The sequence below is a fragment of the Corapipo altera genome, unplaced genomic scaffold (assembly GCF_003945725.1).
Source record: "Corapipo altera isolate COAL_440 unplaced genomic scaffold, ASM394572v1 47, whole genome shotgun sequence".
Taxonomy (NCBI): domain Eukaryota; kingdom Metazoa; phylum Chordata; class Aves; order Passeriformes; family Pipridae; genus Corapipo; species Corapipo altera.
Genome location: NW_020884897.1, coordinates 4550916 through 4695094, shown reverse-complemented (window position 1 = coordinate 4695094; position 144179 = coordinate 4550916). Strand labels below are relative to the sequence as shown.

Sequence of the window (144179 nt, the reverse complement as noted above, 5' to 3'; positions counted from 1 at the left end):
GTATCACAAAGTTGCATAGCACAGCTTGTCAAACAGCTTGGTTACCAAATAATATCCCATTTAAGTCAGTGCTAAAACTTTTATTACCCAAAGTAAATTACTGCAGGTCTCCAAAATAGCCTATACTGTAGTCATCCTCCATGGCAGCAAATTATTCTGAGTTAAAATCTATGTTGCTGTGAAATTAGATTGGACTTATGCAAGCTGGATGGCTTAAAACTATCTTGAGTGTCTTTTTATTACAAAACAGTCATTATGGGTGGTGCAGCTCACAGATTTAGACACCTAAATTTAGATGTTTACATGCAAACTAAGGTCGCATTACAATCAATACTGATCTAATCAGATAAATTTACTGAAACCTAGAGATCTATTCTGCCAACCCTAAAATAGACAGTTACTTTTGGATAGTTATTTTAGGCTATCCATAGAATTCTCCTCAGCATAACATGAGCATAGCGCTGCCTTGCAATGCAGTATCAGGATCTTTAGTTGAGTGATCCCTGACATAACTCCAGTACTGTTACTCTGTTATCTAGGCTTTGCAATTTCAGTCTTCATGTACTGAAATGCTACTTTGTTAATTAATTCCCTTGATTTGGTTACCATATAGAAAGAAAGAATCAAGTACACCATGGTTATTAATTTCAATCTCAATTTGAAACCTTAAACTTGAAGCTTGGTTTATGCACAGGGTATCAATCAATCAGTGGGGAAACATAACACTTTTTCCTGGCCAAAGGTTAATATCCACTAGGGGAGACATAGTCTCCTAAAACATTTAGTGCATAAACCAAAGCCTGACATTTCAGATAATCCCTTACTCTCCCAGTTGTAGAACAAACTGAAAATGCCCTCTTAGTCTTTCACAACAGACCAGGCTGCCCAGGACTTACCTTCAGGCTCTCATGCTCGTTACAGCAGACAACAATACAGCTGCTTGTGCCTAGTTGAACAAATTCTTATTCTAGAAAAGGAAGATAAAAGATAGAAGACTGGCAAAATGGAATTAGAAGCTAAATTGATAGGAAAGGATATGAAGCTATACTTTGAAATAAAGATTTCAGGACTTGCTCAGAACATGCAAATTGATGATATCAGCTTGTCCCTTCACACAAGATATAATCTTGTCCCTTTTTTTGGCCCAGGAAAATGATGCAGAGATAATGGAAGTCACGATCAAAGTAGTAATGTTATTAATATGTCCTGCTGTATGTGGGACTTTATGTAGATCATGAAGATTAAGTTAGATCTATCACAACAGGCCACTGGGGCCCATATGCTGCCTTCTGTATTAAACATGTCTAGATGTTGCTATAACAATGTTTTACCATCCTCTGTATCCACTAGACCTTCCAATAAATAGCGTCTTCTCTTATGAGAAACTTCTATATCTTTCTACCTTCTCCAGTTGTCAGCACATGCACAGCAGACCAGAGGCCAATTTTCTGTACAGATCTGTGCTCACTGGAAGGCTCCACAGACCTCCAGAGAGCTGTAGCATCATCTACTGCACCATACAAAGTCTTAGTTGGCAAAGTTATATCAGTGCATATGCCAGAGAGATAAAAAAAGTTACCTAGTAGCTTTGAAATCGTTTCTATAACGTGGCTTATGGGAGGTAGGTGAATATTTTGACCTTTTTAAGTAACTGACAGCATCAAATGCAAGTTTCTATGAAGTCAGTGACATAGAACTTTGTAGACACTAATGGGTGAATTAGCTTCTAAATTTTATCTGCCAGGAAAGTCTGGAATCTGGTAGTCTGGGAGATTAGGTCATAAAAATTTGAGTCTGTACAGAAGATCCTACTAGCCCATAGTAAGTTTCAAAATTTATCCCAAATAGAGTATAATATTTCTGAAAATTTTAATATCATGTAAACAACTTTTATGTGAAATTTGAGAAGGCATAATTAATAATTATTTTTAAATTCTGAATTGCCTTTATGTAACCTATTATTTGTGATAAAAATTTAATATTCTCTAATATTACATATATGTGTTACAGTTTAAAATACTGTGTGAATTTTTCTTATCTAAACACACCTACAGATAGTTCGTGGGGCCTGGCTCCTCCATATTCTTAAAACTCTATCTTGGAGTATTTATGTACACTAATAAGATCTTCCCTGAGTCTTCTTTACTGAATGGAATTCTACTTAACATTAACAACTAAAAGTTATACCTCTAGTCAAAACAAGTCATATCAATTCTGAGTGCTTAGTTCTGCTTTTCTGTGATGAGGTATTTCCTCAGCAGGGCAAAAGCTAAAAATCTGAAATGAGAAACTAAACAGGACATAGTGACTGAGTGCTTTATACAGGCTTGCAGTATTTAGGAATGGTAAATGCATGTCAATATTGATTTTGGAAGAAAATAATTTCAGTCCTATAAATGCAATGACTCTATAATAAGATCAGTTTAAGAGAAAACCAATTTTGATAGTAGCTGTGAAGCCTTCTGCAACCAACAGACCAAAATCTATTTTCACTGAATAAGCATGGGGAAGAAAAAATCTTACTTGACTAGAATTTCTATATATTACAAGAAAATCAGTTAAAGAAGTGACAAGTTATCAAGTACTTATAAGTCAGCAGCTGATTATCAGTTGAAGAGTTTTACCTAGTTAAGTCAAATGTACATTTCTTTGATTGCATTCAAAGCAGCATATTGTGCATATGATTGCCTGCCAACGATTCTGATGGCAGAAGGATCAAGTCCTAATTTTGTTCAGAGGGCTGCCAACAGGATGGCAATCGAGCCTTGTATCTTAGCATTGACTAAAAGATTACCCTGCCACCAGAGAAGGGTATTTCACTCGTTATGTACAAGTCATTTACAATGCATTTTAAGTCACGTTTATATATACGTTATATATTATATATTTTATCTCCCCAATTCATTCCTCCAGTTTCTCCTTGTTAGAAATCATGACAGCATTTTGCCTCCATCAGGGAGAGCAGGTGAAAAGCTCCAGCCATTCTATGCACCTGCATTAATGCTAAATCAGCTCTCATGAATTGTGCATGAGATCCAATACGTTATAGTCATTAACTCTGGCACAAAGTAAAAAAGCTTCTTTAGACAAGACTTTCCTTTACCAAGTCAAGCCAGGAATAAAAACTCCAGAAGGTGGTGAATCAGACCTCAAAGATTTTTTCCTTTTACTTGTACTAAAGGATGAACATGCTAAATTAGGAATCATCAATTGCAGGAGAAAGGAAGAAGAGATGAAACCATGACATATAAGCATTACCTGTGATTAGTTTAATATATAAATTGCTCAGTTGTCCATGATCCATAACAGTAACTGAAGTTTTAGAGTACATTTATATCCATTACAGGAAGAATAAGCATTGTAACCTACATTCATTCCCTTAGTCTACTAATTGTATTTTCTCCCTGAAAAAATTTAATGTTGCCATTAAACAAAAGAGTCCATGAGTACAGGGCTGTTCTTCAGCACCATAAAGTGCTATTTGCTCAGTGATGTGCTTCCCTCTAGTGTCCACAGACTCTACACACAACCCGCAAAACACCTGGGTACGAGCTAAGTTAATTTTCAGTGGTGATTACACACTCATATTACTTAATATCTCAGACTGAAGCTCCAGGTGAAGAGAACATAGGATCAGCTTCATAGATTAAATTCATCACACACCAAATAGAAATGTAACATTTTCCCCTTCTCATATCTCAGGTTTTATATGAAAATTTAACTGCTATTCATCTCTTCTCTTTGTTTTTAATCTTTTACTTCTTTTTTTTTTCCATTCTATTTAATTTTAGTGATGCCAGACAGACAGGTGGCATCTTCTCCTTTAATATTAAGTTTGTGGAGACCACTTAGGATGCAGATATAAATGCAACTAACATCATAGGCAACTTTACACAGCACAGTTAAGTAGTCAGATTATTAAACAGCCATGCCAACCAAAGCAGTGGACTGCTTATCACTCCTCCTGATTGCATATTTCCCCAGAAAAATCTGTACTTTTCCATTTCAAGAAAAAAAAAAGAAAAAAGAAAGCCCTGTTTTGGTTATTGGATCAGCCTGGAATTTTGAGTCAATTACACAACAAAATTACTTGCTCCATATTGGCACTTTGTTTGATATGAATTTTAGTTCGAAGTTCCGTGTCCCACTTTTTTCCATGATTATTTACATCTTTTATTGAGTATCATGCAACTCAAAGTGATATCTGTGTGTATCATTTCAACTATCATTCTACAAAAAGCCCAGCCAACAAAGCCAGTCTGGAAGCACAGTTTACAGCAGTTCACAGGCCATTACATTCCTGACAGAGCAATGTAATTGATTCATTTATTTTATAATTGTTTTCTCAAATTGACTCAAAATTAATGCATTGGCTCAGTTCAACAAGATAAAAAATATTCTGAATCAGATCAATAAAGTCAGAGCAAATTATTGCATTAACATTTTCCCTTTTGAAAATAAAGATAGTCTGGAAATGACTTTTCAAATTTCAAATGAGTGAAATTATGATTTTCAGTTGCAAAATTTGCTTTGGCAAAATGCACTTGTGCACTTGAATACAACAATCCTCTCAGTGGCCATATATACTGTGACCTCTTTTATGATAATGATTATTTAGCCTCTCAGGAGTTTTCAGCCAGCATACTGAGTTTCTTTAGATCATGGTGTTTCTTCATAGTTATAGTCCACAGATGCCAAGTTTCTGATCAAAGTGTGTGTGTGTGCTAGGAAGAGAGAGAGAATGTCTTTGAAATGCTGACTTGCCTTTAGGTAACACATTTTTGTCGTATTGGCCTTCCTGTTTCTTTGTGTACTAGTCTGAGAATTTTATGAAGTCAGTATTTTCCTGTACTTCCTGAAATAGTGAAGTTTCAGAGCTTCATAAAACACAAATGCCAAATTGCACTGAAAAGCGGTAAAATGGATATAAGAGACAAAGAATTTCAAGTCCCAGATCAAGTACCTAAATTTTATCTGCTCCAGGGTAGGATGCTGTGAGAGATGTAGGGAATAAGGGAAAAGCGAGTTTACAACTTTAGGAAAGATTTTGCTTTTTAATGAGTCAACTGAGCTTTAGAAATACCACTGCAGCCTTAAGAGGATTCAGAACAGAATTTGTGTAAAACCAGTTATCTTTATAAACATTACCTTTCTCTCTACAGCACAGTGCAAAGTGTGCCAGAGGAAGAGTGACAGAAAAACTACTGCTCTTTTCTTATGGATTTTCTTTTTTTTTTCCCTTTGACGGAGGCTTGTGTTTGGTTGGGTTTTTTTTAAGCATCACTTGTTTCTTCCTCACTTCAGAAGATAAGGCTTATTTGACTTTACCATGTGGTAGTCCAGCTGTCCATGTGGCAGTCCTCTGATAATCATTTCAAGCCAATTTCAAATAATAAGGGACAAGAAGCCTAAAAGATATGAAGAACTTGCAAGACTTAAAAAAAAAAATAAATCAGTCACGTAAAGAGAGAAAAATTAAATCTCCTTTTAGAAGGAAAGACTACTGTGCACAAGACATATAAGATCATGAGCTCAAAATATGTCTTTTAACAATCCACATGTCCACAGAGCTAAACACAGCATGTATGCCCAGACAGTGGCTAGATAGAAGCTGTGTGAGCAACTAGAGATATGGCAGAAACTGGAGGTACTATAGAACATTGGTAAGAAAGTGGTATCATGGAAGACCTGAGTTATTATGAGAAATAAAATGTAAAAAATCTGCAAAAGATCATGTTTTCTTAAATCTGCTGCTCATGGAACAACTCCTTAACAGTTTGCTACTTTTGGAGGAAGGCTCAAGGGAGGATCCAGCTTCTAGTGTCATTCATACTGCTTTCCCAACTGCACAAGGTTTTTCTCCATATTCTTGCAGAAAAAAAATTAGGAATGTATAAACTCAAGTTTAACGTATTCTGTACTACAAGTCTAGATTCAACAGACATTACTTTTATTTTCCTTTGTGTGGAGCTGTGAAATTGCCTTTCCCTAGCAGTGCCCATGCAATCAAGGACAGAAGAAAGCCCAAGAAGTACAACTACTCTGAAGATAAAAAGAACATAAGAGAGAGATCTGTGTGTGTGGGAAGAGGTATAGGTCTTAACAAGGAACATAGAGTCTGGGTTCAGTTTCCCCATGATTTTGAACATGTCAAAAGTTTCTAGATACCTATTTGTTTTAGAATGGTAGGTAGTTATACCTCTGCAACATCTTTGAGGAGCCATGATTAAGATACTCATCCCTAAAATCAGAATAATAGCATTTTTCTCTATCACAGGAATTATGTACAAAAAAAAAAAATGTATGTTGATGATGATGAAGCAATCAGATACTGCTGTAATCAGTACCTTCAATTGTATTTGGGACGGTTGATGCAGCCACTCCAGAGGCAAGGAATAAAGAACTGTGAAAGACATTCTCTCCAAAAAATTACTTGCAAAACTTCTGTTGGTTTCCTCAGACAGGAGGTGATCTGAGTCTTGGTCTAACACTACACATACTTGCAAAGAGAGCCATCATAGCCCCATGTTCTGTTGATAACTGACTTCCTATGTCCCCTTTTTGTTTCAGTAGCTCTAATAGCCTAACTCCAGCTCTGCTGAGCTGTTCTGCCACATCCATAAAGCACCAGCTTTCTTCTGTGCCCCTCTGGTGCCTGCACAGCCAGAAGCTGGTTCGGAGCTGTGCACACAGCGAATGCCTGGCAAGCACCTGTGGGCTGGGTGGTCCCCTGGCAGGATAAGGAGGAGAGTTACTTTTGTATCTCCTATACAACCCTTTTCTCACAAAACATTATTGCTACTCTCTTTTCATATTTCTGAATTTCTAACCTTCAAATTGAAAGATAGTAAGGGAAGGTCCTTGCAGCTCAGCAGCCCCAAAAATATTATCACTGCCATTGCTAGTAACAGGCTACAGGCTTGAACTGGATTTTCAAGGTCCCAGGACTGAGGTTCAGCAGGTTTTGCTTAAACTTGGCCTGACTGGACTTTTATTTCAGCTTGTTAAGATGTAACAGCAATTTTTCTGTGTGAAAGGGTTGCTATATCTAATTAGTTGTATTGTTGCTTACGTTTTGATGGTAAACCATAGCTTTTCTATTGACAGATTGGCAAATAATTCTCTGTGTAATGGTAAATATTCCTCTTTTCAGCATAATACTATAGTAGTAGAGCAGTACAGGGATGGTATGATAACACTGGGAACACAAGATGTAGTACAGAGGATTACAGGCATGAGGGTGGTAAGGAAGAGACCACAGGGTAGCACTGGAGACCTCAGGTATTTAGATGGTTCATCAGTCGTTGGTTAAAGAAATGAACATATGGAGCTGGACAAAACCAGTTTTAGGGGTCACAAAGACAGCAAAGGAGAAACAACTAATATTTTTAAATGGTTTACATATAAAATTTGGATGTAGTATGATGCTGCAGACATTAACAACAAACAGGGTGTCAATCTGTGTCAGAAAGCATGAAAACAGCTTCAAGTGAGCACAGAGTGAAGAAAATACCATCAACATACTTCCCTGGCAAAGCAGAAGAAACCCTACCATCAACAACATTCTTCCCCGCAAAAAAAACATTGGAGCATGGAACCTTTCTGCAAACCCCTGCTCCCTGCCTTGTTTGTGAGAAAAAACTGGACCCACTGATCCAGGACCCAGAAGGGCAGTGGATGGGTGTGCATAACAATTTTAAGCAATTATTACTACTGAGACCTATTTGCAGTAATAGCATTTTTTCTTTTTTTTTTCTGCATTTATTAGATCATAATAGCAATTCCTTTGATCATCCTATAGAGATTTCAATAATACCAACAATAAATTCTTGGCTTTACTTATAAGGCATTTCCTTTTTGCATTACAAGATTTTGTATTTAGCAGAGTGACAGACAAACAAGTACAATGGTTACATAAACTCTCTTTTTTTGTATGCCAGGCTTAGAACTGAGATCCAATTGCAACAACAGGGTAGAATGCACTCTCTTCTATCTTCCTTTTTTCTCTTTTTATTTTTTTTTGGTCTTGATACAACTCTGCTACAAAAGTCTTTTGTCAAAAATTACAAGAGCTAAGCCTTTCTTTCACAGCATCAGTGTGGATACTTTCACATCAACAATCTAAATAGCAGCACTAATTCAGTAACAGACTAAGAGACTGGTGGGTTATTCTAATTTATTTAAAACTAAATTAAGGGAGATTTACTTCAAAGTATAAGAGAAACTTTTATACAAAAAAGATAGTTGAGATTGGAACAGATTAGACGTGGAAGTTGTAGAAAAGCTTTGTAATTTGAGCTTTTTAATTACCAGTTAGCCAGGCTACCATGAATGAATAGCTCAAATGGAGTCAAGTAGTGGGATGGAGCAGATGGCCTCTTCAATCCTCTTCCTGCTGTATTTCCTAAAATAATTCTATACTTAATGCATTAACATTTATTTCCTAGTTCCCTTGTTGTTGTGTCTCAGACTAAGACTAGAATATTTTTTCATTTTGTGGCACAGGATGAAAATGAACATGGAAAACCATAGCGCTGCATACAGAAACCATCTCACTGAGTGAAAAGCAGCAGCTAATGCTTCTGTGAATGCCTAAATCAACCAACTACTCCTGGATGTATAATTTCTTCATTTCATTTCATGGGATCTGATGGACTGTAGAATTTTTATGACTTCTTTGAGACTCTGAGTATCCTTGTAATGATGACAAAAAGAAAGAACTTAGGGAGTTGCTTCTGCAGTGCGGGTATGGTTGACATGCACAGGGCAAGGTTATCTGGATTGTAAGGATAGTTGGTTCAGAAAGGTGTTTAGTTAATGTCTATTCAGTATGAGACATGGTCAAGGAATGGAAAATGGTTATAAATTGAAGACAAAAAGACACAAATTGTAGCCAGAAGAAGATAACTGAGACAATAGCAAGGATAAGAACTCTTACTGCCTGATGGCCCATTCAGATCTCCCTGTTCAGCCTATGAAAGGGTCAGACAGCACTTTGTAACTGATATGAAAGCAAACATCATGATTGGGGTCTGACAGGAAAGACTAAATGTCTTACAGAATATTTGAGGAGGTTTGTGGGACTGCATGAGACTCATCAAGGGCATTTTTGAGGGGACTGTAGGAATCTGAAGAGCTTACTACACAATACTTAGGGAAAAGGACAAAGGTAGTGCCAGGGATCAAGTTGGACTGGGGAGGAGCAGCCATGGAATAGTGAAGAGAGGGAAGAACTAAAAGACGGCAAGTCACAGATAAGCAGGAGGTGGGTCAGGAGTATTGTGGGGCCAAGCCTTGTACCTGGCATCTCCATTAAACTCTGTTTCTACCTATGTTCTGTACCAGCATGCTCTTGTGCTCTCTGTTCTGTGTGTGTGTGTGCATGTGCATGTTTGTTCTGCTGCTGAACTTCAGGCCAGACCACCTACCAAATATAAGGTCACATCCAGACAGGCCAAGCACTGAGCAGTTGACAGCACGAATGGAAGAATTCTCGTGATGGATCCAGTATATTTAGGTTTTAAATGTACTGGTGAAACTGTAAAAAACAGGTAAAATGTCTGAGCATCCTATAGGCCTCACATTAGTCTTATTCTGCACTGAACATAAGCAGTTTGAACATAGCCAAAACACCGTATACAAAGCAGCTTGTAGGTTTACTAAAATTACACATAAATGAATAGAAAAATGTTATATACTTCAGGTTTATGGCAATATCTTTAGTGTCTCCACAGGCTCTATTTTGATCTGATTAAAAAATATTGGAATGGTATAAGAAAATACTTTAAATATATTGAGTAAAGCTGTGGCAGCAGGTTGTTACCTAGACAACTTGAATCACCTCAGTGCTAAATCCAGACACTGGGAGAGGTGTGACCAATACAAATTCTTAGGGCCTTCTTTCAAAATTGACAGTCAAAATGCAGGTTCTAAATTTCAAACATGAAAATAGGCAAATTAAGACTGGTCTGACCAGCATGTACATAAAGAAGTAGTTTTTTACATTTTATTCCTAGATTACAGAGTTAATATTTGAGATTTTTCTGATGCTATAAATTACACTTTGCTAATATAACACCCTTGTTTATCATCATTTACAATTTTTCCTAGGACAAGGAAAAACACTAAACACTTTTTTTTTTTACAATTTACATGGTATTTTGAACGTCTAGTATTTGACACCTTATTTTTCATGTAGATTGAGAAAGCCAAAAATTTCTATGAGAACAAAATACTCATCCAGAAACAAAAGACTCTTACTAACACAAAACACGCATTATAAGGTATGAGGGGTCCCTCTGCTGGGATTTTATGTTATTCCAGTCCTGAGGTACAATGTACACAAAAGCTCCCCCCGCATAGCTCAAACTATTTTTGAAGCACATGGCAAATAAATTAACACTTCTGCTAATCTAATTACAGTAATTCTTAAATTGCTGTAAGGTGCACTGATAGGCAAGACAATAAACTGTGTTATAGACATGTCTGAGGAAAATGTGTCAGCCATATTCACATACATCTAAGCTATCGTAGAGACATCTAGATTTCAACTGCAGGAAAAGTTATACAATTTTCAAGGAATTCATGCTAGTTGAGCCCTGAAGATATGCCAGTCAGAAATTTATCACTTAGTTCTTCAGAATGTTATAAAAGCCTACACAGAAAAACAGACTCGATTGCAAAGTCTTCTTTCAAACTACTCAAAATCTTAATTCTAGGTGGAATTTCAACATTACAATAACAAACCAAACAGTTCTGACAATAAAATGGAAGAAATTTAGGGAAGTAAGAAATGGTTCAAATAGCAATTGTACCTGAAACACAGAAGTGTAATAACACTCAATTTTGAGACTAAAAGAAATATAAAATAAGTAAAGTAAGATAACATGGGTGTAACAGGCTGCTCTGCCTACATGGAGGTAAAACAGTTCCAAAAATACCCTATTTGCAAAAGTTGTTGGTGATGGGTGGACAATGGGGGTCACACTGCTGTCGGTGTTGAAGAATGCCAAGACCAACCTAGTTCATTAATCCCAAAGTTAGACATTCTGAGAAAAACAATGTTTCCTGACAGAAAGTGGCACTGATGAGGGTGTGGCAGACAAAGTTCCTGATAAAGGAACCAACTAGTGATAGCACTGATAACGGCTGGCCCAGTGACATTTGACTGATAGTCAATCACTTTATCCTATAAAACCCCAGTACCACTTTCAAACGGCAGGTCCTTCTAACAAATCCCTTCTTGGAGTGTGTGTGGAGGTTCCTCCCTCAAGTGAGGGTGCCCCTCAAGGCTACTCCCAGAGGCTGAGTGAAGGAGTTGCCCACAGTTATTGTTATGGGTGAGCAACATCAATCTCTTCTTCATAATTTTTTTGGTAGATTTAACATCATTACTTCAATATTGCTTTAATAATTAGTACATTTTACTAGTAGTTGTGTATATATATATATATATACACTGTGTAGTAAATAATTCTGATTAAGATCGAGTCTAATCATTATCACTATTAATTTAAATCAATAGTTTACTATATTTATATGAATAGATTATTTTCTATCCTTAATCCTGCAGGATAAAGCTGTGTAAAGGCTCAATTACACCTATATAATACTTTAGACATAAACCATTGACTAAGTCTGGGGCTAAGACTGGCTTCAGCCGCACCTAGACTTTTCAGAAAGCAAGGGGATGCTTTCTGCACCCCTTCAACACGAGGGCTTCTTTAATAAACTTTGTCTGAAGCTCCTATTCTGCCCATGACAACAGGTAAAGGCAATCTGTACCAAAATTATTTTCTAATTAAATTTATAAAAGATTGTCCTGGCATAGTGCTACTGAAAGGATTGAAAATAGAAATAGAGAGATATCCTGCCCATAATGCTATCAAACAGAGTAATTCTGCCGGGAATCGTGTCATAATGGGAGGCAAGGAAACATAATGGAAAGAATAAACAAAAGTGGTCAAGCACATGAGGTTATTTATAAAAAAATAATTCAAGGAATTAGCCAAACTAAGGACTTCAGAGGTCTGAGGGTGGAGGTATCTTGTTTCTGTTAATGGTCAGGAATACACCAGCAACAGGTCCAGAAAGGCTGAGAGGTGCTCAGCTGCCCCAGCATAGACTGTACGATGTCTAAGAGACACACAGGTGCAGCACAGAGCCAACTGACTCCCTGCAGTGAAAGTTTGCTGCTGGCACTGATGGGTACCTGAAAACACACACTGAACAGAAAAATGAAAAAGTATGCATTTGAAACAAAGAATCAACAGGAATTCTTTAACGTGTTCTGTGTATATCTCAGTTCTTCCAGACAGCGACAGTTCCTGAAGTGCTTCTCCACAAAACCTAACTGGTGATCTAGGGCAGGTCATGCATTCCCAGTGACCTTTCGCTGCAATAGGAACATCAGATTTCACCTTCATGTTTCAACATGAAGTGTTCCCTGAGGTGTTCCCTTTGTACAACATCTTGAGTTCCATTTTCCTCATTTTATTGTGTTGTTTCAGGGATAACCTGTTCTCCTTTAGAAACAACTTGTGGTTTTCTACATACTGTAACAAGCATGATGAAATATCTTGCAAGGTCTCATTTCCTGTTGTATGTTGAATGTTTTATTCATTTCAGCTTGCAAATTTTTTTGCAAGAGAGAGAAAGTGGAAAGAAGAGATGAACAGAAAACTTGCTGGATGCAAATGAAAATCCCACTTAAGATCTGGACTTAACACTGTAATTCAGTATCACTTTGATGCCTTTTTTTTAGGGTTGATATGTCATGGTTCATGTGGGGAATAGGGTGATGAAGACCTTAAGAAAATGTCATTTAAACACAGTCTGTTGTTTAAAACAAAAACATTTTGACTGGTTTCTATTATGCAAGAAAATGTCCTCTATTCCCTTTCTCCTTTTCAGTCTAGGGTAGCTAGAGAAAAGATTCACATTTAATTTGGATTCTTTGAAGCAAAAAAATAGCTTGGAGAAGTCTTTAGGTCAGTACATATTACTCCTACGGTGTGCAGTATAGGACTAGTTTAGAGAATAAGAAACCTTATTTCCTGGAGCTTTTTACAAAAATACCAAAAGGAACATGCTGCAGAAACAGTCTTGGCTATTTGCTGGCCAGTTCTTATCTGGACCATTACCAGTGTATCTGCTGAGGTTTACTGTGAGTTACTTCTTTTCCCACATATATATTGGAGTTTGGCAGTATTCAGAAAGACTATTTCATATTATGATCTGCTTCAACTTATTAGTCAGAATATATTCTTTATTAGACCCACTCAGAAATATTCCTCTATTTATTTTTAAAAAAACTCCAACAACTAAACAACCGGAAAAAAATCCAACCCAAACCAAATCAAACCAGTACCTAAAGGACAGAGAAAGCTAAGTTTTAAGTATTGCTTTGGAAAAAATATATTTGATATTTCTTATAGGTTAGTGGTTATGGAATTTACAGCTATGTAGTGTTGGTGTGTCTTCCTAGACAGAGAAAATTTTCAGATCTTGCCCTTCTAGGGTTCAAAATACCAAGTACGAGCAGGAGGCAGTCTCTGCCAGAATAAACCATCCCCACACGCGGGCCCTGCTAGTATTACTGCACCAACATCGCAAACAAAAGCAGTTTTGAGGCATACTGCATCCTCAGCTGGCCTTCAATACCATTTTGGCATCTCTACATTCATTTTCTTCAAATGAGAACATAGGAAGGGAAATGGTGTTGCCTCATCCCAACACAGATTCACTTCTTGTCACAACACGGTTTGGGCATGCACTGAGAGGTAATAGCACATAATTACTCTGAGGTGTTTGAACACAGCCTAAGAGAATCAGGAGCAAAAGTTCCATGGAAAATGTTCCCACTTGAAGTATAGAGTAGGCCTTGTAAATATTAAGGCTTTTGATTGTAAATTCAGTCTTGTAATCCTAGTTAATCTGAGGACCTTTACTGAAACACATGGTACATTTATTATGTTTTTAATTAAATATAAGAACATCCTGGCCTGCTGAGATTCAAACCCTAATTCACTAGATCCAAACAGAAAAGAAAATTATTTCCTGACTGAAACTACCGTTCACTCATCCGGAATGCATATTCCACATTTAACATCTTCAGAGAAGGGAAAGCAGCTGTTATACAAAGGGGTATAACACTCAGAGTAAATATTGGGAGCTGCAAGATGAAACAAGTACGAAGATGAATCATCAGGAATGTTTGGCTGAGCCTTTGTAGTCGTATTCCCATTTATCTAGAGCACTCAAATGGCAAAAAGCACAATGACTGTGTGATAGTTTCAGACTCTGGCAAGTTGCATTCAAAGTTAAAACATTTGAATTTATATTCTGTAGCTCTTTCTGATTACACTGTTAGGCTTGTAGATTCCCAGACCTTTGACTAAAACCTCTTTCTCTATGCTTTTGTAACTCATTCAACTAATTTTAATACCTTAGCGAGGGTTTTGACATGGTGTTCCAAGGTAGCCTTTAATCAAACCAGTGAAATACAGTTTCAATACACGGGCTATGAGGGGAAAATTGACTGGGCAGGGAAGGGGTTGCAATCAACAGCATAAAGGGTAACTGATAATGAATTCCCTACAGCATTCCTCAGGAGTCATCAGATCACAGAATTATAGAACTGTTTAGGTTGGAAAAGACAGAACCACTCACTGCCCCAGCATGGAATCCACTCCCTCAGCCCAGCTTTGGTGGCTGCAGGGCAGCTGCCTATGCTGGGACTGGTACTTTCCATGTCTTTTTTAATTACCTGAACAATGGAAACTCAGCAGGTTTGTAGAGAATATCAAATTGGAGGGAAGGGGTCAGTACAGGAGGGTGGAGGAATTTCAATGGACTAGGGATACGGACTGCTATCATATTCGACAATGGCAGATGGAAAGTCCCATACTTGGGATGGAATAACCCCACTCAACTGCACACACTGAGTGCTGCCGGCTAGAAAGTAGCTTTGCAAAATGAACCTGTGATCCTGGGGGGCATGAAATGAATCAACATTGCATCCTTCCAGTGGAAAACATACTGGCATCTATTAGCAAGGGATGGCGAGCAGGTCCAATGAAAAGATTCTTCTCTTCTATTCAGCACTTGTGAGAACTCACATGGAGTACTGTGTTGAGCTTGAGCTTCCCAGCACAAAACATATTGTCATACTGGAGCAAGTTCAGCAAAAGGGTCACCAAAATGATTAGCGGGCTGGAGATGAGTAGGGGCTGAGACAACTGGGTTTGTAAGCCTGAAAGAATGAAATCTAAAGGGAGGTCTACAACTGTTTGAAGAGGGGCTATAGAGAAGACAGAGCCAGATTTCTCTTGGATGTGCAGAGTGATAGAACAACTGGCAGTAGACACATTGCAATAAAGGGAATTCTGACTGGTATGAAAAATCATTCACAATGAGGGTAATGAAAAAAATTAAAAAAAGTATGCAGAGAGACTGTATCTCTTCATAATGGAGATATTCAAATATCAGCTGGACGCAGGTCTGTGAAACCTGCCCTAAGTCTGGCCCCACTGTGAGCAGGGAGTTGGACCAGATAACCTCCAGAGTTCTTTTCTCATCTGTTTTATTCTTTTAAGACAGATTCCTCTATAGGCAAAGTTATTCCATCTATTCTAGGTTGAAGTGACTTACCCAAAGTCCCTCTCTCTTCATTGCCTAACATAGAAAATATATTACATAAATACTATCTTGTAGATGGTAAATATTACACAAAATAAATTCAACCTTCATTATTCTTCATCCAGGAAATTTCTCATTAAAACAAACAAACAAGTAAAAAACCCAAACCAAAAAAAATCAGACAAACCCCCTCACGCTTCACCCTATACAATGAGTTTGTTAGTTATTTAACACCCAGAACAATCATAAATTTAAAACAGAAATTCTGGAGAAAAACAAATTAAACCTTAGATGAGAAGTATGAAGAAAATTAAGTAGAAATAATCCTACAAAAATTTACTTTTTTGTATACAAAATTCATTTTAGATTTACAAATCCATAGGTCATTATAATCACAAGCTACACTCCTTAGTCGATATACCAGAAATTATGTTATAGAACCACTCAACAATGATTTCTTTAAACACTTAAGCTTTTGAATAGATCCGTTAGGAGATGGCCTTGGCTAAAAACCTCAAACACTTACCAGCTGAGATTAATCAAAGAAAATGATGCTGATCAATTTGAGAATAATAGATTTATTTTACCTGTTAAGGTGTTAATTTTTTTTTGAGAAATTAAATAAGATACTTCAAGCAGACTGATAAATTTATATATTAATGAGGTTGGATCCTAGCCCAGAGCTACAACTTTAGCTGTTAGACATCTAAGCCTGAGCTACTCACTGTAGATTCCTTTTATACTGATAAACAGCTAGACCTCTCAAAAGAACTACCCTGAGAGAGTGTCTAAGTGCCAATAAATCACATTCTGGAATTGCTTATTTACCTTTACTGATTGCCAAAAAACCCTCAAATGACTAACTCAGAATAAAGGCATATTAGTGTTTTGGGTCAGGAGTATGTTTCTAAGGCAAATCTCAGATTGTGTGTGGGGACAATGCTTTAATCTGCAACAGGAAAATACATTCCAGGATCACAACTGAATACTTCTGCTGAGACTAATCAGGAATAATCCCTCTGAAACCTGTACGGTGTAGATCTCCACTCCTCAGAATCAATTGGTTGGGTTCTACACGTTCATTCCTATTGCTTGCATCATTTTCTAACAACAACATAGTCCTTGACTGAACTTTAGACCAGTATGTTTAGTAGAGATTAATCAAATTTTAAAAATTCAGTCACAACTAATTCATGTTTAAGACTACTCATTTATGCCACGATGAGGGTACAGATTATCTTCCAGTTTTCAGAATGAGATGTCACTGAAGCTCTCAATGGATTTCATAAACTAGCACTTGTCTTCATTTATTTATTTATTGACTTGAAATTGAATTTGAAAAGTAACCTTCCTGTGATAGACAATGTAGAAGACTATGATTTCTCCACTTCCCCATGTTCTTCAGTGAGATTCTGTCTTGTAGTCATGATAAGAATTCTAATGAACTATTTGAGTGGTGATTAAGCTTCATTTCAGGGAGAACCAGGAAGAACCAGGTCTACTAGACCTGAAACAGTTTCAAAAGTCACAGACTCTTGCTACGCAATTCAGATGAAAGTGCATGATAAATAAAATGATTGAATCAAAATAATTTTATCTACTGGAAATCTCACTCATGAACAACTGGGAACAGATGGGGGTATAACTCACTGGTGATGGACTTAATAATTTATTTCCATATAACTTTATTGTATCTTTGTATTTAAGTTATTTCTTATATTTTTGTTGCTGTTGATTTCATTTTTTTCAATGTTTATTCAGCTTGTGGTGTTCCTTTTACCTTCACTGTGTCATAAATTTTTATAATAAAACAAAATAACTAAACTTAATAAAGATGTACTAAGTTTTGCCTGGTGACATCATCATTTTAACCCAGCATGACATAACTTAAAAATGTACTTTTTGCTACTTTTAGTATCCAGTGGAAAATATACGCTGCAATAGTGCTAGACATTGTAGGAGTTTTTCTGTCAAAATACATAGGCCAGTGAGATGACTGTGCAAAGTCCTGTGCCTTACAGTAAAGTAAAACTTAAGTGACTTACATTTTCCACTCAGTTATATGCCAGGAGTATGAAGAATAACCATCAATTCCAACTTGCGAGATTCCCCCAAGATCCACTCGTGACAAACACATCAGTCCCACATGAAAGCAGCCTTGAAACCAAGTTTGAGATGATGAGTAGAAGTTACAAATACCTTGTAAGGCCACTCCTTGCCACTACTGAAAGCGTATTCTCCGGGGTCTTGAATCCCTCACAGACCAAATTAGGCAGCTGGCCTAAGGGTTACAAGGCCTTTTTCCAGGCTACAAAGCCTACTGAACTTAGCATATGGCAAGGAAATTGGACATTAGGAGGAATATTGGACATTAGAAGGATTTTTTTTAACAGAAAGGGTGATTAGATATTGGAATGGGCTGCCCAGGGAGGTGGTGGAGTCACTGTCCCTGGAGCTGCGTTAAGAAAAGACTGGATGTGGTACTTTCTGCCATGGTCTAGTCAACAAGGTGGTGTTCAGTCAAAGGTTGGACTCGATCATCTCAGAGGCCTTTTCCAACCTAATTAATTGTGCAGTTCTGTGAAATGGCCAGGGGTACACTAGAAGGAAAGGAAAGTAGATGTGTCAGACTTTCTCTCAATGGAGAGTCATGAAGTGTGGACTGGCTGTGAAATTCCCCAAGTCTCATTGTTAAGTCATGGCCAGAGATATTCTACCTACTGCCAGGAAACCCACTAATGAAATTCTGTGAATTAAAAAAAAAAAAATCAACCCAACCTGACACTGTCAGGCATGTACTGTACAAACAATTGTCCATTTCATGAAATGAAACTGAGCTGGGCATTAAAAAACTTCTGCAAATTATTGCAAATTGAGGTGTTTAATTTTTAGGAAGGGTGGAGAGTATTTTCCAGCAGCTGGTTAGAGTAAAATGAAACCATTCAGTACTACTCTGAACACAAAAAGTGAAAGCTGGGAATGGAATATCATGATTTTGCACAGTGAAAAATGAAGTGCATTAGGCAACTGGAACAATCTAATGGACAAGAAATTAGAAAATTCAGTATAAAAAATGTTTTAGCTAGGTACATATAGGAAGATTGTATATAACTATCCATGTCACACTACTGACACTGCTTCCAAAGCCCATGGTAAATAGATTAAATATTTATTATACAGCCATAAGTTTTTCTACTCATAAATGTTTTAAAAAAATGGTAACCTTTCAAGTTTGTTTGTTGATTTTATCAACAAGCTATGACTTCACAATTTTTAAGGTCCCACTTTCCTCTGTAATTAAAAAAAAAAACCCAGCCATTATAAAAGTTTGGTTTAGAAAATTTCAACTACTACCATTCTCAGATCTTCTGGAAAATTACTTATTTTTTTTCTATATAGTAAATGAACAATGCAATTAATATTTTTATGTATGGATTTACATCCATATACATACACATCAGTTAAAAATATCTTGCAATTATATATTCACCATTGAAAATATCCTCCTGAATTCTGATAAGATCAAGAATTAAAATAAACATATCACATTTTATCTTTGATTATCAGATGGGTAAATATGCTACTTTATGCTGTGAAATATTCTGGGATTTGGGAAAAATTTCATCTGTAGCTAACTCTGAAAATCATAAACCTTTAGAAATATCTAATAATTAAATGTTATTTCAAATACCTCTTCTAAAAAACACGAACTCCTTTGTGTTCAAAAATTTAAACTAATTGAAAGCACTTTTCTTATACATTTCTATTTAGAAATAAAAGTTTCATACTTTCATGTTTCTAGGTTGTGTGAAAAGTTAGATATAGCTTTCTAAAACCAGATCTTATAAAATGCCTTTGCAATGATGATGTGTTTTCCTATAAGTACCCTGTTAAAAAAAAAAAGAAATGAAGATTCAAACTTGTGTTTATTACTGCAAGTCAGGACAGAGCTCCTTATTACTCAAAATCTAAATGATTGAGTGACTTATAAATATCTTCTAAATGTCCATTTCTGGGAACTGAAAAAAAAATGGCTTCATTCTCTTCACGTGTTTTCTCCTCTTCCCACTCATTTTGCACTGAAGTTAAGCTTTACTAAAGTAAACTGTAAAGTGTGCAATATATGTAGCAATTTAAAAATTATGTTCTACAATTTGGCCATCTGAAAATAATTAAAAAATTAACATTTATGAAATTTCTCATTAATTTAATTCAGACCTTTTACAAAATCAATGGATTGAGGTAGTCCAAAGCTCTGTATTCCGAAAGTACCTTTGTCCACTTATCACAGTGTGAAAAAGCTGTTTTATTACACTAACGTACCTGCATCACTCCTTCATTTAAGCATACCTGCACAAGTGCCATAAGCCTAAAATATTTTTTTACAAATGAGGTTTGCACCTCTTGGATTATGAGGCTGCATTATATTAAGCAGACGAGAGTTCTGGTCTTAGGTCTCTTACAACAGATTGCAGGTTTATTTGCTGGGCTTTACTTAAAATATGGGTGACTTGCTATGAATTTTTAAAGAAATGAGTAGCCTTATGTTTTCCCAAAAAACAAAATGAAGGTGCTTAGTCTCTGGAGACTTCCAATTCCACTGTATAGCAGCAAAAATGAGGCATTTGTTTTTTACCACACACTCAGCTACTTTGTCAAATTTACAGATAAGAATGAAAAAATAAAGCAAAAGTCATTGAGAAACCATCTCGGATGTGTCCATACTCATCTGTTACATTTTTATAGACTTAAAAATCCTCATTTCTGAAGATGTACTTGAGAACCAAGGACATTAAATTTTCACTGGAAAAAACCCTTCTCATTTTAGATTGTATTATTCATTCTTCCTGGTTGTCCCCCTCTCTTTTAAAATCCTAAAGTTTCTACATGCAATAATTATTAAGAAACTACCAGCTTCTGAAAGGCTGTAAGTCCCTTGGTCATTTCTAATTTCATTCTCTTTAAATGTCAGAAGTCATGTAATGAAATTTTCTTGCAGGTAGTTGGTGAAATCTTGTGAATAATGGAGTTTTTCCAAGTTATAGGTTAATGCATATTGACCATCTATTACAGTGCACGTTACATATATATTTGGAAGGGGAAAAAAAGTAACTATAACAGCAGGCAGTAATGGCTGCTCTATAAAAAGAATTATTTTGGAACAATTCCAAAAATAATTGAATTCATATTAGATTCCTGAATTATACACTTATGTTCAAAATTTCAGTTCCGGAAGCCTAAGAGATGCCTGAATTTAACAGAACTTCAGCTTTTTTAATTCATTTATTCCATCCATGGAATGTTCTTCCCCTGCGCACTACTGAGCCCGACCAGCACCTATCTCATGTTTAAGCATGGAGCGGATCCAGCTTCTGACAATCTGAAAGGAGCCATTCCGGTACTTTATGAAGACAAAATGAATCAGCTCTCTAGAGAGAAGTCGATGAAGTTTGCTTTTAAAGCATATCTGAGGAAGAACAGTAATGCCTATTGCCCATTGTGTAGTAAATGAAACACTTATTCTTGGACTGGAAGGCTGTGGCAGCTCTCACAGTACCAAGGCCTGTACTGCCTTGGTAAGCAGTTGAGGCAGGCACAAGACTTAACCAAACATAGCAGGTAACACAAGCTGGATGGTTATTATGTTCATCCCTTGTTGGTACAGGGTACTCTAATCTTCAGGTTATACTTTATTCTAAACTGAGGGACATCACCCACACTTCTGGCTGTTCCTCTGTAAATATACTTTTTTTTTTTTTGGAATAGAGAGATCAAGTTAACACAATGGTCAGCAGTTCTACTTGGATGAGGGTGAGGTTCTGTTATAGCCTCTCCAACAGTTTATTCTAGGTTAAGTTCTCTGAGCATCCCGACTGTCTAACCAACACAGGTCCTGGGTTGATGTACTATGGGGTAATGTTTAGGAACACCAAGCCTTTCTAGCATTTGGAAAGAAGCCCATAAGCAATGCTGACAGCCTCTGATGGAAGACACTGCTTTAGGTCTTCTAATCCATCAACTCACATCTTCTAATCTAACTCACATCCCACAGGGATATGTGATGACCCAGCACACGATAACCCAGTGCGCCACCTGCCAACCCCATTGTCCTGTGCCCTACATACAATATGCCTCTGCAGGGCCTGCACTGCATGGGCACAGAGCATCTCATTTTTAATAACAAAACTACAGTGAATGAGATGGTAATAACATAAATATGTCAGCCAGCCAGCACCCAAAGTAATAAATCTTCATTCTCCTCTCCATGCGGACATGGTAGTCTCAGGAGATGCCTGTGACCAGCACCAGCAAGCACCAACACAATACCAGGGTACTGATGATGAGGGAGAGAAGACAAAAAAGACAAACAATGCCTGCCTGTGTAGGCCCTTTATGCTTTTATCCTACACTGTAAAGCAAAATAATTGCTCTTTCCCAAAACATATGCCCTTGTATTCAATCACTCAATCATAGAGCAGTTGAGATCGGAAGGGAATCCCAGGAGGTCACCTGGTCAGTAAGCAGCAGACACTACCCATCTCAAAGAAGAACCAAAAAATTTCCTTTTCAGCTCAGTTTCTCAGTGGACCTAGCATTTCAGATCTGTTTTATGGCAGCTGACTTTTCCAGGTACCCTTTCTGGAACCTTTGTGCCCAGCTCAGGAGCCTAGACTCCACATTAGGAAATATGTACAGATAATGAATATTATGAGGCTTAAGAAGTTTGCACAGATTTGAAAATTGGTAGAGTTTTGCTATAATTACGTTTCCTTCTTATTTTACTTCTGTTTCTGTTACTTTATTGGCCTTTCTACTCTTTCATTAATACTTTCCCAAAGCAGGAATTTCATCTGTCAATCACAAAACACAAGGTTTTCTGATGAGAATTTTTATACTCCTGTATGTCATTAAAGGCTTTCTGTGCATCTTATCATAACTGTCAGTAATTTATGCTTTCAGCATAGAAATACTTTAGTTTTAATTGCATTAACCTTTAATAAGTGAGAAATATTATGCAACTGGATGGGAATTAAACAATTAATTGATCAGGATCTCAATTTTAAATTTTGAATGATGAACCATCATAATTTACTGAACAGTTGAACTGTATAGCTAATTAACAGATTCTCCAGAAACATTTTTGTATTATTTTCTGACATAATTAATTAATAAAAATTAAATGCTAGCAAGACTTACATTCATGTGCATAGAAACAGGGTAAGTTTAAAGTAAATTTTAACAAAAGATGTGAGGTTAATGCAAAGTATAAGATGTATGGCCATGATTTTTAAAATAATTGATTTTTTTAATATATTTTGAATATTAATATCATGATTTTCAGAGACTGAGTGATCAGCACTTCCAGGAAGCCAGGCCTTTTGCTAGTGCCTTGGTCTGGATGCCAAAATAATGACAACTATAATGCTTCATATTACCATATTGGTAAAAGAGATTATGTAAACCACAAAGTTCTTCCAAACATGAACTCTGGAATATTCAGCACATAGAGATCGGTCATTGCACTGCACATTGAAAACTGTACACTGAAAGAAATTAATGAGAATTACAAAAGAGATGTACAAACTTCAGGAATGGAAAGCAGTGATTATTAAACACTATGGAAGGAAATGATACCAAAAGTGGCAAGGATTAACCATTCTCAAATGACATTCAGGCCCCATCAGAATGTTTAACCAGAATGTTTGTACAAGTATAATGATTTTAATTAGGCAGTGATGTGGTTGTGAGAACATCTGAAAAAGAGGTAGCTTTGTTTTACTGTCATTTTCTGGCTTTTGGATCACAATTCAATCTAGCTGAGTTAATACTTTCTGAAGAATGTTTACTCTGGCTCATATCTTATGAAAAAAAATATGCAGAAACTTCTAAAATCATCACGTCCACCTTCCAGCACTGGCACAGATTGGATTCCATTATACTTCTCATCAAGTTATCAAGGTTGTGTGTTAATACAAAATATAATTTAGCATTACTCCGATTAAAAACTTGTATCAGAATCTAAGAGGTTGGGAACTTTCTGAATGACAATTAAATATTGGAATGTTTAAAATGGTCCCTCTATAGTGGAGTATCTCTCAAAACAGCTGTGCTAAGTACCCTGCAAGGCCTGGCCCTGGTGAAATCGGGAAGCCATCGCTCCTCTGCACTACTTCTTGAAATGCAGGGAGTTCCTTCAGCTTCCTACAAATATGAAAGCACAAGATCTTTGGAGTGACATCTTCAGGCCATGTTGTCCATAACTGTCACTCTCTACAACCTACCCCTACCATCTAGTGATGCTACATACTCAGAGGTTCAGAACTCAAACAATACCTTTAAAAATAAAAAAGCACATTGGTATGCAATCCAAATTTAATCACATTTTCTTTTCTTCTAAAATGTAGCATGTTAAAATGAGAGAATACTGACAGTCAAATAAAAAGGAACTAAGACCCCATAATCAGAATTTGATATTAAGTCACCATTGGTCTTCTACATTCAACCTCTGTACTCTCCTATGTCTAATGTCCTAATAGTCACAAACACTACAACCTATTACAAAACTTCATTGAAATTAAGAAGTGAGACAATTAAATACTTAGGGTTTTTTTAAGCAATCCGAATTTCTTACCCATGAAGCATCAGGTACCTACACCAGTCACAAAATACTAGTATTCTCTCCCCTTTCTGGTAAATATTTTAGTTTCAGGGTTTTTCATTCTAAGCTATGATGAATTTGCAGGACAACTGCCTTGTGGAAACCAAAAAGAAAAATGTATATTGTGAAAACATGGTTTACATCATGCTGCAGCCTTCTCGACTAAGAATGGTGTGAATGGTTAAATTATGACAGGAAAGAGTGAAAGCAAATTTTTTTTTGAGAGCTATGATGCAATCACTTCATTTACAGGACTTTACCTTGAAATTCCAAGTAGTGAGGTTAGATGTTTAATTTCCAAGATTTTTGGATTCCTTTTCCTGAAGAGCAGGAAATTACTTTCTCTGAGACGCCACTTTCACTTTCTGCAGGTTTCTCACAGCCAGGCACGCCTTTGCAAACAAAGACAAAAAAAAAAGGGTGGGGTGGAGCAGAAACACCTCTCCCACACACAGACTCAGCAGAATGGGATCTTCTAGCACAAGGAATTTTTATAGTTCCATAAAAATACTGACAGTATTCAATTACCTCATTTTGAGAAAATGGGCTGCTGTTCCTCAAACCAGAAGAAAGAGGTCAAAACACAATAAAGACTATGGTTCTTATGATCAATAAATATTCTGTGAAATAATTTTCATTACTTAATTCTAAGTCTTTTTTGTTTGTTTGCAAATACTTTAATTAGAAACATGGCAGAACAAAAGTTTTACCACATTACTGTTGAGATTCTTATAAAAGGAAAACCGCAATGGAGGAAGAAAACATTAAAGCAAAAAAGCTAAAGCATTTTAGATGCCAGTCTCAGTCAGTCATGGAGTTCCAGTGCACCAAAGAAAATTATATTATCCTGAAATGTGAAGCCTAATGTTTGAAAGCTAAGCAGGGTGGGAAAAATGAAGTGGCAAATTTTCAAACTGACAAATATCAGTCATCTTTCAGATCAAGCAAAGTTAAGCACCACACAGGTAGTATTTATGCTGTTAAGATAGTCTAAATTTAAAGCGAAATAAGTTTTTTTAAGAATCTGATATTGAAAGATTTGTAGATTCAAGTAAGATTATTTACACAGCTAGAAAAAATGTAATGTTTCCTCTTTTCATTTTTTATGTTTTTCTTCAAGAAAACATATTTGAATTACTAAGTCACACAAATTATTACAAAGACTAACAGAAGTGAACTGGAGGCTCTCAATATGGTTATTTGATCAGTCTTCTGAGAAAGAACCTCCACTAGTAAACATAAAATAAAGAAATCTTTTGAAAGCTGATGCGTTTTAGCTGCAGCCACACTGCACTCCTTCCCTGAATACAGTCTCCGAAGTGGTCCAACAAAATTTTATCATAGATACAATATAATTATTGAAAGAATACTTATGATTTAGTTACAAGACACTACCCAGAAATCATTGTACATCATCTATCCTGTACTCTTGATCTCTCAAGAAGCCACAGTGAGGAGAGGAAGAAATGAGAAGGCAAAGATAAGGAAGGTAGGTAACATTCATGCAACTCTTCTCCTCCCCCAAAATGTTTCTCTGAATTTTTCCTATTGAAAGTCCATTGATGATGTTGTATATAACACATATTTTATAATTTTGATGTTGAATCATGTAAATTTTCACTCAACACATCCGAATATATATAAACCCCTGAGATATAGATCCACATCTGTAGCATCAAGTTAGGTAGTCAGGTGGCTCACATTGAAAGGTGTGATCACAGTAAAATAGGCAATGAAGTCTGAAAATGTTTCAACTTCCAGCAAGGATGTCCACTTCGTCCTATTACCAGTGCCCTCTATTCAGTCCTGACACAGCATTATCCTAAGACAGCAGTACCCTCAATTTTACCCTGCCCTACTGTTTCATGTATTTTACAGTAAATATTCAAGTCCTGTATAAAGAATCTACTGCTGAAAAATGTTCACGAGACATCTCCAATAAGGCCTGTTTTACCACACACATGTAGCTACTTATTCACAGACAAGTAGTAAAAACTGCCCTTAATTCCAGATGTTAGGTTTCTTATTACAATTTCTGAAGATTTATGAATGGCACATAGAGAATTATCATCCACTAGCATTAGTAAAGTAAAATTATTCAGGATGGGCAGGTGTTCTTTAAAGGGGTAAACTGACAAAACGTTACAAATGAAAGATGCAAATATGATCTTAATGAGCTTTCCAAAAGCTGGATGTTGGGTATCTAAGGACTTTTAAAATTACAAGCCAATCCATATAAAAAGAGCTTTAAAAACGTAGTGTAAAACCATTTCTGCCTGCAATGCAGTGCTTAAGATTTGGCCAAACCATCACAGAGAAACTTTAGACAGTAAGATGAAGGAGCTCCGACAGGTATGAGATAACAAAAACAATACAGTTGGATAGTAGACCTTCTTTGAGTGATTTAAAATCCCCAGAGAGAAAACTTAGTGAAAAGTTTTGATATTATACTTATGGAATTAAAATATGTGTCTATATACATGTGTGATGTACATATATGTGTGTGCATATGAGCTTGTGCTTTTACAACTGAAAGTAAATACAATAGTTATAGAACTATAAAGTTAGAAGTTCACATAGAATGAGTACCATTAAACCTTACTGTTCAATATTACTTACACAAGTATAAATCACTTGAAGTTACATGAAATTCTACATTCATATTGTAAATACAGAAGACAATACTGTTCATATTTAAAAACAGTGTGCTTTGTATTTTATCACCTGCAGGTGAATAGTTACAAAATGTTAACAATAAAGTTACACTAAAATCGAGCAAAATTAAAAAATAACATTTTGTTCTACAGACTTCAGCCATTTAGTTTTTATCTGTTTAAATAAAAACTTCAAAACATGAATATGACACCTACATCTAGCCTCTCTATTGCCTGGAAATCAACACACCTGAAAGGATGGAATACTGAAAGAAGTTAGTTTCATTCTGCATCATCTACTGAGAGGAGGTGGTCAAAGATTTTTAGAAGTGGGAGAAGAGTATTTAAAAGGGACTCAGCAGACAGAATGGTACCCCAGGAGTCCTACAGAAGTGCACAACCAGGAGCTGAGTACCATCCACAAGGTAGGCTTCTTTGGTTTTCATTACTGATTTTTCTAGATGAAATTAATTTACTCATTTCATTTTTTCCTTTTTGCTTTACTTCTGTAACACAAAAAGAGAAAACAAAATCTGACTAAAATACAACCTTACATTTAGAAGCAACTGCTTTAAATCATGTTACGAGTTATAGGTAACAAGGTTACAGGTTACTACACAGCAAACTCCTGGGGGGAAAAAAAAATCTAACTTTAATTCATTATTAGTAGGCAATAGTTTACATTTAGTCAAATTTCCTACAGCAAATAATCCCAGTTTTCTGGACACTGCATATGTTTATTCATATAGAAACGTAAGAGAAAATAAGTATTTCAGAAAAACAGAATAGGATTTTAAAAAAGAAAAACATACATGCAACCCTTTACACATTATATGAATACTACGAAAAAGGTTTTCTTATACAATTTTTTTCTCTTTATACATTGGATAAATGTATTTAATTTTTAAATGTCCCACCATAAAATCAGAACTCTTAGGCCTATCACAGTACATTAGTAAATACAGAGAGTAAGTTAACAAGCAGAAGCAAATGATTGGGTACCCTTGTGTGACTTAACAAAAATGTAAAACTATCCTGATTCTATTAAGCCTTCTGTCTTCTTCTTCTAGTTCCAGAACTAGACAATGTATTCCCCCAGGAGCTGCTTCTTCCTCTTAACTGTCTGCCTTATTGCTGCATCCCTTGGTAACCACCAGCACAACAGCCACCAACGGTGCTTCGAAAGTGTGCAGTGGAGTGAGCTTTTACAGGAGATTGAGGAGCTGGTAAGTCAAAGTGTAAAACACGGTCACAATCTATAGACATTGTTTTCCACCTTTCTTCAGTTTAGGTGTAAGGAATTCTCAAATGTGTAGTAACTGCCTGATTACAGGGGTTTTTTACATAATTAAAAAGTTATGAGTCAGATGCCCCTTCTCTACAAAGCCCAAAATCTTAAATTTAGGTTTTTTAATTCACACTCATCCCGTTGAATATACGACATTTGTGTGTCTTGCCAAGAAGAGCTCCACATTCTCCCCAGAGCACTCCTATTTTAGAGCACAGAGTCATCCGGGATTCCCACTAATTGGCACTATCTGAAACTATAACACTATAATTTCCTTTACCATAACATAATCCCACTGAAAGGAAAGGACATCCACAGTCACAAGAATATTGGTACAAATACTCTCTGAAGGTGTTTTTGAAATCTGCTATGTGGAAAGCATGTTTCCTTTCCCAATTTGGCTTCTTTTGGGGCCTGCCCTTTCCTCAGCACTGTACATACAGAGATCCCTGGAAAATTTGAGAAAAGGTGAAACAGGTAACAAGCAGCTATTTTTTTCCATTTTAGATAGACTTGGGAACATACAAGCAAATGAATCCTCAACACACAAACTCATGAGATATAGTGTCCTCTGTCGATGTAGTCACTTGAACATTGTTTGTTAAGAAGCCAACCGAAAAGTGACTCTTGTATGAATTGTTTCCATAGTAAACTTCATTTTGCACTTTTAACGTTTCTACACTGATGTTTTCTTTAAGAACAAGAGAGGTTTTTCTTTGGAGTGTGAGGAAGTGAGCAACGAGGATTTGTGTTTCCCCGAGCAGATGCTGAAAACAGTAAGTAGAAAAATATATGAAATTGGTAATATCTCATTGTAGCAGCTCTACCTCACACAGCCCATGCACTTTGTCATGAGATTTCTACATTAGAATTATGCCATACTATAGTACAGGTTTAAATGATAAATCTGACTGTTGACTTTTCAGTACAAGTTCTTTTCCCTGACGGGCTATTTATTGAAATCACCAGGTTTTATCTTTTCCTATTATTTAAGTCACGATGCCACTTTTACAAGAATAAAGGCTATATGTTTTCTTGTTAGTCCTGCTGTTCAAAGGGGAAAATTAGTTGGAATCAGTCTGGTAGCCCAGAAACTACAAGAACAGCATGACAATCTCAGTTTCAGTCAGAAGCAGACGCCATAAAGGCAGGGCAGGGGGAATTTTATGTACTGCTCAGCACATACATGTACTTCGTGTGCACAGTTCACTTTCAGTCCAGGTCTGCAATGCCACAAAATAAGAAGGTACTCATTGAGAGTGTGGTACTGCACCCCAGCAACTCATTTAGCTCGCTTCCAGCTCTTCTCTTCAAGGGAGGTTCTAAAACGCACCCAGGGAACAGAAGGGACAGACGACAATATCGGCCTCTCTTGTACTTCCTCTTCTCTAAGGTAGAGGGAGCTCCCCTTCATCAGATATGGAGTGTGCTTGGGAGGAAAGACTTGCACAGTCTCTTGTCCTGGTTCTGAATTCAAAAGATCTGCATTTGACTCTTGGCTTTTTATTGACTATTAGTTACACATTGCACATATCTAAGCATGTAAATGCAGTGCAAAAATGAAAGATACATTTACATTACAAAATAAGGGTCCACCTTATGAAAGCAACTTGAAAAATCTGGAATTGAAGCAATTTATGAATTGCAACTGGAAATTGAACATACAATTCCCGATTTTCAAAGAAATACTATCTTTGCAATGTATATTACTAGCTATAATGTTTTCTACTAAAAGAATTAGAAAAGCACAAAAACGTGGTGAAAATTGTTTAAGAACTTATGATAACCAGACTCAGGTAGTTGAAAAATTAACTGACATTTAAGCACAAACTTCAGAAACCAAATTTCTCTATACTTATTTTTGGTCATCACAGGTTAAATATGATACTGCAGCCATTGTTCATATAGTGCATGAAATTGCTGAGTTTTTCAAGAGAGCAGACACTCCTTTTCAAGATAAGAACACTTTTCTAAGAGGAATGTATGAGGCTTACGCTCAGCTCAAGACTTGCGTAAGTATATTTTTTTTTATTTACACTGTATGATATTCAAGTCAGATATTCATGGTGAATAAAACTGATAATATGTATGCTGAAAATGCAGTAGAAAACCTGAAAGACTACATTTTCAAATAGTGATACCTAAACATCTGTCTGCAAGTAATTACAGGCATCTTTCAGCACTTTTACTGACCTCTATGATACAGGAAATTTTAAATTCCCTCATTTTATTTATGAGCTTATTTTGAGAAGCGATGCCTAAAAAGCCAGTACTGAACTTGCTTCTTCCTAAAGAAGCAAGCACTAGTTCTACACAGAAATACTTATTCTCACTCAATCCGAATTTCATGAGCTTTTCTTTAAGTACTTATGACTCTTGTCAAGACAAGCTAACATAAAGAATTACATGCAAACTGTAGGCAAAACATTTCAGGAAAATATTAGATTTGTATTCAGCCTATTTCAGCTGAGTAAACTACTTAAACATATGCACAAATAGTTAATTCAGTTGGGGTCAGCTTAAGAAGTACTTACAGAGGACAAAGCCTCAGATTTACTGTAGCTTCCCTAATGCCTGTGCCAGGCACCAGATTTGCTAAGAAACCTGCAGGAGAACAAACTTGGATATATAAATGTAGATCCTACTGTACTCCTCTGTGTTGCTGGGGAGGGAACCCGCTGCACTGTTCTGTAGGGGAGGGAGGTTTCCATGACTGGACATTTGCCTGAGCAGGAGCATCATATAAGCACTGAACTAAAAAACCCACGCTGCTGCTTCTGACTAGGCCAGGCCCCAGGACTAGATGTGTATAAGAGTGGGTAATAACTAGTTCTTAATATTTACACAAATATATATATATATATATACACACATGACAGACATATGTACATCAGTAATTCTTTTTTTTTACTGATTGAACATAATCCCATTGGTACATCCATAACATCTCATGTCAATGACCACCAGGTATTCTGTAATCCATTTCCTTCAAAGACAGCATACATAAACAAGACCAGCACTTGTCACAGAACAAAAAAATCCATAAACCCTTACCTTGCCTTGAACATTGATATATTCATTTCCTGATCTCTCTGTAAACACAGTAAGTGTGTGCTACACTACCTTTAGCATTAACACATTCAGCAGGATTGCATATGGCAACAGAATTACAATGCTCTCAGTCAAGGATTGTATCTATCACAGGGCAGTGTTTGAACTTCTATTTACTGTTCAAACTAACAGTTTCTTTTCCATTAAAATAACAGCTGAAGCCCAGACTTAACATTATCCATGAATCTATAGTGAAAGAGTGCTTCGAAAAAATGGATAAATTTGTGGCCAAGGTAAGTAGGCTGTTTCTTTACTTTCAGCTCAGTTTTAGGAATTTTAAAGATAAAGAGCAGCTTCTTATAGAAGCAGTCCCACTGATCAGAGCTGTATGAATCCGTGAGATTATGCCACATTACCTCACACTGCGGATTTTCACTCACACAAAATCTTTTGGTCCACAACCATTTCAGGGTCAATGTATCACTTAAAAAAAAAAAAAAAATTCTAATTCAGCACCATAACCCTTTGGTAGATAAAGTCTGTGCCTTTTTAGAAAAACTTAACCTCACATGGTTCAGGACTAGCCATGCATCTGATGATGGAAAAGCATCACATATACCAAAGAACATTTGTATTTTAGCTAGACTTCCTAAAATTAATCTTTTTTCTTAAATTTAAATAAATTATTACATACTTGTTCTCAATTCACGTTTTGCTTCCCATACTATTGGATGTCATTTTTTATGAAACAGTTAATAAACACCTCTTAAACCTTTTCTTCAGTCAAATGACCACTGCGTTTGGCAAGAGATCCATGCACTGTCCAGAGAGATACTCCAAAGAATTGAAAACTACTCCTTCAAGAGAAGAGCAACACATTAGCAAAGTCAGCTTCCATCCCATACTTCGAGGATCTACTATCATGTCAAGATCTAAAAATTAAAGGAAGACGCAAACATACAGTTTGCATTTAGGACTATAAATAGGTTAATTTATTTTTGTCAAGATATTTTTCTAAACTACTATAAAAACTTAAGCCTTAATAAAAATGAAGCAAAAGAGTATGCCAATGTTTGTGTTTATTTGTTTTACTAGAAAAAAAAAAAAGAAACATTTTTCATAAAATAGGTATCATAGATATGGTCCTCCAAATCTTGTTTTCAAGCTGAGTACATTCATCAAGTTATGGGAATACAAACCTGTGACAGCCTAATGCTTTTCCAACGCCCATCTCATACCACTCATTTGCACTCTTGCATTTTTACCACTGCAGCTACAAGGCTCCCTGGCTGTTCATGTGTGAAAAGTTATGCCTGTTTCCACAATGCCACGCTGCCAGGCCTCCACAGCCATTCAGGAATTCCAAGTTTCAGTTTGGTCATCCAGACGTAAATACTATATATGTATATGTGTTTTTAAAAAAAAACAACAAAACCAACAAACAAAAATCTCTACATCCTATGGTACAGACAAGACCCCAAACAGCGAAACACCTTTAAATGCTTACATGGTAACTAATAGGCACTGGCAGCACTGCATACTGGCACATTTTTCCAAACAGTTCACTGGTTATTTGAAAGCCTGTAAAAGAAGATAACATCTATGAAACTGACAGTTTTGAAGGAGAGAAACGAGGGATACAGTAAATGAACAGTGTTTTATAACATCTTTTAGTGGTGAGATAAGCCTTACTCCCGTGGTTCTTCATTTCTAGGCACTGGTTTTCAACCTGTCTCTTCAGAGAAACACAGATGTTAAAACAAATCTTTTGAAAAAGATTCTAATATTCATACTTAATTTAGATTGCTTAAGAATGAAACATTGGACATCAGTTTTGTTTGTTTTTTTTTTAAATCTGGTTTGAGTCTTTAGAGCCTGCCTAGCACCTCACTGCAGTATGACATTCCCAAACCCAAATGATTCCCTCAGATCTCCTTTCAAAAAATGGCTTTGGGAAAAAAAAAACCAAACAAAACCTTTATGTTTTACAAAGAAAAATAAGAGCAACCACTTAACCAATATTAACCCTTTCAGTTCTATCCCTTTCTCACCAAGTTTAACAACAAACACAGTTGTGTTGTTTCATGGCACGTTCATTATACTGCCTCATTCATGCATCATCTGAATTGGAAACTGTTCATTCAGCTGAGACCTGATCAGTGTGCAGAGAGTGCAGACAGTCTTCCAGCTGTAAAAAATAATCCCTTGAAGTTACACAGTAATCAGTACAAGAATCAAAGTTCTTCAATTAATAAATTCAACTAAGCCAAATGATAAATTAAAATAATGAAAAGAATTCCCATGTCTTTGAACCAAGGAAGTGCTTTTGCACCCACTGCACTGCATTCTAAGGCAGATATTGGTATATATTAGTGCGGTTTGGATATGGATCTGACCTTTCTATCATAACCAGTACAGTGCCAGTTTATCTATACTGATAGCATTAAATACCTAAAAAGAAAATAATAATTAAAAAGGTTTACCATTACCTTTTCAATGTGTTCCCTTGAATATAGTTCCATTTAAAATATATGCATATTTATTCCTTAACATGTAGACATCTGTAAACTGAGTTTTGGTAGGATTATTATGCTAATACATCTGTCTAAGTATTTATTTTAATAATAGTCGTAACCTATTTTAATCAGATTGGAAAGGACACCAATTATTCAATGCAGAAAATATAAGCAGACAAAAACAACTTTGCAAAAATAAAGGAGTGAAGAGATGCACTGGGCTTTCAAGTGACAGCTAGTGACTCATTTGATGAATGCATCATTCTTACAGTGTCTATCCCAACCTCCTGCCATAGAGGAAGACCAAATAGCATCAGGAAGTTTTTAGGTGTCTAGCAGTGATACTGTGCATTTCAAATAGAAGCCAAGGACCGAAATTTTAATTCCTGATGGAAAAGTTGGCAACCTTCTTATATGTTCAACAAATAAAACAATCTGTGCTCTCTTCACAGGAATATATTCTTCTGTATATTCACAGATATGTGGGTAAAGCAATATTAAAGAAAAATATATTACACTAAGACATCTCTTATCTTCAGTCTGGGGGATAACAATCACAAATCATGGCCAAAATCCACTCTGTATGCCAGACAGCGACAAAAAATTTGGACTAGCAGGTATCAGGCCTCCATTAGGGACCATCCCAAGGACATCTCTCTCCAGCACAGGGTAGTACAAAAATACCTGAGCTAGGTTTAAAACACTTGGCTATAACATGATCAAAACTGAGGCTAGAGCTCATAGTATCAGTTCTTGACTTAGGCTGTGAAGCAGCCTTGATTTTATACAAGAAAAATGCAACATGAGTCAAAAAATACCAGTGCATACATAGCTCACTATCATGAGCAGTTTATTCACATTTTTTTTCCTGAAAAACTGTATTAGAATTGCTAAAAGTTTTTATGCTTTGGGAAAAAAGAACAGAAGTTATTCAGCATCTTCTAAAACACTAGCTGTGTATTGAGAAAAAAAGGGGAAGGCTGGAAGAGAATTATTTTTAAAAGGAAGAGAAATAAAAATATGAAAAAATGTTGATGTTAAACAGCCTACACTTTTTCTCAGAAAGTTATAGATACATGATTAAATATACATTGTCTTATTTATTGTATTTTTGGTAAGTATTTCAACATGAAAGTTGAAATACACTATGAAACAGAACCTTTTGGAATAGATTTATTTCCTTCCTCCATTTGAAGTCACTAGTATGCACAAGTTTAAAAATACAACTATTTTAGTCCAGCAGATATGACTTTATCTGCCAAGAGGAATTTGTAATAACAAAATTTAAGAATAGTTTCTTGTAGCAGTTGAGTATTCATACAGAAAATTTCACCTTAAAACTATCTGTGTAAAATCTCATTCCTGGGTAGTAGCCTTGATAATTACAAGACGTGTGTATATCCTCAGATGTAGCAAATACAATCTTTTAATTAAAGACCATTTTTCAAGCGACAATACTGTCAATACTACATTGTATTAAATACCATTTTTACTGAGACCAGATTTATTAATGAGTCTCTAATTCCAAGCTGTGGAAGAGACAAGAGAGTGGTCACTCTTTCCAACATACATGCAGATCCATGATGACTTTGAAGGTTTGCATGACTGCATTCTTATTTCCATAGGCTTTTCCCAACTTTACACAACATAATTTGATTTTAAAATCTTCCCCAGTCTGTATCAGATAACCAATACCACATTAAAAGTCTGGTGGTACCCTCCTTACAGCCTGAACTAATTAATTTAATGAAGCACATAACATAACTTGGCTTGTGGCTCAGATTCAGTGCATATATTTTAGTGTATCCAATATGGTAAGCGTTTATAGCTCTCCTTGACCCAGCTATTACTCAGGATAAGAGAACCTGGTGGCAAGCACATGTGAAAATGGAGATATTTAAGTTATTAGCATATAACTGAAGATACACTAGTCATATAAAGTCTGAAGTTTCAAAACATTCCATTTGCACAGAGGTATCTCAACAGGGACACGGAAGAGCAGCATGAGACAAAGTCATGAATGGGAGAATTCTTACTGGTGATTTTATCCAGCTATGGCAACTGAGCTGTTCAGGTAACAAGGAAAACAGTAGTGCATCAGCTTAACATGAACTCACAGCTGAAAACAAGAAGAAATGAGTGCCACAAATCAGCTTCTAGACTTTAATGAGAATACATGGCTTTCAGTTTAATCGGAGCTAACCACAACATCGAAGAAAGCAGCTCCACATTGACATTTTATGTGACCTTCACTCTGAGACATATAAAAGAAAAAACCTTGCTACAGCAAGGCCTGTCGCAGGCTGGGGAAGCTCTTTGTAGCTAATAAGAAAAAAATACCTGCCTTGAATTATACTCCAGAGAATCCTCCTTCTTCCCTGATCATAATAGAGAGCTTTCCATTTAGCTTAAGCTTGTATGAGTCAAGAGTCACATTGAGTCTAAAAACCCTAACACTTTATGGTGCTTTGGCAAAGGGATAATTTTATATTGTTTTATTGGACTTTGTCAACAACACAGTCTTCATGTGACAACCTTATTGCTGTAATCATCCTAAGCCTGTGTGTTTAGTTTGATTTAGAAAATTCTAAAATATTTATTGAAAAAGATGTTAAGGATTTTACAACAACCATGTTGCTCCTTCCAATTTACTTTTACTACTTCACCCACTGCGATACTACAACATTACTAAATTTCCACTTCTTGAAATTCCACTCAAGTCCAGTACAAGTTAATAGCCCAGTTGTCTGTAGCTCCTTTTGAATATCAAAATCTTTCTTTCTAATAGAAATTGTTCACAGACAACACTCTTTTTGACCAATGGAACAGCAGTTCTGCAATAGAGGTTGTACTTTATGATAAAAGCTCTTTCCTTTCCTATTGTGTTTTTATATTGTTTTTATATCCTCTCCATCTTTCTTCCTGCTTCACACACATCTTCCCTGCATGTGCTACAACTGAACATTAGAAAAATCTAGAAATGTCTTGCTGAGATACCAAATCCTTTCCAAAGTAAGGTTTTCCTTGCAGCATGAAGGTCTGAAAATACTTCTGTCATCAATGATCTGAGTTTATAAGACACTGACCAGTTTACCTGCAACCCCAGCTTTCTCCTCTAGAGAAAGGGCAGGTCTAACACAGATCATGTTTGACCTTTGTCCAGCACAGCAGATTCACGACAGACTCAAACTTGAAACTGCCATGGACACTTGGCTCCCAGTGTCTCTACTGCTAAATTTACACAGACAAAACTTCAAGAACTGTCTGGACACAAAATCCTGTGCAATGTGCTCTAGGATGACCCTGTTTGAGCAGAGAGGTTGGACCAGATGACCCCACAGGTGGTCCCTTGCAATGTTACCCATTCTGTGATTCTGTGACATCCTTCTCTTGTCATGGAGCTCTTAATGTTGTTGGATAGAGCAAATTATTACCTCAGATACTGTTCTTGATATCTAAGCACAGTCCATCTTTTTGTTTTGTGGATCACTTCTGCCTCTTAAAAAACAATGTAGGTAATCCAGGTAAAACTGCCAGTGAATATTATACATTACAGATAAATAATGAAAATACTAATTATTTACATTCCTAATATAAGCAATAGACTGTTCTAAGTTTCTAGTAAGTTAAAATTCAAATATGGTCCTGTGAGTGTGAAGAGGGGGAGAAGTTTAATTGTGTTCAATGTATTTATTTTTTAAATGGCTAGATCTAGCTCCAAAACATGAATTATTAATAAAACCAAAACACTATACCACTTCAACTAAACTGTCATATGGTACTTTCTTACAAGTGAATTCTTTATTTCTTGTCAAAGAAATTTTCTTATTAAACTCTCCTGTCCTGAAAGAGAAAACTAAATGAAGCCTTTATTTTTAAGTACAATATCTATGTGGAAAAATTATTCGAAGTTATTTTGAAAACTACTTCAAGACTGCCTTATATCTGATATCTCATGCAAATGAAGTTTAACTTGAAGGTGTAACTCACAGCAGAGCGGAAACTGTGCTGCAAACATGACCATGTGAACTCATCACAAGGCTGGGAAGGTTGTAAAACTGAATTAGCTCCATGATAAAGGAACAGAACACAAGTCTCCTCCCACATGCCCTTTTAATGGGATCCTTGTGCTGGACACGTGCTTGGCAGCCTCTCCCTCCAACGCCCATACTACATCTTTCCTGTTAAGGACAGTTATCACTATTTGTCCATGTGTTTGCCAACTGACTGACAGCTGCCTGAGAGTGCCAAGGAAGGGACTGCTGCTCCAGACTTGGCTCCATAGTGCCAGACCTACTCTACAAGTTATATTCAGTTTCATTTTCAGTACTGCCCTAACTCCATAGCAAAATCCTACCCCTCAGTGACATCATCTACAGCAGCACGGACTGTGCCTCCTGCTACTGTGCACAGATTTCAGGGGCATTCTGGCCCTGAAAACTGCAAAGGAAATGCCTGCAGTATCAGTTATTTCGGTCTCTTCATGTATCTAACAATTCTTCTACCTAAACAACTAGGTACCCCCTTGGGTTTGACTCTCTGCGAGCTATGAACTGTTTCCTGCCTGCTCATTAATCACAATCCTGCACTGACTCATGCTGCTCACCCTGACAGCCACACAGTGAAGATTTCCTCTCAGGATTCCAAGTTCCTAAAACTACAGTGACTCTTTCTTAAAACAAAATTATTTTCAGAGCAGCTGCAATCAGGTTGGCAGTGTAACCATGCTTGTAACCTCTGCCAGATGTTTTCAGCCTGTTACAGTGTTCCCTTCCATGGAAGATGCTATACCATACTCCAAAGAACAGTCACATCCTACACTGGGACACAGGGGAGGAGGTTAGTCACAGGGATCTTCTGATTCCCTGAGGGAAAAAAGTTGAAGAGAACTTTACTGTAACACTTGTGAAAGTAATGTGAGACCTGTGCCAACCTTCCTTGGCACTTAGACACAAAGAATTTTCGAAACAAGAGGAAAACAATTGTTTACTGGCCCAAATAAAAGAAAAATTGTTCCAAAATGTATGCCTTCAATCATCTGCTTATTTGCAACTGCACTTAGAGATACATAAATACTTGCCTTCTAATCCATTCAGCTAAGAAGTTATTACACACATTCATCCCCAGTAATTTACAAAATTGAGTAATAGTTACAGAATCATAGCATAATTTATGTTGAAAGGGACCTCACAAGATCTAAATTTAACCTCCTGCTCAAAGAAGGGTAAACACTGAATCCCAGGCTTTGTCCAGTCAGGTCTTGCAAACTGCCACAGTAGAAGTTGTAAGAAAAGCAAATATTCTTCATATCAGTTCACATTCTTTTGTGATTCCTGATAAATTGCTTTTATTGGTGGCAATATGAAGGTTAAGAAGGCATTACAATGTTCTTCCTGCTATATCTGTTCCTGTCTTACTTATCCTTACGTGATTGGTTTTATTCTGTGTTCTGCTTATTTAACTTTCAGTTATCCACCCTAGTCTGGCCCTACATACTGGAAGGGATAAGAGTTTCCAAGGTAATAACTTGCTTGATTTATATGGTACACGTGTGACCCTCAAGGACTTGTGGATCCCAAGCTAAGGACAGTAACACTGCAGTAGAATTCTTTCAGGAATGGGATGGGAATTCTTTCCTTCTCAGTTACCTAGAAAATGGAAGCACTTTGCCACAGGTGTCTGATTGGGTTTGGTGAACACAACCTTGTGCCACTAAAATGGAATGAAGCTTCACAGGAGCAGACCTTCAACCTGGAATTCAGTTGATCCCTTTCTTGCCCAACAAAAATTATTTCCCAAACTCCCAATGATCCCTCCTATTCCTGTCTACTCCTTTAGAATCCAGCATGTCACAAAACTGAGCTGTTGCTGTAAGCTAACTCATCCTTTCGGTTTGGAGAGTAAAATTTAATTTGATTGAGTTCTGAACTCAAAAAAGCAACAGTGAATAGTAAATACCCTGACAGATAACCTCTTGTATCATGTTAATTAAGGAGTTAATTTTTCATCTATCTAGAATATTCATTTTCCTTTGCAGTAAGAAGGAATTTCTTTTTAATGACTCCACTGAGTTGCAGTTCTTGTACCTTTTCTTTCAGCAGTTGTTTAGTTGTTGGGTTTTTTTAAAGTGCAACTATTTAATAAACAATATTGAGATTCTACAGACAAGATACTGTGTGGGGCATTTGGTCTCAGCAGCAAATAGAAGCATTCAAGGTCAAGGAAACACTGCCTTTCTGGAAGGGAAATGATAAGCCTAAGATCATTGACTGTAAATATTAAACACTAAACATGCCCCAACTATGCTTGATCCCAACAATCACCTTTCAATTTACTCACAATATGCTGATTATTTTCACATAATGATCTTAATGGTATTACTTAAAAAGGATTTTGGTCACTTGCAAAAACAATCAAAGAAATCAATTTTTCTTCATTAGAATTCTAAGAAGTTCCAAGGAATTATAATATAAGTAAAGAAAAAGAAAAGTAAGAAGCCATATATTTAATATAGTCTTAGCACTAGCTCAAACTCTTACATTTTATACTCCATAGAAGTTTATAACATCATTAATTTCATAAATAAAACCAAAACTGACCTGTTTTGTGCTATTCCATAGTTTAAATATGTTTCTTAAATTCTCAGCTGTGCCTGTCAAAGTATCTCTAAACTGTACGTTCTGGCATATGCAGTATGGGTTTTTTTGCTTGATTTTTTTTTGTTTTGTTTTGAGGGTTTTTTGTGCTACAGAATGTGAGATTAGACTTTTTCTAGTGTCACTCTGTGCATCGGACGCATACATATTCATTTTCCCCAGAAATCAATATTAAATACATCTTTGCTAACTAATTAAATTTCACAGACAAGGAGAAATAAGATATTAGCAATTCCCCTTCCAGAAAGAAAAGAGACCACATTGCATAAGGCATCCAGACTGGCTTCTTGCAAATTAAAATAACTCCAACAGTCATTAAAGGTTATTTTTTTAATTCCATAAATAGAAACATTACATATTTTTCATCATCAGTTATGATATCAAATCAGTGTCATATAAATATTGAGAAGCAAGAATATGAAAATTGTACCAGTTAACTACTATACTAAAACAAACAATAAGAGTGAAAAAACTCCTGACACTCTTATCTTCAGTGTTAGGAAGAAAGAGGTGGGAAGGGAGTTGAAAGTAGTGAAAGCAAGGAGGAGAAAAGGAAAATAGATGATAGGAAAACACATGAAAGAAAGAAAAGTAAGGCTGGAGTGGAGAGGAGAGAAGTAAGAGAGCAAGTAGATGCTAGGAAATGAGGGACTGACTGACAAGGGGGCAGTGTAAGTAAATATAAATACATTCTCTTAAAGAAAAAACTTTGCTCCTATACATTATTCATGACACTGTAACAGAACAAAACAACACACACGTACACAAAAAAGTAAAGACTGCTTCTTGAAGTGCAAATTATTTGTAGCAAATACCTAACTTTATTGCTTTCTCTAAGTACTTGCAATCTCTCATAGCCTGATGGCTGCTAACACACAAGTTTAACAATTACCCCACAATCTGCTCTATTACCAAAATGGCTTTTCTAGTCTCCTCAGTCCTTCAAACAACTTTGTGGCACTGTACTCCCCAGACAGTTTGTGGAAGAGATGAAGATGTCCTGTATACATTCCATTTAGAGCAGTTATGCTCTCCCTTCACCTCACAATCCCCCAAATCAATGTCTCAATTAGATTCAGGTAATTTTGAATCCTCTTTCAGCCAAAAGACACCACACTGAATAACAAGAGCCTCTGAAGGACTGGGGTCACAGCAGGCACGATAAAAAGTGCAGTCATATATCACTCTGTCCATCTGAGCAGCCTATCACTAATGGCTGCCTGAGGTCTCCACAACCACCCAGGTTATTTTAAGAGTTGCTGGAGCTTCCATTTCCAGGCAAGCCACAAAACTGCCAAGAAAGCATGCACAATCTCTATTGCCAAGAGTGAAATCTACCCTCAAAGGGAAAAGAATCCCATGAGAAATATATATCAAATTCATTGCTTAGCAGTACAAATAAAAGCAACACAAATTCTATAACTTATGCAAAACCATTTGGTAAATAGGAAGCTGAGTATTTACACTACAACGGAGAGCAAGTCCATCTATTTAACTCATGTGTATTAAAAAACATATAAAGATTGCAAATCATAAACCACAGTTTCTATCAGTTTAATTTAAGAAAAACTAAAATTCTCCAGTATCATGAGAAGTGTTGCATATCTGGGGGAACTCCTGCATATTTAGGGGAACTGCTGCACATATAAATATTTGGGAAACTAAATTTTTAATTCATCATATCAGTAACCACGTAACTACGTTTATATTACCTTAACTACAATGCCATGTTAATTCTGGATGATAAAATTCTACTCTTTGTGGAAGGGAATGACCATTGTGATGCTTGTAGAAAATCAGCTTACATTTAGAAATGCAGTTATACTTACCAAACCAATTGAATTAGATCAGATCATTACTAACATTACCATTTTTTAAAATGTAGTTAAGAGTACATAAATATAAGTAGAAAAACATTTCTCTAATTTTCTGGTTGTTTTTCTTTTCCACATAAAAATTATTTCCAAAGTCATAAAACAGGGGAAGAGACTACTGGTTTCTTAAGGAGCCCTAAGTCACACAAATCATACACATTCTTTATCTCTCCTAATTCTTTCAGAATTTTCTCTCTTGCAGTTACTTCCATCAGTTCTGCTGAAGAAAGAAAATAGACAAAGCTTCAGGCCAAATTGTCCATTTGGCCCCAATCCACATAAGCACTTAGTTGATGTGTCCTGTATTCATGCCTTTTAGGAAACAAATGGCTAAACACGATTCCAATCAAACTCAGCTGAGGAATATGATATCACAAATCTTCAGAGAACTTCGTAGTATCATCCACTCTTCAACAGAAGTGACCTCCATGTAAAATTCCACTGTTGCACACCTTTTATATACATAGCCAAACAATGACAGCACACGACTAGGAAGACACGACACATGTGACTCTGTGAGGTAAGTTTTGCCCATGTGCAGTGAAACCTTCCTCCACAATGTGTCCCATCAGTCATGAGGACATTTTTCTGGACCAGGACACTCCAACACTCCTGCTGAAGCTATTGCAAGGATTCACTAAATCAGAAGTACTGTACAAAGGATAATACCATCTGTAATCAATTAGTTAGGGCACTCACCTATAAGGTTTGCATTCTAGACAATGTTCTAAGATTATTTTTCATATTTTTACACTAAGCACTAAACAAACATAATTCACATCCCATAAATAGTACCAATTCTCCTTGATATCTTAAAATCATTTACACTACTTAAGAGAAAGCTGCAGAAGTGCCACTTTCTGAGAATGCCATCAGTAGCCTATATCCTTTTAATACAGATTATGAACACCTACACATGGCCCTGCCCATTTCCCAACGAGACATACACCTTTTGGCTCGTTAGTATGGTGTGCTGGTTTTGGCTGGGGCAGAACTAATTTTCTTCACACTGCCCAGTATAGGGCTGTGTTTTGGGCTTGAGCTGAACACAGGGTTGATAACACAGAGATGTTTTTGTTATTGCTGAGCCAAGGCGTTTTCTGCTTTTCGTACAGCCACACTGGGGACGAAGTTGGGGGTGCATGGGAGGCTGGGAGGAGACACAGCCAGGAAAGGTGACCCCAACTGACCAAAGGGATATTCCACACCATATGGCATCATGCTTCACATATAAAGCTGGGGGAAGGAGGAGGAAGGGAAGGTTTGGAGTGATGGTGTTTGTCTTTCCAAGTCACTGTTCCCTGCTCTCTTGGGGATGCCTGAACACCTGCCTGCCAGTGGGAAGCAGTGAATGAATTCCTTGTTTTGCTTTGCTTGTGTGTGCAGTTTTTGCTTTCCCTGTTAAACTGTCTTTATCTCAACCTACGAGTTTCCCAGCTTTTATGCTTCCAGTTCTCTCTCTGATCCTACTGGTGGGGGAGTGAGTGAGAGGCTGTGTGGGCCTTGGTTGCTGGCTGCTGACAGTCGCAAGCTCCCGAATTATCCTGTGGTACCAAACAATGGCTCACTGTGGAAGTTTTCTAGGTGAGAAAGGCTTATGCATTCTTCTCCCCCAAACAAGGAGAAGTAGCTTAGTCAATTGTATGACTCATTAATCATTTAATTAGCACGTTTCCTTTAATCGAATCATTATTCAGGGTTTTTTCCTGTTTCTGAGGGTTTTTTTTAAACCTCTGAGCAATTATGATAAAGTGTATGACTAGCATGGCTCAATTTTTCCAAAGAGAGTATATCTGACGCGACATATCATTTATAGTAACACACATCCTTTTTGATCTGTAATAATTTTGGGTGGTGTTTAGCTCAGCCGTGAATTTTTCTACCCAATAAAACATGAAGAGCACACTTTTAAATTAAGAAGTGGATTCCATGTCACATCAAATAACAGTAAGATGCATATTAAGGAGCTTAGAACTTGGTTGGGTTTTTTTCCCAAGAATAAAAGTTTGAAAGTTAGAGACCCTAGAAACACACAGCATGTTAGTAGTATTTGTTTGATGGTAGCATTGAGCAGTGAATTTAGCAGCTGGTAGCAGAAAGAAGAAAAAACAATGCCACATAAGACCCCATTGAGCACAAATTTAAAATTTTAGTATGTGTCATTTAAGAAATCATACATGAGTTTACCAGAGAAGAAATAACTATCAAGTCTAAAGACCACATGACATATTTTCCATATAATTACTTATTGAACATTTTTCATAAAACCCTGGAGGCTTCAAAGCTACTGTGAGCTGAACAATAGCTTTTGGTTTTGAAGCTATGTTACAACATTCCCATTCAAAATGTTTTGGCTAGGAATTAATTTCCTACTGATTTATTATATTTTACATTTAGATTCTGAGATAAAAACACAATGGAGGAAATAACTTCTAGAAAAATACTGCTAAATCATTGCATTTTTAAATTTTAATTAGGAACAGTTATAGCAATTACATTTGTGCTTTTCAATTACAGAAGGCCATTCAAGTACCATTAAAAAATCTTGTAATTTTATTTCAGTGGTAATTTGCTCGATGCCTTAGATTTGTACCTAAACTTGCAACTGCAGAGTCAGGTACAGCAAATTCAAAGCAACAGACATCTGACGTTCAAGAAAAGGTTGTACCTCATGTTAAATATATGATTTTCCTTCATGATGAATATAGTGATGTTTTATCAACCCTCACTGAAAAAAAAAGATAAAATATCCTCTCTAGATGACATGTACGGCCAGGGAATATTTTAGCACGAGGAGTATGGAAGCATTATGGAAGAAAGCAGTCAGCTCTCTTAAAGAAATCACTGTCCCCATCTGCCCAGAAATGATAGCTCAATGACTTATTCGTTCCTTCTTTTCATGTTGATCTGTGCATTCTATAACCAACCTGTTAAATTTTAAAATGCCAGGATTTCTGTAAATCCTTCCATCTCATTTTTTGTTCTCTGCCTGGTTTTTAATAATATTAAAAAGTTGAATATACAGAAGTTATTTGTCATTATGATTCACAAGTGTCATGAAAAAAACAACAGCTGGGCAGAAGAGACAGTTCCTCTAAGTGCCTCAGACAAACTTGGAAGTGTGGGCTTATGTATCACCAGATGCCAGAGAATTCACACATGCAAGAAAGGTCTAGCTGTAGAAAATAGCTAGTTTCAGTTGGCTGGAAATTCATTCAATCAGCCCTATTATTCCTGCAATAATCTCATTTTCTTTGGGCATAACTTGTTCTTCCCAGTTTAACCTAATTTCAATGGAAAATGCTGTGCCAAATGTAGTAGTGGTATTACAGTTCCACAGTTCAAAGGCAGCACGTGTAATGATGCTGGCACAGTAAGTGGAGGTGGGTAGCAATCCAAAGTATTTTAAAGGGTCAATCAGGATTTTTTAGTTAGTGATAAGATTCAAAGATAGGCAGATAGGCTTTATCTATATGGCACAGGGAACAAACAGGCAATGGGAAAAGGATACATCAGAGTACCTGCAATGGTCAGTATCAGAGAAGTCAAAACACACGGGTCCTCTCCCTACTCCATGTAAACCGATTCTATTTAGTGTTTCAGTAATAGAACAATTATAGCACCTAATGTAGCATGCAAATTACCTGTTGAGGTTTTATTCAGATACATAGTTTCTTTTTATCAGTTTGCATATCACAAAAGAGCCTATTCTCTTAGTGTCAGTATGATTTATACATGTGTACCTAGCTCCATTCCAATGATAACCCACAAGGCAAAGTAAGACTGTTTTCCCCAACAATCTTCAACACTTAAGCCAGGCAGGCACTCCTTTTAAGATGATAGGCAATTGTATTGCTGCTAGATATTTATGTGTGTTAAGACAGCCTCAGGAACAAACAGTTCCACATCCTTTCCTCTCCTCCCACCTCTTCTTTAATGGCCTGACACAGCCAAAACACAATTCTTCCCCAAGAGCTCTGCTGAAGAACAAGGAGCAGCTATAATAAATGATGAAGACAGTGAAATCAGAGGCAGATTCCTAGTTATACAAAGGTGATAAAATAGATCACTTTTAAGCTTATGATGTACCATTAAGCAACTGGAGAAAAAAAATACTCTTGGAAAATAAGCATCAGGGTTGTATTTGGAAGCAAGAGGGACAAGTCTACTTCCAGATAAAGTGTGAATGCTTTGGCTGACGCAAATAGCCAACTTTAAAAAATGGTGAAATATCTGCACCAAACCAAACAGAAGAAATAAAAATCTTCCTCCAAGTGTTGCTGAGATGACAATGGTCATTGGTCAATGACCTCAAAGTAGTCATAATAGTTTCTATTAGCAAAACACATTCCTACTGATTTTACAGGTTTGGATCAAACCCCAGATCACCCAAAGGCCTTAATTTAGCTTTTGTAGACTTACTCTCCAAGAAACTAACATGACTCCAACTCAAACAAGAACCCTTCGAACACAGTGTGACTCCAGGGATATTTACATACTTCTATAACAAAAGTTCACCTTCATTAAAATCTGTGACTCAGAGCTCTCTTCGGATTCAGGAAAGGTTACAGTAAATTCCCTGTAAAATCACTATTGTTCATGATATGCAAACGATTTAGCAATAGGTCTTTTCTGTTGTCAAATCACACTCATTTTAGCCTCTGTAGATTTGCAAATGTGAGCTGCCCACACTTTAGGCATAGACGTCAATTTGTAGATATGGCTTCTTCAAACATTTATTGAGTAATTTTGACTCAAAGTACTCAAATGACTGTACTACCACGTGGGTCTGTGGGAAAGCTGACAGGATGAGCACGTGTATTTTTACAATGTGAGTTGTCTATGATGTGATGAAGATGTTGAATAAAGCCAATAATTATTACACCAATTAAAATACAAAACTCGAGTCAGCATTTTGATGCAGTTCCAGACTCTCTCCCTAAACTGCTTTATAATTTTGGGCAAGCAACTTAGTCTGATTCTGCAAATACTTTTACTTACGCTAAGTGCCACAAAGAACTGTATACAGGATAAGGTAGCTTTATTTGCTTAAATTACCAAAACTGGGGGCTTAAACTGTTTCTCTGACCATACACAATGCTATGATCAACAGAATTATTCTGTTGTACCTTAGTGAGGTGTTGCAATACAGGGAGTTTAAGAGAGCACTGTTCTAGGAGTATTAAGCACTTCACAAGAAATGTAACCAGTGCCAAATGGGAGAACAAGGAAGGTGGAAAGACTGGGATTCCTACTTACACTAATTTCTCCCAAGTGCTTTGCCTGTTGCTCTCTTAGCCTCAATCTCTAAGCTGTAAATACTCACTGAAATAAATTCCTTTTCCTACTGGCTCCTGAACTTCTATTACGGCAGAAGTGAGATGCCTCAGCAGGGAGACACACCTGAGGAGGGATGAGAAACAAAAAGAGAATGAGCAGAGCTCCGGGCCAGTGGGTTTCCCCGCCTGCCGAGGGCCGGCCCCTGTGATACGGCCCCTGCCAGACGCCAGCAGGATCGACTCTCCGACTACTGTGCATTCCCAGTGGGAGCCGCGCTCCGTGCTCCCCGCCGGAGCCTCCCGAGCGGGCGTGCGGAGGAGGCAGAGCCGCCTCAGAGGCTTCAGGCGTCGAGGAGCCGACACGCTGGAGGCGGATTTCCCCCTGGAACCTGCGCTGACAGCAGCCCCAGCACGGCCGCGACCGCCGGGGCGCGACCGCCGAAGGGGCTGCCCGGGGTTCCCGGGGGCGCGGCGGGGACACGCGGCGCTCCTCAGCCGCTACTGCGGGCAGGATGAGCCAAGTCCGGCCGAAACAGCTCCCTCCCCCGCGCTGCAGCCATATTCCCGCATCGCCCCCACCTGAGGCGCCGGGGGGCAGGGAAGGGGGAGAGAGGGAGGGAGGGAAAGCGGCGCTGCCACCCCCGCCTCGCTGAGGCGCCGCCGCCGCCCCCTCCCACCTGCCCGCGCCCTCCGAGCGCCACCGCCCCGCCCCGCCCCGCTCGCGGCCGCAGCTCGGTCGCTCATTGGTCGCCGGGCCCGTCAATCACCGCGGCTCGCGCAGGGCCGGCGGAGGGCGGGGTCGCGCGGCGCTGTCAGCGGCGCGCGGGGAGGGAGCGGCGCCGGGGCACAGGCGGGGGGCGGTGGCGGCGTGAGGAGCTGCCCGGCTGTTGCTCCGCTCCAAGCTCTGCTCGGCTTTTTTTTTTTTTTTTTAATTATTATTCCCCCGAGCATTTTTACACAGCCGCTCGCTCACCGCAGTTCTTCTGCGGAGGTACACTTACCGGTAGCTGCACATCTAGCACGGGCTGCTCGGTCTCTTTCCCCGCAGAGCCCGAGCGCCCGGTCCAGCGGAGCGCGGCCAGACCCCCGCGGCCAGGGGCTCCCTCAGCCACCGCGCTCTGCCTCGCCCGCCCCTGCAGCGCCATGGATCACCAGCCCAAGTTCTTCGAGAACCTCTCGGGCACCGGGAAGGCCATCGGGGTGCTGACCAGCGGCGGCGATGCCCAAGGTAGCGGCTCACACCGTTCGCTCCGGGAGCAGGGGGAGGATGAGGGGAAGGAGAACGCGGGGGAGCTGCGGGCATGGCGGGGAGTGGGGCAGTGGAAGGAGAGGATGAGGAGCCCCTCGGGGGCGGTGTGAGGGGGACAGGAAGGAAGGAAGGGCCTCCCCGGCTGGCAGGACGCCCATGCGGGAGGCCGGGGGTGCCGTCGCAGCGTGGGCTGCCCCGGGGCTGGCGGCGGGAACCCACAGTGCAGCACATGGAGTGGAGAGAGGGCTCCGGGAGTGCGCCACGCGGGATTGCCGTGCTTCTCGGCTTCCTCTTACCCTGCTGGCCTTCGAGCCGGCTCTGCTGCTAAGAGCATTTAAAAGATAAATAATTCTTCTGTGCGGCCTGGGTGCCTGAGCTGCAAACATCCCCTCAACCATTCCTCCTCCCTCACTGTCTCGTCACATTTCCTCTCAGCCAGCCTAGGCAGGGGAGAGGGTAGAAACACTGCAGTAACTTTTACCACCGAGACGTCTCGTCCCCTCGGGAGGTGGTGGGGAGAGGAGGGTGAGGAGGGATGGCTGATGCGGGCGGGGGAGGAGGAGGTCGTGCCGCTCTGCACGGCGGGTGGGAGGGAGGCTGCGCTGCTGGGGCTCTGCCAGCCCTCGCCTCATCTGCTTTTCGCTTCCTTCTGGCACCAGGAACACGTCTGTGTGCCTACCCGTGGTTTAGAACGCTCAGATGGCAGTTTACTCTCCCCCCCTTAGGAGTATGTAAGGAGTCTCACCTCCTTAAATCTCTTCAGCGTAGAGGGAGTCGTAGCTACTACAAGACAGGGCGAACAAAAGACCTACAGACAGTGAGAGGGAAGGGGAAGAAAACAGGCTTCATCGCAATATAGCTAGTCCAAAATTTAGGTTTTTCTACACTTTCGTTTCCCCTTTTCTACCAGAAAACCTCCTTAATAGTTCGAAGTTTCAGTTAATTAAAGTTTCAAACGGGAAATGCGCCGTGCGATTCCAGAGGACTCTTGCTCTGCGTGTGCCAAGAGAATTGTTCAGTGATGATTGTTTTTAACTCCTTCCCTTAAATTGTGGTTATTTTACTTTTTTTTTTCCCCCGGGAGTATCTCGAAACTACTTTCTCTTAGAGAAAAAGCGGCACTCATCCACGTTTGTGAAGAGAATGGGGGGTGGGGGTCTCCTTTCTGCTTGGGCTCTGTGGTTTAGTGACCAGTCTCTCGCCAGCTTTTACACGAGGTGTCGGGACCAGCCCGCAGCCCCGGCCAGGGAATCCTGCCCGGCTGCCCCGGCGGCAGCAGCAGCCTCTCCTCTCGTCTCCTCTCCTTTTCCCCTCGCTCCACGGTGCGTCCATGTGGCGGTAGCTCGCATGGACCAGTGTCTCCGCGCTCCCTCCCACCGCCGGTGTGTACGTGATCCGCTGCGAGTCGCTGCAGGTTCCGCCTCTTTGCGTCATCTGGGCTGGGAGAAGCATCCTCCCTCCCCCTGCCCGCAGAATAACGGGGAGCCCCCGGGTTTACCTGGGATTATCCGAAACTCTTAATCGGGATGAAAGGGATTTGGTGCCATCGGAGAGGAGAACGTTGCAGTTCTGGAGGAAAAGCAAATTGATGCGTTTAAAAGGCTTCTTTTTTGCCCCTGGATGGGGTTACACTTGTTCAAGTTTTGTGCACGGTTTGCTCTCATGACATCAATTCCACTGCTAAATGATTCTAGGAGGGACTGGGAATCGGGGCATTTCTGTCTTAATGATCTGGTCACCAAATCGCCATTTTAATTTAAAAGTGTGGCAGGGCACTGCCTCAAGCAGCAGTAGCATGTTCAGCAAGAGGCTGAGCCCTTCAACTTGCTTCCGCGTGGCTGGAGATTATGTAATGCAGCAGCAGATGCATCTCCTTTTATAAAGTATTAATCTGCACTTGCCACTGTGTGAATTAAGGCATTTAAAGGACTCGCACAATCCACATCTAGACTTTATTATCTGGCAGATTGCCACTGAAGCATATTTACAGGGAGAGTTCCAAAGTAACAGGCTGTGAAAGTTGCTGTCTGAGGAGTGGGGTTGTCACAAAGACCAAACAAAGTACACTGGGTGCCTTCCAAGCTGGTTTGTCGGCAGCATTGTTGTCCTAACTTAGAAGAACAAGGAAATAGAAACCCTAACATTTTAGAACTTGATAATTTCTGCTGAATCACACAGCACAGTTGAGGTCCATAACCCTATGTAACCTACCTATCTTGGTAACAGCAGAGATGTGTAAAATATGCAACCTCAAGTCAGTTTGCAGACTAGATTAGGAGTTAAACAAGGGACAGAATGAGTCATGCCCTGTCAAGGTCATTTGTCCTCTGTAGGACAGAGTGTAAACATGTGAGAGAGGTGAAGTCCTGAAGTATAACACAGAAGGAAATATACTGCTATTACTGATGTTTGAAAATAGTATGTTCAAGAAAAATGTAGGTGAAGCAAAGCTACTAACTCTGAAGTAGGCAAAAAAGTTTTAATGTTAAAAACGAGTTCTAGTCTCCTGTTTTGTTTTGGATTTGTTAGACACTAGAAATAATCCAAACTAAACTCACAAACAGTTGAGTGGAAAAAACACCCGTTATTGTTGCAGTAAACACATAATCTTCATATCAATAGGTGCCATGATTTAGATTGGGCTGTAAATTTTAGTGCAGATTAAAATATACATGAAATTATTTTAAAATAGTTACTGCCTTTGCTGTTATTGTACTTCTTAATAATTTATAAGTAGCATTATGTAAATTACACAAGCCATTCTATTTGTAGGGCATGTTAAGTTTTCAATTACTTCCCCCCATTTGTGCTATTTCCTTGAAAGTTTGTTTTTTTTCCTTTTTCTACCTGTAGAATATTAAAGACTATAGAATATATATGTGTTATGCCAGGATTCTTATGGTTTAGTCATTATTCTTTTGTTTGGTGGAGTTAATTTATCAGTGAAAAAAGATTGGTATTTTGTACACCTAGTGTGTATAAGTACTAAACTTGATAGTCTATCACTTTAGCTTGCCAGCTGTTAAATTGTGAACTAAAATACTTTCCACCATAATCACGAGTGCCTCGAGAGGCAGAAGAAGTTTTGACAATTGATTCTCTATAAATATTGGGTTGGTTTTCTGGACTATTTCTAAATTGTAGTGGTTGCAGCTCGGAAAAGTGGTTTAGTAGATGGGTTTTAAGTCACACTTTTGTTTTCCCTTTGTGGGATTTTCTGGCCATGGTCTGCTTCAGGTCATGAAGTACACTGCTTGTACTTCATGTGGGTTACCAGTAGCTGCCATAGACAATTTTGACCACTGTAGGTCACTTAGTTCCACAACCTCCAAACGGGTGCTTATTCTGGGACTGTGGTAGGTACGGCTTCACAACAGGAAGAGTCATCCGGGAGCTGCTGGATGAAGGGGATTGTGCACTGCTGGGGAAGGATGTGTGTGTGGCTGCTGAGCTGCTGCCCAGTTTACTGGCTCTGGATTATTGTCTTTGAATATGACCATGTTATTTTTGAGATAAGCTCAAAAGATTCAGTGTTGTGGAAGACAGCATAAGTGAGGGACGTAATGGTCGGGAATATCATAGCCCATCCTGCTGAAGTAACGTTTGAGGCATTACAGGGTTCCCAACGTTTCAAGGCATATTTGGTATAGTGGTGTAGATGTATGATTCTTGTCCTGGTAACTTAGATTGGAAGAAGAAATCTTGCCACTGAAAAAATAAAAAAGCTCAACTCAGCAAATACTGGGTTTAGAAAAGCTTAAAAAGAATCCTATAGCCTCTTGGATTCTGGACTTTTGGAGTACCATAGACCATGACTGTGGAAGCAAAGATCTACATATTTCTGCTCTTGAAGCATTACAGGCTTCCAAGGAACATGATGAGACATATTTAACGTGGTAGCACAGGTGTACTGATCTTATCCCGCTGGCAAAATGTCTTTTTTCATCATAGGCCACTGAACTAGTACAATAAAATAAATAAGTTTTTTGTTTTTTTTTAAGACAGAAACAAACAAACCCAAATAAACAACCCACACTCCTCTTATGTTGTCCAGAGTTTTATTTATTAACACTTATGTGATGTGAACATATTCACAAGGAATTTTTGAATTCTGCCCCCCCCAAAGGCACCCAGCTAAGAATAGTGCATACATGTAGACATATATATGAAATCCATTTGTATGTGTCCATAGATACAATATTATAAATAGTATTTGGGTGTAAAATTAGAAATGTAGTTATTAATGAATGAGTGTAACTATTTCAATGTATTTAATATTTCTGAGGAACTGCTACTATAATTAGTGGATTCTGTGATTGAAACTGGTCTCTTAAGATTTTTATTTTAATTTTTAAGAAGGAAATAAATATGTATTGTCTAGATGTTTTGCTGTTGTATATGTTTGTGCAGTAGAATGTTCTGATCTAATACAGTGTTACTGTTCAGAAAAATTGTATAGTATTTTCTTCACGTATCTAGAATAATTACTGTGATTATATGCAATAAAATCTGTGATGTCATGTCATTATATGCAATAAAATCTGTGATGTCATGTCATTATATGCAATAAAATCTGTGATGTAATTAAAAGTAAATAGAACAAACCCAAATTGTTTTCTTCAAGCTTTGTTCAGTTCTTGTACTTGACTGCTTTTCTTTTGATGATTATAGGCTCTTCCATGCTTACTGACGTAGCCATTTACATATTTGAATAAAGCTTTTTTGTTTGATAATGTTTAGATATTTTCCTTGGTGTTTTTTGCTATACAGTCTTGTAAGTCTGAATCTTTATTCAGGGTAGTACTTAAACATATGTGCTAAGTCATTAAGCCTGTGTTAAAGCCAATGTTTATCTTTAAAATTGGTGGTACTTAAGTATTTCTTGATGCTTGTCCAAGATGCATAGTTTTGATTTTTCTTTTGTATGGTTTGTATTACAGTTATTTATTTAAAGGCGTGTCTAGCTGACTAAAGTGAGGCAAGTTGGGATTAAACACAAAACAGTGTAGAACCCCCTCTGTTGTAGTGGTGCATATGTATGTGGAGCAGGATGTAGGCACAGGAGAGGAATGCTCTTTTGGAGGCAGAGATAATTTAAGGACTTCTGCAGTACTGTTTGTAACCTTGCTATGAAAACTAACTCTTTTTTTTTAAAGACAATTGAATAGGCAATATCAAAGACAATAATTTATCAACTTTTAAGTTATTCAGATGTTATGTAAAGCCCTGTAAGTAGTTACAGTTTACTTAATCTTTGCTGAGTTCAAAAGAGCAAAATGAATCTTTTCCTCTTTCCAAGACTTTAATGCAAAAACAAGTGGAAATTCAGAAAGATTTTAAATAATTCTTATGTTATAAAAAAACCATACTGGTTTTACTCGTGGCTTTCTTTTGAAGCTGCTATTCTAACCCTGTATGTTTATCAGGCTGCATTTATTATTCAGGACTAAATCCATGGTTAACTCAGTAAATCTCTTTTTGAGTAATAAACATATAATTACATTTCATAGTTATTATGGTAATTCATAAATACTGTTGTAAGACTCCACAAATAATCAAATATGGCAACATTTTGTTAGACAAGTTCTGCAGAGGTTTTATGAAATTTTCTGTATTTGCAGACTTGAATTACTGCAACCAGTGTATTTAGATTTAGGCAGCCAAACTGTAGCAAGCTAAAGCTTCAATGTGTTAACTGTATTTTGTAGGTATCAAATTATGACATGCTTTAGTCTTCAGCCATTCTGAAATCTAAGCCACTTGCTTAGGAGCCTACCAGGAGACACCCAAGTCCTTTTTCTGTATAAGGAGATAAAATACACATCACCAAATAATAATAAAATGTATGTTGTATAAACTTAAAATGTTGCAGTGGTGGTACTGGGAAGATGCTTTCTGTCTGTAATCTGTGGGGCTTTTTTTTCCTGGGCTTTTACCCTTTCTTGCAGCAGGTAAATTGTGAATTTTACCCATTTTTCATTCAAGAAACATGGAAACTGGAAGGTATTCACTAAGAAAGCATGTGGCTGTATTATGAATATATATATAGCAAATACATATAGGTACATATATAAAAATATATAAAATATATATATATATATATAAACCCTCCATAAAGAAACCAAACCAAACAACAGCAACCCTCCTCAAAAAAAAACCAAAAAGCCAAACTCCAAAAAAACTTCCCTGCCAAGCAATGACAACAAAAAAGCCTCCCACACAACATGTACACTAATAGAAGCAAGCTGTGGCTTTGGTGAAAGGAGTACTTTGTGCTGACGTCTTCCCTGTTCGTGGAGAATGGCAGTGCTGTGGTGGACTCTCGGTTTGGTCAAGTTAAAGTCTTTGTCTCCATTTTTCAGGGGACATGGTGTGTGAAGGGGGTGGGGGGTAATAATTTTGTTATGAAAACTGTTTCCCTGAGGAGGTAACTTTGCCCTGTGTAGTGGATTTGTTTCATCTGAGATTTAGCTTGCTAACTTTCTTTTCAGTACAGGCTGTCAGATGAGATTGTCTGCTTTTCTTTGGCATCATCCAGTTCTTCGTCTAAAGCTGTGCTTTTAGCTGTCTTGGCATTTGAGAACTTTTTCCAGCTCTGCCACAAGGCTGACTCTGGCTGAAAGAATTCTTGTTGCTATTTCCTAATACAGAATTGATTTAAAAACACTGTTACTTGTAGCTCTTAAGTTCAAGTGACATTACAGAAACAGCAAAAGCAACTTTTTGATTTTGGCAAAGTTAATTTTTTTAGTTTCACGTTGGTTACGTTCAGGGACTTCCCCGTGTGTTTTTAAGGAATTAATCTTAGAGAAAACCTCAGCCTCATTCTTTATTTAGACAGGCTGACTATTACAGCTCAGTATTTTTTCTACTAATGAGAGATACTATAGGATACTTTGTGGCTTGCTGTGTTGTGGGTTTATATATTCTAGTTACCGAGTTTTTTATTTCCAGAGAAGCGAACACTTAACATCTATATGAAACGTCAGAGCTGACCTGCTGCTTTGCTATTTTGTTATATTTAGTGCATCAGATTTGGAGAATTGGTGCCCAGTGCTTTGGATTGTCATGTGTCTTGAATCCCTTTTCAACTGATGTGCCAAGGCTGTTGCTTTCAGTGTAGCCTAACTACTTCTGTCTTCATGCTTTGCATAATCTCTTGTGTCTGTTATAGTTGTGGGGAAGCAATTAGTTTATTACTTTTGAAAAGTTCCTGAATAATGGGTAAGGTAATGCAGTATCTGAAGGGATAGGTTATAACAGAAATTCATTTGACCCATGCAGGGAGACCAGAGGAACTTCCAGTGTTGCTCGTGAGGTTAAGTGTTTGACCATGGGACTTTAATGGAAGATTTACAGGAGTAGAATTGTCAGATGTCTGTGAGCAGGGAATTACAACTTCAGCTTGCAATTCTGGAAGCAAAGTGGCATTTAGACACTTTCTATCAAATGAGTCTGTGTTGCATTTTTTATGTTAATTTACTGCTATTTCTGTCTTTTTAAATGAGCATCTCTCCGGGTCAACTTTGACTCCGTTCCCAGCAAAATATTGTATGTATTTAACACCTGTGTTATTTTGGAAATCTCAGAAAAAAGAACTGTTACAGTATAATTTCTCATTTCAAGAAGCTACTTTTAACTAGCTGAATGTTTTGCATTTCAGACAGAAAATTAATAATTATTTTGAAATTAATTTGCCTTCTTTTTTAGTAGCTGTTACTTTTACAATGCTGTTTTACAGTCAGCAGCAATTTAATCTCTGATTAACACACATACTGGCATCCACATAATTATTGTAACAAAGACTAGGTCTGAACCCTTGGTGCTCATGGGCTGATTGCTCTGTCATTAGGCAAATTTCTGTTTTAATAGATGCTGGTCATTTTCTCTAGGAAAGAATTAGTGTTGCCTTTATTTTTAAGACAATATTTGTAGCATACAGAAAATATTGGATGACCTATAACAATGTTTTTGCTTTTTCTTCCCAGGTATGAATGCTGCTGTGCGCGCAGTAGTACGCATGGGAATCTATGTAAAAGCCAAAGTCTATTTTGTTTATGAGGTTAGTTTTTGTTTTATTCATTCTGTACTTTGTCCTCTGACTGCACTTGAGTTTTTTGTGGAAACATCATGGAGTATAAATTAAAAAAATCTAGCTACCATTCCCTTTCATCATATGTTTTATTTAATATTTTTTATTTTTGTGGAAATTTTCTTTTCACAAGGTGTTCTGAAAATATGTAACTTAAAAGTAATTTTTTTAAATGTGTGGAATTCTTTATGTGCTACCAGAAGCTTGAAAATACTGAGAAAACCAGAGATGGTTGTCACCCAGCAGTGAGCTGTGTATCTGTGCACTTGTTAGATGTTTGACCCCGTGTATTGTACTTTATAAATACTTCCCTAAACCCGGTTGAACTACTGGTTTTTAACCTTTACCTTTCCCCAGTCTATTTTCCCAGCGTATGATAAGGATGTGTCATCACCCTCATTTCACAGACTGTACAACTTGGTTTTGATCAAGAGTACTGTCAGGCTGGTGCCATCTGTCCTGGCTAATAGGTGGAAAGTTGTTACTAAAAAAAGTCAACCAACAAAAAACCAACCAAATGAGAAAACCATCAAAAACCTGACCATTAGTGGTGTGTCCAGACATCAGAATTTTTTGGTTGAAGCTTGTGGCTACCTGTGCATAAAGATTGTTACTTCTGTAACTATTATGTGATACGAAAAAATCATGAGACAAGTTTAATGTAAATGTGTAGGTAATACTTATGTGTATGTTTTACTGGAAGACTGTGTTAGAGTTCTGTATAAAGGATGCTTTCAGTTTTTATATGATTTGCTGTAAATATATTTAGTAAGAAGTCATTCTGTTCCCACTGGAATTCCTGTACAAATCCTTAGTAGTTTGAGATTATTACAAATCATAATAAAAAGTTGATATGGGGGAAAACTTGATAGACAATATTCCAAGTAAACTGTAATTTTAATGTTTAATATAAAAATAAGGAGTACTAGAATTCATAGAAGTGCTAGGAAAATACTTTGGTTTTAGTTTTGTGCATGCCAGATATACAATTTATCTTTTAAAAGTAGCTACTTACCCGGTTTTTTCCATGTCTGCTTATTCCTATGGCTCATTTACTAATGAGATGCAAAGTATATTGAAATGCAAATAAGCAGAGGACTGTGCTCCAAAATTCTTTTGTACTGCAGTACTACACCAAGTTGCTCTGAACATTTAGTGTGTGCTAATTACATGGGCAATCTTCGGAATTCCCTCGGTGTTCAGCTGTTTTGCATCTGAAATGGGTCAGATACTTGTCTGGATGGAAGTAAGGAGGGGTTTTTGGCCATCTTTAGGCCAGAACTTGGATTTTAATTTATTTTTAATTAGGTTTGACTCAAGAATTACCACCTCTTTTCAACTTTTAAAAATTTTTTTGTATCACAGAGTGTATTCAATGATAAATTTCTAGAGAAATTTGAATATTTGTTTTTTCTGAACTTAGCAAAATAGCATTTTTAAAGTTATCATGTTCCTCTCTGAAGTGTTACAGCTTGCCAGAGTGAAGTCACAGATATTTCTGAATGAAAAGCAATTTTAAAAATCAAGTCAGTGTTGGGGGTTTTGAGTTACCATTATATATTGTCATTCCATCTTCAATGTAACAGTGTGGTCTGGGACAAAAATGCACATTTCATTGTAAGTATGGGCTCTGAAAAAGATCTTTGCTTCTAGATTAGTCCATTCAGTTCTACATTTTGGGAAGTACCCAATACTAAGCTTTATTCTTCTCTGACTTTGTGGTAATTGAAATATGAAGTCAGTTTTCTTTCACAATACATCCAAGTACTTCAGAGAAACACAGCTACAAGCTTGGAAATAAAATAACTATTTAATTTCACCCCTTTGAAATAGGAAACAGATGAAGGTGACAACTGTAGTAGAAGGTAGAAGTCTTAGGGTGAGACTTGTCACTAATGTTCCCTGTTACAAGCCTTTGAGTGATGTAAACAGAGATGTATTTTTGTGTATACTTGAAGTTATGTAATACTTTCATTAAGGTGTTTCTTCTAAATTACAGTTTATTGAATGCAGACGAGTGTGTTAAGCAAAGAGAATAGTATATTTTTGGCCTACATTTTGAGTACATGTTTTACCTAAGCACACGTAGTCAGGAGAAAGTGATAGTTGTGTTGAAGTTGCTCTGAAAAAGTGAAGGAAAACCTGAAGTGACAATATCCAGAAGGAGAAAAAAGTTTTCTTATTTGGATCCAGAAATTCAGTTAAAGGTCTCAGACTTTTCAAGCTTACTTTGCTGTAGTCATCATACACACTTTTTCCCCTGTAGCTGTGTCTGTCATAAGACCTTTTATTGCACTGTAAACCCATCTGTCTTCTACAGCTGTGGCCAAAACTAGCTCCGTATTCTAAGACAGTAACTCTGTTTTCCTTCAGTTTCCTAACTCCCATTTTACTTCATTTCGTGATGAGACAGTACCAAGATAAATAAATAAAAGTTGATAATGATTTATATATGTCATTTGGTAGCCTTTTTTAAGTTTTAAGAAAGAAACATTACATATTGGAATTCATGGGCTGTTTGGACATACTTCAATTTCCAAAAGAAAAAGAAAACCAAACCAACTTACATGAAAATTAAGACTATAAAATAATTTATACAAAAATATAATTTGTTATATACCATTTATATAATTATATGAAACCCTGTAAATTTATAGCTATAAGGTACAGTGAATTAAGGTTTTTTTTAAAAATCTTAATTAAAATTATCACATTTCAAAATTTTGCTATTAATTTGTGGAAGCAATGCTTACTCTATCCAGTTGCCACAGTTTCATGTGTTATACATATTATCATCTTAAAGTATTTAATTTTAGTATATAAACAGTCTGTAGTCACCCTTCTTGACTAACATCACATTGTTTCTAAAATCTGCCCCAGTCTGAAGTAAAATTTGAATACTCATGGTTTAATTTCACTCATGCTATGAAAATCTAGGAGATGGAAGTATGTGTAGAGTTCCAGGCTGCTCTAGGAGGCTAGTTGACTTTTTTTTTTTTTCACTAATCAAAAACTATTAAAGTCAGTTTGGGGGTTTTTTGTTGTTGTTGTTTTTAATTGAGAATGGGAAGAAAAAGTGATACCTCTCATTTCTGGCAACTCATTTTAGAAACTGAGGTCTTAAATATTTTTACAAATAACCTGCCCTTTTTCCAGGATTGAAGCACATAGTTCCCACTGGATGCGTGCTCTCACTACTAAGCTATGGAGCTTTTAGATTCTTCATCTTGATTAAGAGTCTTTTTCTCCAGAGGCCAGCATTGGAAATGCAATGGTACGGCAGTCACGGATTTCTGTGAGGAAAACTTCATGTCTTTTATGTGGTGGTCTGTGCACTCAGTGACACTGGTATTTTACGTTGTCAAGCAGTAGCTTAAAAATATCAGTAAGTAAACTCAAATAACTTAAAACCCCAAATGTCTCACATGTAACATATCAGAAGGTAGCTTGTTGTTTTTCAAAAGCTTTTGTCTTGAGAGTGTAGACTGGAAGCAAGGTTTGCTGTCCCTGCTGCTCTCTCCAGGAGTTGCAGTGTGTGTGTATGTACCTGGTGAACATTTGACCCACAGAGATTCCCTCATGTTCATCTCTGAATGTTCAGATTTTGGGTGAAGGAAGGACAAAACATAAAATGGGGCACATCTTCAGATACTGCTTTCTGTACTTTTGACAGTTTATTTTTTCTCTTGCCCCCTTGTTTAGTATCTTAGTACCCAAACTGCTATTTTTAGCATCTAGGTAAGGATTTTTTTTTTCTTTCTGTGTAAATTGACAGATTCCCACCCTCTTTTTATTAAGGTCTGTATTCACATCTGCCAGTAACTCTCGGTAACCGTACAACTTTAACAGTGTTGAACTATTTCTTAACCTAATTCAAGTTAAATTCCACCTTTAAAATGGATTGTCCAACCCCCATCAGTGTTAAAATAACTAAAGCGATAAATGGAATCATGAGCATTATTAATACTTTAATTATAATTAGTCATCCTTTTTTTTTCTCTTTAGATTTTCTTGAAAGCTGTTTTAATTCTATAGGTTGTATCTGTTAATAACATGGAAAACAACATGGAAATTCTAACTACGTTGTTCAGAGGTAGCTTACAGATACTCCTCAGCAAACAACTGAATTAGGAAAAGCTGATATAACAGTTCAAACAGATTAGGATTCCAAAGGCTCCCCATCCTTACCTTGTAAAGGGAGGAATTGTTAATGCATCCCCAGTTCTCAGTTGTCTACACAGATATGGATTCCTGATCAAAATGCATGAATTCTTTCTACTTTAAAGGTGCATGTTACAGAAATTGGTCATAGCTCCTCCTTAGCCTAGCTATAAGATGTTTCAAATCTTACAGTTTCCAATAGTAGTTCACCCGTTGGCTTTTTTCTACGTTTTAGATTTAGTAATATGTGAATTGAGGATTTTAATCCATGATTCTCATGATATGCATTATGTATATATTTACTGTATATTGTAGTTTTTGGGGTGCATGTCTTTTATTTTTCCTCTCAAGTTAGCTTGTGGTTCAACTTACTAGAGTCAGTGTTACAAACTGAGTTAAGGTACATCACCACACTACTCTTTCAGGTTTTGTTGCTTATGGATCTTTGTGTTGTTGTAGTTGTCAATAGCAATACTAATTGGGAAAACTTTCACTCTATTAATGAATGATATAAGGAACGTTGGATTCTTTGCTTTTAAAAAAGGGAAACTAGCAAAGCTGTAATGAGTGAACTCTAGGAATTTATGAGCCTTCATCAAGCTCAGTGGGAGCCACTATAATGTTTCTTCTCTGTGGTGACCAGTGACAGAACCCGAGGGAATGGCATGAAGTCGTGTCAGGGGAGGTTTAGTTTGGGTATTACAAAGAGCTTCTTAACCCAGAGGGTAATTGGGTGCTGCAACAGGCTCCCCAGTGAAGCAGCCACAGCACTAAGCCTGGCAGGGTTCAAGAAGCGTTTTAGCAATACCCTCAGGCACATGGTGTGACTCTTGGTCCTGTGCAGGGCCAGGAATCAGACTCAGTGATCCTAGTGAGTCCCTTCCAACTCAACATATTCTGTAATTCTTTTTGAACATCTTTGCACTTTATCTGAGAATTTTTTTTTTAAGTTGATGTGTAGATTAAGAATTATTCCTTTTCCAACTTGCCCTAATTTTGAAGAAATTGTGTTGATAATGTCTTGGCTTCAAGTCACTATGTGTATACATGAGCATCCAGGACAGTATGTCCTGTATGTAGGGGCCTACAAGGAAGCTGGAGAGAGATGCTTTATCAAGAGCCATAGTGATAGAAAAAGGAGTAATACGTTCAAACTGAAAGTGGGGAAATTTAGGTTAGATATAGGAAGAAATTCTTTGCTGTGAGAGTGGTGAGTCACTGCCACAGGTTGCCCAGGGAAGCTGTGGATGCCTCATCCCTGGAAGCGTTCAAGGCCAGGTTGGATGGGCCCCTGAGCATTGTATCAAGATAATTTTATGGTCTCTTCCAACCCAAGCCATCCAATGTGTATGCATTAGATACATGTCAAAGTTATCTGGAGAGGGTACATAATACTGAAAAGGTCTGTTGGATGATAGAAATTAGAGGCAGGTAGTTTTCCGTCTGGATATTTCCATGCTCTTACTTGATCATCTTATGTGTAAGTTAATCAGTCAAGTCTCACTGAGCAGTAACTTTTCTACCTTCCGCTTGGAATCTGTACTGGAATCCTAGAAAGCTTAATTTGAGTAACTTGTACTTTTACTATGCCCAGGTTCTCTTAATATTTTTGTCTTCTCCTGATAGTAAGGACTCAAAGCTTGACATAGTATTCATGTAATGTATATGGCTTTTTAAGCCTCTGTAGGCTTAGTACATTTCACTGCTTACTGAATAAAATCTGCATATACTCTGAATCATTCCAAAGTAAATTTCTCTAATTTATAATGTCAGCTTTGCTGTCTTCTGAACTCCCCTCTTTTTCTAGTTCTACCTGATTTTTTTTGAGAACCCTAAAGCTAAATATGTACAGTTTTGCAAAAACTACATATAAAAAAAAAGGTAACTAGTTGTTCCTTGGCATGGGGAATATCTACATGTAATCTTAAAGTGGAGACATAAACATTGTCATGGTTATTTTTGTTTAGTGGTTTTTTGTTTCTTTCTTTAACCTAGAGTATTTTTCCCCTTGGTTTTAAATAAATGTTAGAAACTGAATGGTAATTTCAGTTTTATTCTGGTGTCTCTGTCAATTAGTATTTTCCAGGTTAGAACTTTACTGTGTTTTCTTTTTTTTTTTTTTCTAAATCAGTGTTCACAATATCACCTAATGGAAAAAACTCTATAATTGTCATTCTGCTAGTATTTATGTAGACAGGTATGACAAAACCCTTCAGCTGCACATTGGATAGGTTTCCTTCTTTCTAATAAGTGTAGTTCTTTCCATAGTACAGCATGCAGTGGTTTCTGAAGACCATTTAAGTTAAGATATTAAGAATTTCTTAAATGCATCACTAAAAATTGTAATTTCTTCTATTACATTTCTTTATTTATTATGGAACTACCTCAAAAAAAAAAAGATTATGTGACTTGATTTCTTTTATGAAAAAAATTCGGTTATTACTCTTTATTTTGTTTTGCTTATACCAACTTGGGGGGAAAAATATACAATGTGTTACAAAGATAGATTCCTAAGATCACAACCTCAGGCTGAGGTTCTGTTTTTAAGAAACATATTTTATAATGTGTTTCAAAATTCTTTGTAGGTTTTTTTTTTTTTTTAAAAGTTACTGTTTATTCGTAAGAAAGGAATAACACACTGACATTCTAGTTTAATGGCTGTTTAATCTGTGTAAAGTATTACCTTATCTTCAAGTTGTCTTTGGAACTGGTCTTTTCGGAAGGGGGTTTGCTTTGCCTTTTTCCCCCCATTAAAAAAAGCAGTGATACCTGCTTGAATGTTGTTTCATTTAAATTGAGTATTTTTTTTATTCAGTGTTTTTAATTACTTAAAGTTGCATTGAAATACACAAGGTGAGTATTACTGCAGTGGAAATTTTATACCATTTTTAAGTCAGATTTCTGAAATACTTCTCTTTCAGGGTTACCAGGGAATGGTTGATGGAGGTGATAATATTGTAGAAGTTTCATGGGAAAGTGTTTCAAGTATCCTGCAAGTGGTAAGTGTTAAGGGGTGGAAGTGGGACACAAACCCTCTTTATTTAAACAAAAGAATCCAAATTTTAGACCCAATCAGCCACTGTAATTATGTATTTGAACTCTGTGATGACTGAGTGACCAGCACGTACCACTTTCAGTAGAGCCTGATTTCTACAGTATGGATGTCTGATACTCTGAAGATCTCGATGTGGTCTTGTATTTGGTGCACAGAAATAATCTTGAAAACCTTTGTCCTAGATTTTCAACATCACATGTCATTAGCCTCCTAAAGCCATATTGAGAAGTCTGTATTTAATAAAAAAGGCATTATAGGGCCAAAACATGAAACAACTGTGTTTTGTAAGGCAAATATTTTCTTACGAAACCCTGTTGGCTTTCTGTGTAAGTGGATTTGGAATTGCAGTAATGGATGTAATTACAGTGCAGTTCTGCAGAGCTCAGGTAATACCAGTGACTTTGTACATTTTTATTACAACGTTTCTGCAGTGTGGCCTTTTGGATCTCCTCAGCTTTTGCTCAGCATGGTAATGTTGTTACCTCTTCCAGAGCAGGTGCTATGTTTGGCGAAGAGGCCTTACTGCTTGCCAGGCTTTCTGAAAACTACCTCCAGGTGAAGCGTGGGTTTCTTTGGAGCTTTCTGTAAAGCTAATAAACATAAAAGAGTTAGCAGAGACTTTTTTTTTTTTTTTAAACCAGTGCCCTGGAATACTGTGAGATATTTTGTCCACTGTGTTGGTTTTTATCCTTTTTTTCTTTTTTTTTTTTTTATTTTTCCCCATGTCTATCTTGCAGAATCTGTAAATATCAAGTTGAAAGGGACCCATAAAGGTCATTGACTCCTAAATCTGAACAATATGACCAAGAGCATCATCCAGGTGCATCTTATGGTTAAGAGAAAATTGAGTTACCCTGGCCGAGCCACACAGGAGTATAGGCAGGAGCAGGATTTAGGCATATCCTGTACATGTATGTAGGATAGATAGTATAACAAAAACATCTGAGCTTGATGACTAGTAATTCAACAGACCAGCAGCAAAGCTGAGGATGTACCTTGCAGAATGTGTTTAGTTGTTTTGATTGGAAAGGTTTATCAACCCAACATATATTTCTGTTTAATCAGAACAAGTAGTACATCGTTTCAAATATATAATTTCTTTTCCACTTAGACCTGTGTTTTTTGTAAGTGTGAAAATACCTAGTTTAGATGTGTTTTTTAGTCTTGATTTCTTTTTAAGAACATCTTCATTTTGTACGCATCTAGTTTTTTGTCTGGAGAAAGCTGAGCTGCTTCTGTTCCAATTTTTTTTCTCCCACTGGCAGCTGTGCAACATAGATGGCAAATTAGTGCCTAAGAGTGGCTTGAAAGCGGAATCATATATTGATAGGGCAGATCATATCAGTACAATGTCTGCAGATTTGAAGCTCAAATTTAGATTGGCATGACTGATTTATTATAAGTTAAAGTGAAGGAAATGTTTATGTAGAAGTGAGCTAACCATCTCTGGATTTGTTTGCAGGAAAGAAAAAGTTTTTGCAGTCTTAATTGATATTACTTTTTAGTATGACAATAAATAAGGCAAAAATTAAACTTCTTGAGTGACTGAACAACATAAACACAGAAGATGTGTAAACAGTGTGTTTTCAGCAAGATGCCCAGGAATTTTGTGAAGTGACAGGGCACTTCAGTCATTTTTGAAAATAATAACTACCATTTCTGAAGGAAGTTCTTTAAATCATATTAATAAACGCAGCAGATAATTATAAATCAGAAAATTTAGCATTAGTCTGATCTATAAGGCATTAAAGGCAGTTCTTTCTGTAATTCAGTGGAATGGCGATAAATGCTAATTTTGAATTTTAGGGATGTATTTTTTCTCTTACTGTAATATATTTCATGATATTGGGGGGAAAATGTCACACTAGGGCAAATTCATCTAAATACTTAACTACTTAGCATATTACTCTCACTAATGTCATTACATATAAGTAACAATTAGCCCATTTATTGTAATGCTACTGAAATTAATCCCAAATCATTTAACTTTTTCCTTCTGGAGTAGCTGTTTATCAGTAATTTTTGAGTGTTTTTTTTCATTTTTCCCCCGTGTATCTGTTCTCGGGAACGTAAATTTCCCGCAGGTTTGTTAATTCTTTGTTCATCATCACTTTTTACTCACTGCAAAATTAAAGATGGACGTTATGCTACAACATTCATCGTTAATCCATCTTAAAAATATACAGCAATATACTGGACTATAAACTAAACCTGCTGTACTTCCTTTTCCTAGGGAGGTACAGTTATTGGCAGTGCACGCTGCAAGTCCTTCCGTACACACGAGGGCCGCCTGCAGGCAGCCTACAACCTGGTGCAGAGGGGCATCACCAATCTCTGTGTGATCGGCGGGGACGGCAGCTTGACCGGCGCCAATCTGTTCCGGGAGGAGTGGAGTGGACTTCTGGAAGAACTGGCGCACAACGGTAAGTTTGCCTTTAAGAAAGACCCTTTAGGCTTCCAGCCCGACCTGCAGGGAAGTTATGCACCCTAAACTATAAATCCAGAAACTGTATCCAGAGAGAATTTCTAAAGTTCAAAAGTCAAATGCATTCATTCTAGGAAACTGTATGATTCTTCATAAAATAAGGTTTTGATTTCTGTACATCCTCTCACGCATATCATAAAGGTTCGAAAAGGACAAATAAGTTACTGGGCAAGAGTCTGTGTGCCTTTTTTCCTCTATTATGAATCATTTTCAGGATCTCAGCTTTGAACCTTCTGCTTGAAAAGCCGTATGTCCTCATATCCCAAACTGAGGTGGTAATTCCTTTCCTACAACAAGCTACACGTTTGGCTGTTAAAAATTATGATGTCACTATTTTCTTAAGATCAGAACATTATGTGGCTGTTGATGAAAGTACATCCAGCCCAGTAGTTGTCTTTGATAACATCTAAGAGAATGCATAGGGAAGAGTAAAAGAGTAAAATAATGCTGTGTTGATATTATATGTTATTCATAATATGTAAATACTCTGATAGGTTCCATCCATTTCAACCTTCAGGACTTCCTGAACCAGATGCTATTAGCAGTCCTTAATGAATTTCTCTTCCATAAATGTATACAGTCTACTTGAAAGCATACAGAGTTTTGCCAAAAGCATTGTGTAGCAGGGAGTTCTACAGCTTCACTGAATAATGAAGATTGGGAAGAATCTTCTTCTGTTTATTTTGATCCTGCTGGCTTCTAGTATCGTTTGATGTCCTGTAATTTTTGTATTTGAGCAAGCAGTGAACAATAATCCTCCTTCCTCTCTGCATGCCACTTGAGATTTTACAGCTGTCTTATTTTCCCTTCATCATCTCTTTTTCTAGATGGAAGAGTCCTAGTTTGCTTATTTGTTCCCTATATGTAAGTTCTATACCTTTGATCATCTTTGTTGCCCTTCTCTGAACTTTTTCCAGTTCTACCATGTTTTGAGGTGTGGAGGACCACAACTGCACCCAGTATTCAAGATGAGGGCAAACCATGGATCTACACAGTAGTATAATGATCTTTGTTTTGTTCTCTATTCTCTTCCTAATATTTTCTAATATTTTGATTTTTTTTTTGACTGCTATTGAGCATTGAAGCTGATTTATTAATGAAAACAGCATTATTATATTATGCTGGAAATAGCATTATTTTGTTTGAAATGTTAGGGTACATTTTTCATGTGTCTTAGTTTACATTTATCTGTAATGAATTCCATCTGATACTTTACTGCACATTGTGTCTTGCTAGTCTTCTTCATTCCTTCTCAGACACTCCATACTTTTAGAACCAAAATAATTCAGTTTGATCAGTAAACTTTGGCACCTTGCTGCTCATTCCCTTTTCTAGGTTATTGCTGAGTGTGCTGAACAGTGCAGATCCCTGTAGAACTCCATTGGTTACCTTGCTCAGATACAAGAACTTGCATTTACCATGGCCCTCTGTCTCTTATTTTTTCCCCTCTGTTTCACGTTATTTACTCGATGAGAATACTTCTCTCTTATACGGTGACTATTTAGTTTCCTCAAAATCCTTTGGCAAAAGACCTTGTCAATGGCTTTTTGGAAATCTGAGTGCAATGTATAAACCATACAGCCCTTATTCATGTATTAAGTCACCTTTGGAACTCTAGAAAAGGTTTGTAATGCATGGTATACATTCATAAAAACATTTTGATGCTTCTTCACAATGCTATGTTTATCTTCATGGACATTAGTTATATTTTTCATTATGGTTTCTACTGTTTTTCTCTAAACACACTGATACATAGTTTTTGAATCCTATTATTAATCCTATATTAAAAATTTGGTATTATATTTACTACCATCCCATCCACAGATACTAAGGTAGTTTTAAGTGCTTAAGCAGCTAAGGTACTTCATCCTTGAGATCCTTTAGAACTCGTGGATGATGCAGCATTTTCACTGGTGTCTTGGGAGACACAGCTAAGTCTTAGAAGCTTTTCTGTTCTGTTTGCTTATTAATAATGAAATCAAGAGCCTTTCAGTGTTGCAGAAGAGAAATCTTCAAAAGTTTGATGCTGGTTTTTAATTGTTTACATATGCCCATAATCACATCCACTGTGCATCCTTTTACTTCTTCATTGCATATTATACACTGAGACCACAATTTGAATAATACCTTGTAAAGTCAAAACCATCAATTTTAAGGTTGGTTACAAAGCTTGATAATTTGCTGACACTTTGAGATGGACTGAAAAGCTCTTATTTCCTTCCTTACTGTAAGGAGTTCTGTGCAGGATTGTTTTGTTTGGACGTTTGATTGGCTTTTGTTTGTAGTTTCGACTAACCTTGTTACCTAAAATATCTAAACATAATTTAATGTTTGGATATGTTTAATTTACAAAAGTAGAGCACCCAAGCAGTATGTCTAATGAATTTTTTTTAATAGTTTTACAGCTCTTTCTCTGGATACTTCTTTACAGGAAAGATTGATACAGAGGCTGTTAAGAAATATGCTTACCTTAACATTGTGGGAATGGTTGGATCCATAGACAATGACTTCTGTGGCACTGATATGACCATAGGTACTGACTCAGCTTTGCACAGAATAATTGAAGTTGTTGATGCCATCATGACCACTGCTCAAAGGTAAATTGTGCATATTATGGAGATTGATAACAAATATACAGTTGTTCATGCTTCAAATCAAAGTTTGCTATTGCTGTACAATAGTGAAGGATTTAAGTTAATTTTAAGGAGAGATTAGGTTAAGTGGGATTTGTGGGAATAAAAGTTCTTCTTGACTTCATCTTTCAAATGTCTTGGTTTCTCTCTGTCTTTGTAATTGTTTTTTCATCATTGCTGTTGTGGCAGCACTTTAAACATATGATTGTAGAGACTACATCAGCTTTAGTGGCAGACTTTGGTTTTTAGTATGTATTTAGTCTTTCATAGTCTATTAGAAAAGATCCAGGCACACTTTGAATAGTACAAAATAACATGTTTGTATATAAGCTTTGTTTCAGTAAAATTAAATCAATTAAATTAGTAATTTTTTTTAATACAGGTATATCATTACAGTTCTTAAATAAGGATCTTCATCATTTACATTTTCTGTAAATGTTCACATCTCCTAGCTGCCCATACATGTTTTTGAATAAAGTAATAGTGAAAAGAAATAATGCATTGGAAGATACGTAATTTTAAATTCATTGTTTAGTGTGACCTTCTGTTTTGCTAATGAATTCTGTGTTTGTTTAGCATGGTAAACACAGGCTGTTTCTTGATATCAGGTTCAGTTAATTTGCTTTCTTATTTTTACAGCCATCAGAGGACATTTGTTCTGGAGGTTATGGGAAGACACTGTGGGTATGTGTTGTCTTCAGCATTTTGTGTCTCGTACGGGTATAATTATGAAAGGTCGAGAAATATGAACCATAAATATCTAATAATTTGTTCTGTTTATTAGGTATCTAGCTCTGGTTAGTGCCTTAGCCTGTGGTGCAGATTGGGTATTTATTCCTGAATACCCACCAGAAGAAGGCTGGGAAGATATGATGTGTGTTAAGCTTTCAGAGGTAATCAATTAATGTGTTCGAGATTCCCTGATGACTTTGCAGATGTTTATTTGAAAGTAGTGATTAAAAAATATGATCAGGACTTTCAGGAAGTCTTCATTTTTTTGTGTCGTGCAAAGTTCTCCATGATCTTGAACATAAGAACTGCTTTCTGCAATTTTTTGGAGGAAATATATGACCTGCTCTGGGGATTACATAAAACTTCCTATATAAGCACTGTGTGTACCTTTCCTCAGTAATTTGATGTAAAATATTTGAACTTCGTCAGTAAAAAAACCTGTATGAAAAAAAAATGTATGAGAACACTTCAAGTATTGGTCAAATATAAGAAGTACTTCCTCAAATCCTAGAAGCTTAATGTAAAGCAATTGATTATAAAATTGTGCTGTAAATTCTTTTTTTGTTTTTTTTCTTTTAATTACATGGTTGTGCTTTTATTATAGAATCGTGCACGAAAGAAAAGGCTGAATATTATTATTGTAGCTGAAGGAGCTATTGATTGCCACAACAAACCTATAACATCAGAGAAGGTTAAGGATGTAAGTGTCAGCATCCCTATGATACACATTTCTGTTCTCTTCATAAGATGGGGCTTGCTGTTAACAATAACATTTCCATAAAGTAAATCTGTTCCTGTAAGGTAGCTCGTTACACAGTTGTGTTTTTATACTTGTACCTTGTATTCTGAATTCAAGTCCACTTAAAGAGAGTCTTTTTTAGAGGCTATTAATTAGAAACTTTTCTCCTTGTAATATAACATAGCAGTTCAAAAGCACCTGATTCATGGGTACCTTAATTGTTAGAGAACTGGAATTCAGCTCAAATCAGTTTTGTAATCCTATTTTACTCTGTATGTCTTGTAAAAGTATAATACTGGTCTGTCTCACAGTGAAATTATACTGTGTGCTTTGGACAAAGTCTTGTCACTTCTAAATGGTTGCTTTGCTAAAAATCTCATTTGTGCCTAGAAAAAACTTTTGAGCTGAAGTTATTCTGCTCTTTTTATGAAGGGTCCCTTAAAAATTTGGAAAATAGTCACTGGCAGAAAGGAACTGTGACACTTTGGGTTTGCCTGGGGTTTATCTGTCCTGTGAATATGAAGTTTTGTTTTCCATAGCTGTCAGTTTGGGACAAATCTTTGACTTTATTCAGAATTGCAGTTTTATTAATTAAAATTTAGCACCAAGTGGTGTTAAATGTACATAGCAGCGGATTACTGTGCATTTATGGAAGAAACATTACTTCCTTGCTACAAATTTCAGCCAGTTAATATATTAAAAAACTGAATACCAGGAATAGAAGATTGTGTAACTTGCAAAATTTTTTTCTGCTTTATGCTATTCTGTGCTTATTCTTAACCTTACATGCTCACTAAAGATATATTAATAAAACATATCTTTTACTGACTTTAGCTTTGATATGTAACAGAGAAAATGGAACAAAAGTGACTGAAAGAAATAGTTTTATTATCATACTTTTTACTGTGAGTTTTAAAACCTTGTCAGATAAGGTTAAAAGTCATCCTCACTGAACTTTTACTCAGAATATTTGGGACATGTAATCTTGCACATAAATTCACATGAAGTGAACAGAACACAATAATTGAACTTACTTCAAGTATTAGAATATTTAGACCTGCTTTTGTAACTGTGCAGAATGAAGCCATTGTAACTGTAGTTAAACCATTGCATCTAAACCACTGTTTTGCCATTATAAAATGTTCCTTTAAATTAGGAACCTGGAGTTTAGGTCAGGAATAAACTAAAGAAATTCCTGTAATTTTTTCATTATTGTTGACATACTAATGTATAGTACATATAGTATTTTATTATTGCAATGGCACATTGTGCATAAAATAATGATGGTGGTAAACCCACTGTATTTTGAAATTCTTTGCAGCTCGTGGTTCAGCGGCTTGGTTTTGACACCCGAGTAACTATCTTGGGTCATGTGCAAAGAGGTGGAACCCCTTCAGCTTTTGACAGAATTCTGGTGAGTGTTCCTAAGTGACTACTCATGGCACCACACAATACAATGACATTTTGATTATTTATTTCGGATGTGGTGGTTCTTTACCTGATAAACTTCACACCTCCAATTATTATCTCACAGTAACTGTCTGAATAGCTCAAATTTAGAGTAGTGAATCACTTTGTGTAGAGGAACCTATATTAGGATTAAAATGCAAAGCTGTAAGAACAATCATCCGTACTAAAGGGTACTGAACAGCCCACAACATTCTCATCTTGCCAAGGAGTAACTGGTTTCAGCTTGATTCAATGAGAAATCAGGACAATTTCTGTGACTGAAAGCCTTGTGCTTTTAAATGCTTGCTTGAACACTCAAACATTATCTGTTTCCAGGCGAGTCGTATGGGTGTGGAAGCTGTGCTTGCCCTCCTAGAAGCTACTCCAGCTACCCCTGCCTGTGTCGTGTCCCTGTCTGGAAACCAGGCTGTCCGTCTGCCTCTGATGGAGTGTGTGCAGATGGTGAGTTTATGGTGGCAAAAAGCCAATTTATAGTTGTTCATTTACTACAGCAGACTGCTGTGTACAATAATTGTCTGTTTCATTAGGACACTAATGGGAATGTGTGCAGCACTTTTCTGCATTTGGGAATGAGTAGTGAAGGTCATGTATGTTCTCTGTGTGTTATTACTTATTTCCAAACTACTAAGCAACAAAAAATAAATTTTGTTTCAGATCTTCTCTTTATATTGCTATAACAAATTCTTCAGATGCTTGCATCCATTTACTCGTCATACCCAAGTCAAGTTTCTGCACTAAAACTGCTCAGCTTAAACTGAAAAAAAGAAAATGCAAAATAGATACATTGTTTTGTTGTTTTGGGGTTTTTTTGTCCCAGGAAGGCTTTAGGTGTTTGTTTCTACTTTCTTCTTTTCCTGTACATTGTAATTTTTGCTGCGATAGAAAGTAGCTCATAAATTGGGGAAATATCAGTATTTTTTCACTATGGAAATATGCTAATATATGGGAATATATCAAATAATCAACTTCTTGTGTTTTTTAAATGTACTGACTAATCAACTTGTTTTTCCAAGACTCAAGAAGTCCAGAAGGCCATGGATGAGGGAAGATTTCTTGAGGCTGTGAGGCTTCGTGGAAAGTATGGCGAATGGCTTATATCAATTTATTTGCTGTAGAGAATGTTTTTGCTGTTCTGCTGTTCTGCTAGAATGTGCCATTTTATTTTAAATATTTTACTATCCATATGATTTTATGTGTTTGAGAATAAGAGAGGAGACAGAAGAAGAACTGCCTAAATAGAATAATCGAAATTTTTATTTGCATATAAACGTGCAAAACAAAGAAAACTGTAGTTCACTGCTGTATCAGACTAGTGACTGATAGTAGGCTGACTAGTCACAAAGTAAAGAGCTTCTGTGCTGTATGAGCTGACTGGTAGCAACCACACGTTTGTTTATTCGAGGTTTTGAGGCCAATCCTATGAGCTTGTTTGTAAGTAGCTGGTAGTTTTCCATCAGTGGTGTTGGAGGGAGGCATCCTTCACTCCTGTCAGGAGAGCACTTTCTGTTTCAAGTCATTTGATAGCAAAATGCTTTATCCCCAATCCAGAAAACTAATTTGCTAGCTATGTAGTTATTTTATATTTTATTACTGTTATCTTACAGGATTGAGTATTTTTTTCTGTTCTCTCATTTCCACTTTTTACTGTGTTTTGCATTTGTAACAACAGTGGTGTTAATATTTCACCAAGTATTTCTTTAAAAGAACTATGAGTTGAAAATTTTGCTATTTCATTTCCTTATCTTACTTAATTATTTATTTAGGAGCTTCGAAAACAACCTAAACACTTACAAATTACTGGCGCACAAAAAACCAGATGCCGAGCTTCCAAAGGTAAGGGGGCTTTTTGAGTGTGCAATGCATGTCTGATTTTGGGGTATCCTAACAAATAGTGGGTTTTTTCTACTCTGTGCCTCATCCTACCCTAATACTCCCTTTAGTTTATAAAATTAGTTAAATATTATAGAGAAAGATACTTGCAACACACAACTTTATTCTAATAATAAGTAACATTTTTTCAAAGTGAAATACCACTGTAAGTAGAAAATTTCTGTGTAGACAGTTTCTTTCTGTCTTGTATGTTGGGCCTCAATTGTTACAGTGTCTGGTCCTGATAGTTACTGTTTTGCCCTCTGTTCCTCACCATGAAGAGAAGGAAGGGAGATGTAATCATGATTAAGATTCTAAAAATCCTGAGATAAAGGAAGATTCAATATTAAAAGAATTCCAACCTAACCCTTCCTTTTGAAGGGCAAAATCACTTGAGCAAGGGCAAGTCCAGGAATTCATGGGATAGAATATTGAAGACAGATGAATCACCTTTATCTGATCTAATAAGTCACTGTGCATAATACAGTAGTGGACATTTAGTTCTTTTCTTTTTAGTTCCTAAGTTTTGTGCAAGAATAAATTTCGATTTATTAGGAAGCAGACACTGAATTTTGTGTGCAAACAAATTTTAGATGGGATTTTTTTTTCCTTAAATGTTTATTGAATAATTCTGGGTTTGATCATTGTTGGTGACTGTGTTATCTCACTGGTTAATTCCTCTTTTAGTTGTGTTTTGTGACCATTTGTTACTTTATTTTCATAATGTTACTTTATTTTCATAATTATGTTGCTGTTACATTTTTTAGATTTTTTCCAATTAAATAATTGAGTAATGATTACTAATATCTTCTCGATATTATTAAGGATAAAAATGACATTGAAAATATAATAATGACCTAAGGTTGACCTTCAAAAGATCAAGGAATTGAGGATTTTTTTGGTGGATATTTAACATTTTCTTTGCCAGATCAGGTGTTTGAGTGGTGACTTTTTTTGATTTACCAATGCAAATTCAGGACTATTAGCTTTGGGCTTTTGTATTTTGTTTTAAAATACTTTGACCATACCTTCTTGTGATGAATGGCATTAGGAGGAAACGTAGGCTCTTGTAATTATTAACTACTTGGATCTGACCACACTAAGCAAATCTGTGCTTCAGTAAAAGCAGTTGAATGAAAATTAAAAAGCAGATGTCATGTGCATGTCACAGGAACTGAGGAAAAAGCTGAACTGATGTGATCAGTAGAGCCAGCTGAATGCTCTGCTTCAGCAGTGCTTCTGCACACGTTTGGCTGCTTCTGTTTCCTTTGCATTTTTCGATGATTCTTTGATTGTACCAGAACTAAAAAAGAAACCATGTATATTTTGTTTTGGGTCTCTTTTTCTGTTGGTTTGTTTGGGGGTGACAAGGGAGTGGTGTTAGTTTTTTGTTTGCTTGTTTTGGTTTTTATCATGAGAAATTCCCTGATCATTACTTGACACCTATTCTGTTACTTTTGTTTTGTATTCCCATCTTCCAGGATAGAGTTAATTAACTTCCTGCTCTGCCAAAGAACCAAACTGATACAGTTTTGTCATATCAATAGTTGTAAATGATTTAGGGTCATCCTGCTAATCTAAACCATGATGGATTTTAATATATTATGTGCAGGTTGTCAGGTTTTCTTGCATTTTGCTTACATAGTTTGTTGTCATTTAAATTCTCTTTGCTAAATTTATGCAGAGTGCTTAAAGTTTCCCAAAGTTCAGGCATGTAGAGTTTTAATTCTTTTATTTTGCTCTTGGTATTAATTTCAAAGGTGTAAAGATTAAATAAAATTAATAAGTAGCAGTCCTTCATTATTTGGTTATGGATTATACCTGTTGTAAATCAACACTTACTGATGTCAGTGAAACTGTATTGATTTATACTACTGACAGTTTCTTAATCAAAGAGAGTGGCCTATGATTTATCTGAAAATGAGAATTCCATTTCAAGGATTGTTTGATATGCAGAAGATCTGCATTTCATGCTTTGCAGTTAAAATTTAATCCACAGATGCTTTCTAGCATTTTACACCCAGTTGCACTCTGGCTTTATGTACCAAAATATTTGATTATTTCGTGTTACATTTTAAATAGAACTTTCTCTCTTACGCTGCTTTTGGTTTAAATTGCAAGTGTATTTTTTTGATTTTTCAAACTTTTCAGTTCAAGTAACTGCTTCCCTGGGATACTCATTAAACTTGGGGAGACACTATATAAGCAGTTATTTCGAGTCATTATAAAATACTTTACAGATTGCCATCATCTGAAAGATGCTGAGTGCTCCTGTTTCCTGCTAAATTGTCAGCTGCTTGAAAAACCTGACTAATAGCTTAATTTTAAAAGTTGTCTGTTCTGCTCTGCTTGTTACTTATGATTCACATAAATGGTGTGATGCTAGAATCAGCTCCTACTTTTTTTTTTTTTTTTTTTTTTTTTTTGGTGTTCAGGGCTTTTTCCTGAAAAAAAATAATACTGCTTTAATAACGTGAAGCTGGTTGAATAACACTGGCCACACTGGATGGAACTCTGAGCAACCTGGTCTAGTGAAAGTTGCCCATGGCAGGGTGTTTGGAACTGGATGATCTTTATGGTCCTTCCAACCCAAACCATTCTATGATTCTGTTTCTTGAACATAGCTGAGCTAGAATATAAAAACCTGAATAAATTGCAAACAAAATGAAAACACGATAAAGCCTTACTTAAAATCAAATATTCTTTTCTTTTAGAACTGTTTGTCTCTGATATTCTACAAGTGGGGAAATACATGTCTATATCTTCTAGTTAACTTTAATCTTCAATGGGTTTAGGGGCTTTGAAATTTCCTTTTCTGCATTCCAGTGTTTGGCAACTGTGTATGATGTACAAATTAACCATGATGTAGAAATTAAAAGTGCTTATTAAGTATTATTTTTATCTTTCAGACTAATTTTAATGTGGCAGTTTTAAATGTTGGTGCCCCTGCAGCTGGAATGAATGCTGCAGTGAGGGCTGCAGTGAGAGTTGGCATAACTGAAGGCCACAAAATGTTTGCTGTCATTGATGGATTTGAAGGTTTTGCTAAAGGAAAGGTCAGTATCACATGTTCATTAGCTAGTTATGTGTACCACATCCCACATCATCATCTTTGTTTGTTCTTAGGAGGCATGTTCTGTCATAAGTTCTGTGGGAACTGCTTCTGTAGGTTCTTTAATTTCATAAAGATATATAAGACCCAAATTGTAACTATATTTCTCAACTATTCGATTCTGTAGAGTCATTTATGCTGAATAGTACTAATCGCATGCTGCAGAGCAACAAAATTAGTTCAGATGAATCCTGTGTTCAAATTTTGGTCAATGTCCAGCATACTGTAGGATTTCCACAGAATAACAGAATAATTTCTGATTCTGAACAGTGAGTTGTTGTATCTGTGTTCCTTTGCTGTAAGAAACTTTGCAATGAAGCTTGTTGAGGGAGGAGGCTTTCCCTCCCTCCAGATGAGTTAGATTCTTCTATTCCTGTTTTATATGTTAAGCATCAGTTGGTATACTGAAGAGAAACTGAATACAAGGCTAATGATGTCTGTGCCTAGCTGGAGCCACAGATCCCAAAACTAACTTCAAACACCTAGTTTTAGGTTTTTGTGTTTCACATTCAGTAGGAGAGGATGTGAAAGTAGGATCAAGATATCAAACAAGGAGGCAGAGTTCATCATAGTCTGAAGGAAGAAAGAACAAATTGAATGGAAAGGGATTCAAGAAAAATTAAGTTAACCTCTTGATGCTGTTTTCTTTCTTTGCTGCTCAGTTTTAGTGATGTCTGTGCCAAACAACTTGTTCCAGAAGTAGTACCTGGTCTTGGCTGCAGATCAAGAGAAGTAATTGGATAATTACTTAACAGAATCTCCTTTGTTATTTCTATTCAAAGATAAAGGAAATCAGCTGGGGAGATGTTGGAGGCTGGACTGGTCAAGGAGGATCAATTCTTGGTACAAAACGGTAACAAAAATATTTTTCCAATTGATATGATGAACTCTGGTGTTTTGGGGAGTTTTAGAATCGTTGTGTTCCAACTTGGGTATCTTTATGGTACTGAACCAACTCTGAAGAGAGAATGAAAATGGGAGTTGGAACCTCAACTTAAAAACTTTCCTGGAGTCCTTACATTTTAAAGGATTGCAAACCTAGAGTTTCTTTACAGCTGACATGATTCCTTAGTGGTTGTCTGGAAGAGTTATTTGTATGAATAAATATTTAAAATAAAAAATATTGTGTTACCTGCTCAGTTTATGGTTTCAGCTTAATAATTAGTTCTTATTGCTGCAGAGTCTATAAATTTTTATTTTTCTTTTGGTTTGATGATTTTTAGTACTCTTCCTGCAAAATATTTGGAGAAGATTGCTGAGCAGATGCGCACGAACAGCATTAACGCCCTTATGGTTATTGGTGGATTTGAGGTACACTGAAATATCTTATTATGTCTAAGTATTGTAGAATTCCTACCAAAGTGAATAAACTGTTTCAGTTTTTACCCAGTCCTCATGTAAAATGCATTTGGTTACAACTGTAATTGATATACAACATAAATAGTGTTTAGGATCAGAAGTATTGTGAATCAGTGATTCTTTGGAAAGCTAACAGTCAAAACAGTGACTAGAACTACTAAATGCATAAATAAGGTGAGCTTGAATTATATTATTTGTGCATTGAAATACAATAAACCAGTGACTTCTGTAGTGCAAGTTTCAGTCTGTATTGTATCAATACGTGGAACATACTTGCAGAAGTTCTTGACTTTTAGTAGTGATTGCACTATGGTTCCTTATTTAAGCCACTCACATAGTGCATTTCAAAATCTGTAATTGATCTAGAGAAGTATTTTCTCTTTTTTTTTCTGTATTTTGTGTTTGCTTTGTTTTACAAGCATAGTGAATTTTTGAAATCTTGATTCAGGAAAGTATTTTGCCAACTCTTAGCAGAGAAGAACATGCTCATTGCTTCTAGATAAGGAACGAATCATCATTTTTGTCCAAGCTGTTAGCCATGACCCTCACTCAGGAATATTAAAATTTTTAAATGAGGAGGAACAGTAACTGTGTAAATGAGGTGTAACAGTAACTGAAGCTTGGGGAACTAGTTTGTGTTGTAAACATGTAACAAAGTTTACATGTAAATTATATATTCTCTTGAAGATGAATATTTATTGTTTGTTTTCAAATGTATACCCATTTTTAATGCTCTCTTTTTTGTCTCTGTGTTAGATTTTAGTAGTTCCTTAGTGCTCTGACTTGCTGAAGTGTGCTGTGGTAGAAATGGCTCCCTGTGTGGCCCTTCCCATTTTGTCACTCCAACTCTGCCCTTTATTCACCCTAATTTTTCACCCAATGCCTGTGCCCAACAGGCTTACCTCGGACTTCTGGAATTGTCAGCTGCCCGGGAGAAATATGATGAATTCTGTGTTCCAATGGTTATGGTTCCTGCAACTGTATCCAACAATGTACCGGGTTCAGATTTCAGCATTGGTGCAGATACTGCTCTGAACACTATAACTGATGTAAGTCTGCTCTGGTGTGTGCACTACTAACAAAGCAGTTCTGTTTAAAACTGACTCAATTGGCTAGAACTGGATATTTTTGTAGACCAGAACTTTGGAAATGTAATCTGGAAAATTACTGTTAGTTGATACAGCCACATTCATGACACCTGTTTAAAAAAGAGGAAGTCCAGGATCCCAAATACTTCCATTAGATTTCCCTGAAACTACAATGACCTGTAAATTTTTTAACTACAAAATAAGAAAGCATCTGTCTGTTGTGTACTAAAGGTGAGACTTGATGATTTGGTGCACTGTAGAGAGGAAAATATCCCCACCCATTGTACATAGACTGTCAGTATACCCAGCTGCAACAAACACTGAGGGAATATTGCTCTGTTCAGAAAGAGAACCTTAGTTATGTAATGTCTTTATTCCTCTAAGAGAATATGTAAGGTCCATATTTCTCTAAAAATAGGAATTACATTTATTCTACTAATAGTGATGTAATAAAAATGTGTTATCAAGTATCTTTTAAAAAATCAAATCCAGTAATACAATATAAATTAAAAATTGCATTATTAATCTATTATGAGGCAAAGCTTCTTTACTTTGAATGTGACAGAGTGCTGGAGAAATCTACCCAGAGGGTGTGGAGTCTCCTTCTCTGGAGATATTGTCAACCCACCTGTGTAATCTGCTTTAGCAGAGGGGTTGGACTAGATGATCTCCAGAGGTTCCTTCCAACTCCAGCCATTCTGTGGTTCTCTAATACTAAACTCAGTTGGGCAGAAAGCATAGTCAGTTGGACAAAAAGAGTTTCAAGTTGCTTTTGAAAATTAAATGACAATTCTTCTATTATTTAACTGTATTTGAAAATTTTAATCATGATTCTTCAAATCCTGCCGACTTCAAAAGCATTACCATAATTTTGACTGGTTGTTGTTTTTTTTTTTTTTTTTTACTATACCAACATAAATAATTTTATCTTTAGCAAAAGAAACCTTTCAATTAGGAAACACCAGTTTCCTTAACTGTTGACTTAAGACTGTAAGCTAACCAAAATTTATTGAACATATTCTTTATAGAGAACTTAGGTTAGAAATTTTGATGTTGTTTCCAGTTCTGGTAAATAAAAATATCTCACCAAAATGAGTGATCACAGACTAAGGTGAGTAAAATGATTGTGCAAAACATCTGCTTTCTTTCTCCTCTTGCCTTCATAAGCTTTGTTAACTTGACTGATTTCTTTTTATAGGTTATTTCATGTAGAGAGATATATTGTAGTCAGTCTCTCTCTCTTCGTTGTTTTAGTTTGCTTTATATTTAGGTTTCTAGATATCATTTGCCTTCATTAGATAAAATGTCGTTATTTCCATATTTTCAATGCAGTACTTGAAAACTTTTCAAAATGATATTTTTTTGCTAATAGCTTCAGTCTTGGTTTTTTTGCATTTTATTTTGCCTAGATTTTTCTCAGAAATAAATACAAAAAATACTGGTTTTGCAAGATTTACATTCAATTGAGTGGAAAATTAAATTATTAAATTCGAGTGGAAGTAGCAGACTTTTGCATTGGGGAAACATTTCTGCTTGTTATCTTTGCAGCTCCAATTGTTTGAACGTGGTTCACTAAAACTGCCAATGAGAAAAATCTATCTGTTAATTCCCATGTCATGCTCAGATCAGGTTCAGTAGGAACTGAGCCCCGTGTTAAATGCAACCGATAGGCTTGATACACGTCACACAATTGACTGTGGTAAACCAAAGTAGGAGATGGATAATTGTCCATTAGATCTAGTTTGTTTATAGTTTTTTATTCCTATTACCACTGTTAGGTCAATAAATGCATCATAGTTTTTGATGTTCTCAGAGTAGTAGTTTTCCTTCTGAACACCAAAATGTCATCACACTTAGTTTTTCTGTTGTACTGTTTGTTCTTGTAAGATCTTGACAACTTGTAGTTAAGGTAAGTACAGTTGTAGTGGGTAATAAGGGCTTGTTGGTGTTTGGCATTATTAGACACCTGTCAGCTGTTTATAACTTGTCAGGGCATATAAATGGTACCTTAAGGCTTGTATGTATATATTTAGGCATACCAGATAAATTTTTGAGGATGGCAGGATAAGAACACGAACTTGGAGTTTTCTGTGGAATGGAGCATCACTAAAATAACTACCACAATAAAAATACCTATATTTTCAACTTTATGTTACTAATTCAGTGAAGTGAATAGAATATTTTTTCAGATAGAAGACCTCAGGAATGTGGCAACAAAGAAATGTTAGGTTTTTTCTTACAGAACTGTGAAAGATGGAAATTTCTTGTCAGATGCAAGTTGGATTACTTAATAGTGATCAAAAAAGAGACCTTAGCAATACATTTTGCAGGTGGAACTGAAAAGCACCAACCTAGTCTGTAATTAATTAAGCAGAATGAACTAAAAGTTAGACTCTTCCAGCAACTGACCCTGGAAAGGATGAAAATTCAATTTGAAAACAAAACCTACTGATAGGCTAGAGGAAATTGATGGAAAAAGGGATAAACCACAACAAGGTATGGAATAAAATTCATTTGATTTGGAAGATGTAGAAGTAAATGGGGGAATGAAAAAGGTATTTGCTAGAGAAAAATGGAACCTGAAAAAAGAAGAGGCTAAAACTTGGTTATGTGTTTCTTTTACAACCTGTCTTTTCCTGTCATCAAAGGGAAGGGGGTACAGACTGATGAATTGCTTTTGTGGAAAAAAAATAGCAAACAGTCCCTGAGGAGCAATGAAAGCTACGGTTAGATTGCCTTAAGGTGGTCTCCAGACATTTCCCTTGGAAAGCACAGACTCCTGTACCCTCCCAGTATATGTGGCTCCACAATACTCTGAACTAGGAAGCTGAAGATGAGCCTGCCCAAGCTAGTTACTTTTTACTAGTAACTAGTTACTTTTTACTAGTAACTAGTTACTTTTTACTAGTAACTAGTAAAAAGTTACTAGTTTTTTTACTGCTTAAGCTGATGAAACAAGCAACAGCTGATGTGGAGCAAGGGCAGTAACTCCAGTCCCTTCCATGGCGGTTTGCATTTAGATACAGTCAGCAAACCAAAGTCCTTGCTTGACTGCACATATTTTTATAAAAGCATCCTTGGTTACGACAATAACCTTTTAGTAACACAAATTTAATAAAAGAGTGGGAAGTGATTAAACCACTTTATTAATATTATCCCTCTATGATCTTACTGTAGTAATTCTGTACAAAAAATAGTTACGTAGGAGTTATTAAAACCATTGATCACTTACTTACCCTTTGTAATTAAGTGACCCTACATTGAAAGCATTTTCATATTTTGCTGCAGTGATGCGAGGATGTTGCATACAGTCATCTAATGCTCATGCTTGGTGAAGGTACAGTCTTTGGATATGTTGGCTGAAATCACTTGCATCAAATAAAATGTCAATATTTAATGCAAGTAAAACATATCTTAACTGCATCTTAACATATCATAAATTCAGACTAACCAATTATGTTAGTTATTCCCCCAAAGCTCCCTTCGACTTGGTTTTCCAGAAGTCTCAGTATAAAACCTTTTAGAGAAACTCATGTTTTGCAGATCTACAGCAAGCCATGTGGTTTTACCAAATCACTGTGACTTAATTTTTTTGGTAGAAATGAAAATTCACAGCAGCCTGACTGAGTTGAGTTGAACCGGGCAGTTACAGAAATGTCATCAGTGAGGTCTCATCTACTCAAAAAACCAAAATCCCCACATTTGTTGTTGCTGTGACTATATGGCTTCTCAACTCTATGGGTCTGAAAGTTCAATATTTTAGGCTGTGTTTCTGCCTTAAACTGGAGGTACCTCCTAGCACTGAGCTTCACTGAAAGGTGCATTTACAAGACATGCAAGAAGAGATAGATTTCAGGAAGTCAGTTAGCACTTATGCACCAACAGCCAAACATAACCTTTCTTCTCACTGAACAGGATCTGATCTATCTATGACAAAAGCCTAGAGAGCAGAACTCTCATAGGTGAATTTTTTCCCATTATTTTCTTCTAAGTTATTGCTTAAATCATTCACTGTATAGATATGCCTGGACATACCTTGATAGTTAGCTAATTTTGATCTGCAATAGTTTGCTTCTCTGAACTGATTTGAGAAATTGAGAAAATGAGACTTCTGTGAACGTTGGTCCTTTCAGGGAGAAAGATGAAGAAAAAGTAGTGTACTATGTAATCAGGCTTTCTTGTGGAGAGTCATTACATAGTCAGTTTGAAAAACTGTCACACATCATGAGATGCTGATTAGATTAGAAATAATTGGAATAATTTAACTAAAAAATATATTTACTGACTTAAAACAGCTGCAAAATCTTAACCTTTATTTTGACATGATTATTTAGTTTGTAGAGTCTTTCAAAGGACCTACAGCTACTTTTCAAAGAATCCTTGAACTATACTTGCAAACTTTATTAACTCATCCATGTGCACATGTTTCTGGATTTTTCTGGGCCTATATCCAGTTTATGTGCATAGAGGCAGATATGTGATGTTGATAGAATCCTTGAAGACATTTTTTTCCTTTTTCTTGGTGGAAATAGATGTGTGTCTTGATAGGATAACATAGTTTTTAAAAAAAGCATCTTTCTTTAAGCATTTCTTTCAAGTAGCAAGGGTTTTTACTGGTTAACTTTTCTGAGCTCCTTAACACGTATCAAACCTGGTTCTTCAAGTGCTTTTTTGTGGAATGGTTTCCAGTCTGGCCTTATGCCATCCTTTTCTGCCCAGCTGCTTCAGACCTCTCTGCAGTGCACACTTCACATTCAGTCTGTGCTAACTTGTACTAATCCTCTGCGTTTCTTGAAAGAGCATTGTGCCAATGCAACCCCAGTGCACTGTTGTGGTATGAACAGGATATTTTCCCCCTCCCCAAATAATCTCACCAATTGTATTTGCTCGGGCCAATGGACAGCCACGTTTACCATCACATGCCAGGAGTCATTAGCAGAGCAATCCAAAGACAAAGAATGTGTCACTCACACTTGTACCACTGCTTCAGGCCTATGAAAGTTGTCTGCAGCTCCAAGAGGCACGTTCCCACTTTGAGGAGTTTAGCGTTCCTATCTGTGTGTTGCCCGCTACTATTAGCAACAATGTGCCCGGCACAGACTTTAGCATTGGTGCCGACACTGCCTTGAATGCTATTGTGGAGGTAAGACTGCATATCTTTTAAAAGTTAAGATGATAAAATGAGTAAGAGGAGGGTACTTAAAGACCTTGAAATGTCTAATTTTATAAAGTAACTCAGTTACGGTATTTTTTTATGGTTTATATTTAAGAGGTTTTCCAAGACTGATTAAAGATTAACCTTATAAGAAGTATTATATTGTGTATTTAACTTTTGGGTACTCTGTTCTGTTCTTCAAGACTGCTGCATTAGTGCTTAGGGTATTTGCTTTTACTGAGAATAAAATATTTTGCTTACTTTGAATTAATCTTTATCTTATGTATTACTTAGGAAAAAGAAGAAAGCACATGTTTTATCAATAAACACCCCATTTATTGCATGAACTACTGACCAAGCTCAGTGCAGTAGAGCATTTTAAGTACATGATTAACACTAAACACATGAATAATCCCATAGACTCCATCAGGCTTAACATACATAAGTGCATGTAAATGCATGCATAGCCTAAGCAGTTAAGTCTGTCACTGATGTTAGACTAAACAGTGCAAGGCCAGAACTTGCTATGAGTGAGTTCTTCATTTCAGTCAAAACAATCAGTTTTCTGGTTTTAGCTTTTTCCCTTGGGTACAGCTGCTCTATGAACTCTCTCAGTTGTTCACTTACCTTCTTGATTCTGCTGGTGACACAGCAAAGGGAACTGAGCTGAGGTCTAATTCAAGCAAATGAGTAAGTCTGTGAACAACTCTGGGTTTTATCAAGCCCCTCATTAGCAATCTGTAAAACTAATTATGAAGTAATTGGCCAAGAAAGTCAGTCTAGAGATTCCAGGGGGTTGAGAAATGCAGGTTTCTTTTCCTCCTCTAATGCAGTGTTACTTCTTTGTGTACAGTGAAAAAAGTCCAGTAGATAACTGGAGGAGCTGTGTCAGAATACAGGATGGCCTGGTCCTTGGGAGGACAGCATCCCTGGGGTGAAGATGTCCTAAGGTGTAGTGAGGGCACATCGTAGCAATACATCTGTAGGCAGGACACAGGTATTTTTACTACTCCATTAGCTACTCTCCCTTAGCCTGACATGTACAGAAGGAGGTAAGTCTGCTAATAGTGACTTCTAATAGTGATGCACCTTTAAAAGTGAAAACATTAAAACACAGTGTGGCAACAAATGATTCCATATAATGCTGCTTCCTCTTATTTGATTTTTTTATTATTAATTGAAATTTGTACAGCTCTCAGTAAAGCTCTCAGTAAAAAAAAAGAAAAGGGGAGTCTAATTTTACTGTGGTTAGTTTATTTTTGGTTATGTTAACAATGGAAGACTGTTGGTGAAGTTTTGAATATCAGGATTTTTCGTTAAGCTGGATCAGTTCATATGAAAGCTCAACTAGCAATGGAATTCCGAAGAGTGCTCCAAAAAGAGTCCACTTTCCTTCATGTTTAAGATGTCTGAAACCTGCACCAAGCATTTGAGGTTTGACCTTTCCAGCCTGTAGAGTAGTATATGAATTAATGATTTGTTAAAATCCATCTGTGCCATTTTTGTATTTGGGTGTTTCTATCACAGTCATTCTGAGAAAGTAGGAATAGTGGAAAGCTTCTATTCTGTTTTTTGTACAGTCAAGAATAAAAACCCTTCTAAGTAGATTTCAAGTGGTTAGTCCCATAAGCAACTAATGATTTACATCCTTGCTTAGAACCTGGATATTCTCAAAAGGCAGAAAATTGCACTCTACTACCAGCAGCTGGAAAACTTTTTTAGAAATTTTAGGGTTATGTTTTAAGTCTTAAGACTCTCAAAATGGTGGAAATCTTAACAAGTTTTTATTTACTTAGGGTCTAAAGCCAAGATTTTTTTTTTATATAACATAAGGTAAACATGCAGTATCTATCCAGTTTCTGGCAGCTTTTTAAAAGTGAGTTAACACTGGTTCACTTGTGCAGTATTCTGCAAAAATTCTCGTGAAGCAATATCTGGAATGGGAAAGTAAAGTGCTTGAGCACATTGTAAAATCCTAGACAGGTAAAAGAAAGTGTTGTTTTGAAAAACTGATAGTAGGCTTCTGTGACATAGTTTGTTATGGAGATACTTTCTGCGTAGGATAACAGAATAACAATTCGTATTCTCAATAAATTCTTGTGAATTCTGCATCTGTGTGCATCTATGCAAATATAAAAATGAAATATGTATAAATGAAATTACATGTGTATCTTTTGCTAGCTGGACCTAAATAAAGGCATACACTGGTCTTAGGCTTTCAGTGCATTAAACTGTATTATGTTAGAAGTTCTAGGGTTTGTTTGTTGTTTTAAATTTTCTCATGTATCAATTAATTATATGTTCTGTGGTCTGTTAGGTATGTTTTTAAAGATCATATTGCTCACAATCTGAATTTCAGCTTGAAGTGGTATTTTCAGTTAGCTGAATGGATTAAAACTGAGAAACAAATACCTCAAATCTTACAGCATCTACAGTTACTCATTCAGAAAATCAGTAAGGCATGGGGATTTTTAAATGTTACCATAATTCAGGTTTCGAGATGACAAACTTCCCAGGTACTTTTATTTCCATGTTTTACTAAACAGAACTGGTGTTGGGGCAGTACATCAGTTTCACAAAATCCTTCCTGTCACAAAGCACAGTACATCCTATTTATTTATTTCTAAGACAAGGAAATAGGATATTTTTATTTCTCTTACTTGCTTTTTGAAAGGAGGATACATTAATTGGCAACTTTAAAATTACTTGGAATGGCAGAAAAATTCATTCCAGGAGGTGATTTTGTCAAATAGATTTTTGAATATTATTAAAACCTGGAGGTGTATCATAACCTATTTCATAGTTTCTGCATTTTCCTAAGTTTCCTAGGTCTTGCCACACTGGAGATTGTTACTTTCCAAGTCTCTTAGGCAACTCTAATAAATATTGGTTTTAATTGGTTTCATGTAAGCAACTGATCTTGTAGAGAACATTCCTTATGCTGGTCAGAGTAAGGTGCAACTGGAGATTGCAGTCTTCCTATAGTATGTACCTATTAGTAAAAAAGCAAAAGCATTTTAAAACATGCACCAGTAGTGCTTGAAATAAAGATACTTGTGTGGATATTGTTACTGAAAAGTAACAGTGCTCAGGACTTACAAAGTTGTAGCTGTTTGGTATGGTTGGGAACGCAGTGAATTTTAACATAAAAGAAATAAACCTCAGTACTGAACAGAGTTAAAGAAAAGAAGAGAAACTTAGTCATACCAGAATTTATTATAAAGCTCCATTCTATCTATTTGTATCTGTGTTAAAAAACAGATACACAACTGTTAATTCTATTTACAAGCCAAAATGAGTTCTTGTTTTAGTATTTGCAGGAAGAAAATAAATGAGAGTTGATAGTAAAGAAACATTTTATTTTGACTCTGGTGTTCAGGGTATGATTTATAAGAAATACTTTATTTGGTAATTACTATAGTTAAATGAGTTATGCTGTTTTGGAATTTTAAATTATTTTTTTTCTAAGTACTTTAATTTAATTATTTTTTTTTTACCAGTAAGTGCCACAAAGTTGCATGACATACAAAAGCATTAAAAAATCAAGCTTCTTTTAATGTATACTTAGAATATCTTGTCTCTGACCAGACGTGTGACCGGATCAAACAGTCGGCCAGTGGCACCAAGCGCCGCGTGTTCATCATCGAGACCATGGGTGGTTATTGTGGTTACCTGGCCAACATGGGGGCCCTGGCAGCAGGAGCTGATGCTGCTTATATCTTTGAAGAACAGTTTGATATTCGAGAGCTCCAGGTATACAGCAAAAAAAACCATTTTGCTTGTTTTTAAGTAGATCCTAAAATTGTTGTACATCGTAATATGTCTGCGTGAAGTAAATGGCTCGTTTAAGGAAAAAACCAGTTTATATTGTGTCTAAAAGCTGTGCTTGTCATGCTGGTTCTTATGCCATAACAAAAAGGAGCATAGTATTGACACCAAGTTCAGGAATGACAAAAATAATTGTGTCAGCCATTGAACTCTGCTAGATGAATTGTTTCATTTTTAGTCTTTTGTCTGGAATTCATATTAAATGAACAGACTTAGGTAGTTTTAAAATAAAACTAAAAATAGAGCTAAAATAAAAAAAATATATTCTTTCATTATGGTAGAATTGTGTTAGAAGGCTGTTCAGGTCAGGAACTGACCAGTTTGTCAGGTTTGTTAGGTACTGACTGTTACTACAGCTATTCAGAGCATGTCTGGAAGTGTTACTAAAATAAAGACCTCAGGCTTTAAGGATTACAGATTAGGGTGTGTTACATACACAAGCTGACATGGAACTTATCTCCTGTGAGGACTTCAGACTTTTTTTGCAGTAGTTGGTAAGAGCTGTGGTCGTGGACAAATACAAAGGTAAACCAATAGAAATTTCCTGAAAGGCACAGACATATGAAATGAAACATAATTATCCCCACTCATTTTTCAGTGGCATGTACTCATCATACCCTGTAGGGGAATACCAGCACAGCAGGGTATCCATAACAGGACCGTTGGCAGGACTGGGAGTAACGCCAGCTATGGTCTTCTGTGACAGTTTCTGTATTTTTACTTATATCAAGCTTGATGCTGTACCAGTATAGCATATAAAACCGCCTTTTTTATTAAAATCAGTTACTTGTTGTATAGAGGAAGATGTTAGTTCTAGCCCAAGATGAATACTCATATACAGCATGTTATCCTGGATCTCCAAAATTTTCGATTATTTGAATTTACACATAATGCTCTATGTGGAATACCTTGACAGAAGTTCTCAAGAAATGTAGGCTCATAAAAGTTGTTTAAGAGTTCTGTATGGCTCTTTGAAAATATTTTTGTTGTTTTTAGGCTAATGTGGAACACTTGACTGAAAAAATGAAAACCAGTATCCAGCGTGGTCTAGTGCTGAGGTAGGTAAAAGTAATTGTAATAGATGGTATTAGTGATGCTGAGCATTTCCAGAGAGGGTGGCTGCTTGGCCACTTGGAGTAACGCTCCCAAGTTTGTACTCTTTGGTTATTCCTTTAGCATGTGATTTTTACTAAAGCTGTTGCTCCAGAAGGCAACTCTGGGACCTGTCTGGAAGCTTAAGTCCAAAACTTACTTTTTTCTGTGTAAATATATTTGCTCTGTAGTCTAATTAATTTTATCCTGTTTTCAGTCTGTTTTCTCATCAGGTTTGTCTTTTATTCTAGATTCTTTCTTGCCACAGGTAGTGTGTACCGTAAATGTGTACACATACCATATGGCTTTTACTGTAAAAATGCTGCTTAGGTTTTAGGAGATAGTGTAGAATAAAATACCTTTCAGAAACGAAAGTATTTAAAACATATTATCATGTTTTAAAATCCTACCTCTGTAGGCAGCCTGTAGCTTCTCTCTTCCTTGAGCTTTTATTTTCAGTTTGCCAAATAGTGGAGGGATAAAAATTAATACCACCATAACCTGTATGAGGGTACCATTATATTTGTTCAGGTTCTACGAGTTAAATGATTAGGGTGAAAAGTATCCTACATTTACAGTATTAGTAAGGAATAGCCTAAAGGTGCTATTCATTATCCATGTTTTGATAAAGGGCAAAATGATGACACTGGATGTCGATGACTTTTAGTGCAGTTTTTCCTCTGTGTAATGAATTTGTCAGACTTAAAACAGTTATTTTTCACTGCTTTAGTCAACGGTGGATTCCAAGTGACCTGCCAGTGATGTAAGTGCAGTAACAGTAATGCAGACTGCAAAATTATGAGCAAGTTACAGGGAAGTGAGCATTTGTGATTAGATGAAAATGTCAAAGCCAGGATTACTCGTATCAAGAAAATAGGAAAAACACTTGCCATTCAATAGCTGTAGAAGCATCCAGTACTTCATGGTAAATTTGCTAAGTGTACATGGCCTAAATTGTTACAGAAATGAGAACTGCAATGAGAACTACACAACTGACTTCATTTATCAGCTGTATTCTGAGGAAGGAAAAGGAGTGTTTGACTGTCGAAAAAATGTATTGGGCCACATGCAGCAGGTAAGTATAATCTTAAAGTTACACACAAGACTAACTTTGTATGGATAAAGAACATACACTATTCAAGCATTTCGAAGAAGTCTGACTCAGGATTAAAGAAAAAAAATGTGGATTTCTGTTTGTAGGCAACTCAGAAGTACTGGGGTTTTTTTAGCATTAGATTTTATTGCAATCCCTGTTTAAATATGGGAAAATATGCATAAGATTCTTAATGATTTTCATATTTATTCCTCTCCTGTTTATATTAAGCAACAACTCCATTTTTTTTCTTATTATTGTAATACATTCTTGTATAACACACTTATCTGCCCATGCATAATGTATCTGCTTTCTGAGCCCTGGAAGAGATTGGATTTCATTAGGGAAATCTGTGCAGATGGATATTATTGTGGAAGAGAGTAGTGGGATACTCCTTTGGCCTCTGTACTACATTTCTTTATCTCACAGTGCAGCTTGTTAGTGGGCAGAAAGGGAGTTTCTGATTTGGCTACACTTACCACCAAGACTGAGGTGGAGGAAAGGGCCAACAGTGCCCTCCATTCATCTAAGTGAGATGTAGCACTGATTCCACGAGAATCCTACAGGTGCTGAACACAATTTTTTTTAAATGCCTTAGATTGATTTATGTGCTGGGGTTTTTGACTTACTTGTTTTGCTAAGTGGGGGAAATGAAAATAAGAGACAGAGCAGGTCATTAGCAGAGACGACTGATAAAACAGACACAGATCCTGGTTTGATAACTAAACTAACCCTCACTTAAACTTTCACACAGGGTGGAGCACCTTCGCCGTTTGATAGAAATTTTGGGACAAAAATTTCAGCAAAAGCTATGCAGTGGATCTCCAAAAAACTGAAAGAAACCTACCGGAAAGGTGCAGAAATGTTTGGTGCAATCCCTTTGTTACTGTACTTGATTGTCTGTCAGTATATAAGATTACTCCACTATGCAAACAGACTAATGTTTATTAGTCAACATATTTCTTGCCCTCTTGATGTTTTTATTATTCAGTAGTGCCTTGCTGTGCTTCCTGCTGTACGAAGATTTCCCCTTGAGTGAGGTCAATAATTCAGATAGCTATTATATCATCTTTCTTAAAAAAATGCTAGTGTGATTGCAGGTTTTCATGCGTGAAGGAATTGATTCTTATATAGTTACATGTGTTCTTCCTTTTTGTTTCATGCTGCCTTTATGGGAGACAGAACCAGGTAATGTGCCGCCTTTGGGAGTTTTTGTAAAACACTATTTCCCACAATCTAAAACTGGATGCTAAAAATCAGTCTTATTGTTGCTTAATTAATTGCACTGTGATTTTGTTGGTAATTACCAAAGCTAAGCTAAAAAAGTGAAAATCTAACCCTATTAAAGCACTAATTGATGATCATTCTATTAAGTAATCAGTAGCTGAAATAAAGCTACTGTAAGCTTCTGATTCAGTTTAATTACAGAAAAATGGTATTTGCCCTTGTGCATGTGAGAAACAAACATCCTGAATTACTTCATTCTTTTTAGGAAAAGTATTTGCCAACACCGAGGACTCAGTGTGTTTGCTGGGAATGCGCAGACGCAACCTTGTGTTCCAACCCGTGGCTGAGCTCAAGAGTGAAACAGACTTTGTGTATGTATATGCTGCTTACATGTTAAACACCTCAGCACAGCCTTCCCTTCACCACTGCAAACAAACACTCCCCTGCAGTGCTCACAGTTTGCCCCACCTCTCACTGCTGTGGGCTTGGGCCTGCCTTCGGCCACTGATTCACTCTGATTTGTTCTCTGGTCTTTTCCCGTCATGCTTTCTCCTCATCCTCCTTATACTTGCAAGTCTCTCATTGTGAATTCTGGGACTCTGCTGCCTTTTTAAGCAACTTTAACAACTTTTTTGTAATTGCTCTAATGCCTGGAATTACTTCTGGTTCAGTTCAGTGCGGCAGCATTTTTGTGCCAAAATCAGTATTATGCTTACCTATAAATAACATCTTCCAGGATTCTGACCTTGATTCTCCTCATTTTGGGTCAGTGTTTACATCCCACCATAAAGGTCAATGTCTGATCCTGTTTATAAGGAAGGTGTTTGCTTTACTCCCCGTGTATATCAATCAATGACCTCCCTGTTTTCCCCACCAGGCACAGGATTCCTAAGGAGCAGTGGTGGCTGAAGCTGCGACCGCTGATGAAGATCCTGGCCAAGTACAAGACGAGTTATGATGTGTCAGACTCAGGCCAGCTGGAGCATGTGGCCATGCTCCCCAAGGAAGCAGTGCCCGCACCCATCTAAACACATCACATTTAGATCGTTGTCATAGATGCTCATTGTGAGTAACAATGCTTTAGAATCGTTACAGCTTTGTTTTGTAACATTTAAATTATTGTTCCAGCACTTTATGTGAAACAAGACGTTCAGCTGTCACACAGATTTTGTCCTGTATGTGTGTTATGTTTGAGACAAACCCTTGCATCTTATGGAAGAGCACCAGTTACTGATACTGCCCTTTAACAAAGCAAGTGCAACACCGTTCTATGCACTCTGTAAGTTACTCATCTACTGCACTTTGTTTCAGAGTACTTACACCCCAAAACTAAGTGTAGATGGCTAGCTTTGTGTTGAGTTACAGGATGTGCTTAATGTTCCTGAAGTGAAATAAAGTACTGTTGCAACCATCACATGTGGTGTGTCACAAATTGTGTTCACCTGCTTTTAAACAGTTAGGGAATGACACTTAGTGAAGGATTCTCTATACACACCAGGAAAGGAAAAAAAAACCTGCCCTTTTTGCTTGCACAGGAATGATAAAGCTATGTCTTGGGGATGGAAGCAGGGAGAAGAGGCTCTAACAACTTGAAGCAAGGTTACACCCTTCTGAATCTCATGTTTCTGTGTTCTCAGAGCTTCTTCAAGACTATTAAAAAAACCCACCATAATGATCAAAAACAGTAATGTGATTTTTGAAATTAGGCTGCCAAACAGCCAAAACTGTTTCCTCATACCAGCTTATATTAACTGGACCTTGAGAAGAAGTTAGATACTAAACCATGTCATACCAAAAATGACTGAATGCTGCCCAAATTTGCAAACTAAGTTGAACTTAAATAGACTGTCCCTTGATTCATTAGGAATTCGCCCACGGCACTGCAGTTCACCCACACTCAGCTCAACATAAGGTGGAATGTACTGTCACAGACTCCTTTGGCTGTAGGTGTCTTATGCAAAGGAAGCTGGAATTACCACACAACAGAATGAAATCTGTCAGTATGAGAGACAGTTCTTTATATATCCAACAGCAGACATGATTTCAAACACCATTTAAAACTAGAGTTTTACATATACAAAAATATTTCCTTTATATAGTATTCATATGCAATTGGAGGAGTGAGGCTTCAGTAAAAGATTAAGGTCTGTCTTTGCCATGCAGAGCATGTAATTCTTGCTCTTAAATACTGTATGGTTAGAAAATTTTTCACATCGTTATTTCAAGGGCAGCTTCTAACTGGTTTGGTGAACACTTAAAAACAGCAATGAACCTTTCAGTGTTACCATAGCACTATTAAAAGTTACTAAAAAAGCCCCTAATGATGTAGTCACACAGATTGACTTGTTTTATGTTAGCAGGGATATTCAGCAGCAAGTCATCGTTTGACCCATGAGGGATCTTTGGTGATATCTGCATTCTCTGGGCCCAGTACAGCTTGACCACGAGTGCTCTTCCCAGCTGCAAGATACCTGCAAAAAAACCCCATAAACAAGTGAGAAGCTGGTGCATTCAGTTATCCATAGTTCTGCTCTCCAAGTTAAAACTATTTTCATCTCAGGAAAAAGTCTTCTTTGATGTGTACAACTTGTTAGTGTTTACTCTACTCTGCAGTAGTGGAATTCTTATGTCTACAGTGCAATTCAGAAGTCAGGCACAAAATGCTACAACTTGAGTAGAACCAGCTCATACAGTGAGTGTACTGACACTCCAGTTAGTTTCTGGACCTCTCAAAAGAAAAACAATCTCCCACGAATTCAGAATGTAGGAGGGAGTTACATCTGCTACAGTGCAGAATATAAAAAGCGGGATATAATTAACATGTCTCTTTCTAGGTTACAAAAGAAAATAGTGAAAGTAGTATGAAGGGCCAAGGGGAGAAATCCAATATCTTAAGTATGAAAACTTTCACAGACTTCTTAGAAATCAGGTTTTTGTTCTGTTTTTCAAGTAAACATCTCCCTAAATTGAGCACAGGCTTACTTGTTTGATACATCAACCAGGTTATCACTGTTGACAGCAAAGAGTTGTTCTCTGTGTGACTGCTTCATTTCATCTGAAATCCCATACAAGAATTGACCCATTCCTAGGGAAAAGAAAACAAAACCCCACATTGCACTGTAATCTCAGTCACAGCCAAGTGCAGGAATGAGTGCAAACTACAACAGTAACACGTGCTGGAAAGGAACATAGACTACTATCAGGCCATTGTTCTGAGACAGTATCTGAGTCAAGAATCAAAGGTTAGAATTGGGCTGAGGTAGTAAGAGTTTCCTATTTAGTAAAAAAAAAATTAAAAAAATTCATATTCTATTCTGGCAAGTGATTTGTCAAAAATCTGAACATAATGGTGGTCTAGCAAAGTTCAGGCAATTCATTATGAAGAGTCTTGGTACTTTCTGAGTAGCTGCAAGCTCCATTTCATAAAGCTGCTATTTTTAGAACTCTTAAAATTTGCAATCAATTGTGATATATGTGCAACATGAAGGTCTGATCACCTTTTTGTACTACATACAGAAATCTGCATACAAATGTTTTAATGCTCTTGTTGGAATACTTGCCTACAGTATTTTAATATAAATACTATGGTTCCTTGAACAACCAGAGAACTCCAAAATAATCACAGAAAAGCTTTTTGTCAGACAAATAAGCATAGGGGGAAGAAGGTGGCTTGGAAGGACTTCTGTCAACAAGTCCAAGCTCCTGCCCAAGGCAGGGCTGACTTCCCAGCCAGGTAAGGTTGTTCAAGTCCTTGTGCAGGGCCCGGTGACTGATGAAGTAACAGCATGAAAGGACACACATTCTCTCTGCACCAGTTCCCAGGCCTATGGAACAGAGCTCTCCATTCAGTGTTCACTGAGTTTGCCATCGCTCTGTTAAGATCTGTGTTCAAATGCCAAAGAATGTTCATCATCCCTCACTAACACCAACACCCAATGTGCAGGCACTGCACTCGTGTGCACCTAACCCTGGTTGATTGCCCAGACCAAAACCAGATTCTGTCACATAAAAGTCAGCTTCACTGGAACTTTTCTCGTTTAGTAAGTTAGTATTAATACGAGCACATTTTAAAATAATACTAATCTTAACCCTGTATACCCTTTATGTATAGGAAGGGAATGTATTCTAACTCGGCGAGTTTTGGATTGAAATTCAGATGAGAATGCAGGAGGGAGGGAAAAGTGAGGAAAGTAAAGCAACATGTCAATAAGCTGAAAAGATGTGAAGATATTACCAAGGCATCGTGAGTGTGCAGATATGTAAAGAAGATCACACCCTCTACCCCAGCAGACAGATATGCTTTAACTTCTTCAGAAAACATGCACAAAGGGCCAGTGACAGTCACAGTCAATATGCCTGCTTGTGTCACAAAAATAATCCTTCGGCTTTCCTTGAATCAGAGGACAGCATTTCTTTTTATTCGTTTGCATTTCATGTCCTTTCCAAACCTAAAGTTGTTTTCCTCAATCTCCCTCCACCTCCAGCTGTGTGCACCTGACATCAAGGAGCAGTAGGAACGAAAAGTTCAGCAGAGAGCCTGCGTGCATGTGGTGTGTCTGAAAAGAAGCAACAGAAACTGCCTGCTTCATTGAAACTGCAGTTAGCTTACATCTCCCAAGTACAAATTTTATCATCTGACACAGTTTAGCAAACTAAGTATTTTCTTCCCCTTAAATTTAAAAAAATAAATACACACTGGCAGCACTGGGAGGCTGGTGAGAATATACCTTTATCCGAAGGAGCTATCGGTGCATCCACAGCAGCAAACACTGCCAGCTTAGCTTCATCAATGTCTTGTTGGGTGAATTCTCCAGATTTGGCCCATTCGACTGCTTTTTCAAATGTTTTCAAAGTGGCTAACGAATTTGGGTCTCTAAGAAGAAAAAGAAAACTTAAAATCAATTACTTCAGTCTTACAAAATGAAAAACCAAAATGGCTGTGTTCTCATTTCATTCATAATTTACTATGCATCACACACAGGGAAAAATAAATTATAAACTTCCTTTTTATATACAAGAGAGGTTTTGGGGTTGCTTGGGTTTTGATTTTTTCCCAAGAAGGAACTAGTGTTATAAACCAGGCAGATTTAGAGTTTGAGATACATGGGTGCAGTTCAGTTGCCTAAAAGTTCCAAGACAGCGTGCAGAGAACTGGTCTAATAACAGAGGGTCAGCTAAGCCAGCACTGTTCACAGGGCACTATCAATTTGCTGCAGCAGCTCAGAAAGCACATCTGCCATTACTACCCACACCAGTAATATTCACGATATGCCGTATCTTCTCTAAGCTGCTTTTCCTGCTACACCTGTTTTTGCTCTCTGTAAAACAGGTGCCACAGGTTAACAACTACTGGCAAGTAAAGGACTACTGCCAGGACAAGTCCTACCACGTTGAAGCTTCACAGAGAGGCAAAGCTGCTCAAACTTCAGTCAGGAATCCTGACCAAGCACTGTGCTAGGCTGCCTTTAGGCCAGGAAAACTATTTAAGCCTGGACTCCAGCCATGTGACATTTCTAGTGGGAATTACATCTACTTTTTAACACTTCCAGTTCAAATTCTATCTGAAAGTGCTTTGGTGAGCCTAGTGCAAGGTAATTGCTCTGGACTGATACAAAAGAGAAGAAAAGAAGGAGAAGGCAGTTCTAGCTCATCACCAGCAATGCCTCCTGCTAAACCTCCAGTGATTCCAGCCAGTCACTGAGAGATACTGTGTAACCTTATGGAACATGCTCATCCTACTTCTTGGGTCTCAAATTTAGAATAGTCTTAAATTCCCTTTTTTAGGGCCTCCTCAACCCAGGACGAAACAAGGAAAAGCCAGTTTTACATAAATCTGGTACCAAGACAGTAAATATCAAAGTACAGACACTCAACAGTTGTTGCTACCAGCAGAGATAAATTAGGCTTTCCCAAGGACACCAACCACTGAAAGCAAGGAAGAGTTTATTAAGCAATTTATCTAACTTCATCAGCACTGAATCACTTTCTTGTTATTTCATTCCTTTTATTTCACTTCATCCTGAAAGAGAGCTACAATTAAGTTGAAAATAAGATACAGCCAAGTGCAGTCAGTGGTCCCCTCAGCCACAAACAGGAAAGAACAAACCCACTGTTACCTGTAGGAGTAGAAAGTGAATATGCCATTGTGACTAAGTTTAGCACCTCCACCATAAGCCCCTCCTTTCTCTCTGATTTCCGTGTGTAGGAATTTAGCTGTCATCAACCGAGCGAGGATTCGAAGGCTGGAATAAGAGAAAGAGCAACAGCAAAGATGTTCAGTGAATTGGACAACAGTAATATCCTCAACTTCCTCTAAAGCTCACCAGGATCCCCATTTGCAATGCACTGCTTCTTGTAATTTGCAACAGTAACAATAGCAATACTCAATATCTAATAATAGCTGAATAACGTGACATCACTGTAAGAGTGCCACTGCTTTGGATCATTCCTTGACTATTTCTATTTATTTCACTTTAATGAAATATGAGAGCAGCATTCTAAGCTTTATTACATGCCATAGGATTGTCAACTCAGAACACATCCAAGTAGGCAGAGCTGTTTATTCCAAGTGAGCAGACAGCACCTCCCAATACTTCACCTCAGCATTTACAGGGCATCTCCAACCCAGCCATGCATCAGTTGCTTTGTACAGATTTTGTAACAAACGCACTGCCAATCATTTTCTATCAACACTCCATTTTCTGCAGTCAGCCCAACACTTCCCATTTGGTTTTGTACTATGCAGCACACAGAGAAGTTCCCTGATGTTTTGCTTCCCACCTTGCATAGTCTGGAGCCATGTAGGGAACTGTCCGAACGCATTCCCCAATGTAGTTCACTGGGAAGGGAAGTACAAAATGGGTCTTCATCTGGCATGGTTTGAAAGTAGGATCCTAAGAGAAGGATGCATTATTGCCACTGTTAGCAGATGATGCAATTTATATAATTTATATAATGTATCTAATTGAGAACTGTGGCAAAATTTCCCTAGTTCTCAAAAAAGTCAAACGTCCAGACACACAAATGCTAAAGCTGCCACTTATCCCAGACTGCAACCAGTGACATTTCGCTTGTGCCCATATCCAGTACACAGAATTGCCTTGGGAAACTGAAGTACAGGGACACCATCCACCAGCTACCCATCCTCGCAACTCAGCTTCTCAGTTCTGCAGATCTTCTGTCTCTGCCAAGGAGTTTGGACTTGGCCATGGATTTACTTCTATTGAAACAAGTGTTCATAACTCTCCACTTCTATGTCATGTATGTACATAGTCACCACATCGTATTTCAATCCATCTACTAAATTCTAGACATTGAAAACAGGTTCCAAAACTGTAACCCACAAAAAAACCCCACTATTTATGACAGCAGCTGCAGTATGAATTTCTGCTCAAACACCCCCTGCAATAAATTCAATTCTTCCTTACCACCCCACTTCAAAAATTCCAGTCCTCTCCATGTCTCTAAGTGCCTGTAAAATTTGCTTCTTTCCCTCTTTCACAGATACAGTTGTTGGTATACTCACTTGAGCATGAGTAGACCCTCACACATCTCCAGTAGTTTTAATCCACCGTTTCATTATTCCCCCATCCTTTCTTAACTTCAGAGACCCCATTCACAGCCCCTCAGACAACTCTGGCTGGGTAGCCAAGCAGAGCAGTGTATTTACAGCACTGGTCAGCAGGCAAAACCGTGGGCTGAGCTCTCCCTGCCCCCTTCTCAAAGGAGAGCTCAGGGTATGCCAAGCTGCTTTTCTGTCCTGTAGCCAAATACAGATTTTCATTTTCACTTAACAGTCACTAATGCTCTTCTGTCAGGTGTCATTCACATTCAGAATCATTTAGGGAGGAGACAAAGGAAAGGAAGGGACTAATTGGACGTGATTAAGAAGTCTGATGGCTAGTTTAAGGAAACAATCCAGTCAGAGGACTGTGGAAATGAGGGGCAGGTTGTGTTTCAGTGCTGTGCCTCTGTAACAGCTTAAAATGGGCCATAAGTATCAGTAACAGCCCTGTAATACCAATATCCCCAAGCAGTAATGTACTTACATTAACTAGTTTCCTTGTCATCTGCAAACCAGTAACCATTTCACTTCCCACAGGTTTCACTTCTGAAGATTTCTACAAGAGACCCAGTCCTCATATTAAAAGATAATTTAACGATTTATACCAAAAATACAACAAATGCAATCCCTTCCACTCAAACCTCTTTAAAACAATCATCAAACTGTGCCTTCATAAACATAACCAAGATACTCAATTACTTCTTCGTATTTTCTAAGCAAAAGCCAAATGAATTTCCTTCCAAGAGTAATTTGGCACTGAGAGATACCAAGACAGAGATTAAATGAGGCCCATAAAGTTTCAGACTATCATTTCACTCATGGGTAGGGAACTTATTCCAGTCTCATCAGAAATTAAGACAAATCTGCATATTGACAGAGCAGATCCTTTGTCAACTCCACTGAATCAAGCATATTTTGTGCCAACTGTCCTGAACACCCTGATAACGAAACAAATTCCTATGCAACTGAGGAACTGCACATCATGCCCTATTTGCTTTTGGCCAACGCTTCTAGTAAAGCTCAGCTAAAAAAGAAATTAGTTTTATGCAACAGGGAAAGGAAGAAATTCTTTTTCCACATCCCACGCCAAGGCAGTAACCTCAGGGTAAGGCTTAACAGCTGATCTACAGGATTTCTATTGTCTACTTTATTGCAGTGAAGACAGTCTGTGTGACAAAACACAGAGCAGCTGATCACAGAGCTGACTCTCACAACTTTCTTCAGACATCTCTGTATGGACTTAGTATCTGAGTTAAAACAATATTCTCCTGATTGCACAGTGGTCATGACACTATCAAGTGAACTGTATTTGATGCCTTAGTCACACATGATGTAATTTCTCACCTCAATCACATGGGGACGAACAGGTTTTCTCTCTTTTTTACTTCTAGCTATGCCCTTTAAAAATTTCTCTACTTCTTTAGATGCTTCTGGTATCTGCTGAGGTGCTGCATTCACTGAACATCTGTCAAAAATACATATCAAGTTTTTAAATATGGTTTTAAATATGGTTTTGTGTTTTCAGACAGTTTTTTATGATTTGTACCACTTTGTCTTTCTAAACATTTTCTATCATATCATCATAATGTTAGATGAGTGGTCTCTGGTAATCTTAACAGAGAAAAAGGCAAAATATTCATAAACCAGCATCTGATGTAGAAAAGAAAAAAAGTCACAGTCCAATTGTTTTTCTTTTGCTTGACCTAAAACACCTACAGAACCAAAGCTGAGCAGTAGCACTCAAACCACTTCTGTGCACAAGACAGGACTACCTCAGTTTTGCAAATATAAATGTCTCTGAAAGAAATTAGTACCCTCTGTATCTTATCTTTACAGGCAGCCCTACCACGGTTTTGAACAGTACAGATATTTATATAAATTCACTTAGCATTTCATGCTTTCCAAAACAAAACTCTGCAACTTATGTCACTTCAAACAGACCCAATTTTGGAACTAATGCATCTGACACTAAACACCACAGCGTGTTTACTTTTTACTAATGTGTTTACATTTTCCAATATATGCATATTTCAGAATGTCACTACTTTCTTTTCAGGAGGAAAAAAAAATCCAAACCATACTGTATTAAACTGTAACAGTACAATATAACAGTATTTGTATAATGGGCACCTTCAAGGGGAAAACAAAAAGGCAGAATTTTGAGTATTTCTGTAAAATCCCACAGGCCACTTACAAACTCTGGGTACAACAGTTACATATGAAAAATTGAATAAAATGAGCTACCATAGCTACTATAGTTGCCATTCTGTAAGCAGGGAGAATTTAAATTAACAACATTCTTATAGTTTTTCCACAGACCTGGTTTCAAAGTATGCAATGAGAGGCACTGAGAAATGCACATTCACAGGCCATGGCCTCTCTTAACCAAAACGCCCCTTTTCTTTTTTGCTGGAGCTCACCTGATGTTGTCACTATTTAATAAATACTTCTTAATGCGTGGTAGTTTGCGCAGTATTGGTTTAATATCGGGCATTTCTGCAATTCTCTTCATCAACTTCACCTGTGTGGGAAGGGAAGGCAGAAATATTACAGATTAAGTCAAAGAAAGAATTAGCAAAACCCCAGCACTGCAATTCCAGAGTTGAGGATTTGGGCCTCACTGAAGGATATTATCAACTTTTCACCTGATCCATCCCACTGAACATTTCCTGCAGTTCTCCAGAAGGGGTAAGGTTTTTGCTGGCTCTAATAGAAGCATATAAATGCCCACAATCTGGAATGCCATTTGACAGCTCCTGGGCAGTCTTCTTAACTAGCACTCTGAAATGTTCTTCCTCATCAAATCTTGGGCTGAAAAAGAATAGAAGCAGGTCTCATGCAAAAGCACACCAATGGAATTTATTATACTGAATAATTCATCATCCCAAGTTCAACATAGAGCTTTTAAACTGTTGGTTGTCCATTTAATTCACTCTATAGTCATGCACTTGATGCAATACTTAGGTTTAGAAAGACACTAAAGATTTAGTTATGAAAGAAATCCCAAAGTAGGATCTCTAAGAAGAGGAGAATGGTTGGGGGAAGAGAGTAAAAGAGATCCCCGAAACACATGCAAACCCACAAACAAACAAAACCCAATGTACTGTACTTGTTAAATATTTCACTCCATAAATGCATCATGTCTGGCAGATTTCTATCCAAGCACAGAGATGAAAAGAGCACACCCTGAAGGAAAAAATAAAAAACAAAATACAAAAAAACCCCTTCACACAAGACAACCAAAGCAATGGCCCGAGAAATACACAATAACATTTTATGAAAGTGATGTAATGATGCCAACCTAATGCTAACATCACAAAATCACTCTAATGCAGGCTGTGCTACTAAATTAGAGCAATCATGAAACATGACTGTTCTCACAAAGCAAGCCTGGCAATTCCTGCTCCTAAACTCCTCAATTCCTCCTTCTTAACAGTCAGCAGCAGTTCAGAAACAAAATTTCTCTTTTTTTTGCATAAAGTACAAGTAAAACTGTTCTGGGGTGCAGCTTCCTGCAAAGGAGTCCCCCTAATTCAACTCCAGGTTCCATGGGGAACAGACCACAGAGCAGACCCCCAGCAAGTTTGAAAGAATCTTAAGATATATTGCTAGAACTGTTATACCCAACACAGGCTCTAATGATCCTGCAAACATTGACATGTTAACAGCACCCTCTATGTATAACACTACACCATTCTGTCCTCTACCCTCTGCTTCCAAAATGTTTTGCAGCACTTGAAAACACGGCAACAGATGTAGTGAAGCACTGCGTTAGACAGGATACCCATGTCAAGCACTCCCCTTCAGACAAAATACTGCTACTTTAACTGTCTGATTTATATCTTACACAAAAAGGCACAAGTCCTTTTATAAACTAAGTTTTAAGGGCACATTAGCTGACCCTCTACCTGGAAGCCCTGACTGACCCTTACCTACACAGCTGTTATTGCAAGTGTAACACCTGCAGGTTTATGATTAATTTACCTGTTCATACACATCTAGGTGTGAATCATCTGGAATGATGTGTGGGCTGACAGACACCCCACCTGTTTTCAGTTCTATTTGCTGGGCCTGTTCCCTGTAATCAAGGGCTCCACATCCCATCCTGTGAAAAACGAGAGAGATTTGTTTCATTTTCAGGGTATGCCAAAACAAGGATCCATACAGCATTTGCAAACTACTGTTCAGGACAATACTAATTTAGCAACTAAACAATCTGGGGCATTACCAAGCAAACATAGTACTTCATGCCTTACAAAAGTTTCACACCCAGCTTTTCAATGAAAGCGTCCTGTTAATTTAAAATGGTGTATTAAAAAGTGTGCTTTATATGCAGGCTTCCATATGGAACTACATTAATAATATCACATAAGCTGTTATCACCAAAAAAAAGAACATATTCCTCCCCAACCAGGTCACTTGTTCTGCTCTGTGCTCCTCCTTCCCTTGTGGGTCACTGTTCCTGTGACCACATGGTGAAATCAGACCAGAAGTCTATTCAAGCGAAAACTTCAATTTCTGCTATGCTATTTTTTAATTACAGGGATTTTCCAATCTGTTCAGGGAATGCTTGTGTTGACACTGGGCAACAAGGCAACGCAGAGAGTGATGGAAAAGGGAAAATGAGCTGGTAGCTCTTTGGAGAAGAGAGAAGACCACTTTCTGCAGGAAATCAACTTATCGGTATTTCCCTTCTACAGTAAGAACAGATGCTGAAATTATTAAAGGCAGTATTATTTTGGCAAGCTGTATTACAGCCTGTTGTTTCAGCTTCTAAGGAAGTAAGCCTCTCACTTTGTAATGACGTTGCAGAAGAGTGGCACGTAAGGTTTGAGCTCCTCGGGAAGCGTGTTCAAGCTGGAAACAGCTCGGAAATAAACCACCCCATTGGTGGGCTGAGCACAGTACTGGACAGGAACTTCATCAGCTAGGGATAAAAAAAAAAAACAAAAGCAAAGAACATCAACAGCTTCCTACTATAAATACACAAAAGCAAAGCAATTTCTTACAAGAACTTCTCATTAAGAATAATTTTCTGTTGGCATTTCAGAGCCATCACTTGTTTAAATTTTGCACATTATAATGAACACTGAACTGAAGGATTTTATTGTGTCTGTTCATGGTAAGGTAATGGATACCTGGACAATCTGAAAAGACAAATCTACTGACAGAGGTCATATTTTAGAGATAGCATTCAAATAAAGGAAACAGCAACTTGTTTCTGAACAAGTCAAGAAGTTTTCTTATTTTTGTCTTCATCACCTCAAAAGTTGAGGAAAGCAGGTTTCTGCATTGTACACTCTCTAAGCTAGGACATTAGAATATACACATTAGAATTTTTGCCAAATCAGGTCTTTTTTAGCATCAAAATTATACAGTCTTGACACTTGGTCATTTTTGCAGGAAAGTGTCTGTCAGAAATACTACAGAACAGTATTTACCTCCAAGATTCTGATAGAACTGTAACAATATTGAGATCTACCATTTTCTATCATTCCATGAGGAATTCCATTAGCAAAGCAAGGAGACACTTTCACTGAAGTTATGCAGAATGACAATTATGTCTTTTTTCCAATGGCTCCTGTTCCTCATATTCTGTAAATAACGGAGCAGGGAGGGAGTGCAACAAGGAAGGCTCAATGCACCAGCTGCCAATAGTGCTGCACCCTGGGTAAGTCTTTGGAAAGTCAGAAGATTGCTCAAGAGCACTGAACATGCCACTCGGAGACTCCTCTGATTGCAGGGCAATGGGGGAGTACACCCAGAGCAAGGAGCTGGCATCAGGAGCACTCCCACCAGATCCTGGGAAGGGCAGGAGGCTGTTCCAGTCAAGAACAGCCCCACATTGCCCCTCAGAGGCCATGGCCACACTGCAGATCCACTGCAATCTGTCTGATCCGAGGTGGGAGGGAAAGGACCATAACTGTGGACAACAAAGTGAGTCCCTCTGCTTTGCAAGGAGCACCAGTTGGGCAAGCAGGCAGGTAACAACCCAACAGTGCTGCTCTTTTGAGCACAAAATAATGGTGACACCAACCTGTGAGCGTTGTCTCCAGCACAGTGAATGGGATTTTGGGCTCGATGTCAGACACTTTTAAAGCTGGGAGACAAGAGGTATCCTGAGGTTTGCTTTGAAGAGCAATTAATTCCAAACCTAGTAAGGAGAGAGTATCAGCTTGTCATTCTCAGCTTTTAGTGAAAGTGCTGTCAAAGCCTAAAACCTACTGAGGTGATAAGAGAGGTTGTGGAGTCTCTCTCACTGGAGATATTCCAGAACAGTGTGGACACAATCTTGTGCCATGTCCTCTAGGATGACACTGCTCAAGCATAGAGGTTGGACCTCTGGTCCCTTCTGACCTGAACTACCTGAATTCCGTGAATTCATCTCCCATTTAGTGCAAGTTAACATGGGAAAGAACAAACAGGCTGGTATTTTAAAATAATTTCCTTTTTTCTGCCCTAACAGAGACATTGATCATTCTATTTTTGAGTGTTAAAACTACTGGAATATACCAACAATACACTGTAGTGTAAGCACTGCACTGCACAGCCCCGTAATACATATACCCAAACTTCCAACAAAAAAACCCATCCCTTTCAGAGCAAATGCTGAAGTGTCCCTGAGAATTTAAAATGTTCTACAGAACATCAGCTAAAAACCCGTGGTTTTAAGCAGTTAGAGACATAAAAATGTGAAAAGCAAGTTAACCTTTTTCAAAAATTTGGGTTTTTTCTTCTTCAGAAAGTGCATTGACCTTTTTTTCCAGCTTTTCTGCTTCCATTTTAGCTTGTTTATCATGGTAGTCTTCCTCTGGACTCATTGACAGAGTCAATCTGTGCGGATTATCCTGCAGAAACATATCCCAAAACAAAGCATTATTAATTCTGAGGGCAGCTTCCTTGCCTCAGATTATTGCTTCATCAGCAGTAAATAAAAGCAGTCTGTGCATCATTTGGCTTGCATGTTATCAAAAGCATCACACACACAGAGTCTGAACTCTCGATTTCATCCAGAACAATCTGCTGCATGGGTGGGGAGCAGAGGCAGCTCACCACAACAAGAAGCATGAACACCCTTCTGTGAAATTTCAGCACAGACTCAGAATCCCTCAACGGCACACAGGACTCATCAGTTTAATTACATCAAGGTTAAACAACTGTACGTAACACCACAGAGCAGCATGCCACAAGTTTTATCTGGAGAGTACTCTAAGACGGGGAATTTCGTTAAAAGTAGGAGGGTTTCATTAAATACCTTCTTCAACCTGCCCAAGCTTGAGTGCACAGACATCCCATATGATATACTACATAATGATATGCATGCCTTATCCTGCTCAGAAATGGTTTACATCAACCTTGCTGCCACAGAACTCCAGGCATAATGCAAATGTCACAACTGCTGCTGAATTCTTCTTCGGTTATACCAGACTATGGAATTCTAATATCAAAATTACTCAAGCAGCTTCCATTTGCCATAATACTGGGAGGCCAGTCAAAAGACAGTGACCTCAAAAACTGCCCATTTCAATGTAGGAGTCAAACAGCAACATCTGTCGCTGACAGACACTGCCAATAATTTGGGACAATGTAATCAGATTCTGTTCTTTATCTCCCCCACGCCTCTGTGAAAAGACTACAGAAATGTATGAAGAGGGAAATGCAAAATTAACTGGCTCTATTAAAATGGACAGGACAAATGGCATTCTCTCCCTTGCTCCCTGCCTGCTTTATTAACTTCCTGGTACAAGGCAGAACAGTGCATAATCTTCTGACAGAAGAACATCCAACTATTCTCATAATTTCCTACTGAGTCGTGTTTTTGCCTCAGCCCCCTCAGCAGAACTGTAAAGGACATTCACAAAAATACTGCACCTGTGTTTCTTCTCTACAAAAGCCAAAATTTAACAGCTCCCTACTGCCTCCAGACACTAACAATGCCTTTAGGAAACCTGATTTCAATTTAGGGCACTGTCTCTTGTTGCCTTTGAGTATATGAGAACCAACATTTACACCAATCAGATTACTTATTGGTAATTACTTATAACACATCTGGCTTTCAACACAATTTAAACAAGTTGACTTGGGGGGGGTGGGAATAACAAACAAAAACACAACCCTACCAACAAAACAACAAAAAAACCAAAACAAAAATCAAAACAAACAACATCACTCTCCCCCAACTACAACAAAACAAAACCAAACCACTTTTGCATTACTATCAAGTGAATTTTTTTCATTTCTGGCATTAGCTAATTAAGGGTTTCAGAACTATTCAGTGTTGTAATGCCTCTATAGATTTTATTTCTGCAAGAACTCCAGGAGAACATATGGACAGGAAAACATGAAAAGAGCAGAAAGTAATTGGCACTGACAGCAAAATTCAGACAGCAGTTCAGTAAACATGAGGAGCACCAAAATAATCTTATTTGTAATCAAATCTTTTTCATGGAAGAAGAGACACACATTGCTATGTCAATATTAAGGAACATATAACTAGGTCTGTAGTTCTCTCAACTTCTCAGCAGGAAACACCCATGTGCCCTTCTGTAGCATCAGGCATCACAGTTTGGTAAAACATTAGCATTTTATCAGTGTTCTATTAAGTGTGTTTCCAAATGTCCAATCAGATAACATTTTTTCCATTTTGAAAAGCTTTCATTTAACCATCTAAAATTAACATGCTTCATTCAAAAGTGCTGCTGTTCAACCTACACCTAGAAATAGGCAACATGGTGACAAAAAAATAGCCCTCAGTTTCATTTTAAATACAAAATTCTGATTTACAAATTAATACTGAAGATAACTTTCCATAAGTTTGCCTACCTTAAAATATGTTTTAACTTTCTCCTGAAGAAATGTGGGATTTTCTTTAAGACACTGCCTGAACCGAGAGACTTGATCTGCAATCTTCAGAAGCTCCACTGGATCCCCATCTTGATTCCAGCACGAGGCTATATGCTGAATAGAAAAGAATAATTAGGTAAGCAGGACAATCCATCTGCATTTCTTTAACTGACAGCCCCTGTGTTCCAAAACCATTTTACCATTTATATTTGAATAACAGACATATAATGAGTAGTTCTAACATTTTTGGAGAGGAGAAAAAAAAAGCTGAAATCTGTTCATATTAAGGGACAATTCCATCATCATCTGTCCCCTGTTCTCTCCATTCTTGCCTCTAATTTTATCATACAAAACCACTGTCTAATTATTACCTTTTTTTTTGCAAAGGTGTCTATATCTGTATTCTGAAAATATATCATAATATTCTTTCCTCCCTCACATTTAAAATAAATTAACTTTTCAGCTCAAGAAAGCAGGAAAAAAGAAACAGGTGGTAGGGACAAAGTAGTATATATATATACATACACTACAGTCTATCCATTTATTGTATCCATCAGATGAAATGATTTATAATAAAGTAACTGAAATATGTAAAATAGAATGGACTTTGGAGAAAGAAGACACTAAATAATCAGAAATATCCCCAGGATATTTCTTTCGGAAAGTTTTTATTCTAGTTTTATTTTCTAATTTGAGACTATTAAGTTTGCTTGAGTTGCTATTGAAAGTTCTTCAAATACACCACAAAGCAAAATAGCAAAAGCTTCTGTATTTCTACTCTGTATGAATGGGGAAATAACAAAAAAAAAGGAAAATATAAAAAACCCCAAGAGATATGAAAGAAAAAGCCTTTACTAGAAGCATATAGAGAACAAATCCATCATAACTGTCAAAATCACCTTCTTTTTTCTTACTTGTTTAATTACAAGCAAGTATTACAAGCCTTCAGCCTTTTTCAGTAATAACTATTTTTACCTATTCTGTGGAAATTCCCTAATGTGATTTAAAGAAGAGTATTCTTTCAGAATATGCTTGAGTTAGTTCTCTTGAAACAAAAGAAGTCACTCTACTTGAGGCTTCTGTAGGGTCATTACAACAATTCAGTGCTGGTTCCCAGCAGGCAACCTAAAAGTTTAACCAAATATCTAAGAGCATTGCCCAAATGTTTTTTGAGCACTGAGAGGCTTGGGGCCATGACCACTTCCTTGGTGTCACAGTTTATCCCTGGCTGGCAGCCTCACTCAGCCACTTACTCACTCCAGCACAGCAGGATGAAGGAGGAGAATCAGAAGGGTGAAAGTGAGGAAACTTGTGGGTTGAGTTTAAGAGGAACAGCAAAAGCTGTGCGTGAGCAGAGCAAAATGTGGAATTCATTGCCTGCTTCCCCTGGGCAGGCCAGGTGTTATGCTCTCTCCAGGACAGCAGGGTTCCATTACATGTAATGGTCACTTGGTAAGACAAAATGTATCACTCCAAATGTCCCCTGCTTTCTTCTTTCCCCAGCTGTTGTTGCTGAGCTTGGTGTCACATGGTGTGGGACAGCCCGTGGGTCAGCTGGGGGCAGCTGTCCCAGCTGTGTCCCCTCCCAGCTCCTTGCCCATTGACAGACTCCTCACTGGTGGAGTGGAGGGAGAAGCAGAGAAGGCCTGGACACTGTGTCAGTAGTAATGAAAACATCCCTGTGTCATCAGCAGCATTCAGCACAAACCCAAAACACAGCCCCATACCAGAGATCTAACTCTATCCCCAGCCAAACCCAGTACACTTGCTTGTTCCAGTGCTTTACCACCCTCACTCTGAAGAGCTTTTTCCTGAACTGATGTCACCTATCTTGACTTTCCTAACACCTTTGACAGTCTCACACACCATCCTTAGTTGCTAGATTGGAGAGACAAGTTTGACGGGTGGACTATTTGATGGATAAGGAATCAGCTGGATGACCACATGCAAGCAGTTGCATTCCAATGCTCAACATCCAAAGGGAGATCAGTAACAAGTGTTGTGTGTTCCTGAGGGGTCTGTATTGGTTCTGATACTATTCAACACCTTTATTAACAATATACAGCCAGTGGCACTGAGAGCATGCTCAGCAGGTTTGCAGATGATCCTAAGCTGTGTGGAGCAGTTGACTCACTGGAGGGAAGGAATGCCATCCAGAGGAACCCAGACAGGCTTGAGGTGTGGACCCACATGAACCTCATGAAGTTCAACAAGTGCAAGGTCCTGAGCCTGGGCTGGGGCAATGACTAGTAATCAGTACACATTGGGTGATGAATGGTTTGAAAGGAGATCTGCAGAGAGTGGCCTGGGGATGAGAAACTGGAAATGAGACCAGAGTGTGTGCTCACAGCCCAGAGAACCAATAGTACCTTGAGCTGCATCACAAGCAGTGTGACCAGCAGCTCGAGGGAGGTGACTCTGCCTCTCTACTTCACTCCCTCTAGACCCCATTCAGCTCTGGGGCCTGCAGGACAAGATAGACACTGATCTGCTAAAGTAGATCCAGAGGAGGCACTCAAAAATTATTAGAGGGCTGGAACACCACTGCCACAAAGAAAGGCTGACAGACTTATGGTTGTTCAGCCTGGAGAAGAGGAGGCTTCAGAGAAACCTTACCATTGCCTTTCAATATTTGAAGGGGGTTTATATGAAGAACTTTCAATAGCAACTCAAGCCAGGAATTGAATTAGTGTACATTTTCACTTGTGAATCTTGAAATTAAGTTACAGCAATACAATCCTAAATTCCATAGAAAAATACAGTCCTCCTATTTGGCTTTTAAAAACACACAAGGCATCCAGCCAAAACATACAGTTCCCAGAGCCAGTACAGCATGCCCCTCACAGAAGTAATTAGTGCTACTGCAATCAAAGCTACTATTCAGGCAGAGACAACAGGCTCACTGCCCAATTAAGTCATACAGTGAGGAGTCCAGAGGTAGTTTCATGGCAACTGAAAGAAAAGATGCTCATGAGATGACAAAGGAAAAGCCCCTAAGTAAAAAGTTTTATACACCAAGAGCCTACAAAATGATCCCATATTTTATAAAGATATAGGCAGTAGAGTTTTTTATTCTTAAAAAAAACCCACACACACAGACTTACAGATGTCAGGGCAAGTCCAAAACTTGTAGACTGATGCTTCAGCTGGATTTCAATTTTGTGAAGCAGAGCTTCAATCCTATCTTCCTCAAATCCTTTCCTTTGGGAAGGGATGATGAGAGAAGGAAATCATATCCATTAACACTAATCACTTTAAATGAAGGTATGAAAATGAATTATATTATCGATAAAGGAAGCATTACAACATAATGTCTTCCCCATTGAATTGAAATTGGTATGAAATAATATTAATATGTTGTGTCATTTAGTGAAACTGCTCTAATATTAAACTCCTGAAGATTACACTGATGAAGAAAGCTACAACAGAGGAAGTAGCAGATACAAGTTTTAAGACTATTGAACAATATTACTGGTTCTTTGATGTGTTTATTGTAATGTAACTAAATTTTTAAGGCATGTTATTATATAAATATACACGTATTATTATATGCCTACATATTATTATAGTAATACTTAAAAGACTAAAAACTAACAGTATTCTCAAAAATTGAGCATTACTCACGCAATAACTTCATCAACTGTTCTAGCAATTATCTGTTTCACAGTATCAATGTCTCTTTCAGCAATACCCTGTAGACCCACACTGAAATAAGTTTCTCTTGTTGAGCCATTAAACCTAGAATAAAACATATCCAACTCAGTGACAAGTACTAGAACTTAAGTGTTAAATCTGCCAACAAAGGTAGAAGGGGAAAAAAAACACCCATCATTTCCACATACACACACAAGATTTTAAACCTAGATAGAAAGAAAACTAATTATCAAAGAGTCAAGAAACGGAACTTAAAAGCATGTTTTGTTCAATTTCAGTAGTAGTAGCTACTGTTAAGAAAACACATGGCATATGGTATTAGAGAAAAAAAAAACAGTTACAAGAGAAAAGCTGATATTTGCTGTTCATCTTCCCATTCATTTGTAACTTCTTTCAGGTAAAGAAGTCTCACTTTTTGAGGTGAAAATTTCAGCTGCACATATTACCAAACACATATATTCTACTTAAGCAGGTGAGTGGAATGGTACTTTTAAAGCAGCATTTGTAAAGTAAGTGGTCGAAGTGAAGCGTTCCATGAACACATAGCAGTTCAAACCAAAGCCACTACACAAAATGTAATAGGTGCTCATCAGCTCATATACAATCAGCATTCCACACCTAAAAAGCACAGAAGGAATTCAGTGGTAGGCTCAGGCATTGAATTTTTCAACAGTGATCTCTGGACTCAAACATTTTCTTCTAGACTGATTCATCAGCACAGTCACTAAGGCAAATTAAAACCAGCTCACTGTACAGTTCAACCCTGTATCAACAGAGACAGCCTGGAAAAGGCTCAGCTGACCAAAAATACAAACCAGTCACTACACTTCAGTGTCTAAAGATGGATTTCTACTGCCATGCTCTGGAATATTAAGATGTCTGCATGGCACTGGCATGCATGACACAGGACTTGCAGGAAGCCAATGACTTCACGTAGAGACTGGCAGAGTAAGACATTAAAATCACAGTGAGCACAGTAAGGTTTCCTACTCAACCCTCTGAGACAGTCAGTGCATGAGGCATGATTTTTGTCATCCTCAAGTCTAAAAATCAGTCAGATGGATCATGCCTGGAAAGTGCTTCTTTCTTTGTGCATACAATCAAGGCAAAATATGATGAGCAGCTGGTCCTGTGGTTCAGTGAAGACTATCCACCCACCCTCAGGCTACAGCACGAAGACACTCCAAAGACAGGCTGCAAGAGCTACAGTTTGAGTAAGTGTTGGCTCAAATACCCGTCTGTACTGACGGGATGGCAAAGTGATGGCACCTAATTGCACAGAGGCACATTTGTGACAGACCTACCTACTACTAAATCACAGAACTGAAGCAAAAAAAGCAACATGGTACAGAGGAGGGCTACCAAACTCTTCTGAGTAACACTAAATGTCCAGGATGAAAAACTTAAGTAAATTAGGGTACTGAAGGGATATCATGCTTTATACTATCTATCCATTTTTGTTGGTCATAAGCTTTAAACAATACAACTTTGTTTAAAATAACTTAGCATCTATCATATTATTTTGATGAGCTAAAAATTACACTTGAGAATGGTTTACAGTTCATCAGAAGAAATTCTTAATATGTTTTAATATTAAAATAAGATTATTCTGGTATAAACTTCCTGTATGAGAGAAGAGTTCTCCTAACTTAATACCAGTTCTCAACTTTTCTAATACTGCTTACAGTGATGAAATGTAAAGTGTAACACTTACCCAACATCAGGACAAAAATCTGTACCAACACCAGACTCAATTAAGGCTTTGTAAAAAGGAGAATTCGGCCCATCAACCAACAGTGAAGACAGCAGGTTTAGTGTGAATGTTTCAAAAGTGTCTGTAATACTAAAGAAAAATTAATAGTTCTTAAAAACCATCAAATTACAAATGTGTGACACCCAGCAACACCAAGTCCATTTCAGAATTACTTTTACAAAACAACGTAGAGGGAGCCAGAGAGAAATAACTGTCAGTTATGAACACTGCTCCAGACCTTAGGGAACTAAGAGAGCTCTGCACCTCTCACTTGTTATAACTACCAGTAAAGCAAGTTAAATCGGGCTGCAAGGGGAGATAAGTTAGTAGTAGGTCATACAGAAAAACTTGCAAATGACAGGAAATTGAAAGGAAGACTGTTATCAAATATCTCACTCACTGAACAGTTGCGTAAAATGCCTGATTTTCCTTGTGTCTATCTGCTAAAGACAAGTTCTGCTTAGCAATTAAACTTCTATTTACTAAAGCAGGATTTGTCTGACTTTCCCATGGCATTACTTCCCCAAAAGATGACGTTTATCAAGGGGACTGGGGACATAAAGCATGCCTACATCTTGCTTAAGTCCCAAAATGAGCCTTTGATTCAGAATTTCATTTTTATATACTTACTCTGTTAACAAGTAGCTGACACTGACAGTTGTCTGCTTGGAAGGATCAGCAGCAAATGAGTCTAAGCCACATGTTACACTGTGTTCTCTCTGGAAAGTAAATTAAATGATACAGACTAAACTTAAGAGCAGAAGTTACAAACAAAAAATGACTGCTTGCATCTTCATAGCATCTTCTTTCTAAAGATTTAAAATAATTTTGCAGATACTCACAGGTAAGTTTAATATTCATGAGTAAATACACAAGCACAATATCTTGAAAAATGTGAGTGGTATCTAGATTTGTAAAAGTGGACAATAGAGAAGAGGTTGAAGAAAATCTGGCCATAATTAACATTCTGAGTTGGCTTTCAAACAAATGCTAAAACTTTCCAGACAAGTCAGCGAGGAAAAGGAGGTGGGGGAGGGAGAGAATGGAAAAAAATATTTTTGACACCAATGTTTGGAGGGTTGGGTACCATTAGAAGGAGTATTTCCTGACACTATGTATCAATATTTCTATCAGTAGCACCAGTGCTTCAGATGATGAGGGCCTTGCAAACCGGAAATAATAAATATAAACAACTGCATGCAATCATTACATTACTGAACCTCAAAATAAACATAGTTTGTCCCCACTACAACCAAAAATAAAAATACTTCAGCTCGTTTATGCAATTCTAAACAAAAGAGTAACTCCAGCAGGTTGGGCTAAAATATTAACCTGTTATATTCAGTTTCTGCCATTCCAAGACTGGATGTGTACTGTTTCTTTTTGTTTAATTGTTTGTGGGGTTTTGTTTTGTTTGGGAGGTTTTTGTTTGTTTGGGGTTTGGTTTGATTTTTTTTTTTACTTACAGGTTTTTCCCAGAGCTTCTGTTTCGGGATGTCAGTTTTTGATTCAATTCTTTCAAATTTTACCAATGCTTCCTCATGTATTTGCTTCAAATGTTGCTCCAGTGGAAAATTACCATAAGTGAAAAACCTGCATTTCAAATAAAAGATTGGGATTAAGCATCAGATTTCACAAGAAATTTAGAATATACTCTGTATGTCATATGTTTTCCAATAATTCAGTTACATCTTGAGAGGGGTATTACAAACAAGGTCTCAAAGTTAAGACCCACCAACTTGAAACATACATAAAATCACAGACCTCTTGGTAAAATTCCACATTTTTCAGCTGGCTTTTATGCTTTGGAGGCCTCAAAATGCCTTATGATTTTTCTTATGTTCAGTTTTTTTATTTTTAAATTTGTTCTATTGCAGCAATATACAAAGATACAAGAAAAAATATTAGTAACTGAAGCCAGAAACCCAGTGCACTCAAGTTTCAGAGGACAAAGTTCTTACAGTCCTCACACATAAAATATAAAATACAATGATCCATGCCTATGATCTATGAAACACAGCTGGGTTTCTTGGGTCAGTCTACCAAACACATTCCCATACCTACAAGACTTCAGGGAACTATATGAGCATGAGGCATGTCTCAGGTAAATCTTATGCCTCAATTAAAAAATCTAAACACAGGTGCAGTAGAATACTTCAAATGATGAGAAAAACAATGGCTGGTAAATTCACTGTCACGACACAAGCTGATGTTCCTTAAGTGAATTAATCAGAGTAACAGATTGAGAACAAAATTAGTACAGAAGAAATAACTATTTCCCTTCATGTAACTTTCAAATTGACTTTTAGCTTAAATACCTTATTAGCGGCAACCAAATTAGTATCTGACTCAAATGAAGATCCATTATTTGGAATCCACTACAGTAATATGTGGTCTGGGAGCAAATTAACAGCTATTAATTTGTAACTTCTAACTTAATCTGTGTTGACTTCAAAGAGCACAGGAACCCCTAGATTCACCTATGGTACCCGTATCATAACTCCTTAACATTATTTCTAAATATGTATTAGTGTGCTCCTTTCCCCCCAACCCATGTGAGTTCAGGGTGAAACATCTGTAAACAAAACCCCTCAAAACAAATCCTCATGATCAAGCCAACAGAAACACCCTTGAAAATTACCCATCTCTCTTTCCTGCCTCAAATCCAACCTCATTGCTCTTCCTACAAGAAATTTCTTGCTTCAATGCTGTCCTAGCTGCTGTAGGGCACAGGTTATCCATGTTCCTGGCCATGTGGATGGAAACACTGTACTGGTGGTCTTCCCCTCACAGAAATATGAACAAAGTGCTAAATCACTACATAACCTAGAAAGTTAGTCCCAGTTTCAGATACCTGGAATTGCTTGGATGATAATGTGTGGCATGGAACTGTTTAAGCTGCTCCCATGTAAGATCAGGAATACATAATGGATCTCCACCAGATACTACACCATAAGTGTGATCAGGAAGGATTTTGTTCTGCACGTGCTGTGCAAATATCCTCTCATTATCTGTCTTAAGAGGAAAACACCACATTTCAGTGAAAGTCATCAAAACACATTTTAAAGATAAAAGGTGCTCAATAACAAGGCCTCAGAGCTCCAACTTCCTCAAGAACTCCCTCCTCACATAAGCATTTAGTTCTGCAGTCCCACATACTTTAATAAAACGTTATCATGTGAATGTAAGAGAAAATTCTGCAATGAAATACATTAACAAGGTGCTGTTTTATATGTAAAAAACCTTTGACAGGCTAACTTTAAAAAAAAAAAAAAACACACCTATGTAACAGACTGTTGACTTTAGTAAATTTTCAAGAGGAATGAGAATCTCTGGTGCAATAATGCACCACGTGTAAGATCTTAAACCAAACAGTCACAAAACTTACAAATGCCCCTTTCATTTCATTAAAAACAACTCCTTTGAAGACTAGAGGTGTCTGAGGATCAGCTGGGTTCTCATGTTCTAACCTCCAACCTTCTTGCCTGAAAAATTAGTAACAGAAGTGTTAGGAGTTTGAAGGTTTTGTTGATTTGGGGGGGCTCTTTTTTTACTTTAAGGTTTGTACCTTAAAGTGCAGTTTCAAGCTGTCTTACCAGAAATCTAATTGCCGTAGACATGGAAAGAATGCTGCATCCAAGTACACAGACAGGAGATTCTGAAAGTCCTTGGGATTTTGTGTTGAAAATGGGTAGAGTGTGTAATCACTAGCTGCATAGAAATAAACATAAAAAAGATCAGCATTTTTGAAAGTCTAAGATGCATTTCACCATCATTTATTTTTAACTTTTCATCCATATAAATAACTGGAAGAAACGGTAAGTATGAAATGTATTTTTGCTGAGGAATACAGGGACTTTTAAAATCGTAGCTATTTTACCACAAGAGCTTTGCTTTAGCCATAGATACATATCAAGAATTAAATGTATTGCTGTATACTACAAAGCTCCAGCTCTACTGGGACTTTGTAACTGCCAAATGAACAAGATCTATTTTGTTGTCTTGCCTTGTTAGTTTTTCAATATCTCACTCAAAACATTCACACCTAATAAAAATGGCTCCCCAAAGTGAAATTAAGGAGAGCCAACAGACAACCGTAATGCAATAAAACCTCATGCATTTTAAGTGGCATTATTTACTTTTGGCTTACCTGTGAATGCATTCATAAAAGTGGACAGTGACCTGTTTAACATTTTAAAGAACGGATCTCTGCAAGGATACTTCTGAGAACCACATAACACCGTGTGCTCAAGAATATGTGGGACCCCAGTGCTGTCCATTGGAGTGGTTCGGAATTGTATACTGCAAGACAGAGAGCACAGAGTGGAATGCACTCATTTGTGAGGAGAAGTCCACCCAACTCCTACCTACAGCTGTGATTTATGGGAACATCATCACTGGCTGACAGCTAGTGTGACACACATCAGGATGCAGAGTTATTGAGTTCTTCAGACTCTTGAGTGCTCAGCCACCTCTTTCAGAGGGTGTATAACCTCTGCACTTCTATTTCTGGAGGTAGTACTGAAGGTCTTAGCACATGAGCAAACACTTTTATTTTTACCGAAAAGGCTCAGAAAAAAACCCAACAAACCTTTGTGGAAGGTTACGGTTGCATTATTTCTGCCTTTGGAAGTTTTCAAGGCCCACCTACATAAATGTCTGAGGAACTGCACCTGAATTACATACTGACCCTGTTTTGAGTAGCAGACTGAACAACAGACTTCACATTTGTTCCAACTTGAAAAACTCTAAGAAGACCCACAAACTAAGTACTACCCTCTCTGTTTTTACAGAAAAATACAGTCACGAAGCTAGATTACAATTCAAAAACCACAAGGTGATGCTGAAATTGAATGTGTTATACACATATTAATGTTTACCTGAAGAGATTATTGGAGTCCTCCCGAGCCACATGTAAATACCTGGCTCCTGTACCATCATGACTAAGCTTCACTGCAGTCAGGAACAGCTCAGGAACAGCTGTCACCTGCATTGACACAAAACATTTGTATTGCAGTGTGACTGAAACTGGGCCAAACAGATCGTGGATGATATAGGAATGTTCAATTTGTTCATCCCGTATATAATACTGTCTCATAGAGAATTAAATAAATTTTTGTTCCTATGGTGTGACAGGATAAAGGCATTATGCAAATGGAAATAAAATTAATAACCCAATTAAAGTAAACTACAACCAAAGAACCATACTCTTATGGTATAGATCGAAATTCAATCAGAAATACAAAGAAATTGCATATATTCAAATGCCAGTGGCTAGGGTAGTAAAAGAAAAACCAAGGAACCCTGTTCTACCACTAGCTCTGTCACTGGCAATCACTTCTCAAAAATAACCCTTTCTGATTTTTTTATTAAAAAAAGCCAAAAGAAATTCAACATATTATTTCCCTCACAGGTTCTCAACAAAAGTGTTAAAAGTAGCTTAGAAGAGAAAATATTGCTTGGATGTGTTTCATAAAACAGCACACAGTGAAGTTCAGCTATCAGTCAGGACTTTTAGGAGGCCACATCGAATGGTCACATCTGCAGCAGACACACAAGCTTGCAGGGTGCATTATTTACTCTAGAATTATCTCCCTATTCTTGTCTATCTTGCATTGGCCTCTTTAGCCATCAGCACGCCTGTAGCAAATGTGAGTAGAGTCCTTCCCAAACCTAGCCATGATGATCTCCCTTTACGAACATGTGTGATTGGCACCTAAAGAATCTGACCACAAAAAGGTAGCTACAAGTAAGTCCTGCATCATTTTTCTGACTGATCACCCAAAGCATCCTTGCAAGTCTTCAGTGTGCAGTGGCCTCACGTAGGTGCCTTCCAACCACGGGGAAGCTGATGTGCACAAACACAGAGGGATCTCAAGCGGCGGGCGACGCTCACCTGCTTCACCGTGAAGCCGTGGATGTGCTCGCCCACCCTGTACTCCAGCGCCCTCTCATTCGCGGGAACGCTCTTCCACCTCCACGACTTCCGACTCAGGGACCTGAAACAACACAGTTCCCTTTAAACAAAAGCGCTACAGCCGCGAGCGGCACCGTCCCTCACGCCCGGGGTCCCGCCGGCCTCCAGCGAGGCGCTGCCCGTCCCGGGGCCGAGCGGGGCCCGGGGCAGCGCAGGGCGGGCGTTCCCCGCGCGGTGCCGGGCACGGGGCCCCCGCTGCCCCCGCTCCCTCACCGGCCGCGGCCCAGCAGCCCCCGGTAGCGGCTCCACATGGCTGCGGGGATGGGCGGCGGGACCGACGGGCCGGGCCGCACAAGCCGGCACAGCACAAGCCGGCACGGCACGGCACGGCACAGCACAGCGCAGCGCAGCACAACCGGGACCGGCGCAGGCGCCGCCGCCCCGCCCGCATTGGCGGCCCCGGGAGCTCCGCCCGCCCTACCCGGGCGGGGCCGCGCCGAGGCCTCGCCAGCCTGGCGCGGAGAGGCCCCCGGGGGTTTACTTTTTAAAGGGGTGTATTTGCCATTTTTGATGAGGATTGGCATTGGGTGAGAGGAATAATCTCTTGGAAATGTCTTTGCCTTGTTCAGGAAGTTCTCAGGAAAATCGAAAGCGTCGTTGGTTGTGAAAGGAGAGACCTTTGAGCAGCGCGTGTCGTTTGCTTTTCCTAATTTAAAAAAAACAAACCAACCAAAACAAACCAAACAAAACAGCACAATACCCGAGATCAGTGTGTTCCAAGGGCGCATCGCTCTCTTGCTCTTGTCTTGCCAGTGCACCGATATGTTCCTGCAAAGACGTGGTGAGGAAATAGGGTAAAGTCGGCAGCAGTAAGTGGGGAACTAAACCTGGCTGTGACAGTCACAGAATCAGCTAAGTTGGAAAAGACCTCTGAGATCATTGAGTCCAACCGTGGGGCTGTGACTGTGTGTGCAGAGCCCCGTCAGCCACACGAGGTCCCGCACGGGGACCTGCACAGTCCAGGTAAGCTCAGACGTCAAGGCTCTTCTCCCAGTCGATGTAAGAGGCATCTCAGTGAAGCTTCACAGGATGTACCCAACGGGAAAGTGCTTGTACATGCCTAGACTTTTGTTCCTCCTGTTTTGCAAATGAATAGGATTTTGAGGCAGTAACTTGAAATTTGATTTCACATCACACTTCGTGAGGTTGCCCAGAAGGACAGCACCTTTGAAGTATGGCCACCAAATTACCAATCCCTCGTTCCTGAAGAACCCCTAAGAGCCCCATTATCTATATGGACATAAGAAACCTGATGCCAAAAGAGACTACGTGGGATTTTAAACAAAATCATAGTAAATTACAGGTTCTCGGCACGCCTCATGGGATTTTAAACAAAATCATAGTAAATTACAGGTTCTCGGCACACCTCATGCCTCTTGTCCTCAATTCTTTAGCTCTGATGTTAACTAAAAAAAAACTGGAATGTAAGGCATCCTGGGAATTTTTGTCTCCACCATCTCTGACCTTTTTCTCCCCTTCTCTGTCTGGCATGCAGTTGCCTTCCTCCTGCTGCTGCATGTCACCTTCACTGCCCTCCTGCCCTCCATGTCCCTGCTGCTGGGCTTGCTGCCCTACGACACATCTGCCACCTCCCTGTGAACCACATTGCTCCGGATTGCTCCAGCACCCTTCATTTTCTCTGGTTGCCTCATTTGTATGTTCCATGTAATTTTCCCATTTCATTAATTTTTAAATTAAATTTTAAAAAGAACCAATAACTTGATGTAGTTAAAGTCTAGATGTTGTACATTAACCTATATAGCTTGTCATCTATCTTCATTACGTATCTTTCTCATTCTTTTTTAAGGCTAGTGAAAAGATCCAGTAACTCATGTAAAGCTTAGTTCCTGGGTACTAACAAATGCAATTTGTTTGCTCCCTGTTTTCATTATACCTGCTTTCCTCCCTGCCTTCCACCATTTCACCTCCTCTGTTTGTCCTTTTTTTCTGTATTTGTTTCAGGTTAGGTTCGAGTCATACCACTTTGATAGGACCTGCTTCCAGGATGTTTCTTTTCAGTATATGTTTCCAGAAACTACGTTTCTAACACCATGAAGAACCGCTCATGGTTCTTCTGTATTTTCTCAAGCTGAAAATAAACCATGCCATAAACATATAATGAACAATGTTCTCCAAGGAGTAAACATATTAAACAAAGTGTTTCTGAGCCTTATGTAGAACCATGAATTTACACTGCATGGTTCAATTTTCTGTTGATGTTTCAGTTCCATACTTTTACTAACAGTTTCCTAATCTGACCATAAGCTTCTGTCTCTTTTTACAGATTTCTTGTCATCAATATTTAGTTTGCTTCATGGTTTATAACATTAATCTTAATGGAACATCAGGCTGGCGTTCTGCTGCAAACATTTATTTATTTTTAGTTGATGTTTATATTGGAAGGATGATTTTCTGGCTGTCTGTTTTCATATCACTGACATAGCATTTGACAGGCAACCTTTCACAAACTTAACCAATCTGAGCAGGCAGAGTTTCAAAATACATCAAACATCATTCCTAAACTTAATCACAAGATGGAAGTCTTTTATACTATATCTTGACCAATTTTAAAATACTTTTTTTCCTTCTGCTATTATCTTTGATGTGTTTTGTACATCAAAGCTTTTCTTCTGTGAAACAGAACAGAAACTGATATGGTACACTACTTTTTTTTTTTTTTTTCATTTTCCTATTTTGTAAGATTTCTGCATAACAGATATAAAATTATCTTGGTTGACTTGTCTTGATAAATGACATAAAACCATTTGGATTACCATGACCAGATTTTGCTTTCAGTTATTTAGCAACAAATTCTGTGTAACTGCGATTGCTTCAAGTGAGCTTTTCCAATGGTGAAAATGAAATGACAATTTCATTCTCAGCATTTGAATAAAGAGATATTTTTACTTAGTGTTTTCCTTGAAAAGATTTTGTTTTCAATCACAAGTTTATTTAATTAGATATTTGGTCTAAGGAGTCCCATGCCCGCACGAGCTGTTTCTTTCAAAAAAATCAGCTGAACCTGTTCAAGAATTGGAATGCTATTTTGTGTTTAACAGTTCAATTCTTTATCCTCTGCAGCAGAGGTTGGTCCCTGCCACTTGATAAGACAGACTTGAAGGGTGTGTCTTATCTTCATGGACAATAAGGCCCAAATTTTGCCAAGTTAAAATCTCTGAAAAATACTTGTGGAAAAAATGCCTTGAAGAAATCCGAAGTGCAAAGCCCTGGGATTAAGTTGGAGGGTTGTGTAAGGTGACGGCAGCCTAACCCAGTAAAGTCTTTTTCCAGTTGCCTTTTAGAAGAGGTTTTTGAGCAAACTATGTAATTTTACTAGATTTCATTTCAGGACTAGGTTATTCACTCCAAAAGAGTGAGAGCAAATTAACGTTTATATGATTTGAAACATCAGGGGGTGGTGTAGCCAGGGCCTGTACTCGTATAGCCAGAGCAGCAATTCTTTACTAACCATCTACTTTTCCTTGTTTGAATGCTTGTTCAAAGCTGTGTACTCAGCTGTGTGTTCTGATATGTTGAGTTAGCAGTGACAGTAAAAATGCCATATTTGCATCTGTGACTACTTTAGATATCAGAAGTTTGTTATGTGAAGAGATAGGTGTTTACACAAGTTGTCCCATGATCAGCAGGTATAACAAATATTGTTTCCTGTTTGCTACATCCATTATATTGAAATAAAGCCATTCCCCATTACCTTTGTATTCCCATATTGCAATGTTCTCAAGAGCCTCTCATCCCTACTATGATTTTTCATTTTCTGTGCTAACAGTGTAAAATCATATAGAACCACTTAGTTTGGAAAAGACCTTTAAGATTTTTGAGTCCAACTGTTAACCTGAGACTACCAAGTCCATCACTAAACCATGTCCCAAGCAGCACATCTACACATCTTTTAAATTCCTCCAGGGCTGGTAACTCAACCAGTTCCCTGTTCCAATGATTGACAACTGTTTCCATGAAGACATTTTTCCTAATATCCAATCTAAACTTCCCCTGGCACAGCTTAAGGCCATTTCCTCTTGTCTTGTCTCTTGTTACCTGGGAGAAGAGACCCACCCCCACCTCGCTACAATCTCGTTTCAGGTAGTTGTAGAGAGAAATAGGGTCTCCCCTGAGCTTCCTTTTCTCCAGGCTAAACACCCCCACTATCCCTTGGCTACAGACCTTTCACCAGCTGAACTGAGGGGCCCAGAACTGAACACAGGATTCAAGGTGCAGCCTCAGCAGTGCCAAGTACAGGGGAATGGTGGCTTCCCTAGTCCTGCTGGCCACACTGTTTCTAATACCATGATGCCATTGGCCTTCTTGGCCACCTGAACACTATATAGACCTCCTGGGCAATCATACGCTGTAGTTCATTTGGAGTGATGCATGGGCAGATTGCTCAGCAAGCTGAACATATAACATATAGACTCTTCCTGCTTTTCCCTCATCTGAGCACTTCAGCTTTTCTGCTGCTCATCTGTCTCTTTTAGCAAAACATGGAATTTAATATCCCTGGGACTTCTGCTCTCATCAGGTTCCATTGCAATTAGTTGGCAGAGGAGAGGGGAACTCAATGATAGACAAGAAAAGCATGAGCTGCACATCTAATTTTCTTAGCAAACCAAGATGTACAAATGATATCAAGTTAAGTAATCAAAACATTCTCCAGTTCACTGACTGTTTCTGAGAAAAGCAAAGCAGCGTAATATTTTAAATTGTACTTGGTTTTAAATTTTGTACTGGCTCTTACACAGCTGTTTAAAATGCAGCACAAAATGCAACTTGACTTACACTTTATTGTTGCAGATAAATGCTAAATAGAAACCATCTGTATCTTCTACTGTTAATATCTACATGGTGCTGTAGTTGGCCAACTCTTATAATCACATTCTAGACATGAGACACAATTTTAAGTCTTGTTAAATGTCTTTTTCATGTCATCATTTTCTATCGTTGAAGTTAAACTTTAAAATGCAGGTCATTGTTCTGAAGACTCAGAGTCAAAACACTTCAGAAATATTGAAGACTGTGCATAATTTCTTAATTTGCTCAACAACCTTGTTTTCAGTTAATCTTTAAGTCTCATGGTCAAACAATCTCTGCTAACTTACATATGGTGCAGTCAGTTATACTGAAGTAAATAGCATTTCATGAAGCAAACACCAGTGCAGTATTACCCCGTGGCTTTTTTATTTTATGGTGCTTTCTCCGTATCTGTAGTTGTAATGGCAGCCATCTGGAAGGGGAAGTGCAAGTACTACTACCACCAGAAAAGCATCCTGCTGACAGGCATCTGCAGCTTCTGTAGTCCTTGCGTTTCGGCCAGCACAAACTCATTCCTGTAAATCTCCTGGGAGATTTACCTAAGTAAGGTCGCAGAACTGAGCCGGGGTTTTTATCATGCGTATTTCATTTTTACTTACAGTTTTCAGGACATATAACTCTCTCTCATTTGAATAATCCATAAAGTCTTCAAATAGGAAACGTGACCTAATCTGTTGAATGATCTCATGCTTTTGTCAGATGTAAAATATTATCCAAAGTGAATGAAATAAGATGGTTTGAAGTTTTGAAAAGATGTCTCTGGAATGTATGAACATATTTGTTTCATCTTCCACATGTAACCCAAATAAAGAGCCCATTATGATGTATTCCACATAGTATACAGTTCATTATGTTCAGCAACATGTCTCTCCCTTCGTGTATTAAAGCAAAGTATTCTCTTTCATCTCTGTTCCTCATAAAGACCTGCCACCTTTTACTGCTTAATAATTGAAGGCAACCTACTACAGAAGCTTAGTGTTGGATGACTGCCTGCACCAATAGTATGAAAAAGAATCAAGCTAGTATTTTTGATGGCTTTAGTAGTTATTAAAACTGAAGACTGTATGTCATAACTCTGGGAATCTTTTAACTCTACCACTGACTTACAAAAAGAAATCCTGGCCTTGCTAAGATGAATGGTGACTTCTGCATCACTATAATCTCTAGTCATCAAGTCTCTCAGTTTCACTGTTTCTCAAAGGAATTGTGAGTTAAGATTGCTATTCTTATCTGCTTTACAGATAATAGAATTACATTATTAATCAATAGGACTCAGTAACAATATTAATTTCTTTGTCAGAATCATGTAGCACCTATGTGTTGATATATATGGGTGAAACTTCTTCTGGAGTTCCTGTAAAGTTGGCACACTTTTAACCGATATGCAAATTTATTTTTATATATTTGAAATTCAAATATGTGTTGATCTTAATCCTTCAGTATGAATTTCAAAACAAGGTAATTTTTTCTGAAATATTTATTTTGCATAAATGGATTTCCTGAACAAATGGATCTAGTTTGAACAAAGGCTTCTCAGTCCCCTTTGTTGTGGTTTTTTTGCATTTTGACAATTTTTTGTTAATGTTAGTTTTCTTGGCAAATTAACTAATTCAGGAGTGAAACTTTCATAAGATCAGCAAATTCTCTAAAGCTTGCTTTTGCTTATTTTAACCAAAATCATATCAAAACCAGTGTAAAGAGCACTCATGATATTAGCATTGTAGCTACAGTCTCCTGCATTGTTAAAACAAACAAACAAATAAACAAACGAGCAGTATTTCAGTGTGGATTGCATCCATATGTATGTGGAATGTATATGTCGCTCAGATTTTTATCTATTTGGAAGGTCATCTCCCATGTCTTTCACAAACAAATAGAGAATGAAGAGGATGTGAAAAAAATGCTGATCAAATCAAGGACCACTCTGCAAATGGGGTCAGCACTGCAAGGTTTCGGTTATGGGTTTGTCCTTTCATTTTATCAGGGGAAACGACGGCTAGAACTGGACTGCTCTAGGGTATGGGGTGCGTAGTCACAAATAGAAAAAAATCCAGCTGTGAGGCTATGATAAAAGGGAATTAAAAAGAAATTGGAAGGCTAATTAAAAATCTGTAGCTCTGAATATTGAATCCTTGAAACCTCCAAACACTCTCAATAAAATATATATAGTATTTTTCATTTTACCCTTTCTATATACTTCACATTTCTCTACTTAACAAAACTGAAAAAGGCATTCTGTTTCTGGAGCATCAAATGCCATTTTCCAATTTGCCCTATAAAATGAATGTCTAATAAAAACATTAAGGCCAGGCAGCATGTAAGTGTCAGAAGACTGTCGCTAGAGTGACAGCTAAGCACAAAAGTGAACATGATAATAACTTTGACTTATTCAACTCTTAAACATAACTTAGGGCACATTCAGATGAGGCAATGTCTAACCTTGGCACACAGAAGCGCTGCTATGGGCCAAAGCTTTTGCCCTCTTGCAGTTTGTGTGCCATTATTATGATAAGCTTTTCTATTGTGATTAACTCAAACATGCAGTTTGCCATTCAAAACAGAACCAGCAGAGCTTTCAATAAATGGAATAATGTATACCCTGAATGTCAGATACAACATCAACCATTAGAAAAATCACCATACATACAAAAATCATTGAATATACAAGCCCCAGGCCTGCTTACAGATACCTTTCTTTCAATAGTTGTCTATTGATAATCAAGCTCACCTAACTCACAGTTTGCCTTCAGATAACTGTGTTTGGCTAAAATAAACTATTTAACTGTGTGTTATGTAGTGTATCAAGCACCTATGTATATATCATAGACATGCAAACAATTTAAAAAATAGCAAAAATGCAAAGAATACATCCAGCTTGAGATTATAGATTCTGCTGTCCTAATGTTGGCCCCAAACCTTCTTCTGGTACATCAACAGTTTTCAGAGGGAGATTTGATGTAATTAACTCACAAGAAGAACTGCATTTATTTGCAAAACTAAACTGTTACAGTTTCTGACCCAGCTTAACACATTGTTCAAAAATAGAAGATATGCAGCTAAGAAATCAAATACATTTTCATTTTCAAAAATAACAATTTTGCACAAATAGGTTTTGAAATAATATCTCATGGGTAAGCTTGTTTTGAGAGAAGATTAATTGGAGAATTACATAATGTTGTTAGTAAGCAATTAAAATTCAACAGAGCCTTAAAATTTACACCTTAGGGAATGCTGGTCAAATTTACACATCTTTCAAAAATAAAAGTACAAACTGCTTCCGAAGTGCCATTACATGCCATGCATATTTAAGAGTTTTCTGTTACATGATCCATTTAGCATTGCTCAAACAATCTTGGGAATACTCTTTCAGTTTGGTGACTTTGGAACTATAAAAATACACTTTGTCCTCCACGACCAAACAGGTCTTGTTATACCCAAACCATTCCTTGGATAGTAATTTTGCTTTCTTCACACATATTAATGGCTCATTTTTTAAGGAATCACTATTGGCAGTGGAGAATTTTGGGTTTGCATGATGGTAGGTGTTGAATTAGTGAAAAGTTAAAAAACTCTCTCATCTTCCACGCCTCTTAAGACTGTGGAGACTGTACAAGGAAAACTACAGCATGTGATGGAAAGCTGGTGGACATTTGTGCCACCTATAGGGAAATTAAAGCTGGCCAGGGAAAAGGTAAGGGAAGGAGAGGTAAACTGAGGCTATGCCATGGGGAAGGGTGATAACATCAGTTTTAGGTGAGATTGAGAATCAGTGTAGAGTTAATGCTGAGGAGATGGTACTGGAAAGTGACACCTGCTCTGATTTGTTCCATGAAAGTCACAATCTGCGAGGTTATAGGTCCAGAAACTCTGGAATCATCTAACAGACAGCTTTAGTGTCTAGATCAATAGTAGTTTTTGCTGTGACAGTTTCATGGTTTCACCCCAGCCAGTAACTAAGCCCCACACAGCTACTAGCACCCCCACCCCCCCCACTGGGATGGAGGAGAGAATTGGAAGGGTAAAAGGGAGGAAACGCCTGGGTTAAAGTAAAGACAATTTAATAGAGGAGGCAAAAGCTGCATGCACAAGCAAAGCAGAACAAGGAATTCATTCCCTGCTTCCCATGGGCAGGCAGGCGTTCGGTCACCCCCAGGAAGGCAGGATTCCATCATATGTAGTGGTGACTTGGCTTGACAAACTCCATTGCTCTGAATGTCTCTCCCACCACCTTCCTCCCCCAGCTTTGTACACTGAGCATGACACCATATGGTGTGGGACATCCCTGGAGTCACTTGGTGTCAGCTGGCCCAGCTGTGTCCCCTCCCAGCTCCTACTCTACACCCTCAGCCCTCACTGCTGGGGTAGTGTGAGAAGCAGAAAAGGTCTTGTATGTAAGCAGTGCTCGGCAATAGCTAAAACACTGGTGTGTGATCAACATTGCGTCCAGCTCAAATTCAAAGCATAGTCACATACTAGCTGCTAGGAAGAAAATTGACTCTGCTCCAGCAAAAACCAGCACAGACAGCTTCTGGGACTGCACACCACCCCTGCAGCCCAGCACCCCTGCAGCCCAGGAATTTTGGTCACCTGAGCCATTTCACACCTTTCATGAGCTGCAGTAAAGGATCTGTGAGCTCAAGAGAGCCAGGGCTGGCTGTTGGTCACCAGGTCTCTGGAGAGTGAGGGCTCCCTCCCATATTTTAAAACCTCCTGGAAGCAGGATTGAGTCCTGTTTTGCAGTGTTACTTCTACCCCAGTCTTATTTAAAGCTGATGTTATCACCCTTTCTTATGGTAAAGCCTTGGCTTAACCCCTGCTTTCTTGTCAGTCACCCTGCTGGTTTTAGCTTCCCTGCTTTTGCTGCTCCAATTGCATTATCGATTGGGCTGCCTCCAGAAGGAGCTTTCAGTTGACACAGTTGGCATTGAGACAAGCCGAGCACTTAGAGCTCATTAGGTGGGTGGGATTAGATTCAAAAGCTCAAATCTGACGCTGCAGCAAAGTGATAAAACTCCTCCAGTGCTATTCACAATCTCCTCTGAAAATTGAAGGCAGTTATTGCATGTGCAATTTATGATTTTCTTTTTAAATGATCCTGGTTGAGTTGTGGATTTCCACTGAAATTATGCAAAATTTATAATATGTGGTCTAGGCTGGGTTTTCATTGTTTACTTTTCTAGAAAACTGGCCATTCCGTGATAGAGCTTTGCAATGTGATTATTTTAACTTAAAACTAAAAGCAAAATCTAATGGGTTTGCAAATGGAAACAAAAAGAATTATACTTTAAAGTGCCATAAGGGCACTGCCATCACTGAAAAATCAAGCTGAAGGTATTTCATAATAGGAGCAAAAATGGATAGTCTTTTTTCCTAATCCAAGAAGAACAATATCAGCTTTTTCACAGCATAGTGGAAATAAGGCCATGTTTGTGTGATACAAGATGTGTTCCAGATGCCAACCTCAAGTTGTTTGGTATGGCTAAAGGGCAAAGCACATTCCCATGCAGAAATACTTGGTGTAGATATACCCAATGAATACTTGTGAAAAAAAGGAACTATGACTATAGCATGCAAAAGTCATGAAAAGATGAAGCATCCGATGTGCACTTATGACTTTAAACAACACAGAGTAAATAAAATCACAATACTGAGTGTCCTGAGGATTATTAGAAATATAAGTTTACAGTTCTCTGTTATCAGGAGTAAATAACACTGTGGAAAAAATAATGTGTGACCAAAGAAGGGGTTCATTAATTAAAAATAAGTTAACAATCTTCAGTCTTATATTTTCTGTGTGCTTGGTTTTGTATACCAGATAAAGGCTCTTAACTTTGTTTTGTGAAATAAAATGCAAAGATTGGTATGTAATGACTATTTCTCTAAAGGAGACAGGACCTATGAGAAATGCCCTACTTGGCAGCCTGGGCAAGAGATAATCCAGGAGGAAGATAACTGAATTATGAAGAAACAACCTGAAGAGTCAAAGCCAAGACTACAGAGGCTCTGTAAAACTTCTTGGCTGTTACAGCTCCAAGGGGAACCACAAACAAGAAAAGAATGGAAGCCTCTCAACTTCAGATGTAAGAAAACAAAGTTTGGGCACTCACTGATCGGTGAATACTGCCCCGTGCAAAACATCATTCTTTAATTAAAACTCTTCCTGTATGCCAAGGGAGATGTCACTGTGTGGTTTTGCTGGCAGCTAACTTTAACAAATAGATTGCAGGATTCTATATACAATATTTTCTTAAAGAACTGGAAGACTGTGGTTGAAAGGAATGAATGTTTCTGCCCTTTGCACACTTGAACAGAGGAAGCACTAATTGTCCATGAAGAAACAACCAGCTAGGTTTTCCCATGGTCACTTAAGCTGTTGCACATCTGCACAGAATTAATAGTTATAATTTACAGCTAAAAATATATACGTATGTAAACTATGCATTGATTAATTGTAGTTGTGTTTAAAGGCCATGATTAAAGATCAAAATCTTCTTGCACAAAGGACTTTAGATGAAAATGAAAGGACAGTTTTTGTCCCCAGACTGGCTGAGGGAAAGCCAATTAAGATACTTCCCCATCATGAACAATGATTAAACAATGCCTTGAAAAAAATGTAATGAAAACATTATCCATCATTTTCAATTACAGTTTTCCAATTAAATCAGGGCACAACCTATTTTACAATTAGCATGCAATGATGTCTGTCCATAGTGATAAATAAATATCAGTTTGACTTTGGCATGATGACAGCTTTTATTTTTTAAAATGTTCGTGCATGCACGTGTTTGGAACTAGGCTGATACCAAATATGTCCAACTGGAATATGCATCCCACTCACTGATGGAAGCTAGTTAGGGGTGTTTTCTGTGGGCGAAGTTCAATTGAAAGGAAATGGAAAAGGGGCCAATATTGTAAGGGATCTTGAGCTGCACAAAAAATGCTCCATATGTTAGCAACTGAAATCACGAGGCAGAGTGCTGAATGACACAGGGTGGCAGCACAGATCAAGAATACTGCCTTCTGCTCATGGAAAGAATAATAAATCCCATGTCCTCCATGCAGAAATTTGTGATTTTTATTGGGGCTATTTTGTTCCTGCCTTATTGTCACCACATGATTGTTTTCCTTAAAGGTTGTTCACCTCAGGTTGGATTGAAGTCAAGGTAATCTACTCTGGCTTGGTTTAGTACTAAAAGAGGTCATTACTGGGTGAAGAAACAAGCTCCTGGAGAACGCTTGTTCCTGAGTGGGTAAAGTTAGATGTTCCAGGTGGAACCCTGACATTTTTGAAATCAAATGAGTGTTTTGTTATGGACTTTACAGGGACCTGGGTTTCAATGCTAGGCTAGGATTTTCAGGACATTGAAAGAAAGGACAATAAGATTCAGGCATTTAAATAATTTAGTCACTTAGGTTTGAAGACAGTGTTGCAGAGGAGGGCTCTAACTCACTTGAAAATTCTAATCCCAAATCCACATTCAGTCACTTGCCTCACTGACCTGGTTCATACGGGTTTTTCATGTTTGCATTCCCTGTTGATTTAATGCAAATACATTGAGGAAATGTTTGATATTACATCTTGACAACACTATTCCTGGAACTCGTGTGCTTTGAAGGGGTTCAGTTTGCAAATTTAATATGTTGTTTTAATGTCCACATATTCCTGTAGTGTAGTGATATCCACACTAAAATGAAATTAAGGTGAAATTAAGCTATAATTTCCAGCAGAAGTAAATGTAATATTAATTTCTCCATAGCTAATATGCAGAAATTTGGGTTAATTTCTGTACTCATATCAACTGCTTTGTGCATCTGGGTTTCCGTCCCATAAAGACATATGCAGCTTCTTAACTTTAGGAATGCTAGTTTTCAATTACAATCACATGAAATTACTTCCGTGTTTAAAGTGCATGTTAGCAGAATCAAGGACATTAAGCAATACACTGTGAGATAGTGAACATTCTCTAAATTCTGTGACTCAGTGGAATGTAATAAATGAATAACGCCCTTGCATTTTCGAGTCACAATGTCAGCTTTACTCTAATTTAATCCACTGTATTTATTATCTCAGGAACAAAAATCTCATTTATAAGTAATCTTGAAAAATAAAAAAAAAAAACAAACACTTTTTTTCTTCCATTTACTTAGTCATTTGCTCTTCTTTAATGTGCTTTCAACTCTTGTCCATCCTGAAAAACTCTATAGTAACTGGAGATACAATGAAATTATGACATCTCAGGAGAAAAGAGACTGAAATCTGAACAAATGAGAAAAGAAAGGATTTTTAACCACTGTTCATAACTCTTTTCACTCATTTTGAGAGACATCTACTGAGCAGGAGTGTCTACTAAACATTATATGAGAAAATGTGTTTTACTTTTTTTGTATAGCTAACACTGAAAGTAGGTGCTTTTTTGCGCATTTGATTTCGTCTTCTGAATTAAAAACCAAAACACTTCACCCATCCTTTAAATGCTGCAGTGAAGATAAAGGTCAAGTGCTTTATCTTCATATAAAGATGATTACAATAATCTCCTTATGTATTCCCTTCAAAAAAGCTGACTTTTCAGTGCCCTCCATATCTTTCGTGCAGTCCTTCTTTGCTTCTGGACCTACTTGTTTCATTCCCATTTACTGGGAGTGCGTATAAGAACACTGCTTTGGTCCAAGTGACTGCACATTGCACCCACTATCATTAGATACAGTGAAGATAATAAAGGAAAAAGAAGTTAGCTATGAGCAGGAAGAATTCTGTGACGGGTTGAGGCAATCTGTGTCAATGTCAAAAGGAGGAAGGGCATTTGCACGGCATTTGTTATGCAGCTCTAAACACTTTCTTGAATATACATTCTGAGCACATAGTCCCTATGATAGAGGTTGTGAGGGGAGTTTTAACTTTTATTCCTCAGGGCTTCATCCTGCAACGTGGTGTTGAAAGGCTGCAACTCCTTCTGAAATCATGAAAGTGGTGGGAAAATATTAGCTGATTTAAATTCTTGTAGATCCATTGAAGTATTTCTTGTTTTGGTAACAGTTTACCCCAGCAAAAATCTTAGTCCTTAGAAGACAAATTTTGTCAATGCTAGAAGTTGTTCATTTTTACAGGATCAGATTAGCAAACATCAGCAGCACCGTGAAACATATTCCAAAGGAACAGCTGGAATTTCATACATTTTGGGCATCTGTCAGAATTCTGGTGCTAAGAAAGCAAGAATAATTCAAAGAGGCAGAAAAACTTGAGCAGTAACTTTGTTACTAATATTAAGGTGGCATCTGATATTTGAAGGTCTAATCCTGTCATATTCTGATGATCTCAGATTAGAAAGTAAATGAATTTTTAAAATAGCCAAGATGGCCAGGGATAATTACAACCAAATTGTCCTCAGTATTTTTTTTAAAGAATCATTAAGATGGTAAAGATCATTAAAAATATTGCCCAAAATAGCCCCAACTATATTATCTCACCTGAAAGTAAAAGTACCCAAGATGATTCTATCAGCACATCAGAGCACTGAGAATTTCTATGGAGATGTGAGGTGTAATGGATAATCTGACAAATGTAACTATTATGGTTTGAGCACATCACCAAAATAGCTCCCTGCCTTCTGGAAAGTAACAGTACGTTTTAGAATAGCTCAGACTCAATTCATATTGATCCACATAAAGAATAATGACCAACCACACTGTTTCAGTAGAATTAATCCAATCTCTTTCCCTACTTCCCTTGTTGAACCCTCAAGAGAGAATTATAGATTTCTTATACTGTTATGTTCATTCACTTACTATGTGGCAATGACCTACTTTCTGTTTAACACAGTGAACGTGGGACTCTGTATGAACATAGAGCATTAGGCTTATGCATATAGAGTTGTGATTGTCAGAGATAGAATCTGACATCCAATGAGTCTTTGATCTTGAAAAGAAATAGTGCTTATTTGCATCTAAGTGCTTGCAAGCAATTGTAGGTAATCCAAACGCAGAATCAAAGCCAGAGAAGCTTTTTGTGAGTAATTCACATTTTAAAATTCTAGGCAAAAAGCAGTTTGGGTTTGATTTGCTCAGAGAGGCATGGGCACTAAATTTGCACAAGTTTACAATAGAGTTTTCTTTCCAACTCCCTGTGACCTTGCCTTTGGTCATTGCAAAAAAATACTTATCAATGGAGCATAAAGTGATATTTATTTGTTTCTTGTAAGTCTCTTACTTGAGAAGCGTGCAACCTGGAGGGGATGTTAATATTGATTATTATAAAAAACAAATAGTATGTTTCCTCAAATGCTACAAGCTTGCACATGTACAGGAGAGAATGGAAAACCAGGTAATGAATAGTAGAAAGCTTTGGCTCAAAGGCTTATGAAGTGCATGTAAACACACCTCAGGATTGTGGGTACATAAGTAGTGTGAGTGACACATGGAACACTGGCCTTCATGGCATGACTGCTTTGGTACTGGGCAAAGCTGTAATAATCCTGCATGTTTTGTGCCAAGAAGAAAATTGATTTGCTTGAAATGTGGAAAATTAGATGATCCCACTCTCAAAGAGATATGTCCTTCAAGTGAAGGCAGGAAGGATCCAAAAAATCAAAAAGGATTGGGAGATTTGAAAATTCCACTAGAATAGAAGAAAACTTCAACTGCAAAAATTCTCTGCAGGTGGTGGGTTTGATTTGTTTTGTTTTATGGTAACCTGACTTTTTACAGAAAGACCATTTTAAAATAAAACTCAGCGTTTTGCTCAGAAGTACTGGGCAATATTTTGTGACATGGATAGGACTTTCAGATTTTGTCTAATTTAGATTCCTCAAAAGTAATGCAGACTTTGGTGCATGCAGGTTTTGACTGAATTCATATTGCAAGGCAGGTTTTCATATTTTTCTTTTCATTCAGCATTCCTCCAGTGTCTTCCCAAGATTCCTGATGGAGCTGGGTGTTGCTCACTACAGATAAAGTTATCAGGCTGGTTCTAGGTGAGTAATTAGGACTTATCTACATGAGAACATTTAACCAGAGTTTAGATGTTTGTCCTAGTGTGCATGTGCTAGTTTTTCTATTGTTATACTCTTGTGAAACATGGCTACATGGATATGTACATATATAAATATATATGTCAGAAGTTCCTTTATTTGCACTTTTATTCTTCTTCTATTTTCTTTGTTTCAGAAAAGTAACATTTTCATCTACAAAAAAGTAAAGGAACTATGAAATGAAAAAAACCCTTCACTTTTTTTTTAATGTAGTCTAGTGATAAAATATCAAGAAAAATGTCCATCTTTACAATTTCTGGAATCTTTTAAAAATTAATTTTATTTTCTTTAAATTGTTCCCTTTCTTATATTCCAAAAAAATGAAGTTTTCTCTTGAAAATGAGAAAACCTCCATAATAAATGAAAAGCAAGACTCGTTGGTATAAGACATTTTCAGTGACAGATCCTTAGATTTACTTTTAATGTAGTATATATGACAACATATTTTTAAAAGTTCAGAGCTATGCCTCCATAGCTGCTATTTGCCCTGTGTTATTTGACAATCAAATCTTTTACAGCGTATCAAAGAATAGGATCACTAGTCATTTCTGACATACCAAGTTTCAGATGCAGGTTTATCTGTCTTTTTTAGAGCTCTTTCTGGGGGAAAAATCACTCATATCACTACTTTTCATAATTCAGAAGCAGCATGGCTTTTCACCTTCTCATAATTCAAAGTACCTAACCAACTTTACTCATGCTATAAAAGTTAATTAGCAGCTATTATAACATTCCTTTTACTTTCTGACAAGCTGTGTCTCTGTGTGTGTATATATATATATATAATTATAGTTTTACATGCTCATTCAGTGCATTGCATCATCTGAACCTGCATGGTAAATGAGAATTACTGTCTCTATATTTTCGAGCGATATTAATGTTCAAAGTCACAGCGAAGTGTCCTTCGTATAAAGAAATTTAATCCTAGAGTAATTAGGTTCTTCTTTCATCTTCTCTCACAAGATGGAAAAGGGAAAAAAAAATCCAAACCACTAAAAACATACAGTCGTAGAATAAGTCTTTCCGTGATGACTGTAAGCCAACAGATAGACCGCAAACTTTTCAAAACAGTCAGAAGAAATCCTTTCATGTGGTCTGGATCTCAGAAACCATGTTTGCAAATGTCATGTATGAAATGAGTTATGTTGGAAGTAAGGCTGCTCCACTCCAGCAGCTCCACTCACAGTGCCTTCTGGGTTGATTGAAAACAATCAGCTGGAAAGACCTGCATACACAGGGAAATGACACAAGTGGCCCTTACTAAGATATGTAATTTTCCTCTTATTATGCTAATTAAAGAAAATTGCCTTCAATAGTACTAAATGATATATCTATATGGGTTCAATTTAACTAATGTTCCATAGCTGCATAGGCAATCCATGAAAGCAAATAATAAGATATGCAGCTAGAATTTATGGAGAGTGTTCAAGGAACTCTCTAAAAGGAGGGTTGAGGTTTACTGTTTCCACACTACAGATCCTGCTTTATGCTGTTCAAGAGATTTTCTACATTCCTTTTTCTGATTTTATAATATAACAATTTCTGACTCTCCTGATAAATCTAATTCGATGAAGACAATATTACAAAGTGAAAAATGCTATCTGTCTCCTTTGACAAAGAGAAAGCCCATATTTTTTGTCAGAATTATGTAATTTTTCTTCCAAAGAACAAGAACAAATAAAACAAAAAATCTCTTTTAGTCCCAAGCTACTGAAGATTCATTAGATATCTTTTAAGTTAACATTAATAGAATTTCAGTCTAAGCTGCCTTAACCCTGATTTAAAGTGAGTAAAATAAGTTATGATGCAACTACATTGTGCAATGTGGAAAATATAATGGCTGTTGTCAGAACCATAGTTTTGTGTTCCCTGGTTCATTTCCAAACTGTCATTATATCTTTGGGGTATACTTTCATGTAATTTCCATTTGTTTTAGGAGACTAGAGAGCAGAGCAAAATGTATGGTTATTGAAGTGTCCCAATTTATTTTGAGCATAGAATTATTCTTTAAATAAAATATAGCTTTATTGACTGCAATGATGACAGTTTATGTTTCAGTGGCAACTATGAGAAATCAACGTTTTTCAAATGCTACTGTAAAACTATCAATTTTTTTTCTCTAAATGTGGGGGATCATGATCTTATATAAAAAAGGGTGCAGAACTTTAGGTTTGTTAGTGCTGTTTGATGACTTGATAACTATTAGGGTGTAATTTGACTGTCTATGATTTTGTTAAGTATAGATGTGTTAGGTTTGGCAACCATAAAGCTTATACCATTGGAGGGAGGATCCATTTCTTTATGACATGTTAATGTTTTGCTAGCACTGTGTACAGGAGCCTTAAAATGTGCCCACCACCAGCTAATGAGTTACAGCCATAAATTAATGACATTATTTTGCTAACAGTCCCAGAGCAAGTGCCAAGAAAAGTTAAAGTTAGGCTTTAGCCTGTGAACTTAAACCCATGTGGGAAGTGGAAGGACTCCTAGCAATTCCAGCTTGGGAGAGCACCCTGTCACCTACAGCAGCAGAAGGACCTTGCACACTCTTCAACACTTGGAAAAAGATTCAATTTCCAAACCTCTTAAATCTTAACTTGTTCTGCTTGGATTGCCAACAAGTCACCCAGAAAGTGCCAGTTACAAAGTGGTGTCCTGTTAAAGGAATGAGGTGCAAGGTGTCAATGAATTTCATAATCAGCCCCTGAAACGTTACACTTTGATTAGGTTTTAACCAGTAATCAGAGTTGAAAGATTCTGCCCAGTTGCAGGTTTCCTAAATCGTTAAAACTCCCACCTCTGGGCAGAACTTATCATCCTCAGCTCATATTTTAAGTTAAATGGATATTTAGAAACTTAATTTAAAGCAAAGTGACAGCAGGATGAATGAATTAATTTACTTTATACCATTGGCAGAAAAATGGAAACTGGACAAAGTAAAATATTTCAGCTTTGCTGGCAAAAGATTCAAAAAGGAAGACAAGTAGTTGGCTTTTAAGAAGTGCATGTAAACTGTACATTGGGTTGCAGTCAGGTCACCTTGTTTTTCAAGTAACAAGGTTTTTTTGGAAGATCTATTTCTCAGAAGTATCTGAAATTTACTCTGTCTTCTGTTTGTACTCTCATTGAAGTTTTATGTGTCTATATTTTTTCTGGGTTGTTTTTTGTTTTTTGTTTATTTGTTTGGGGTTTGTTGCTGGGTTTTTTTTTTGGTTGCATTTGATTTTGTTTGTGGTTTTGTGACCGTATGAGCTAAGCACCTCACAGGATTTAATTGTACGCTTAGAGCACTCATATTAGGATTTTTTTCAGAATTTTGAAAATACAATATCAGAATACAGAATGAAAATTCTTCAAGGTTAGCCTTGGAGAACCATAAATTTTGAAGAAACCGTATGATCTACCACTCCCTGACTGCCATTCGTACACCAAATCATTTATAGATTTTGATTTTCTTTTTCCTCCAGTGCAACATTAAAACCTTTTAGAAATTGGTGATGGAGCAACAGCTTGTCTTTTCTGCTCTATTACTTACGAGCAGAAGAGAGAAGAGAGGGCAGATAAGCCAAATATCAGAACCAAGGAGATTGCTGGCAAATTTCCTAAGCTTGGAGAAGTGGAAGATCAAGGCAGGTTTCAGATGCATAGTAAAAAGGAAAGGACTGGAAGGCAGACAATGGGGAAACAACTCACATGTTCAGCAGAGCTTCCAAGGTCGGCTTAGATGGCAGTGAGCTTTTGGCATACAGAGGGATAAGTATGGGCTGAAGGCCCATATTTTGGATCCCAAGAGTTGATCCAAACTGCTATTACAAATATACATCCTGTCCAGTCAGCTCTACATGCTGATAGTAGATGTTACTATCTTTTGGGAATAAATCAGCGTGCTGTTCTCCGATGTCTTTGGCACACTTAGCCCCACCTCTGCCTGATCCGATCAGACTGCCTGGAGGAAATGTTTTGCACCACGTGTGTTCATGCTTTCCCCTTTTGCAGCACACTGGGCATCCAGATGATCTCATGCATTGTGTGTTCACTGTGTGAACAGGTGACTCTGGGTCTGGTGTTGGGTTGAGGCCATGCTCACCTGACCATATAGATGGCTAAGGAACGAGGGAGGAGAGGGGGCACAAATGGCAGCCACTGAAATGATATGTTGCTTGGGAGGGCAAGCTAAGCACTGGGGACTGTTCTGCAAAGCCTTAAAAGGGAGTGTGCTTGCATGTGTATTTGTCTGTGGCAAATCTTGGTCTTTGCACATGGTGACCCCTGTAAGGCACAAACAGACCTGTGGGTCCAACCAGGGCCATGAGCGTGCAGCATTCCCAACTACAAATTGAAGGGAATCTGTTAGAAAAAAAATTGCAGTCACGAGATATAGGATGGTAATACCATTTGTCCATAATCTGTCCAGTTGATTCTGCTCCTCATATTGTAAATTTTGCCAGAAATCAAACCACTTTGATGAGAGAAAAAAATAAAGTATATGGAAACTAAATGCAAGGCAGCAAAGATTTGCAAAAAATCATTTTGTGCTGAGAGATGTAAATGATCTTACAGTGACTTCTAGGTAAAATTGTGCAAGCTTATAGATGTTTCCCTCAGAAGGCATATATCTATATCTTACAAAATCTATTTATAAAATTTCTTATGTTACCTTTCTTGAACTTCATTTGGTGTAAAAACTCTCTCTGATAATACCATGAAGACAAAGAGATATCAAGAGAGAAAAACCTGAGCTCTTTAGTGAGATGATAGGAATTTATTATTCACAGCTGCATACACACGATTTTGAGTTCTAACAGCCAGCAATTAGTTTAAACAGTAATACCACCAAGGGAAGCATAACTTAGTTAAAATTTACATTTAAATGAGATCATTTGGAGAAATCAAATGCAGAACAATCTGTTATTTTTATATAACATTTCATAGTAGATTTTCCTAGCAAGGTATTCCTCACAATATAGTTTTATTACTTGCTGGTCGAAAATTACTGTGATACATTTGTACATGTAGGTAAAAAAAAAGTCTCACCATTTGTTCATTAACAACCTGATGCAGAAAATTATCTCTGCTCAGGAAAGCATATTAACCACATTTAACTTAACACTCATACTTGGCCCTGCTGAAAGCTAAGCACGTACTTAAGTGTTTTTCTGAACATGAATTGAAATTCTAAATACATTTGGTTGCTCTCTTCAATCATCTGCTCAGCTTACAGTGATAGAAACAGTTTCTGTTATGAAGCTCTTTGAATTTGTCAGCTATTTTAAATGCTTGCAACCAGTTAAAAAACAATTATACATCACCCTGCATTAAGACGTTGTGGAGACTTTTACTCCAGATAGGAAACTCTTGGGATTTTATTGTGAATTTTGAAATAAGAACAAAATGATAATTGGATCTTCCTTCTTCTGGGAAACTCCTTTATTTAAGTCTTTTTTTTTTTTTTTTAAATCTGATTTTTTGGCCATTATTACAGTTAAAACCTTCCACAGAACTAAAAGTTTCTAAATAGAGATTATTGACACTCCCAAGTGAAAATAAATCAATTCAGTTTTGTTTTGATGTTAAGCATTAAGCTGCATCTGCCAATGAAGGGAGAGTATTTCATAGGGTTTCAGAAATATTTTTTTCCAATTTCCCTCCATAGCTGGACTTTCCGTCTGGATTTAAAACATGGAATGTGTAATTTTTAAGGACTCTGGAGTGTTACAGGCTTTCCTCTATTATGAAACAAAATTTCCAGCTATTAGCTTAAATAGGATCCAGACAAGGAGCAGGGGAAAGCTTTAAGGGTGCAGCACTCTGGAAAAATACCTTGCAAAGAGATTAGCAGAGTAGGACCCTTAACTCCAAACTCCCTGGAGAGCTCTACCATCCAGCCCGGGGAAATACACAGGTTTCTGTACTGGGAGGTGATTCCTGGAGTGCCTGTGTAATCCTTTGCCAGAGCTGGCAGGTAGCAGGTGCAGCCTTCAGGCAGCGTGCAAAGGCACCTACAGGAATGTAGCTTGTGGAGTTTATCATCAAAAATATGGCCAACCAGGACTGTATCTCCTACTGGAAGAGTTGCAAGAGTGTGCATGTATCCATGAGCCACTTTTCTGCTAAATAAACTGAGTAACTCTGTGACAGACTAGACCAGAAGCCTGTAATGGATGACTTCATTATGCATTCAGCACCTAGAATGATCAAGTGTTTCATATAGGACACAGAGTAAGATGGGTCCATGACAGAAAACATTTATATAAAGACTTGATGAAACAAGTAATAATGAAAAACAGTTACATGCGCAGAATAAGAAGGTCCAGAGCTGAATTTATATTAATAGTGAAGAGCTCTGTGTTCTATTAACAATAGAAGAATCTACTCTTTCATTTCTTATTTTTATCACTATTATTTCTTATTTCCCCCCTTTTGTGTTCCACTGACTTACTGAGAGGTTTTTAATACATAAGTGGTGTGGCATTTTCTGACTAAAAGCTAAACTGGGCGCTTTGAGCTTTCCTCGCACCACTAGACAATGCTAATAAAACCTCTCTTGAAAAGCATGAGGTAAACCTATTTTGAGATGGGTAGCTGGATGGGGATCAATAAGGCCTGTGCCAGCAAAAAAAGTTAAAAAACATAAAAGCGAATGGTCAAGGCCAAAAATGATGTAACTTAATGAAAACTTGGCCATCCTCAAACCCGAAACCCAGACTCATCACTCATTCCTGATCACTGCTGCAAGCTCCAGTGTAATAAAACAGAGTTTTAAAGAGTCTGGTTTTGACATGTTTATGCATTTGTGATGCACTCTTGTCTCCATCTGAAAACGACCCTCTGGCAATGTCAGCAGACAGAGAGACCAGGAGTGGGATAGGCATGGAGGCACTTGTCCCTAATGGTCATCTGTCTGCCTGGTCAAGAGGGAGCAGGGCATTAGAAGGAGCCAGCTCTTGTACCGCTTGTGCTGGCCTCCTGTGTACCCAGCTGTGCCACTTACAGAAAACACTAAAAGTCATGGTTAAAAATGTCCCTCTGAGGAATTCTAGCAGCTAACAGCAAAGCTCGAAGTGATACTGTTTGTTCAATTGAGAAATTTCTTTTAGTTATCAAGTCAGTCTTCATTACAACCTCATAAATATTTGGTTTCAATATTTGTTTTCTTTCATTTGGACAGGTCCACAGCTTTTCTCTCTTCGTTGTAGGCAGAGTGACAACTTGTCAGGTTTCATTGTAACAGTTGCCACCAATTTTAGCTCAGAGTTAGCAGAAACCTGAATTTGAATAACTTCTCAGGCTTTAGCATTTTCTTTATGCAGCACAGACACGAGCAACCAGGAGGTCGGGCTGGGTGCAGTTACGTGTGATAAATATTTGGTTACCTGTCTTGATCAGTTGATACCAACTGAGCAAACTCCTGTTGTGAAAATGCTGTGGAATGGGTGATTCATTCTGTTCTGGGGCAGCAGCCTCCTGGCTTTAGTGGGCTTTGGCTCAGACCCTGAGTTTCCAGCAGACTTTCAGATATCCCTTCTGCTGAGAATCCGGATGAGTTAAATTAGAATTAAGTCCTTGTTATAAGGGAATTTTACTGCGGGTTGTTCACGTGAAAGAAAAAATCATCTGCAACGTTTACACAAGTACTGTCTCTTTAGAGTCAGGCTTTCTTTGTTATGTCATATGTGCAAAAAAATAAGGCCTTCTGCTATGTGGTTGCACCTGGCAAGACCCTTGTCGGTGGATCCAAACAGGACCTGAATTTTCAGTTCCCAAATATGCAAGAAAGGGCACCTCTTCCTCTCTCCTGTACTTAAGTATATTCGCAGGATCACGGAATCACAGAATATGCTGAGTTGGAAGGGATCCCCCTGCACCTGGTGTGACCATCCCTGAGAGCCACACCATGTGCCTTAGAGTATCATCCAAATGCTGCTTGACAGAACCTGGCTTTGAGAGGAAACTGATCTTTGCAGGATATGCATATGCTATTTCCTTGCACAAGCAGAAGTATTTGACCTTACAAGAACAATGAATAAGGTAAATATAGGCTTGATCTGTAATTTCAAGAATTCAAACCCATCAAAGTTGACATGATACAAAGGTATATTTGAAATGTTGCACTTGATTTCGATAACATGACCGTTGTAAGGAATAAATCAGACTGTCCGTCTCCAGAACAGGACTTGAATTTTTCAGCATTTTAAAAGTAAATTAAAACGGAAACTGCAGAAGAACTCACTTTTATGGTACATCTCATTTTGAAGAACTTTTAAAAATAGCAATATCCTGTTGTAATATTTATAAAACAAAATGAAACAAACTGTTTTCAGTTGTTTAAGTGGAGAAGAAAATTTATGCACCTGCTTGACTCTTAAAAATTGCCAAAATTTTGCTTTCTGTTCTGTAATGGAAAGAATAATTTTCAGACCTTATTTGAAAATCTTCAGAATTCGTATATTGTTTACTTTTTATTTTCCTTTCAGTATTCTC

At 37.6% G+C, this 144179-nt stretch overlaps 3 protein-coding genes across 6 annotated transcripts; 1 reads left to right on the top strand and 2 right to left on the bottom strand.

Annotated features, from left to right (window-relative positions):
* Positions 1 to 23735: 23735 nt before the first annotated feature.
* On the bottom strand, positions 23736 to 48761 carry LOC113949610. Its single transcript, XM_027648422.1, has 5 exons — positions 48618 to 48761; positions 47664 to 48114; positions 32799 to 32872; positions 24638 to 24690; positions 23736 to 23841 (listed from the first exon to the last, which is right to left on the bottom strand). Exons 1-5 carry the CDS (start codon positions 48759 to 48761, stop codon positions 23736 to 23738), a joined length of 828 nt encoding a protein of 275 aa, XP_027504223.1.
* On the top strand, positions 48474 to 93469 carry PFKP (phosphofructokinase, platelet). Of its 4 annotated transcripts, none has more exons than XM_027648367.1 (23): positions 48475 to 48844; positions 56854 to 56927; positions 64040 to 64117; positions 66407 to 66596; positions 69090 to 69255; positions 69931 to 69975; positions 70076 to 70184; positions 70628 to 70723; positions 72084 to 72176; positions 72548 to 72673; positions 73246 to 73310; positions 73996 to 74065; positions 77011 to 77157; positions 77996 to 78066; positions 78437 to 78524; positions 84651 to 84803; positions 88404 to 88568; positions 89640 to 89701; positions 90699 to 90810; positions 91583 to 91682; positions 92011 to 92016; positions 92321 to 92426; positions 92933 to 93469. In XM_027648367.1, the coding sequence occupies exons 1-23, from the start codon at positions 48760 to 48762 to the stop codon at positions 93081 to 93083; spliced, it is 2358 nt and encodes a 785-aa protein (XP_027504168.1). In that variant the 5' UTR covers positions 48475 to 48759; the 3' UTR covers positions 93084 to 93469. The 4 variants fall into 4 exon arrangements, with proteins under 4 accessions (XP_027504171.1, XP_027504168.1, XP_027504169.1 ...); XM_027648366.1 differs by lacking the exon at positions 84651 to 84803 and adding an exon at positions 79469 to 79621 and having other exon boundaries at positions 48480 to 48844; XM_027648370.1 differs by lacking the exon at positions 92011 to 92016 and having other exon boundaries at positions 48474 to 48844.
* A 579-nt stretch (positions 93470 to 94048) lies between these two features.
* On the bottom strand, positions 94049 to 120196 carry PITRM1 (pitrilysin metallopeptidase 1). The gene is made up of 27 exons (XM_027648365.1): positions 120061 to 120196; positions 119767 to 119869; positions 118751 to 118857; positions 118021 to 118172; positions 117467 to 117581; positions 117259 to 117355; positions 116725 to 116885; positions 115337 to 115463; positions 114501 to 114589; positions 113832 to 113960; positions 112088 to 112201; positions 111568 to 111664; positions 108443 to 108577; positions 106329 to 106467; positions 105657 to 105773; positions 104414 to 104546; positions 103604 to 103724; positions 102729 to 102805; positions 102265 to 102430; positions 102040 to 102140; positions 100964 to 101084; positions 100104 to 100175; positions 98836 to 98948; positions 98172 to 98297; positions 96783 to 96928; positions 95038 to 95140; positions 94049 to 94526 (listed from the first exon to the last, which is right to left on the bottom strand). The coding sequence occupies exons 1-27, from the start codon at positions 120096 to 120098 to the stop codon at positions 94433 to 94435; spliced, it is 3093 nt and encodes a 1030-aa protein (XP_027504166.1). The 5' UTR covers positions 120099 to 120196; the 3' UTR covers positions 94049 to 94432.
* Between the last annotated feature and the right edge of the window lie 23983 nt (positions 120197 to 144179).

Coding starts and splice junctions, on each gene's coding strand:
- PITRM1 (XM_027648365.1), bottom strand. CDS start 120,098: ATGTGGAGCCGCTACCGGGGGCTGCTGGGCCGCGGCCG. Junction 115,464..116,724: donor TATCATCCAAGCAATTCCAG/GTATCTGAAACT, acceptor TTTGAAATGCAG/GTTTTTCACTTATGGTAATT. Junction 111,665..112,087: donor ACAGTTGATGAAGTTATTGC/GTGAGTAATGCT, acceptor CCCTTCCCAAAG/GAAAGGATTTGAGGAAGATA.
- PFKP (XM_027648367.1), top strand. CDS start 48,760: ATGGATCACCAGCCCAAGTTCTTCGAGAACCTCTCGGGCACCGGGAAG. Junction 64,118..66,406: donor TTTCAAGTATCCTGCAAGTG/GTAAGTGTTAAG, acceptor TCCTTTTCCTAG/GGAGGTACAGTTATTGGCAG. Junction 66,597..69,089: donor GGAAGAACTGGCGCACAACG/GTAAGTTTGCCT, acceptor ACTTCTTTACAG/GAAAGATTGATACAGAGGCT.
- LOC113949610 (XM_027648422.1), bottom strand. CDS start 48,761: ATGGCGCTGCAGGGGCGGGCGAGGCAGAGCGCGGTGGCTGAGGGAGCC. Junction 24,691..32,798: donor CAGTGCCTATTAGTTACCAT/GTAAGCATTTAA, acceptor TTGTTTGCAAAG/GCGTGCCTGGCTGTGAGAAA. Junction 23,842..24,637: donor AAAGTGGCGTCTCAGAGAAA/GTAATTTCCTGC, acceptor TCATATTTGTAG/GAAGCTGAAGGAACTCCCTG.